We start from the raw sequence: 144,179 nt of genomic DNA on the forward strand, positions 1-144,179 counted from the left end.
CAATCACATGATATCCTGACCACTCACAGCAGCTGGGTAACGAGCACCGTGATCCGCTGTGTCCAGCAGTACATCGCTGAGCCTGAAGCTGCCACTCTTCTCCAGTAAATGTACTGTAGTGGGGCCACAAGTGGTTAAACTCTCACCAAATAATAAGGCCGTTATAAATCAGGGGGTCATGGCTCCCCGTCCCTCCAATTCACCACCATGCAGGAATCAATATACAAAATGTGGTCTCACCCAAAAAGCTGCAATCCTTGACTCTCATGGGTTCATACAAGGGAAATGCAGCCTATCATGGCCACCAGACACCCCTCTCTGTTCTCCACCTTCACCAATCCCATCACCATCCACACCTTCAATCCTTCCAACACGTAGTATAAAGAAGACAGAGCTCATAGTGGAGTAAAATCATAAAAACACTTTATTGCCATACAAATCTGCTTATGGGAACATAAAATATAGAAGACTTAAGAGCACATGTGATTTGTATACACAAATATGGCGAATACCAGACTTCCGGTTCTAGGGGGCAGAGTCTGACCTCGCTTCCATGCCCGGCTGACAGCAGGGAGGAGTCACTGGTTGTTATGATGGCGGCGGGTGCCGGATCCCTAAAGTGTACCTAAAAGGCAAAACTTTTTAAGTTTTGTTTTGGATGGAGTGGAGAGGGTTTAGAACCCCTGTCAGTTTTTATTTCTGTCTGTGTCCCCGGTGGGGAGAGTCACCAGCTCTATTTCTCCTGTATACTATTATCATTGAAAGTGAAACAAAATCCCAAATTTTGGGTTGTCCCCAGAAAAGTAATAGAAAGGGAAATCTTCCAATGGAGACTCTAGTTCTGGTGACCTGGGGGCCCCAAGGGAATACATTTAATTTGTAGAGATTTCCTATCCCTTCCTGTTTTGGCTATGGGACAGGAAGTGAAGGGAAATCTCCCCAATGGGACACAGATGGCAAAAGGAAAAACAGACAGTTATGACCCTCCCTTATTCAAAACTAAAACATGCCTTTAGTTTTACATTAACAACCAACAATTTTTTTTTTAAAACAGCCATTCTCTTGTCAGTTGGGAATCCCCATCTGGCAGATACAAAGAATATTGAATTATTTCAGAGTAAAATATTTCCCCATTTATAGATATAGCACATGAAATATTTTAGTAGCTTTTTCTGAATTACTAAGTTTTTATATATATATATAGAATGTGTTAATTTCCCACTTTGAGAATTACACTTTGAGAATTGAGCCCGGTGTTGCTGTAGAAGATTTCCCATCACTTCCTGTCTGGTAAAACGTTGTCAGCCGGACAGGAAGTGAGAGCAAATCTATCAAATGGAGCCCCGGAGAGCTGAAAAATACCTGACCGGGGTTCTAACCCTTCCCAACCACATTCATCGCTAAGAGAAAAGTCTTGGCTACATACACTTTAGTAATACATCACATTTTGTTAAAGTGGTTGTAAAGGCATTCCCTGCATTAAGGTGGTTGTAAAGACATGCAAAGCTGCATTCTAAAGAGACAAGCTCAATGCTCATCTCCCTCCAAGCACCCTCCTTGACACAAATGTTTAGTTCATGTTATCTCATGTGTTTCAGAAAAACTTGTCAGAAATGACTCTTGCTGATAACAGAGGAACGAAGCAACAGAGAGAAACACCACTTAGAGTTTTGGAGAGAGATAAGTAAACACTACAGATATGTGCACTTAGTTCAAATTTCATGAATGGGGTTTACAACCACTTTAAGGTAAAAATGTCTCAGTGTTGCTGTGTGTGTCAATAGATGAACACAGCCTGACTTGGAAGCAATCTCCCGCAGGTGTCAAATACAGGTGCTTCAGAATCCTTGGAGTTGCTTGTGCAAGACATATTCCTTTTCTTTAATTTGGTAATCCAACAGTTTTTTTTTCTCTTTATTTTATGTAACCCTTGTTTCTATGATGATTGAAAGGAACAGTGCCTTGAAAAAGTATTCACACCCCTTCAAATTTTCCACATTTTGTCATGTTACAACCAAAAACATAAATGTATTTTATTGGGATTTTATATGAGAGACCAACACAGAGTGGCACATAATTGTGAAGTGGAAGGAAAATGATAAATGGTCTTCAATTTTTTTACAAATAAATATGTGAAAAGTGTGTGGGGGGGGGGCATTTGTATTCAGCCCCCTTTACTCAAATACCCCTAACTAAAATCTAGAGGAACCAATTGCCTTTAGAAGTCACCTTATTAGTAAATAGAGGCCACCTGTGTGTAATTTAGTCTAAGTATAGATACAGCTGTTCTGTGAAGCCCTCAGAGGTGTGTTAGAGAATCGTAGGGAACAAACAATATCATGAAGGCCAAGGAACACACCAGACAGGTCAGGGATAAAGTTATGGAGAAGTTTAAAGCAGGGTTAGGTTATAAAAAAATATCCCAAGCTCTGAACATGTCACGGAGCTCTGTTCAATCCATCATCCAAAAATTGAAAGAGTATGGCACAACTGCAAACCTACCAAGACATGGCTGTCCATCTAAACTGACAGGCTGATCAAGGAGAGTATTAATCAGAGAAGCAGCCAAGAGGTCCATGGTAACTCTGGAGGAGCTGCAGAGATCCACAGATCAGGTGGGAAAATCTGTCCACAGGACAACTATTAGTCGTGATCTCCACAAATCTGCCCTTTATGGAAGAGTGACAAGAAGAAAGACATTGGTCAAGCAAAACCTTAAGAAATCCCATTTGCAGTTTGTGAGAAGCCATGTGGAGGACACAGCAAACATGTGTAATAAGGTGCTCTGGTCAGAGGAGACCAAAGTCTCTTTGGCCTAAAAGCAAAACTCTGTGTGTGGCAAAAAACGAACACTGCACATCACCCTCAACACACCATCCCCATCATGAAATATGGTGGTAGCATCATGTGGTGGGGATGCTTTTCTTTAGCAGAGACAAGGAAGCTGGTCAGAGTTGATGGGAAGATGGATGGAGCCAAATACAGGACAATCTTAGAAGAAAACCTGTTAGAGTCTGCAAAAGACTTGAGACCGGGGCGGAGGTTCACCTTCCAGCAGGACAACGACCCGAAACATACAGCCAGAGCTACAATGGAATGGTTTAGATCAAAGCATATTCATGTGTTAGAATGGCCCAGTCACAGTCCAGACATTAATACAATGGAGAATCTGTGGCAAGACTTGAAAATTGCTCTTCACAGACGCTCTCCACCCAATCTGACAGAGCTTGAGATATTTTGCAAAGAAGAATGGGCAAAATGTTTGCACACTAAAGATGTGCAAAGCTGGTAGAGACATCCCCAAAAAGATTTGCAACTGTAATTGTAGCAAAAGGTGGTTCTACAAAGTATTGACTCCGGGGGACTGAATACAAATGCAAAACACATTTTTCATATATTAGTAGTATATATTACTATAGTAGTAAAAAAATTTGAAAACCATTTATCATTTTCCTTCCACTTCCACAGAATTATGTGCCACTTTGTCTTGGCCTATCATATAAAATCCCAATAAAATACATTTACGTTTTTGGTTGCAACATGACAAAATATGGAAAATTTCAAGGGGTATGAATAATTTTTCAAGGCACTGTAATTCAATTAAAATGTTGGTAGATTTATCTGATGCTGGCATTGCATCCCGGATATATTCACCCAACTTGTATTATCATTACTATGGTTGTAGTGTGGTTACTGATTCACATTCTTATATTGGATAAATCACCACTTAAATGTTCTCTTATATGTGAGTATTGTTCATGTGTTTTCTTTTGAAATTTCAATATAAGTTTAAGTTGAAAAAAATAAAGAAAATAGATAGATAGATAGGCCACACCCATCTTTACTGACCAATAGTACCATGTTATTCATTGTTATGACACATATTCTACCCAATCACAGTGATCAATGAGTGACAGAGGGAGAAATCTCACTTACTGTACATTTATTTATAGTAGAAAAAAACACAGGAGTAGTGATTAAGCCCCACCCACTTCCTTTTTCTATTGGCTGCATATTCCAAAAATCCCATCCCTCGTTCCTGTGATGTCACCAGTTTTATTTCTCTCGATTCCCCCCACAGATCTTTATACTCCCTCTCACTACCCATATCCCAGCATGGAGGGGCTCAGTGAAGGTGGTGGTGATGGTGTGGAGATGTCGGATCGGGTCACACAGATCATAAAAGGAGATCCGTCCGGCCTCATAATCCAGATATATCCTGACTTTACTGGAGATATTGGTGGGTAAGAGGATCCTATTACTGTCATGTCTCACCTCATACTCATTACTATACCTGTAAAAACCCCAGGACTTGTTATTCCACCCAATCCCTGACTGCAATCCTCTCCTGTCTATACTGGGGTAACACATCCCGACTATCCATACATCTGATCCCCCGACATCCACTTCCCAGTAATGTCTCCCTGAGGAGAAACTATGACTGCTCAACACCTGAGGACAAAACTGAAATCTCTCTGGCGTTCCTGGACGATTCTGGTCTATATCTGACCAGGATACAGTTTTCCTATCATCTGATATATGCAGATTATTATGGGCTGTGTTTACATCAAGCAATATGTCTACAGCTTCCTGTATATAGAAGTATACATTGTCCTCTGTTATTATGTAAGATAATGTGTGTGATATCCCAGACACATCCAGACCCCCTCCATCATGGAGGAGCTCCCCATGTCTCTCTCTGTCCTCATTATCTCCATCCTCAGTATCACACAAGTCACCTGTGTCTGATTCCTGTAAGACAATCAGTGGATCCGTCACGTTACACAGCTCCTCAATGTGACGCAACTTCCTGGACAGCTCCTCCTTCTTTATTTCCAGATCCTGGATGGAGATGGAGACCTGCTTTGCCCACTCAGAGGTCTCCCTTAGGACTCTTTTCTCCAGGTCTTCCAGACGTCTCCTGAGATCTTTAAACAAGGCAGTGTCACCAGCTGCTTTTTCTTCTACTTTCCTCTGGTGTTCCTGCAGACTCTGGACTCTTTCCTCCGTCTCTTCTCTCTTTATCAGAAGTTTCTGCAGAACATTCCTCAGTGTCTCCTTCTTCTTCTCAGAAGCCTCATCCAGTGACTTCATCTCATGTCCTTTATGTCCTCCAATCATACAGGACACACAGATACAGGTATTATCCTCAGTGCAGTAATACTCCAGGATTTTCTTATGGACGGAGCATTTCCTGCTCTCCATGGATAAGGTGGGTTCAGTTAAGATGTGTTCTGGGGGCTTTGTGTGGACTCTCTTTTTGTGGATCTAACAACAGGTACAGGAGAGTCCACACAGTAAGTATAGAAGACCCTGGACTCCTCTTGATCTGGCTGAGCAGATGGGAAGTTTTCCACTACGTTCCTCTGCAGTGCAAGCCGATCCCAAAACTTCTCTTTGCATTCAGGACAGGAATATCCCCGAGACCTCTCCTGTGTATCCAGCACACGATCAATACAGACCCTGCAGAAATTGTGTCCACATCTCAGGTTTACGGGATCTGTATAACTTTTCAGATAGAACTTTCCAGGTCAGCTCTCAGATCAGCACACGCCTTCACTGACAGCAGAAGAGACAAATTTAATTTTAATTCTCTCAAACTGGGGAAGAATGCAGTTGGTTGGGTCACACATTCTCTTACACAGGGTGAGGCTGGGCTGGGTCAGAGATAAAAGACACAGAAATCTGATTCCAAAAGAAGGATTTTTTTTGCAGTATTAAATATAATCATACCTCCCAACTGTAGAAGAGACAGAATGAGTGAAAGACAGCTGCAGACAAGAAATGTGGAGCATTGAGTGCTCTGAGAGTGTAAATAGCAGTGCTAGATTCACCTATGAACAAAGCTATATACTGTATATGTAATTACAATATACAAAAAATTACTTTATCTCTTCACATGAAGCTGTATTAAAATTATGTTTAACAAGTGCACCTGTGTCCATTATTTCTAAGAATCCATGAATAGAATAGCATACAAGAAAACAAAAATAAAGTAAATTCGCAATTAATGAAGTCCAAAATTTCCAAGGGATTGTCTATTTCAAATTGCAGCAATCTGTGCTTCACTTGAAAAAAAAAAAAAATATTACTGTATCTTCAATCCACCACTGATCTGTGCTCACCTTCACCAAATATATAAGATCTAGACCAGTGATGGCGAACCCTGGCACCCCAGATGTTTTGGAACTACACTTCCCACGATGCTCAACTACACTGCAGAGTGCATGAGCATCATGGGAAATGTAGTTCCAAAACATCTGGGGGTGCCAACGTTCACCATCACTGATCTAGACCAGGCATATATTTTGGCCATTGGGACTACCGGGAGTTTCCCAGTGGTCCGATGGCTCAGTGGGCCGCTTTGAGTGACAGCCTGTCAAAGTAATGGCTCCAACAGGATCACAGGGGGCTACCATCATATTCTCCTGTTCCCCCCATGCTGTCCTCCACCCCCCCATGCTGTCCCCCTCTGTCCTCCACCCTCACTGTGTCCTCCACCCCCCACTGTGTCCTCCACCCCCACTGTGCCCTCCACCTCTCCACTGTGTCCTTTACCCCCCACTGTTTCCTCCACCCCACTATGTCCTCCACCCCCCACTGTGTCCCCCTATGTCCTCCACCCTCCTGTGTCCTCCACCGCACACTGTGTCCAACTGTGTCCTCCACTCCCCACTGTGTCCTCCACCCCCCCACTGTGTCCATTACCCCCCACTGTGTCCTCCACCCCCCCACTGTGTCCCCCTATGTCCTTCACCCCCCTGTGTCCTCCACCGCGCACTGTGTCCAACTGTGTCCTCCACCCCCCATGGTGTTCAACTATGTCCTCCACCCCCCCCCCCCACAGTGTCCCCCTGTATCCTCCACCACCCACGCTGTCCCTCTGTGTCCTCCACCCCACTCCCCAACAGTATATTAATACTGTTTTTGTGCGTGTTTGCAAAATGAAAGTGGCCCGGTCTGGATGAAGTCCAGGGCCAAATTTTTGTCCCAGTCCAGCCCTGATCTAGACACTCACCAGATGAAGATGTTGGCATCTGTTAAGATGCCAGCAAAAACCGCATGATTGTGGAAATCCTTCTATGGCTTCACGGGAGGCTTTCACAGCACTGCAGATCACCACATTCCATTCACATGGAGCTACCACCACTCAGAAATCATCCCAAATGATAAAGAGAGAGAAGACACCATAGTGTGAACCATATTACAGATAACACAGATCTGGTCTCAGATATGGAGATACGGGACAACTTGGGAACCATCGATCATAGAATAATTACTTTCAGCATAAATCATAGGACAAAGAGGACAAGGGTAGTACAAAAACACAAAGTTTCAAAAGAGCCAACTATTCTAAAGTGCATTCAATACTACAAAATATTAAATGGGACCAAATTCCTGAAACATTGAACACTAGAGTTGGGCGAACATTTCGAGCCGTGCAACAGTTCGGGCCGAACATCGCCTATTCGCCCGATCGGTGAACACCCAAATTTGCAGGGTGCTCGGCGGGATTTTTGCCCGCTGAGTGCCCCACGATGTACTGAACACCTCACAGTGCATTCTAGGATCCTAATTGGATGAAACAATGCACCTGACCGCTGTTCAGATGCAAGGCTTTGCCCAGTCAGGGCACAGAGCACTGTCAGAGCTATGATTGGAGAAAGTCATGATGACTTTAGACAATCATGAGTGACTCATAGTCCCACCCAACACTATAAAAAGGTTCCTTCTCACAGGAATCTTTTGCAGCGTGTTGTTGGAGTGGAAACATATAGAGCGCGGCTCTGTCTGCTACCAGCAAGTTAGTGTGTTATTGTGACTCTGAGTGTAGAGTGTCAGTGTAGTAGTTAGTGTAGTCTGAGTATAGTGTAGTGTCAGTGCAGTGTTAGTGCAATGTGAGTATGGTGTGAATTTAATGTGAGCGGGGCGGACTGACCCATCGGACACTCGGTCGATGACGGAGGGCCGAGGCTATTGGGGAGCCCTGTGAGAGGCTTTGCAACATAGGCAGTCTGGGACGGGAATCGGCTGTAATAATACCTCTCACGCTGCTCTGCCTGGGACAGATGAGGAGGAGGGGCTGGCAGGGAGCAGCATGCTGTGAGAGGTATTATTACAGGCATCGGGTGAGGGAGAGGAGGCAGATAGCCAGTGCAGATGTAGGGGCCCGGGCTCCCACACTCAGCAGTCACCCCTCTGTGGCAGACATTACTTCCATCGCTCACACCATGCCGAGCTACTGAGGATCCCCTCCTCAGCTCCAGTGTTGTAATAGACGGGGGGGGCATTGTGCTGCTAGAGCTGGCTGATGATGTCTGTCATTGTGCATTGTTTATTGCTGGATAGAGAGGAGGGGGACAGGTAATGGGTGCACAGCACATATGGAGGAGTGATGAGAGGGGGGGGGGGAGAGGATTTGTACTGGGGATGGGGTTTGAGACAAATCCTCTTACCCCCCAAATCAAAGAGATGCCACAGAGGACCTGTGTCCTCCCTACTGCTCCAGGCATCCCCTTGTGTCCTTTCTCCCCCCTCCCACAGCAGCCCCAATGTCCTTCTCCCCCATGGGGTCCCGCTATGTTCTTTCTCCCCCCACGGTGTCCTCCTGGGCCCCCCCCACGGCATCCCCCTGTGTCCTCTAGCCCCCATGGCGTCCCTTCCTGTCCTCATTGCACTATGTTCCTCTGTCCCTGGCATCTCTCTCTTTGTCCCTGTCGCACTGGGTCCCTCTCTGTCCCTGGCATCCCTCTCTGTCCTCATCACACTGCATCCCTTTGTCTTTGGTGTCCCTCTCTGTCCTCATCGCACTACGTCCCTCCTTGTCCCTGGCGTCCCTCTCTGTCCTCCTCCCACTGCAACATCGCAGCTCAGGACAGTAAGGACTTGTTTACATTTGCAATTTGGGATTGGTAAAATCCCCATAGATGAACCCTGTTTTTTACCACCCTCAAACCGCACCCCACTACAATGGCCAGGGCTGCACACATTTTGCAATAGGAATTATACACCCTGTTGCACTTAACAGGCATATCGCCTGCCAAGCATGACCCATTCATGTGAATAGGGCCGCTCCGCAAGCATCATGCAACCTTGTGCAGCACAGCAACTAAGGAGGCATTTTGTTGCCTTTTCACCACCTGATTTAACCCAATGGATCCCACACTAGCATGCTGCAATTGCATGCATTGCACATAGTTTCAGGGTGTTTTCAGAGGGGCCCCATTCACTTGACTGGATCATGCTTGGCAGCTACACCTGGTGTGACCGTGTGTATAATTCCTTCTGCAACGTGTGCAATCCTGGCCAGTGGGTGAATTTGGTAGGATGGCCAGTGGGCGGGCCCTGGGGAATGTTGGTGGTCAGACTCGGGGGGGGGGGGGCAGGCCTAAAGCTGTGTAAGGGGCCCCAAAATTTCTGATGGCTGCCCTGAGAGACAGTGCTGAGTCTGGAGGATCCCAGTGCTGGGACACTGCAGCAGCAACATACTCTGCTGTGTGCCCTGTGCTCTGCTTTGTGCCCTGCTATGTACCCCACTGTGTGCCACATACTCTGCTGTGTACCGCATGATTTGCCTTACTGTGTACCCCATAATGTGCCCCATGCCCTGCTGTGTATCTCCTGATGTGCCCTACTGTGTGCCTCATGTCCTGTGATGTGCCCTGCTGTCTACCCCTTGATGTGCCCTGCAATGTGCCCCATGCCCTGTGATGTGCCCTATGCCCTGCTGTTTACTTCTTGATGTGCACCACTGTGCCCCATGCCCTGTGATGTGCTCCATGCCCTGCTGTGGACTTCCTGATGTGCCTCAGGCCCTGTGATGTGCCCCGTGCTTTTATTCAGAGAGAGTAAAGTAAGATCAAGGTTGCACTCAAAGTTGCATCAAAGTCCCACTCTAAATCGCACAACTTTGGAGTCACTCTAGTGGAACCGTAGCCTTAGTGCTGTATACAGTGCTGTTTTTGGGTTGCTGCGTTTTTGTTTTGTTTTTTTAAAAAAATTGTCAGCTGCAGTTTTTCTGACTGCTATGCTGTTGTTTCCCTTTTTCTATTTTTTTATTTCTATAATTTTTACATTTCTGTCAGCCGCAGTCCTCAATTTAAAGTGCGCCAAACAAGAATTTCCATTGAATAAATTGCATCCAATTACACATTTCTGAATTCCTATTATATTTGGGTAATAAGCCCCACCCCCCCACCCCATCATGTCTGGGAGGCCAACAAGGAGAGGCAGACATTTCAATGCCACTATGAGGGGGCCAGCAGCGTCTTTGTCCACAGGCAAAGGTGGACATGGTCCGTCCCCGGGCAATGCATCATTTCCTCTGTTTAGTGATGTTGCCTGTGCTATCCAGCCACAGCATGCAGAGGAGGTGGTGAACTGGCTTACTAAACCATCCTCACTAAACCCTCCTCACCCTCCTCATGGTCTATCGCCCAAGCAGAGTCTAGTGCGAAGTCCACTTCAAGAGTGGATTATTCTGCCTCCTTGTCCACAGCTATTCCTGCCATAGCTCCAGCATCATACATGGAGGAGTCAGCGGAGTGATTTTGACACAGCGTTAGCCACTTGCTTCTTGAGGATGCACAGATATTACATGATTCTGATGTTGGCTCTAAGGTTGAGGAAGGGAGTAACATGAGCCCACAGAGAGGGGAGAACACTGATAAACAACAAATTAGCAGTCATGTTCCTTCAGCCACAGTATATTGCCAAGTTGGGTCCAGTGATGAGGCTGTTAAGAAAAATATACAGATTTTTCAAGAATACCAAGAATTCAAGAATATAAGGTTACGATGTGAAGGCACCACCGACACCCAAAGCCAATTTTTCCATACCTGTTACTTTTATCCCTAGTCTGCAAAACAGACACCAAACTTTATCTAAAAAATTTTTTGTCAATTTTGGCCTCATGCCGCGTACACATGATCAGTATTTCGGCCCGCAAAAGACCGATGAGAGTTTCTCATTGGAAAATGCAACCGTGTGTATGCTCCATCGGTCTTTTGCTGGCAGAATTCCAGCCAGTAAAAGATTGAGAGCATGCCCTCAATTTTTCTTTTGGGAAAAGTTCCTATTCGAAAACGCGATCTTCTGTGGCAATTCCAACGTGAAAAATTCCTACGCATGCTCGGAAACAATTCGACGCATGCTCGGAAGCATTGAACTTCATTTTCTCGGCTCGCCGTAGTGTTGTACGTCACCGCGTTCTTGACGGTCGTAATTTCAGTGAACTTTTGCGTGACCGCGTGTATGCAAGGCAAACTTGAGCGGAATCCTGTCAGAAAAGCCGCCATATCTTTTTCTGACGAGAAATCCGATCGTGTGTACGCGGCATAAGGCTACTATAATTTGGCTTCTTTTCATAAGGCTCGTCCACTGTGGTGCAAAATTGTGTTATTTCCACCCAAAGTCTGCCAAGGAGACACTAGAATTTATCCAAAAAATCTCTAATCTTGTTCCCACTGCACTACATTGTGGCCTCATCATACAGACTGGCTCCCGGCCGTTGTTTACAAAATAAAAAAGCTTGAAGGGAAAAGCTATTTAAATGTAATTTTTTTCTTTATATATGTCAGTTTTGCTGCAGGAGGTTCTATACATGGTACAGATGTGCCACTTTACAGACTTAAGGGGACCCCCCCCCGGCACTATAATGTAAAGAAATATTTAATTTTTATTGGTTCACTTTAAGCATCATTAAAATCAAAGTGATCTTTAAAAAAAAAATGTTTTGCATTGATAAATGTCCCCCAGGGCAGTTCCCAGGCCCATTCACACTAGAAACTGCACATCTACAGCACAGAATGCAGCTCGGAATGTGACTACATGGAAGATTATCGCTTAGTGTGGTGAAAACTGAATATATAAATCACACTCAATGTCAACTTCGATTTCACATGTATGGCTGTTAATTATAATGTTTTCAGTAGTTTTAGGGTCTATGTGCTCGTGCTGGGAATACTTTGAGTGTGATGTTTTTCTTTTTCTTTTTTTTTGTAAATTCTTTATTTAACATTTTTTTAACAATACTTTATATACCCTTCTGTGCTATGAACAAAATGTAGTAATAAAAAATATAATATAAAAAACAGCCCACAAAGTGACTATCAAATACACAAAATACAGCGCTGAAAACAAATAATTAATAAACAAATCAGTGCTAGTCTGATCCACTCTTCAAAGGACTGTGCAAATCAAATTGTAAAAAATAAATAAAAAATCCACTGTGAAAAAATGAATTAAAAAATTCAACAAATTTTGTTACAAACGTTCATTACAAAAAGTTATTAAAAACAACCGGGTGGCCGGACTCTGTGCTTGATGGCCGCACACTGATTCCGCTCTGTCTCTCAGCGGCACTACAGGGCTCATAGCATGAGCATTACCACCCAGACATGGGCGGTTTTGCCCCACATCAACTCACCATCTCTCTGGGAATATCCAAACGGAGGAAAGAAAAGAAAACATAGAGGAAGATGACAGAATTCTCCCCTCCCCCCCCCCCCCCAGGTGGCCCATTTTGCTAATCGAGATGGCGCTGGCAGCCGGTCGTCACACTGTCACAGCAGGGCAGAGGAGGAGGGGAGAGCGCCCGCTTCATGCAGGAACACGGCCAATTCACAGTAAGTGATGGTGCTAATTCCCAGACATCCTCCACTTCTAATAGCTCAGCTAAAGTCGAGTATTATGAACCCCTTTCTCAATCATTGGTGCCTCATCTGCAATCAACATTCAATACTGCTGTGTCCTCTGGCTCTTTTCCATCTGAAATTTTGAATGCAACAATTGTTACTCTGCCAAAGCCAGGGAAGGAGGCAGTGTCCCCCCAAAACCTTTGACCCATATCTCTCCTCAACACCGACGTAAAAATGTATGCCAAATTAATCTCCAGGAGGTTGGCGCCTTTCCTACCACAACTGATTGATGCTGATCAGGTTGGCTTTATTACAGACTGCCAGGCCCCTGGTGCCACTCGTAAGATTATCAACCTGCTACATCATGCTGAAGCTACTAAAGTCCCCTCCATTTTCTTAGCCATTGATGCTGAAAAAGCATTCAATAGGATTCATTGGGGATACTTACACCATACCCAATTCAAATTTAGATTCAGCGACAATATCATTATAAGTGTACATGTTATGTGTTAGAAATATTGTGTAAATGGTCAACTTTGTGTTAAAAAACAAAAAACATTTTAACCACTTCCTGCCCGGCGGCTATCACATGACGTCCTTGACTTTGTGTGGGGATATCTGAATGATGCCTGCAGCTACAGGCATTATTCAGATATCAGCTTTTTTAGCCGGCGATTCCCTTCACCATAAGAATGATCATAGTGGCTGTTCCACTGCTGGATCATTCTTACAGGAGGCGAGAGTGGACGTCCCCCCCCTCCCGCAGCCCTCCTCAGGTGCTTCTACCGACTTGCCAATACGATCAAAGCCAGAATCGCTTTTTTTTATTAACCCCATATCTCACTGTAAAGAGGACCTGTCATGCCGTATTCCTACAAGAGATGTTTACATTCCTTGTAATAGGAATAAAAGTGATCAAAAAATTTATTTTTGGGGAAAAAAGTGTCAAACTAAAATAAATAAAGTAAAATGAACAATAAAAAAAATAAAAAATTTAAAGCGCCCCTGTCCCCATGTGCTCGCATGCAGAAACTAAAGCATACGTAAGTCCCTCTCACATATTAAAACGGTGTTCAAACTACACATGTGAGATATCGCTGCGAACGTTAGAGCGAGATCAATAATTTTGGCTCCAGATCTCCTCTGTAACTCAAAACATGTAACCAGTAAAAAAAATTAAAGCGTCGCCTATGGGGATTTTTAAGTAGCGACGTTTGGCGATATTCCTTGAGCGTGTGAAATTTTGAAGGGTGACATGTTAGGTATCTATTTACTCGGCATAACTTAATCTTTCACATTATGCAAAAACATTGGGCTAATTTTACTGTTTTGTTTTTTTTAAAGCACAAAACTGTTTTTTTTTCCCAAAAAAACGCGTTCGAAAAATTGCTGTGCAAATACTGTGTGAGATAAAAAGTTGAAACAACCACCATTGTATTCTCTAGGGTCTTTTCTAAAAAAGCATATATAATGTTTTGGGGTTCTATGTAATTTTCTAGGAAATAAATGATCATTTTTACATGTAGGAGAGAAATGTCAGAATTGTCCTGGGTGCTCCAGAACGCCTGATGGGGCTCCCTGCATGTTGGGCCTCTGTATGTGACCACACTGTGTAAAAGTCTCACACATGTGGTATTGCCATACTCTGGAGTAATAGCAGAATGTGTTTTGGGGTGTAATTTGTGTTATGTGTGAGAAATAACCTGATAATATTACAATTTTGTGAAAAAAAAGGAAAAAAAAAATCTTGATTTTGCTAAGAATTGTGGGATAAAATAACAACTTCAAAAACCTCATCATGCCTCTTACTAAATACCTTGGAATGTCTTCTTTCCAAAAAGTGTTCATTTGGGGCGTATTTGTACTTTTCTGGCATGTTAGGGTCTCAAGAAATGAGATAGGCCGTCAGTACTTCAGGTGTGATCAATTTTCAGATATTGGCACCATAGCTTGTGGACTCTATAACTTTCACAAAGACCAAATAATATCCACCAATTTGTACTTATTTTTACCAAAGATATGTAGTAGTATAAATTTTGGCCAAAATTTATGAAGAAAAATTACTAATCTGCTAAATTTTATAACAGAAATTAAGAAAAATTCATTTTTTTACAGAATTTTCAGTCTTTTTTCTTTTATAGCACAAAAATAAAAAAAAACTGTGGGGATTAAATACCACCAAAAGAAAGCGGCCAGCTCAGAGATGGAAGGACTGACCCCAGCCCTGACAGTACCCCCTCCTCAATGACTCCTCCCCCTTGGAGGACCACCAGGCTTGAGGTGAAAACATCTGTGGAAATCACGGAGGAGGACAAGGGCATGTACGTCCAAGGATGAGACCCAAGAGCATTCCTCCGGACCGTACTCTTTCCAATGCACCAGGTACTGTATGTGCCCATGGAACATATGGGAGTCAACAATGGACTGTACCATGGTTCTCAACCTGTACAGGGTGAGGGCGTGGCACCAAGGTGGTAAAGCGGCTGCAGATCAAAGTTTTTAATAAGGAGACATGTGGGGTGATATTTTTTCCAGATTGTATGAGCAAGATCACTGCATGGATCAGTTTGACATGGCCTTCGCCTACTGTCAGAAACCATAAAATCAGACCAAAACAGAAGTACAGTTAAATCACACTTGTTTAATAATAAAGGTAAATGGAACAAAATATAGTCAAAACAAAAAAAGCCAAATGTCAGGGAGCCGGAGATGAGCGTAGTAAAACAGCCACCAGGATCTGGAGCCAGAAGGGATGTTAGCCAAGCAAGTCTTTGAACATGAATGCAGGAGAGTGTCTCTGTGTTGTTGACCAAGGCAAAGGCAGAGATCCTCTGGGCTGGGAAGCTTAAGTAGGCAGGACTGATGAGTGGGATATCATCAACAGCTGAGTAACGGTGGAGAGATAGGAGCTGGCAATTAGCCGACAGCTGAGCGGCCAACTCAGAGAAGGAAGGGCTGAGACCAGCCCTGACATCCTGTCACTATCAACGGCTCAACTATTAACTTTTCCCCCCACGCCAAGGTCCTAGGTGTAATCTTGGACTCTGAACTAACCTTTTGGCTCCACATCCTATCACTATCCAAATTTGCTGCCTCAACCTCCACAACTTCTCCAGGATACACCCCTTCCTAACCAATGTCACCACAAAATTTCCAATCCACCCTCTGGTCATCTCTCGCCTCGAATATTGCAACTCCCTCCTCATTGGCTTACCTCTAAATAGGCTATCCCCACTTTAGTCCATCATGAACGCTGCTGCCAGGCTCACAAACTGCTCAGCATCTGCTATATCCCTCTCTGCCAATCCCTCCATTGGCTGCCACTCAAGCAACAAATTAAATTCAAGATATTAACAATAACTTACAAAGCCATTCACAACCTGGCCCCAGCTACATCACTAGCCTAGTCTAAAAATACCAACCTAATGGTTCTCTTCGCTCCTCCCAAGACCTCCTTCTCTGTAACTCCCTTGTCACCTCATGCCATGCTCACCTTCAGGACTTCTCCAAAGCCTCTCCCATCCTCTGGAATGCTCTACCCCAATCTGTCCGACTTCCTACTACTTTGTCCACTTTCAGACGATCTCTGAAAACTCATCTCTTCAGAGAAGCCTATCTGGCTCCCACCTAACAATTGTGCATTTATTTTCTCCATCAACACATCCCCCACAGTTATTACCTCTTGTATCTCTTGACCTTCCCTATTAGATTGTATGTATTAAACTGTTAGACTGTATTAAAGTGTATTGTATTTGTACTATCTACCCTCAAGTAAAGCACTGTATAAACTGTTGGTGCTACACAGGGCTTATTTTCTCAGAGAGTAGGTGCAGGAACTCCCCCCTTCTGAGTCACCCTTTGTCTCTGCACCCAACCGACCTCCGAGCACTGTTACTTAATTCCACCCCCTACCCACCTCCCAGTACTGCCCCTTTTAGAAAATACAGAGATAAGTATCATTTTGTGGTGCTAAGTAATTTGTATGGAACAATAAAGGCAGTAAAATAGATCGCCTGCAGCTAGGAACAATAGACCCCCAACCACAACAGATCCCCTACACAACAATAAACCCCCCTCCGCAACAATTGACCCCCTTGCAACAAATACTAACCCCAGCTATAGACCCCCTGCAGCTACAACTGATCTCCCAGCAGCCAGAATCAATGAACCCTCTGGCAGCCAGAAAAAATATACCTCTCCTTCAAATCTGCCACAACACTGTAAGCCCTCAAAGTGACTCTTGGTGGGAGCTGCAGCACCCTGCTGTGAACGTACATGCCATTGTTGAACAGTGGTAGAAAAATTGGGCCTTTGGTGGTTGTGGTGGTGGTGCTGGTGCCACAACACTATAAGTCCTCACAGTTACTCTCAGTGGGCGCAGGAACTGGCCCTCCTGTGAAATATTATATCAAGAATTGTAATTACACGCCAATGTTAAACAGGGGCTGGAAAATTGGGCCTTAGGCACTGCTTGCTGGTGCCACGACACTGCAACCTCTCCCAGATACTCTAGTTGGAGTGCAGGAATGAGCCCTGCTGCAAAGCATTGCATCAAAAATTGTATTACATGCCCCTGTTAAACAGGGGCTGAAAAATTGGGCCTATACACTGCAACCTCTCCCATGTACTCTAGTTGTAGTGCAGGAATGAGCCCTGCTGCAAAGCATTGCATCAAAAATTGTAATTACACGCCCCTGTTAAACAGGGGCTGAAAAATTGGGCCTTAGGGACTGGTGCTGGTGCCATGACACTGCAACCTCTCCCAGATACTCTAGTTGGAGTGCAGGAATGAGCCCTGCTGCAAAGCATTGCATCAAAAATTGTTAAACAGGGGCTGAAAAATTGGGCCTCAGGCACTGGTGCTGGTGCCACGACACTGCAACCTCTCCCATATACTGTATTTGGAGTGCAGGAATGAGCCCTGCTGCAAAGCATTGCATCAAAAATTTTAATTACACGCCCCTGTTAAACAAGGGCAGAAAAATTGGGCCTTAGGAACTGGTGCTGGTGACACGACACTGCAACCTCTCCCATATACTCTATTTGGAGTGCAGGAATGAGCCCTGCTGCACAGCATTGCATCAAAAATTGTAATTACACGCCCCTGTTAAACAGGGGCTGAAAAATTGGGCTGGTGGCATCACCCAGAACCAAAAATGTTCTTCCAAGATATCAGCTGGATCATTGAGGAGGAAGAGAATAGTCAGTCAACATAACAGGACAGTCACTCAACATCAGCATAGGCAGTATTGAAGGGATGTGACATTTCCCAAAAAAATATTCGGTTACATCAGCTTAAGGTGCTTGGTAGCTGGTGGTGATCCAAGACTGATTCATCTTTATGAAGGTCATTTGATCAACTGAGTCCGTGGACAGGCGCACCCTGTGATAAGTTACAAAGCCTCCACCAGCACTGAAGGTGCGTTCCGAAGGAATGCTGGATGCAGGACAGGCCAGTAGCTCAATTGCATACTGTGCAAGCTCTGGCCAGTGATCCATCCTCAAGACCCAGTAAGCCAGAGGATTTTCAGTGGGAAAGGTGTCCAAGTCTGACCTTGCCCCTAGGTATTCCTGCACCATGTAAATTTAATAGCGATGGTTGCTGTAACCGATCATACCTTGGACTGCGGTTTAAAAAATTGTCTGAACGCATCGGTCAGACGCCCACTTTCTCCCCCGCTCCTTCTGTGACTGACCGAAGCCTCAGCAACACATTGTCCTGGACCAGGAGTTTGTAACCTCCCAGTCTCTGGGAACGCATTGCACAGACCTTTCTGCAAGGCCTCCCGGAGATGTCTCATCCTCTGCTCCCTCTGCGATGGCAAGATAAGGTCGGCAACCTTACCCTTGTATCGTGGATCAAGTAGAGTGGCCAGCCAGTAATGGTCCCTCTCCTTGATCCGAAGAATACGAGGATCCTTCCGCAGGCTTTGGAGGATCAGGGAGGCCATGCAGTGTAGGTTATCTGAGGTATTCGGTCCAGAGTCCTCTGGGTCACTAAGGACAACATGATCCGCAGCCATCTCCTCACAGCCACGTAGAAGTCCACGGGTTTCTTGGGACTGTGTTGTGTGCCTCCAGCACAGCACAATATACACCTGTATCTACCCTTTATTGCTGGTGTTCTCTAATACAGCCCCAGTCAACAGCAATAAAGGGTAGATACAGGTGTATAATGCGCTGGAGGCACACAACACCTACTAACTCCTGCAGATGGCTGTATTAGAAAACAGCAGCAATAAAGGGTAGATACAGGTATATACTGCGCTGGAGGCACACAACATTCACTAACTCCTGCAGATGGCTGTATTAGAGAACAACAGCAATAAAGGGTAGATACAGGTGTATACTGCGCTGGAGGCACACAACACCCACTAACTCCTGCAGATGCCTGAGAAAAAAACAAACTGTCCCTGCCTATCCTTCTCTCCCTGCACGCCTCAACACACTACACAAGGCCGCTGCGCTGGCAGCCTTATATAGTGCATAGTTGCCAACTGTCCCAAATTTCCCGGGACATTCCCGGGATTAGGACCCTTGTCCCGATTTAATTTTGTCCCGGGAAATCTCCCGGGAAATTTGGGTTTGTCCCGTATTTTCGCCCCCTGCCGCTAGAGGTCCACGGGCAATGGAGACAATGTCTCTGCCGGCTGCCATTTTAAAGAAGACCAGAAGCTGGTCTTCAATAGAGATGCTGCGGCACCGCCCACCCCTGCTGCCAGTGTCTGTGAAGTCACGTGTATGGAAGGTGGGCGGCGCCGCAGTTCAATCTCTTTCCGTGCAGCAACGACGGCGTATGGAGGATGTCAGGGGCCAATCAGATTCTGGAGGATGTTGGGGGCCAGTCAAAGTCTTGAGGATGTCGGGGGCCAGTCTGGATGTCGGGGGACAGTCAGGATGGCGGGAGCTAGTCTGGATGTCGGGGGGCAGTCTGGATAGAGGGAGCCAGTCTGGATGTCGGGGGGGCCAGTCTGGATAGAGGGGGCCAGTCTGGATGTCAGGGGGGGCCAGTCTGGATGCCAGGGGGCAGTCTGGATAGAGGGGGCCAGTCTGGATGTCAGGGGGCAGTCTGGATAGAGGGGGCCAGTCTGGATGTCAGAGGGGGGCCAGTCTGGATGTCAGAGGGGGGCCAGTGTGGATGTCAGAGTGGCCAGTCTGGATGTCAGAGGGAGGCCAGTCTGGATGTCAGAGAGGGGCCAGTCTAGATGTCAGATGGGGGCAGTCTGAATGTCAGATGGGGGCAGTCTGAATGTCAGAGGGGACAGTCTAGATGTCAGAGGGGACAGTCTGAATGTCGGGGGCCAGTCTGGATGTCAGAGGGGGCAGTCTGGATGTCAGAGGGGACAGTCTGGATGTCAGAGGGGACAGTCTGGATGTCGGGGGCCAATCTAGATGTCTGAGGGAGGCCAGTCTGGATGTCAGAGGGGGGCCAGTCTGGATGTCAGAGGGGGGGCCAGTCTGGATTTTAGAGGGAGGGCCAGTCTGGATGTCAGAGGGGGGGTCAGTCTGGATGTCAGAGGGGGCCAGTCTGGATGTCAGAGGGGCACCAGATGTTAGGAGGACTGATGGGGACACCAGATGTAAGGAAGACTGATGGGGACACCAGATGAAAGAAGGACTGATGGGGACACCTGATGTAAGGAGGGACTCTGCTGGGGGCACCTGATGGCATCTGGTGGCAGGCAACATGGCTAGTGACAAGCTCATGGCTCCCACTGATTCTGCATTATAGTGAGTTGAATTATTTCATTTTACAGTATATTACAATGTAATTATATAAATAATGTGCTTCAATCCTCCTGACACCATAACAATCATGGCGCCGGGATGATCGAAGCGCTAACACCAGGTATTTGGAGTATCTTTATCTGCTGATTGTCAAACTCTGGAAAACACATATTGCTATTGTGGTGTAGGATCGGGGGCTGCTATCCCTCCACCCCCCCTTTCCCTCTCCATCCCCCATTCATCCCAGACTCTAACCACACCCCTTTGAGCCACGCCCATGTAAGACACACCCACTATTTTACATAAACCACGCCCATATTTTGCATTTTTAGGAGTTAACTGATATTACAGGTTCATAGAGTTTTGTTAATTTATGTTAATTTATTTGAATATTTAATAATAAAGATAATTGGCTGCTATGTCCAATATTTACTGCAGATTGGTGGTCTCATTTTCTGGGGTCAAGTAAAGGGGATTTAGCAGTTGTGGGTATTGGTGTTGCAGCAGTTGGAAAGTCGGACACATCTGTTATAAAATGATCAGGGACCAGAGCAACACCAGTAATTGGGGTAGCTTCAGGTGTACACTGTTCAAGTGGCACAATACACCGACTGTAATTGCTGCAGCTGCCTGTGGTATAGGACCAGAACAACACGAGCAATTAGGGTAGCTTCAGGTGTACACTGTGCAGGTGGCACAATACACCGACTGTAACTGCTACATCTGCCTGTGGTATAGGGCCAGAACAACACCAGCAATTGGGGTAGTTTCAGGTGTATACTGTGCAGAGGGCACAATACACCAACTGTAATTGCAATAGCTTCAAAGGAAATGAAGACACTGTCTCTCCGTCTATCTCTCTCTATGAGCCGCAATACACTATGCAAGGCCGCAGCGCAGGCGGCCTTATATAGTGTGGGGCGTGTACTACACCCTTCGCTGACGGTGCTGAGATTGGCCAAGAATGTGGGTCATAGTGCATGCTTGGCCACTCATCAGCCAGCAATGCACTGCCGCAGTGCATTATGGGCCGTGAGCGCCACTCGATTTTGGCGTGAATGGCCCATAATGTTCGGATTGCGCTGAACGGGCGAACAGTATACTGTGTCTTTTATTACAGACAAATGCCTTATTGATTTCTTCAGAGACCTGCCAGGGTCTCTTTGAGTAAGAAGGCATTGGGGTTGATTTACTAAAACTGGTGCAGCATGGTAGCCAATCAGCTTCTATCTTCAGCTTGTTCAATTAAGCTTTGACAAAAAAAAAACCTGGAAGCTGATTGGTTTCTATGCAGAGCTGCACAAGATTTTCCACTCTCCAGTTTTACTAAATAACCCCCTGATGTGGAACACTGAATGACTACTCGTCACAACTTCCTAGAAGTGGCACGTGCAACTGTCACTGTCTGAGAAATAGATTTGACCTCTCTTAAGAAATATACAAAACTGTGAGATAACTTTGTCAGAATTGAGTTCACGCCCTTCTGCAGGAAAAGACCTTCTCTTGTCAGTTTCATCAGTTCAAACTTCTTTCATTGCTCGGTGCTCAACCCGCAGGATGGAAGTCCATCTACTTTTACCGCTCTTCTTTCTACATGGGGTCACCTTCTTCTGTGCAGTGAATGGTGACAATAAAACAGAGGGTGAGTACCCAGCAGTGTCAGGTCTTCTCTGACTTTAACAAGTTGGCTCATATGATATGGCAGGTCAGCAAAACACATCTAGAACAAATCTTCTAGTAAGTGTCCAGCATCATTCATAAAGCCCATGAGAAAATATGAGAAAGATCAGATCTTCCCTACAGGGCTCCAAGCTATAAGTACAGTTATAAGCCATAGCCAATCAGAATATTTATTTTAATGGTCTGACTTCATAATGCTAAAATCTGATTGGTCACTCTGAGTTATACAGTGCCATAGAACTTTTTACTAAAGTAATTAATTGACCATCAGTAGTTATACTAAAGAAGAGGGTTCTTCTCAAAGGTTATCGGAGAAATTTCCAAAGATGGATGTACAAGGAAGAGGGAAGATGTAATGCCCTGTGCACATGGTCGGAAATTCCAACAGAAAAGGTCAGATCGGATTATATTGTCGGAGAATCCAATCGTGTGTGGGCTCTATCGGACTTTTTCCGTCAGAAATTTCCGACGGAAAAAATTTGAGAGCAGGATTTTGTGGTCGGAATGTCCGACCGTGTGTACAAGGCAATAATTCTACCACTAGAGCTCCTCTGTAACTCTAACCTGGTAACCGTAAAAATAATTAAAGCGTTGCCTATGGAGATTTTTAGGTTTGTCGCCATTCCATGAGTGCGTGCAATTATAAAGCGTGACATGTTTGGTATCTATTTACTCGGCGTAACATCATCTTTATTATATATTTATATATATATTTATATAAAAAAAATTGGCTAACTTTACTTTTTCATTTTTTTAAAATTCATGAAAGTGTCCCTTTTCCCAAAAAGTTGCGTTTGAAACATCGCTGCCCAAATACTGTGTGACATAAAATATTGCAACAATCGCCATTTTATTCTCTAGATTCTATGCTAAATATATATATATATATATATATATATATATATATATATATATATATATATATATATAATGTTTGGGGGTTCTAAGTAATTTTCTAGCAAAAAATACGGATTTTAACTTGTAAACACCAAATGTCAGAAATGGGCTTAGTCATGAAAGGGTTACAAGTGGAGACAGCCAACATCAGAGGGGACTCAATCCTAGTTGTGCAAATGTTCAAGTCCCAGTCTGATAGAGATGTGCACAACAAAAAAATGTGTTTCATTGTAGATTAATTTGTTAAATCGGAGTTCCACCCAAAAGTGGAACTTCCACCGATCTGATTTTCCCCTCCCCTCTGGCGCCATATTTGGCACCTTTCCCCCCTGGAACTGTCCCTTGGAAGTGCCATTCTTTGGAAGTTTGGCCCCCCTCCTCCGTCCCCCGCTGCCATGCCAATTATCTGCGCCGGTTTCCCTTACCAGAAATGGTGGTGGCAGCACACAGGAGTTGATTTGAAGATTGGCTGAGGTGCAGATATTGCAGGCTCCCTGGCCATATATTAAAAATCAGCAGCTGCCACATTTTCTTTTTTTTTCCACAGGCAGAACTTTTCTTTAACCCTCTTTAACCCCTTGCTGACCAGCGCACAACGATATACATTGGCACAATGGCACGGCTGTGCAAATGGGTGTACTTGTACGTCCTATTTAAGACACGGCTTAGTGGGCGCATGCTGCATACTCCGCGCTGTGTGTTGCATACTCCGTGACCGTGCCCACTGGTCCCGCGGCCTCGATGCAGGGGGCCCGCGAACGTGACACAGAGCGACAGAACAGGGAGATGCCTTTGTAAACAAGGCATTTCCTTGTTCTGCTTAGCAACATGGCAGAGATCTACTGCTCCCTGTCATCGGGAGCAGTGATCCCTGTCATGTTGTAGTGAACACCCCCCCCCCACAGTTGGAATCACTAGGGCACACTTAACCCCCTAGTGTTTAACGTTTAACCCCTTCCCTGCCAGTGTCATTTACACAATAATCAGTGCAATTTTATAGCACTGATCACTGTATGAATGTCACTGGTACGAAAATAGTGTCAAAGGTGTCCGATGTGTCTGCCGCAATGTCGCAGTCATGAAAAAAATCGCAGATCGCCGCCATTACTATTAAAAATGTAATAATAAGAATGCCATAAATCTATTCCCTATTTTGTAGATGCTATAACTTTTGTGCAAACCAAACAATATACATTTACTGCGATTTTTTTTCTTTTTACCAAAAATATGTAGACTAATACATATCGGCCTAAACTGAGAAAGAAATTCTTTTTTTATATATTTTTTGGGGATATTTATTATAGGAAAAAGTAAAAAATATTGCTTTTAAAAAAAAAAAAAATTTGTTTATAGCGTAAAAAATAAAAACCGCAGAGGTGATCAAATACCACCAAAAGAAAGCTCTATTTGTGAGAAAAAAAAAGACGTCAATTTTGTTTGGGTACAACGTGGCACGACCGCGCTATTGTCAGTTAAAGCGACGCAGTGCCGTATCAACAAAAAGTGTTCTGATCGGGAAGGGGGTAAATTCTTCCGGGGCTGAAGTGGTGGAGTGGTTGTTTTTTTCACATTCGTTATGTTAAAATTGTTCATTTTTATAATCAGTTTAGTATATTCAGATTCGTTGTATTGAATTGATTAGTAATTTTTGGAAGTTATTTTCGGATTCATTTATGCTCTTTAAAAAAAGAAATAGCCGCAATAGCTGGTTGTTAAAGTGGAGGGCCACCCTAAAAAAAGAAAATACATTAAAAATTAGAAAAAAATCATAAAAAAATAAAATAAAAATATATTTTTTTTTACTTACCAGAAATGCCTGTTGCTAGGCACATCATTATAATCTGCCTCTTCCTCCTCCGCGGAGATCTTCTTTCTTCTCTCCTCCGTGCGGTGTCTTCTGGGTAATGGGTCGCCCCAGGTTTCTGGGAACTGTGTGTCCCAGAACACAGCGCGTCCCATTCACAAAATGCTGCACGACTCGCGCATGCGCAGTAGGACATGGGCAGTGAAGCCGCAAGGCTCCACTGCCTGTTTCCCTTACCCAAAATGGCGGCGCCGGGACCCGAGACCGAGGGACGGGTCAGCCTCGGGCGGCCGACATAGCGGGCGGCCTGGACAGGTAAGTGTGCTTATTAAAAGTCAGCAGCTACAGTGTTTGCAGCTGCTAACTTTTAAAAAAATTTTTTAAAAACCGGCCCTCCTCTTTAAGGAGCAGGGGACCACCGCGCCCTTAACAGCTATGACTCATCTGCTGTGAGCAGGAACCTGGAATGTAAAAAGGAAAAAAAAGCTGGCATTAGAAAAAAAAAAAAAAAACAAACAAAAAAAAAACCTTTTGCCGCGTACACACGATCGGATTTCTCGTCGGATAAAGATATGACGGCTTTTCCGACGGGATTCCGCTCAAGTTTGCCTTGCATACACACGGTCACGCAAAAGTTCGCTGAAATTACGACCGTCAAGAATGCGGTGATGTACAACACTATGACGAGCTGAGAAAATTAAGTTCAATGCTTCCGAGCATGCGTTGAATTGTTTCCGAGCATGCGTAGAAATTTTGCACATCAGAATTGCCACAGACGATCGCATTTTCAGATAGGAACTTTTCCTGACCGAAAAACTGAGAGCATGCTCTCAATCTTTTGCTGGCTGGAATTCGGCCAGCTAAAGTCCCATGGAGCATATACACGATCGCATTTCCCAACGAAAAACTCTCATCGGTCTTTTGCGGGACGAAATTCCGATCGTGTGTACACATAATTAGACTCTTCCCTTCCCTAAGTCCTAGAGATAGTAGGGGGCTACTAGCTGCTACTATATATATATATATATATATATATATATATATATAGCCTTGTTTAGCCTTGTTCTTTTTTCTACATCTACTTCAGCACGTTTCTTTTCTCTGTTTTTCTCTGCCTTCATGCCTGAGGGTTGTAAAACATCATGTTGTATCACTTTTGTAACCTGTTATTTGTGCTAGAGTAACTACAGGTAAATTTGCATCCTTCCTTTCCTTCCTCCCTTCCCTTCCTACCTGCCCATGTTTAAGATTAGGGATGAGCTGAACACCCCCCTGTTCGGTTTGCAGCAGAACATGCGAACAGGCAAAATATTTGGCAGAACACACGAACACCATTAAAGTCTATGGGACACGAACATGAATAATCAAAAGTGATAATTTTAAAGGCTTATATGCTAGTGATTGTCATAAAAAGTGTTTGGAGACCCGAGTCCTGCCCCAAGGGACATGTATCAATGCACATTTTTTTTTTTTTTTAAATGCCTGTTTTTTTGGAAGCAGTGATTTTTTTAATTCTTAAAGTGAAACATAAAAATTTAATATTCCTTTAAATATTGTGCCTGGGAGGTGTCTATAGTATGCCTGTAAAGTGACACATTTTTCCCATGTTTAGAACAATACCACAGCAAAATTACATTTCTAAAGGAAAAATTGTCATTTAAAATTGATCGCAGCTGTAATGAATTGTCGGGTCTCAGCAATATAGATAAAACTCTGATAAAAATGGCATGGCCCCCCCCCCCCCCAGTCCATTACCCGGCCCTTCGGGTCTGATATGGAAATTAAGGGGAACCCTGCGCCAATTTTATAAAAAAGGCATAGGGGTCCCTTCAAAATCCATACCAGACCCTTATCCAAGCACACTATCTGGGAGGCTGCAGGAAAAGAGGGGGGATGAGAGAGTGCTCCCCCCTCCTGAACTGTACCAGGCCACATGCCCTCAACATTGGGAGGGTGCTTTGGGGTCTGACCCCAAACCATCTTGTCTCCATGTTGATGGGGACAAGGGCCTCATCCCCACAACCCTTGCCCAGGGGTTGTGGGGGGTCTGAAGGCGGGGGGCTTATTGGAATCTGTAAGCCCCCTTTAACAATGGGACCCCCAGATCCCGGCCTCCCCCCTGTGTGAATTGGTAATACCATTTCAGAAACAAAGTGTAAAAAATGGTAAAAAAGACAAGAGACAGCTTGGGACAAGTCCTTTATTAAAAAAATAAATAAAAAAAATGTCTCACGATGTAAGTTTACAGTGCCCGACGGACCGAAAAAAAAAAAAAAATGAGCTGCAACCAATCCGCCTCCATGGAAGCCTCTCGACAACTGACATATCTTGTATGTGACAGTCCTTATATAACCTTGGAAGTCCTTATATAACTGAGGGCGGGGCCACCTGGTGATGTAAACGGGTGACCCCGCCCCCCTCTGACACCACGGGGTCCTCCTCATGGCATTGATGTCCCCTGGGTCAGGACTCGGGTCCCCAAACACTGCTTATGACAATAACTTGCATATAAGCTTTTAGAATGAGCACTTTTGATTTTTCATGTAAGTGTCCCATAGACTTTAACGGTGTTCTGTGGCTTCCAAATTTGCCGCGAACACCGCATATTGTTCGCTGTTCAGCGAACACCAGATGTTCAAATCGAACTTACGTTTGACTCAAACATGGTGCTCATCCCTATTTAAGACATGTATTTGCCTAATTTACAGAGTCTATGATTTTAGGCTCTACAGCTCTACACTGTCAATTTTTGTCTTGTTATCATGAAAATTCAATATAAAAACAAAAAACAAAAAAAAAACAGCGTGGGGTCTCTCCCAATCCTTACCAGCCCCTTCGGGTCCCCCTTTTCTGTTGAGCCAGGCCGCATGCTTGGATTTGGTATGGAAATGAGAGAGACTCCCTTTTTGGTATAGGGTCCCTCTTGACATCCATACTAGACCCTCATCAAGAAAAAGCATCTGGTATGTGTTTTTAGGGGGGGGGGGGGGGGCATGTCGTTTTTGTTTTTTTCTTGGTTCGGTTTAGCTTACTTCAAAGTAAAATGACAGTCTCCCTATAAAAAGATAAGTACAACGGTGCATTATTAGAGTTGCATCTCAATTAGAGTTTTCTCCTAGTCCCCCTAGTTCCAAAAATACCTGTTGATCCTGTAGGTGAAGTCCACCTTATGAAGCTTCTTGTGATGGTGTGACAATGGTGCTGCACAGAATTTAGAGCACTGCTGTCACCTACATGTAGGCTTGTCCTATATTCGGATGAAAAAAATGTTGCAAGGGGTGTGGTTTCTATAAGTGTTGTCACTGCTAATTCATAAGATCTTAGATTGTCAGTCAGCAGCTGGCCATGCCTGGTTCTGACCCCTGCTTTTTGGATTGGCAATGCTGCCTCTTTTGCTGAGACCATCCCACTGTGAGCTGCAGTGTCTGGGAGTGGTTGCATATGAGGGACAGTGAAGGAGGATTTGTCTCAGTCATGGAAGGTAAAGGAACATATTTTTGTTTAGTTTAACCAGTTCCCGACCTGCGCACGCCGATGTATGTCGGCAGAATGGCACGAGCAGGCATATTGACGTACATGTACGTCCATTTTTATATGATGCCCTGCCATCGCATGCGAGCTGCGGCGGCGCACTCGCATGCCAGTCGGGACCCCCGTGAGTCTGGTCGCGGGTCCCGCGGACTCGATCCCTGCGGGGATACCCGCGATCGTCTCACGGGGTGGCTGAACGGGGAGATGCCGTTGTAAACAGCATCTCCCCCGTTCTGCCTAGCAACAAGTGACGCTGATCTCTGCTCCATGTGATTAGAGCAGAGATCAGTGTTCACTAAAACAAAGCCCAGCCCCCACAGTTAGTAACACACCCCTAGGAACACTTAACCTCTACACTGCCACCCCCTGGTTAACCCCTTCACTGCCAGTGTCATTTACACAGGAATCACTGCATTTGTATAGCACTGATTTCTGTATAAATGACAATGGTACCAAAAATGTGTCAAAAAAGTCTGATGTGTCTGCCATAATGTCGCAGTCACAATAAAAATCGCTGATCGCCGCCATTACTAGTAAAAAAAAAAAAATTACTAAATATGCCATAAAACAATACCCTATTTTGTAAACGCTATAACTTTTGCGCAAACCAATCAATAATCGCTTATTGAGATTTTTTTTCACCAAAAATATGTAGAAGAATACGTATCAGCCTAAACTGAGGGAAAAAAATGTATTTTTATATATTTTTGGGGGATATTTATTATAACAAAAAGTGAAAAATAATGCCCTTTTTTCAAAATTGTCGCTCTATTTTTGTTTATAGCGCAAAAAATAAAAACCGCAGGGGTGATCAAATACCACCAAAAGAAATTTCTATTTGTGGGAAAAAAAAGGACGTCAATTTTGTTTGGGAGCCACCTCGCACGACAGCGCAATTGTCAGTTAAAGCGACGCAGTGCCGAATCGCAAAAAGTGGTCTGGTATTAAGCCAGAAAAATGGTCCGGGGCTGAAAGTGGTTAAGTCTTAAGTATCAAATAATAACTGGATTTGGTACTTATTAAGACCATCATATAGGAACTTTTTAGTTGTAATTTAACTGAGCAAGACAACTCGACAGTTTATGGTTGTGGCCTGCTGACTGGTCTGTGTCTGGGGTTCAATGGTTGTCTAAAAAACAGAACTGGAGGCTGCTGCAACGTTCCTTTTAGATCTTCATCTTCATCATTTAATCTGTCACAATGGGTTGCATAATGGAGGACAAACAAACTGACACAAACAATAATTAACCACTTCTCACATATATGTAAAAAGTCAGCATTTTTTTTGCTAGAAAATTACTCAGAACCCCCTCCCCCCCAAACATTTTATATATATATATATATATATATATATATATATATATATATATATATACACATATATACACACACATACATATATATATATATATATATATATATATATATATATATATATATATATATATACACACATATATATATATATATGTATAAAATTTCTTTTTTTTAGCACTATTTCAAATGCAATTAAAAAAAAAAATACACTTTATCCCCTTGCCGACCGGCTTACACCGATTGGCAAAGTGGCACAGGTGTGCAAAACTACGTACCTGTTTATCACATGCCCACCGTTCTTCATGGTCGTAATTTCAGCAAACTTTTGCGTGACCGTGTGTATGCAAGGCAAACTTGAGCGGAATCCCGTCGGAAAATTCGCCATATCTTTTTCCGAGAAATCTGATCGTGTGTATGCGGCATAACAGTTTCTAACACAAAGTGTAACAGTTCTGTCACTTCCACTACAATCACTTCTTGTAGTTCTTCAACCCACTGAGCTCCCAGTCTCTCTCACTAGACTAGATAATTCACTGCCACGGAATCCCTTGAGCTCTTCCAATCTTCACTGTAGTATCTTCCTCAAGTGCCCCACCGGCCTCTCTGCTGGGTCCCTAGCTTGGCACTTCAGATACTTATCAAGCTTCACCCCACTGGTCTGCTCAGTCCCTGGCTTGACACACAAGGCTGCTCTGCAAGCATCACCTCCGCTGGCTGGGTCCCTGGAGACATGAGGGGGTCCTATACCATCTAGTAACCACCTTTATAGCCATGTTTAATGAGCCCTTATGTGTGTAGTCATGGATTGTGTTCCAGTCATCTGTTGTAAGAGGTGTTTGTAGGTCTCTGTTCCAGGACACTTGTAAGGGAGCTAGGGCTTGGACTGGAGTCTCCGAGAGGAGTGTGTATATAAGAGAGATCAGGTGTCTTTGTGGAGATTTGCAATGGCAAAGAGATTCAAAGGGCGTAAGTTGTATCGTCCAGCTTATTTGATGAGTAGGGATGAGCCGAACACCCCCCTGTTCGGTTCGCACCAGAACCTGCGAACAGACCTAAACTTCGTGTGAACTTTAGAACCCTATTAAAGTCTATGGGACTCGAACGTTCACAATCTAAAGTGCTCATTTTAAAGGGTAATATGCAGGTTACTGTCCTAAAAAGTGTTTGGGGACCTGGGTCCTGCCCCAGGGGACATGGATCAATGCAAAAAGAACTTTTAAAAACTGACGTTTTTTCAGGAGCAGTGATATTAATAATGATTAAAGTGAAACAATAAAAGTGTAATATTCCTTTAAATTTCATAGCTGGGGGGTATCTATAGTATGCCTGTGAAGGGGCACATGTTTCTGGTGCTTAGAACTGTCCCTGCACAAAGTGTCATTTGTGCAGGAAAAAAAGTCTTTTAAAATCACTTGCTGCTAAATTGTCGGCTCCCCGTAATACAGAGAACACTCAATGAGTGTTCTCTGTATTAGCCGACAATTCATTCATTCATTAATAAAAAATAAATAAATAAATAAATAAAAAAAGCGTGGGGGTTCCCCTAAATTCAATTACCAGGCCCTTCAGGTCTGACATGGATATTAAGGGGAACCCCGTGTCAAATTTTAAAAAAAATTGACGTGGGGGGTCCCCCTAAATATCCATACCAGACCCTTCAGGTCTGATATGGATATTAAGGGGAACCCCGCATCAAATTTTTAAAAAAAATTGACGTGGGGGTCCCCCTAAAAATCCATATCAGACCCTTTATCCGAGCACGCAACCTGGCAGGCTGCAGGAAAAGAGGGGGGACGAGAGAGCGGCCCCCCCTCCCTCATGAACCGTACCAGGCCACATACCCTCAACATTGGGAGGATGCTTTGGGGGTCTGTGACCCCTCAAAGCACCTTGTCCCCATGTTGATGAGGCCAAGGGCCTCATCCTCACAACCGTGGCCGTTGGTTGTGAGGGTCTGCGGGCGGGGGGCTTATCAGAATCTGGAAGCCCCCTTTAACAAGGGGACCCCCAGATCCTGCCCCCCCCGTTTGAAATGGTAAGGGGGTACAAAAGTAGCCCTACCATTTCACAAAGAAAGTGTCAAAATGGTTAAATAAGACAAACACACTTTTGAAAAATTATTTTATTAAAAATGAAAAAAAATAAAAAAAAGATTCCAGCGGTGCTAATCCACTCTTGCTATCCAGCGACGGGTCTCCGGGGTCCAGCGATGGATGATCATATCCAGCGACGGGGGATCTCTCAGTCCAGCGCTGTCCATACATCCTTCTTCTGTCTCCACTCCGGAGACACTGCAGAGAGCCCAGCGCTGACGTTTCTTATATTAGGAGGGCGGGGCCACACGTCACCTGACCCGCCCCTCTGACGCTGGAGAGGGAAGCCAGGGGTTCCCCAGTGACGTATGGGTGACCCCGCCCCCTCTGATGTAACCTGCGTTACATCAGAGGGGGCGGGGTCACCCACACGTCACTGTGGCCTGGTACGGTTCAGGAGGGAGGGGGGGCCGCTCTCTCGTCCCCCCCTCTTTTCCTGCGGCCTGCCAGGTTGCGTGCTCGGATAAAGGGTCTGATATGTATTTTTAGGGGGACCCCCACGTCAATTTTTTTTTTTATTTGATGCGGGGTTCCCCTTAATATCCATATCAGACCTGAAGGGTCTGGTATGGATATTTAGGGGGACCCCCACGTCAATTTTTTTTTTAATTTGACACGGGGTTCCCCTTAATATCCATGTCAGACCTGAAGGGCCTGGTAATTGAATTTAGGGGAACCCCCACGCTTTTTTTTTTTTTTTTTTTATCAATGAATGAATGAATTGTCGGCTAATACAGAGAACACTCATTGAGTGTTCTCTGTATTACGGGGAGCCGACAATTTAGCAGCAAGTGATTTTAAAAGACTTTTTTTCCTGCACAAATGACACTTTGTGCAGGGACAGTTCTAAGCACCAGAAACATGCGCCCCTTCACAGGCATACTATAGATACCCCCCAGCTACGAAATTTAAAGGAATATTACACTTTTATTGTTTTACTTTAATCATTATTAAAATCACTGCTCCTGAAAAAACTGCAGTTTTTAAAAGTTCTTTTTGCATTGATCCATGTCCCCTGGGGCAGGACCTGGGTCCCCAAATACTTTTTAGGACAGTAACCTGCATATTACCCTTTAAAATGAGCACTTTAGATTTCTCCCATAGACTTGTATAGGGTGTTCCGGCTTTTCGAATTTGCTGCGAACAGCCCAAATTGTTCACTGTTCGCTGAACAGGCAAACAGGCAATGTTCGACTCGAACTCGAAGCTCATCCCTATTGATGAGCATGGGTTTCTAGAAAGTGTCGGATTTGCCTGTAAGTCCAGAAGGGAAACAAAGCTGTTTAAGTGATCGTTTTGAATTTGTCTAAGGAAATGGGGTTTCCGTCTGAATAAAACTGGAGGGCTAGTACATCCTCAAAAGGTCATTAGGTTCACCTGGAGGGAAATCAGGATTCCCTCTTAACGTAGTTAAAGGACCCGGGAAAGGTGTGAGAGTCCCTCCTCGTGTGGCATTACTGAGTGCTAAAAGAGATGGGTGAATGAGAGGGTGAGTCGATAGAGATTGCGACCAATTTTTTTGGGGCAGCCAAGAGAGAAGATGTAAGGGTCGAGACAAAAAAGCTTTTTCAAGGGATACTCAGGCCTTTTTAAAGGCGTGGATATTCCAGTCTGCAACCCTTTTGAGGTGACAGGCAGTATAATATTTATGCAAGTCAGGCAATCCGATACCACCTTTAGATTTGGATAATGTGAGGAGGGAGTACTTGATGGGAGGTGCATAAAAAGGTAGAGCAAGCTGTTCGATAGGTAGAAAAGAAGCCTGGTGGTAAGAGTATTGGGACAGCTTGTATCAGGTATAGTAAGCGTGGTAGGATAATCATCTTAATCAGGGCAGAGCGACCAAACCAAGATACGTTCGAACCCGCCCAATCCCTAAGGTGTTTTTGGGCCTTGAGTAGGGCAGTATGATGATTCATAGAGTAAAGGTCTGATAAACTAGAGGGGATTTTGATGCCAGGGTAGGTGATTGTGTCCTTCTCCCAGCGGAAAGGGAAAGACTCCTGGCAGTGGGTTACCTCCTGAGAGGGAAGGGTGATATTTAAGGTGTGTGATTTTGTGTGGTTCATTTTGAGGTTTGAGATATCTGCCGAAGAATGATAGATCTTTGGGAGGATTTGGTAGGGAAGTTCGAGGTGATCTTAAGGAGAGTAAAATGTGGTTGGCAGAGGCCGCGACCTTAAACGTCCTCTCTTTCACAGTTATTCCTTGGATATCTGGGTTGACTCTTAGCTTGTTAAGAAGGGATTCCAGGGTCAGTATATAAATTAGGGGTGAGAGTGGGCATCCTTCGAGTGTGCCATTGCTGATAGGAAAGGCGTCCGACAAGTGGCTATTAACTTTTACTGCTGCGGATGGGCCAGAATACAGGGCCATAATGGATGAGAGCATGCGGTTCTCAAAACCAATAGCCCCCTCCCACATGTAGTCCCAGGCCACCCTGTCGAACGCCTTTTCAGCATTGAATGAAAGAAAAAAATCTTGTGTTTTGGAGGACGTAAGCCAGTGGTGTAGGTTAAGTGTACGGATGGTGTTGTCCCTGGCCTCTCTGCCAGGGACAAAGCCCACTTGGTCTAGGGAGATGAGGCCGGGCAATAAAGGGAGTAATCTATTGGCTAGGATCTTCGAATATATATTAATATCCACATTTAGAAGGGAAATTGGTCTATAATTTTCAACTAAAGAAGAGTCTTTGCCTTCCTTGGGTATTACGGTAATATGGGCAGCTAGTATTCTGTCCAGGCTAACCTGGGGGTCTGAAAGGGTATTGAGAGTAGCAAGGAGTCTGGGGGAGAGGAAATCAGTAAAGGATTTGTAGTACTGAAGGGTAAAGCCGCCTTGGCCTGGCTGTTGCCTACTTTCATTTGTTTAACGGCCATCTCTATTTCAGTAGTAGATAATTGGCTTTCAAGGTCAATTGATTGTTGGGAAGTTATGGGCTTGTGGCTGTATCTGGTAGACATGTGCAGACTGAAATATTTTGTTTCGGAATTTTGTTTGTCTGAAAAATAAATGTATTTAGTTACTCCCGAAATTTTTTTTTTTTTTATTTAGTTTTTCGTAAAAAATTGCATCCTTCCGAAAATCCAAATGAATTACGGTTGAATCTGTCATTGAAGGCTTATGGTGTCTGTCAAATGTATAAAGAAGATTCCATGGAGCAGCGAAACTCACTTATGATGCTGCAATCATACATTCCCGGTCGAATATTTTGACTACAAGCTATAGTAGGATTCTAATGTTGTACGTCTTCTATGGGTTTTTTTAAGGCTATTTGCATTGCAATGCACACAGGTCATTAGCATTAGCATTAAGAAAATAAAATGCGGGGGGATCCCCCAAAATTCCATACTAGGCCCTTTGGGTCTGGTATGGATATTAAGGGGAACCACGTGCCAACAAAAAAAAATGGTGTGGGGGTCCCTCTCAAAATCCATACCAGGCCCTTATCCAAGCACGCAACCTGGCAGGCCGCAGGAAAAGAGGGGGGGTGAGAGAGACCCCCCTTTCTGAACCATACCAGGGCACATGCCCTCAACATTGGGAGGAGGCTTTGGGGGTCTGTGACCCCTCAAAGCACCATGTCCCCATGTTGATGGGGACAAGGGCCTCATCCCCACAACCCTGGCTGGTGGTTGTGGGGGTCTGCGGGTGGAGGGCTTATCGGAATCTGGAAGCCTCCTTTAACAAGGTGACCCCCCAGATCCCAGCCTCCCCCCTGTGTGAAATGGTAAGGGGGTACAAAAGTACCCCTACCATTTCACCAAAAAAGTGACAAAAAAGTGTTAAAAATTAGAGAAGACGGTCTTTGACAAGTCCTTTATTAAAGTCTTCTTTCATCTTCTTTCTTCTGGTCTTCTTCATTCTTCCTTTCTTCATCCTTTGGTTTCTTCCTCCATCTTGTTCTTCCTCTGATCCTCTTCTTCCTCCGATCCGCTTGCTCCGGGGTTCTCATCCGGCATCTTCCTCCACAGCGTCTCTTCTTGGTTCTTGGGCCGCTCCGCGCAATGGGAGGCTCCCGCTGTGTAACGCTTCCTTTCTTCTGACAGTTCTTTTATAATGGAGAGGAGGGGCCACCCGGTGACTCCGCCCCCTCTGATGCATGGAACAATGCGTCAGAGGGTGTGGAGTCCCCGGGTGGCCCCGCCCTCCGTTATAAACGAACTGTCAGAAGAAGAGAAGCGTCACACAGCGGGAGCCTCCCATTGCGTGGAGCGGCCCGAGAACCAAGAAGAGATGCCATGGAGGAAGATGCCGGATGAGAACACTGGAGCAAGCGGATCGGAGGAAGAAGAGGATCGGAGGAAGAACAAGATGGAGGAAGAAACCAAAGGATGAAGAAAGGAAGAATGAAGAAGACCAGAAGAAAGAAGATGAAAGAAGACTTTAATAAAGGACTTGTCAAAGACCGTCTCCTCTCATTTTTAACACTTTTTTGTCACTTTTTTGGTGAAATGGTAGGGGTATGTTTGTAACCCCTTATCATTTCACACAGGGGGGAGGCCGGGGTCTGGGGGTCCCCTTGTTAAAGGGGGCTTCCAGATTCCGATAAACCCCCCCACCCGCAGACCCCCACAACCACCGACCAGGGTTGTGGGGATGAGGCCCCTTTCCTCATCAACATGGGGACAAGGTGCTTTGAGGGGTTACCTCAAAGCACCCTCCCAATGTTGAGGGCATGTGGCCTGGTACAGTTCAGGAGGGGGGGGCGCTCTCTCATCCCCCCTCTTTTCCTGCAGCCTGCCAGGTTGCGTGCTCACATAAGGGTCTGGTATGGATTTTGACGGGGACCCCCATGCCATTTTTTTTTTGGGCGCGGGGTTCCCCTTAATATCCACGCCAGACCTGAAGGGCCTGGTATGGATTTTGAGGGGAACCCCCACACCATTTTTTTTTTTTGGTGCAGGTTCCCCTTAATATCCATACCAGATCCGAAGGGCCTGGTATGCTCTTGAAGGGGAACCCATGCCATTTTTTTTTTTACATTAAAGTCGTTTTGTAAGTCGCGCTGTGATTCACACTCAAATCGTGTCCAAGTTGCCTTGCCTCTCAAAGTCGTGCTGGAAGTCGTGTTGCTCCTGTATGAATGAATGGACTGTTATGATACAAGTTAAATAGACACAGATTGTTGTTGTTAGAGTCACATCGAATCTCTTATCTGTATCGAACTGTGTCAAAACGAAGATGAAAATAAAGCATTTATTTATGTCGGATCTTTCATTTTTCGGACTCTGTGCTTTCATTATCCTTTGTCAAAACGATAACGAAAATATCTGAAATTCAGACGAAAATGCATTCGGACGAAAACGAATGCACATGTCTATTATCTGGAGAGGAAGTCTTTAATAATTTCAGTGCGTGTTTCAGGGGTGGTTTGGGTAGTATGATTGGTCTGTAAGTTGTATAGATTTGAGTAGAAGCTCTCAAATTCTTTGGCGATTTCCTCATTCTTGACCAGGAGAGTTCCCTTATTGTTGCATATATTGTGGATTGTAGAGAGACCACTTTTATCTGAAAGTGGACCACCCGCTGAAGAAGTGGATACGGGGGGGGTTATGGCAGCTAGCTGCTGCCATAACAATGATATTCCACTTCATAGAGCCGCTGTATAATGACGACGGGAGGTCTGTAAATCGTTAAAGGACAGATAACTTATAAGTCAGCAGGAAATACAATGCCTCAGTGGTTAGAACTTCTTCCTTGCAATACTGGGGTTCCTGTTTCAAATCCCAACCAGTAAACTTCCTGCATGAGGTTTTCATGTTCTCTTTGTGCTTGGGTGGGTTTCCTCCCACCCTAAGCCCTTGTACACATGGTCGGAGATTCCGACAACCAAATCCGTCGGATTTTGTCTGACGGATTTTGTCCGAAACTGTTGTATACACACGGTCGGACAAAGTTGTTGGAAAATCCGATCGTTCAGAACGTGATGACGTTATTTCGTTACGACAGGACTACGTTCAGGCTAGTAGCCAATAGCTTTGGTGTAGGAATTTGATCTGAGCATGTGTGGCACTTTGTCCGATCGGAATTCTCTACACATGATCGGAGTATGTCCGATCGGAGCAGTTTGTTGGAAAATATTTCCGGCAAGTTGGAAAATTTGGTCCAACGGATATTCCGATGGAAACAGTCCAATGCAGACCACACACAGTCGGAATATCCGACAAAACGCTCCGATCGGACACATTCCGACGGAAACTCTGATCGTGTGTACAAGGGCTTAGAAGACATTCTGGTAGGTTAATTGTCCATGCAAGTATGATGGGGACCGTAGAGTTTACATTGTTGGTGTTCTAATAATAACAGTAATTAGCAGATTCTAAAGTCAAGAATCTTTTTTTTTTTCGTTTTCTGGAGTTGGTGAGTGCTTCCTCGTCTTGCTGCACTGGCTTCATTCACACACAGCAGCACTCATAGCCTACTTCAAAAGCAGGCCAGCATGTTTGTACCAAGAAAAGGGACATTATTGGCCATGACATTGGAACCTGAGTTACAGATTCACCCTAATTCTAATGCTAACCTGCTAAAAAATGAATCAAAAGTTTTTAGAGTTCAGAGTGTCTCCTCCTTGTGTAGCACTGGTTTCAATCATGCAGCTTTCACAGCCTTTCCTCCGGGTACTTTGGTTTCCTCCCACACTCCTAATGCCGCGTACACACAATCAAATTGTCCGGCGTACTTAGTCCGATGAAACGCATTTCACCGGACAATCCGATCGTGTGTGGGCTTCAGCGGACTTTTCCAGCGTAAAGTCCGGTGGACTAAGAAAGTAGTTTTGCAGTCCAATCTTCCCGTCGGACTTGGGTTTCGGCGGACAATACGTTCGTGAGTATGCTAGTCCGGCGGACTAAGAATGACGCATGCTCAGAAGCAAATTACGAAAAGGAAGCTATTGGCTACTGGCTATTGAACTTCCTTTTTCTAGTCCCGTCGTACGTGCTGTAGGTCATCGCGCTAGCAAACGCCGGACTTTCTGTGTGTCCATGTGTGGCCAAGTCCGTTCGGTAGAAAGTCCGCCGGACTATCCGCCGGATTGTTTGCCGGACTAAGTACGCCGGACAATTCGATCGTGTGTACGCGGCAAAAGACATGCTGGTAGGTTAATTAGACCTTGTCTGAAAAAAAAAAAAATTGGCCTTAATATGTGTTTGTGTATGTCAATGTTGTATGTGTTTGTAAGCGTGTCAGGACCTTGCGGGGTAAAGGACCACGCAAAAAAAGCCGCAGATGGACTCTGGTGGCAAGAAAGCGCCCTGAGGCAATTCAGTTCGCATAGGTAGTTCTATACAAGTCACTCACTCACTCAGCCTACTCCAGAAGCAGATCAGCATCCCAATAATTTGTTATAGTTTTCTCATTTATCTCCTTCAATGTCATCCTTTTCTCTGATGTTTCCTTCTCGTCACCCTCACCTGGTTCTTGTGTCCATTCCATCATCATCTCATTCAAAGTCAGGCCTCTGATTTGCCACCACAACTTCAACATATTCCTTGAAGTGGACCTGGAATTTATTCTGCTTCTGTTTCAATAAAGGTTTATTATTAGTTTTAAGGCACAGAAGAGGAAAAAAAATACAATATTGTTTACATTTAGTAAGAAAGAACAAGTTACAAAACATATAGATATGCAATACCATTTACATACTGTAGATATTATGTAACACATAACAAGTAAAGTGTTTTTACATAAATGTAACTATAAATATAAAAAAGATTATAATATAATTATAGTTATATATTATATATTATTATAACAAGGGGGCCCCCAGATCCTAGCCTCCCTCCCCCCCAGCTCTTATATAGCTGAGGGCGGGGCCGCTCGGTGATGTAAACGGGCAACGTCACATGATGTCGGGGGGGTGGGGGTCACCTGTTTATGTCATTGGGTGGCCGCGCCCTCAGCTATATAACAACTGTAGTAGTAAGAAGAGCCGGTAACACTGTAATCCTTGGAGTGTTTGTTTATTGGTACATCAGAGTGACAGTAAAACAATAAAGCTGATGCATTTCGGCAATAGCCTTAGTCGTATATAACAGCTGTCACTGAGAAGAAGCGTCACTCGGCGGTAGCCTTCCATGGAAGCAGAGCTGTTGCGGCTTTTCTTTTCTTTTTCTGACTTGTCGGCGGAGTGAGATGGATTTACATTGCGGGACATTTCTATTTTTTTTATCTTTTAATAAAGGACTTGTCCCAAAGGGTCTCCTGTCTTTTTTACTATTTTTGACACTTTTTTGTGAAATTGTAGGTACAACTTACCTGTTACCAATTCACAAAGGGGGCAGGCTGGGATCTGGGGGTCCCCTTGTTAAACGGCTTCCATCAACATGGGGACAAGGTGCTTTGGGGGGCTACTCCAAAGCACCCTCCCCATGTTGAGGGCATGTGACCTGGCATGGTTCAGGAGGGGGGGTTCTATCTTGTCCCCCCTCTTTTCCTGAGGTCTACCAGGTTGCGTGCTCAGATAAGGGTCTGGTATGTATTTTGGGGGGACTCTATGCCATTTTTTTTCATTTTGGCGCAGGGTTCCCCTTAAAATCCACACCAAACCCTTTCTGGTATGGATTTTGGGGGGACCCCTGTGCCATTTTTTTTATTTGGTGCAGGGTTCCCCTCAATATCCATACCAGACCTGAAGGGCCTGGTATGGATTTTGGGGGGACCCCCATGCATTTTATTTTTACATTTTTGGTTTGGGTTTCCCCATAATATTCATACCAGACCCAAAGGGCCTGGTAATGGACTGGGGGGGGGGGGGGGTATCTATATTGCCGGGACCTGACAATACAGCTGCGATCAGTTTTAAATGACTTTTTTCCTTTATGAATGTTATTTTGCTGTGGTACTGTTCTAAACAAAGGAAAAATGTGCCACTTTACAGGCATACTATAGACACCCCCAAGTATGAAATTTAAAGGCATATTTCACTTTTATTGTTTCACTTTAAGCATTAAAAAAAATCACTGCTCCCGAAAAAATGGCAGTTTTGAAAACTTTATTTTGCATTGATACATGTCCCCTGGGGCAGGACCCGGCTCCCCAAACACTTTTTATGGCAATACATTGCATATAAGCCTTTAGAATAAGCACTTATGATTTTTTCATGTTAGTGTCCCATAGACTTTAACGATGTTCTGCAGCTTTAGAATTTGGTGCGGACACTGCATCATGTTCGCTGTTTGGCAAACGCCCGATGTTCGAGTTGAACTTATGTTTGACTCGAAGATCGGCTCATCCCTAGATGAGGGTTACACACAGGGCTCAAGTCCTGCGGGAACGCATGGGAACGGAGTTCCTGTACTTTTTCCACAACAGGAACTCAGTTCCCATTAGCAGCCATGTCCTGTAAGACTTTGAAGTATGCGAGCTGTGTGGCAGGTTCTACACCAGCAGCCGCCGACACAGCTCACAATAGTAAGTGCCGCACACCTGACCATTCAGGCATTGCCAGTAGGGGGCCCCATGACAAAATCCTCTTCGATCTACCTGTCAATCACAGTTAGCTGATGGGTAGATCAGGTCACTGTTGCTAAGAGATTGTATTTAGTCAGACCTCTCGTGATGCGCTGATGAGAGAACCCAGAGGAGGAGCACAGCTATTCTGCTCACAGGACATGCAGGGAAAGAGGTGAGCTGAGGGAGGAACATCAGTTTGGGGTGGTAAGCTGAGCACAATACCCGGCAAAGTTTAATGCCAGGAGGGAAGTTTATGTGGAAATATGTGAAGGGTTGGAATAGCAGCGAGTGTGTGTTGGAGCCCCTGCAGAGTTTGCAGCCCCCCAAGCTAACATACATCTCCTAAGCAGGAACACATCACTATCTCCCCAAGCATTCTGTCCAGATAATGTGCAGTTCATTTATGACCTTTCCATTTAACCCTGTGTTATCCAAACTCTGTTCAATGAAAAGTGTAAACTCACCACATAAACACTCTATATACAAAATAAAATTCCCCAATAAAGATCAGAACACGATGTTCACGTTTGCATGGAAGCACAATTAAATGAATGCTGATTATTCAGAGAATTACCGTATTTATGTTTATTGAGGATTGTTTTTTTTTAATGTACTAACAGTTAAGCTTCATACACACAATACGAAAATTGAATGAAAAATACCACTTTTGAAGTGTTCGTGCATATGAGCGTATCTTTTTTTATTTTTTTTTGGTGGGGGAGTGGATCTTGGGTGGGAGTTCCCACATTTTTTTCCCCAGGACTTGACCCCTGGTTACACATATGGATATTTGTAGGAATGCATGTACAGTACAAGTCATATAAGTAGTAATAGGGATCTATTAAAGTCTGATAGCAGAAAATACGTGATCCAAAGGGACCAAATTTATCCTGTTTGTAAGTATCATTGTGTAGAATGGCAGCAAGTTTTTCATTGAACATAAACCATATAATTGCTTTTTTAACCAAATAAGAGTGTGGTAGGGAGGACCACCAGGCCTTTACCAGAATTTGTATGGCTGCTAAGAAAAGCAATGTAGACAGAATTTACTTTTCCTGCAAACGTTTGATTTGAAGTTTAATAATACTTCTTTAGGGTTTTGTATAGTCTTTTTCCTAACAAGGTGTGTATTATTTGATATATTTCAGTCCAATATTGTTTGATCTTGGGACATTCCCGCCAAATGTGTAAGAGGATACCAATTTTTTGGCATTCTTAAAAACTTTTATCAGAAACTGTAGGATTAGGGAATCCTATACCATCTCATTAATAATTTATAGTTGGATTCAGTCACATTAAAATTGATAGAACAATGAGCTGTAGCAGTGGCGGCTGGTGCTCCAAATTTTTTGGGGGGCGCAAATATTTTTTGAAAAAAAAACCATCAAATGCTGCCACTGTGTCCTTTAAATGCTGCCACTGTGCCCTCAAATGCTGCCACTGTGCCCATCAAATGCTGCCACTGTGCCCATCAAATGTTGCCACGGTGCCCATCAAATGCTTCCACTGTGCCAAACACTGCCACTGTGCCCATCAAATGAAGCCACTGTGCCTGTCAAATGCTGCCACTGTGCCAATCAAATGCTGCCACTGTGCCCATCAAATGCTGCCACTGTGCCTATTAAAAGCTGCCACTCACCAAACGCTGCCACTGTGCCCATCAAACACCTCCACTGTGCCCTCAAATGCTGCCACTGTGCCCTCAAATGCTGCCACTGTGCCATCAATTGCAGCCACTGTGCCATCAATTGCAGCCACTGTGCCCATCTAATGCTGCCAGTGTGCCCATCATATGCTGCCAGTGTGCCCATCAAATGTTGCCAGTGTGTCCATCGTATGCTGCCAGTGTGCCCATCAAATGCTGCCAGTCTGCCCATCAAATGCTGCCAGTCTGCCCATCACATTCTGACAGTACTTCCCATCAAATGCTGCCAGTCTGCCCATCTGACAACCCGCTCCCAACCCCCTCCCCCCAGGGATGGATCGCGCCACACCCCGGCCTGCTCACACACCCCTGGAGATGGATCGCGGTACACCCGTGCAGGAGGATCGGTGCTTACCTTGATGTTCTCTTCTCTGACGTCTTCTCTCCTCTTTTCAGCTTCCTCCATTCTGTCCCACTTCCGCCAAAGTGCTGAGCATCCAATAGGGACACCTGACACTTTGGCCAATCAGGAAACAGGTCTCACTGACCTGCCTCCTAAATGGCGGGGAGGCAATGCGGTGTGAAAATAGCGAATATTCATTCGCTATGGTAACACAATTGGGTGGGATCAGGGCGCACTTTCTGCGCCCGAGCCCACCCTTTTTTGAAGCATATTAGAGCCTCCGGCTCTAATCAGGTGCTTAAAAAAAATACACCCCCTCCTGCCCCCACCATAGGAGTCCATGTGTTCGGCATCCTGAAAGGGGCCAGGGCCATGGATAGGGAAGTGGCAGCAAGGATGGGGGGCGGCACCCGTGTGCCCACCCGTGTGCACCCGTGTGCCCACTGAGCTGTAGTGTGTCAGATTTGACTCCATACTTTTACTCCTAAAGATTCGCCAAGATCATTTTCCCATTTAGTCATGTATAAATGTAAGAGAGGGGCCCATTTTACAAGAAGAGATGTATATATTATCGAGATAAGTCCTTTAGTTGTAGGGTCATGTTTACATACACTTCCAAAAATAAGTCAGAGTTTGAAGAGTCGAGGACAAACCTATTTAAATTTTTTTTTTTTTATTTGAAGATATAGTGCCTTGAAAAAGTTTTCATACCCCTTGACATTTTCCACATTTTGTATTGTACAACCAAAAACATGAATGTATATTATTGGGATTTTATAAAGGGCACTGGAAGATATTCAGGAATGGGAGCTGGAGATCGCCTACAGGCAGTTGCTAGAGTCTGCTCAACACCAGGGCTGGGCTCCCTTTGCCTGGAACTATCTAGAAGTACCAGCCGACAGTCCGGAAATCTCAGCTGAAATGTCAGCAATGGAGCAGAGTAACAGTGTGCTTTTCTCATCTCCACCCACAACTATTGAAGCGGAGGTCTTATGGCGGATGCAGCAAGTGTTGACTGACCTGGACGAACTTGTCTCTGCACAGGATGAGCTTGGATGGAGAAATGCGTCTGTCCAACGGCAGTTCAAGGGCTTTGGAGAACCTATCTTCATTCCCCAGACATGGATCACAGAAAGCATGGATTTAATTGACTTGAGCTCCAGGGAGAGAATTCAATCAGTACCTCAAAAAGGCAGCTTGAGCTGGTGTTGGTCGATGGGCCTGCGATCTCCACTAACAAAAAACGAGCAGAAGTGCTGGCAACAGGGCAGAGTGCTACCAACCTCTGCTCAGCACTGGCAACAACTGTGGAGTTCCAGGGAGCCGGGGCAGTTGGCCTCCCTGCCCAGCTACAAGCTGATGTAGTGAAGCTCCTATGTCCAGCAGAACCGCTGCAACAGGACAGAGCACTGCTGGCCTCTGCCTTCCACTAACAAAGGATGGATTTCCTGTGGAAGTGGAATGAACTACGGTCTCCACTTGTATACATCAGGAATGCTGGGCAGTCAGTCCAGATCCCCAACAGCAGGACAGAGTGAGCCCAGCCACCCCATCTTATCTCCAGTGACTGAAGGGACTCCAGGGGGAAGGACCAGTCTGCACTTCCCCTCAACAGCGGGTATGTTCTACAAGAGAGGCCGAAGTTGGCTGGGTGAGTAATTCTCTGTTGGGAACAATTTGTTTGGGGTACTGTGTGGGTACAGGCATTGGGGGACTGGAACTATGGACTAACTTCGGAGTCATCCCATCTAGGGTCTCCTCCTGTGTTAGTCTGCTGCCAAAAGGGGAGAGATGTGATGGGAGTCACTTTGGGCGGGGATCTGGTGGAACCCAGAATCCCTTGGAGAGGTTGGGAAACCCTTGCTTCAGCTCCTCATGCACCTCCTATGTCTAAATTACCCTGTGTCTATTAGGAGCACAGGGAGACCAAAAAAATAATGAACATTAAGAATGTGGCTTGGATTACTTCAAATGGAACAGTACTATTTACCCACAATATCTCCCAGGAAATATACAAACACTATTCCTGGTTTCTTTGATTCTGAACTATACATGTTAATTGAGAGAGCTAGTCACCTTGGCCTCTGGAGTTGGACAGTCTGCTACTGGGGACTCCTGCTATAGTCTGTTGCCTACTAGGCTGAGGGGGGGGGGGGTCACTGTTTGTATTGTTAATTGTAATTCGGTCTTCTGCTATTGTTTGAAGGTTTGCTGTGTTTATGCTTATGATAATGTGTATTGTCTGCATTTAGTTTGAAGACGGCAAGGCTGGTCTGCAATGGGACATCTGGGTGGATGGGGTTAACCATTGGTCAGCCCTACCATTGTGTGATGTTTTGGGTAAATATTTGGGTTGTTGTGTATGCGGGGACTGACATACTTTTCAAGTGTATAAAAAGGCTGTATACTTGTAACTGAGCTAGTCTCACCTGGTACTTAGTTACAATATATGAGCTGTAATATCTGATATCTGAAGGTCCAGATTGGAGGAAGCAGTGTACGGAAGCACTTAAGCAGAGTGTGAGGGAGTTCCGTTACAAGCATGCTCCATCTTCCTCTCACTGCCACAGTTTTTCTTTGCAGCTGTACATCTTTTGCTTCCTATGAGTAGTACTTGAAGCTTCCTGCACATCAGGGTCATTGATAAGGAGGTAGAACTCCCTCCTGTATGTGGCAAAGGTCCCATAAGTTCAACAGTAGGGTGCGATTACTAGAACCAATTCCCCTGTGGCCTTCCCGGTGTTTAAAGTGGTTGTATACCATTTTTTTAATTGTAACCTACAGGTAAACCTATAAAAATGCTTACCTGTAGGAAAATGAATATCTCCTAAACCTGTACGGTTTAGGGGATATTCACTTTGCATGCAGCCGCTGATGTCAGTGGCGCATTCGCTGTGAATGTCCGGCAGACCCTGCTGGACCTTGCGACCACGGCTCCGGCCACTCACAGCGCCAGAGCCGCAAACCCAGAAGACACATTGAGGGGGAAATGTCAGCTACCTCCGTGGTGACCAGCCATTAATGTCTAAACCGCTGGCAACAAAAGTGAGTACACCCCAAAGTATAAATGTCCAAATTTGGCCAAAAGTGTCAATATTTTGTGTGGTCATTATTTTTCCAAGAACTCCCTTAACCCTCTTGAGCATGGAGTTCACCAGAGCTTCACAGGTTGCCACTGGAGTCCTCTTCCACTCCTCCATGATGACATCCCGGGAGCTGGTGGATGTCAGAGACCTTGCGCTCCTCCACCTTCCGTTTGAGGATGCCCCACAGATGCTCAATAGGGATTAGGTCTGGAGACATGCTTGGCCATTCCATCACCTCTATCCTCAGCTTCTTTAGAAAGGCAGTGGTCATCTTGGAGGTGGGTGTTGGGGTCATTATCATGTTGGAATACTGCCTTGCGACCCAGTCTCTGAAGGGAGGGGATCATGCTCTGCTTCAGTATGTCACAGTACATGTTGGCATTCATGGTTCCCTCAATGAACTGTAGCTCCCCAGTGCCGCCGGCACTCATGCAGCCCAAGACCATGACACTCCCACCACCATGCTTGACTGTAGGCAAGACACACTTGTCTGTGTACTCCTCACCTGGTTACTGCAACACACGCTTGACACCATCTGAACCAAATAAGTTTATCTTGGTCTCATCAGACCACAGGACATGGTTCCAGTAATCCATGTCCTTAGACTGCTTGTCTTCAGCAAACTGTTTGCAGGCTTTCTTGTGCATCATCTTTAGAAGAGGCAGTGTGCTGCGGATGGTCTGAGCACAGACAGGCTGCCCCCCCCACCCCTTCAACTTCTGCAGAAACGCTGGCAGCACTCATACGTATATTTCCCAAAGACAACCTCTAGATATGACGCTGAGCACGTGCACTCAACTTCTTTGGTCGACCATGGCGAGGCCTGTTCTGATTGGAACCTGTCCTGTATAAACCGCTGTATAGTCTTGGCCAATGTGCTACAGCTCAGTTTCAGGGTCTTGGCAATCTTCTTAAAGCCTAGGCCATCTTTATGTAGAGCAACAATTCTTTTTTTCAGATTCTCAGAGAACTTATTGCCATGAGGTGCCATGTTGAACTTCCAGTAACCAGTATTATAGAGTGAAAGCGATAACACCAAATTTAACACATCTGCTCCCCATTCACACCTGAGACCTTGTAACATTAACGAGTCACATGACACCGGGGAGGGAAAATGTCTAATTGGACCCAATTTTGACATTATCACTTAGGGGTGTACTCACTTTTTTGCCAGCCGTTTAGACATTAATAGCTGTGTGTTGAGTTATTTTAAGGGGACAGCAAATTTACACTGTTATACAAGCTGAACACTCACATGGTAGCAAAGTGTAATTTCTTCAGTGTTGTCACATGAAAAGATATAATAAAATATTTACAAAAATGCAAGGTGTACTCTTTTGTGAGATACTGTAATTAACTGCTTCCCACCCTCTGTGTGTGAAGAAAAAAGAGCCGGTAAGCGGCATTCCCCAGTGGGGACATTTGCACTGATAATCTAATATTGATTATCAGCGCAGCTCCATCAGTGCCCATCAGTGATGCCTGGCAGTGCCCATCAGTGATGCCTGGCAGTGCCATCAGTGCTGCCAATCAGTGCCCATCTTTGATGCCTGTCAGTGCCCATCAGTGCCTCCTTATCAGTGCCGCCTACCAGTACCATTTATAAACTGTATGACTGAGGAAGATTAAATATCACAGTGTGAAATACTTAAAGCCGGGTTCCACCCTAAAGTGGAACTTCTGCTCATCGGAACCCTCCCCTCCTCCGGTGTCACAGTTGGCACCTTTTAGGGGGGAGGGGGGTGCAGATACCTGTCTAAGACCATGGGAGTCTATGCCTCTTCCTGTCCCACACACGGGTCCCAGAGACAGCGCGGACCATTCCTATTGTGGTGCGCGAGTAGGGAACCGGGAAGTGAAGCCGCAGCGCTTCACTTCCTGATTCCCTCACCTAGAATGGCGGCGGCAGCAGCTGAGAGCCATGTGATCTATCGGCCTCGGCTGCCGACATCGCTGGATCCTGGGACGGGTGAGTGCCCATTTATTAAAAGTCAGCAGCTGCAGTATTTGTAGCTGCTGGCTGTTAATATTTTTTTTTACAGTGAAATCCCTGTTTAAGAAACGATTTGAAGGAAGAGGTCAAATAAGAATCAAGATGTGTAAAAAATCTTCAAGTTACATAAAACCAACAAGCAAGACACAACACTTTGTAAACAGGATATTAATACATTCATTGCGTGCAAAGAGACCTGCAGTATGAAAAAAGGAAATGAATAGAGGAACTTCACTCTCCCTCTACAGTTTTATATTTTATCCTTTTTCTTTAAAAGCTAAATTGTCATAAAAAACATACTCAACTAGAGAACTCTGCCTGGTCTGGTATAAGCTGCCACTCTGTCGCAGCACTATTGCCACCATGTACATCTCAGCACCATGTGCCACCATTTTCTGGTGCCACATCAGGACTAAGGATGAGCCGAATACCCCCCGGTTCGGTTCGCACCAGAACCTGCGAACAGACCTAAAATTTGTGTGAACTTTAGAAATTATTAAAGTCTATGGGACTCGAACATTCAAAATAAAAAGTGCTAATTTAAAGGCTAATATGCAAGCTATTGTCCTAAAAAAGTGTTTGGGGACCCTGGTCCTGCCCCAGGGGACATGTATCAATGCAAAAAAAAGTTTTAAAAACTGCCATTTTTTCAGGAGCAGTGATTTTAATAATGATTAAAGTGAAACAATAAAAGTGTAATATTCCTTTAAAATTTGTACCTGGGGGGTGTTTATAGTATGCCTGTGAAGGGGCGCATGTTTCCCGTGCTTAGAACTGTCCCTGCACAAAGTGTAATTTCTGCAGGAAAAAAAGACATTTAAAAGCTCTTGCAACTATACTGAATTGTTGGCTCTCTGTAATACAGAGAACAGTTATTGAAAGTCATTGATAAAAAAAAAAAAAAAAAAAAAAAAAAAGGGAGTTCCCCCCAAATTCAATTACCAGGCCCTTCAGGTCTGGTATGGATATTAGTGATATCTTTTCTGGGGTCCAGCGATAGGTGATCTCTCCCGATGATGTCCAGTGCAGCGCATCCTGTCTCCACCAGAGACACCGCGGGAATCCCAGCAGCCTGACAGGTCTTAGCTGAGGAGGACAGGGCCATCCATCACCTGACACCGCCCCCTTCTGGCGCAAGGGGAAACCCGGGCTTCCCCAGTGATTTACGGGTGACCCCGCCCCCTCTGATGTAACGCACGTTTCCCTTACATCAGAGGGGTGGGGTCACCCGCATGTCACTGTGGAAGCCCGGGTTTCCCCTTGCGTCAGAAGGGGGCGGTGTCAGGTGATCGATGGCCCCTGTCCTCCTCAGCTAAGACCTGTTATGCCGCGTACACACGATCAAACAATCCGGTGGAAAAGTCCGGCAAACTCAAGTCCGCCAAACAATCCCCCCGTGTGTAGCCTCCGGCATACTTTTTTAACCCGAAAGTACGGCGGACTTAGAATGCCGTGTTGCACACCAATCTGCCCGCCGTACTCGCATTTCGGCGGACAATCCGGCCGTGTGTGTGCCAGTCCCCTGTACTTTTGAAATGAGCGGACTTTTCCCGCCCGGAGAAAAGTCTGCTCATTTCGAGCGGGTCTCCAGGTAGGTGGGGCCTGCGAAGGAGACGTCGCTGGCCCCGCCGCCTGGTATGGACTTAAAGGGGAACCCCAACGCCGAAAAAAATCGGCGTGGGGGTCCCCCAAAGTCCACAACAGACCCTTGTCCGAGCACGCTACCCGGCCGGCCAGGAAAGGGGGCGAGCGAGCGCCCCCCCTCCTGAGCCATACCAGGCCGCGTGCCCTCAACATGGGGGGTGCCTTGGGGAAGGGGGGCCGCGTGGCCCCCCCACCCCAAAGCACCTTGTCCCCATGTTGATGAGGACAAGGGCCTCTTCCCGACAACCCTGGGCGTTGGTTGTTGGGGTCTGCGGGCGGGGGGCTTATCGGAATCAGGGAGCCCCCTTTAATTAGGGGGCCCCCGGATACCGGCCCCCCACCCTATGTGAATGAGTATGGGGTACAATGTACCCCTACCCATTCACCTGTAAAATAAAGTACAAAAAAAACACAACACACGAGATAAAATACTTTATTGCACAGCTCCGGGGGTCTTCCGTCTTTGGGGGTCTTCTCGCCGGACTCCTCCGATATCTTCTTGTAGCTCTTTTGCTAGCGGAGGAGTCCGGCTTTCTTCCTCGCCGCCGGCCTCTTCTCCCGTGTTCGGGGGTCTTGTCCCCCTCTTCGGTTCTTCTGCCGGGCCACCGCGCCTTCTTATAGCTCTTTTACAGGCGGTGGCCCGGTCTTCTGTCGCCGCCGCCTTCCGTTCTTCTTCTTCTTCTTCTTCTTCTTCTCCTTCTTCTCCTGGAGATGTTGACTCGACGCTCTCTCTGGCCACAATGCCAGGGACGCGCTGCGCGGCCACTTATATAGGGACAAGGGGCGGTGTCACATGGCTTTATGTCACATGGGTTGGTGTCACATGGTGACCCCGCCCCCTTACGATGTCACAGTCCCCATGTGACATCAACCCATGTGACCAACCCATGTGACATAAAGCCATGTGACACCGCCCCTTGTCCCTATATAAGTGGCAGCGCAGCGCGTCCCTGGCATTGCGGCCGGAGAGATCGTCGAGTCAACATCTCCTGGAGAAGAAGAAGAAGAAGAACGGAAGGCAGCGACGGCGACAGAAGACCGGGCCACCGCCTGTAAAAGAGCTATAAGAAGGCGCGGTGGCCCGGCAGAAGAACCGAAGAGGGGGACAAGACCCCCGAAGTCGGGAGAAGAGGCCGGCGGCGAGGAAGAAAGCCAGACTCCTCCGCTAGCAAAAGAGCTACAAGAAGATAGCGGAGGAGTCCGGCGAGAAGACCCCCGAAGACGGAAGACCCCCGGAGCTGTGCAATAAAGTATTTTATCTTGTGTGTTGTGTTTTTTTTTGTACTTTTATTTTACAGGTGAATGGGTAGGGGTACATTGTACCCCATACTCATTCACATAGGGTGGGGGGCGGGTATCCGGGGGCCCCCTTATTAAAGGGGGCTCCCGGATTCCGATAAGCCCCCCGCCCGCAGACCCCGACAACCAACGCCCAGGGTTGTCGGGAAGAGGCCCTTGTCCTCATCAACATGGGGACAAGGTGCTTTGGGGTGGGGGGGCCGCGGGGCCCCCCTTCCCCAAGGCACCCCCCATGTTGAGGGCACGTGGCCTGGTATGGCTCAGGAGGGGGGGGGCGCTCGCTCGCCCCCCTTTCCTGGCCGGCCGGGTAGCGTGCTCGAACAAGGGTCTATTGTGGACTTTGGGGGGACCCCCACGCCGATTTTTCCGGCGTTGGGGGTTCCCCTTTAAGTCCATACCAGGCTGTGGGGCCAGCGACGTCTCCTTCGCAGGCCCCGCCTACCTGGAGACGCGCTCGAAATGAGCGGACTTTCCTCCGCGTGTGTGGGCGAGTCCGTTCATTTCGAAAGTACGGCGGATAGTACGGCGGACTTAGTACGCCGTATTAGTCCGCTGAAAAAGTGCCGTGTGTGGGCAAGTAGCCCGTTCGGAAATTCCGACGGACAGTCTGGCGGACGTCCGCCAGACTAAGTACGTCGGACAGACGGCTACGTGTGTACGCGGCTTTAGGCTGCCGGGATTCCCACAGTGTCTCTGGTGGAGACAGGATGTACTGCACTGGACCATCGGGAGAGATCACCTATCGCTGGACCCCGGAAAAGATATTACCCATCGCTGGACCCTGGAGAAGAGATCACCCATCGCTGGATACCAAGAGTGGATTACCACCGCTGGAATCTTTTTTTTAATTTTTAATAAAGGACTTATCCCAATGGTGTTTTTTAAAAAGTTTTTAAACTTTCTTTGTGAAATGATAGGGGTACAACGTACCCGTTACCATTTCAAATGGGGGGGGGATCTGAGGGTCCCCTTGTTAAAGGGGGCTTCCAGATTCTGATAATCCCCCCACCCACAGACCCCCACAACCACTGGCCAGGGTTGTGAGGAGGAGGCCCTTGTCCCCATAAACATGGGACATGGTTCTTTGAGGGATCACAGACCCCCAAAGCATCCTCCCAATGTTGAGGGCCTGTGGCCTGGTACGGTTCAGGAGGGGGGTGCTCTCTCGTCCCCCCTCTTTTGCTGCAGCCTGCCAGGTTGCGTGCTTGGATAAAGGGTCTGGTATGGATTTTTGGGGGGAACTCCACGCCATTTTAAAAAAAAAATGGCGTGGAGTTCCCCTTAAAATCCATACCAGACCTGAAGGGTCTGGTATGGATATTTGGGGCGAACCCCACGTCATTTTTTTTTTATTTGACGTCGGGTTCCCCTTAATATCCATACCAGACCTGAAGGGCTTGGTAATTGAGAAGGGGGGGAGGAACACCACGTGTTTTTTATATATTTTTTTTTTTACCAATGACTTTCAATGACTGTTCTCTGTATTATGGGGAGCCAACAATTTATTATAGTCAAGAGTGCTTTTAAATGACTTTTTTTCCTGCAGAAATGACACTTTGTGCTGGGACAGTTCTAAGCACGGGAAACATGCGCCTTTTTACAGGCATACTATAGACACCCCCCAGGTACAAAATTTAAAGGAATATTACACTTTTATTGTTTCACTTTAATCATTATTAAAATCACTGCTCCTGAAAAAACGGCCGTTTTTGAAAACTTTTTTTGCATTGATCCATGCCCCCTGGGGCAGGACCCAGGTCCCCAAACACTTTTTTAGGACAATAGCTTGCATATTAGCCTTTAAAATTAGCACTTTTTATTTTGAATCCCATAGACTTTAATAGGGTTCTAATGTTCACACAAATTTTAGGTCTGTTCGCATGTTCTGGTGCGAACTGAAACGGGGGGTATTCGGCTCATCCTTAGTCCTGATGTGGCACCAGAAAATGGTGGCACATGGTGCTGAGATGTACATGGTGGCAATAGTTCTGCGACAGAGTGGCAGCTTATACCAGACCATGCAGAGTTCTAGTTCTAACCATTATTCTAACCATTATTAAAATCACTGCTCCCGAAAAAAACGGCCATTTTTAAAACTTTTTTTTTGCATTGATACATGACCCCTGGGGCAGGACCCGGATCCCCAAACACTTTTTATGATAATAACTTGCATATAAGCCTTTAAAATTAGCACTTTAGATTTCTCCCATAGACTTTTACAGGGTGTTCCGTGGCTTTTCGAATTTGCTGCAAACACCCCAAATTGTTCGCTGTTCGGCGAACGGGCGAACAGGCAATGTTCAAGTCGAACATGAGTTTGACTCGAACTCAGGAGGCTGGTTGTTTCTCCTGGATTTTTTGAGACGGTTCTATAAAAAAAACATAGGATCTGTAGGTACAATGCTTCCATCCCTGTTTGACAATTCATTAAAGAAAAAGGTTTGGGACTTCGTATGAAGCATACAGCTGGGGAGGGGTGACCATTATGCAAATTGTGTTTGACCAGTTCGTTATGTAACTGTAATTACAAAATTTCAATACAATGCACATAAAGAGTATAATATACCGTATATACTCGAGTATAGGCTGACCCGAATATAAGCCGAGGCCACCAATTTACCCCAAAAAAACTGGGAAACTTATTGACTCGTGTATAAGCCGAGGGTGAGACATGCCTGTCCATCCCTGTGTGTCCATCCATCCCTGTGTGTGTGTCCATCCATCCCTGTGTGTGTGTCCATCCATCCCTGTGTGTGTGTGTCCATCCATCCCTGTGTGTGTGTGTCCATCCATCCCTGTGTGTGTGTGTCCATCCATCCCTGTGTGTGTGTGTCCATCCATCCCTGTGTGTGTGTGTCCAGTAGTAGGCAAGTTCAGGTTAGACCAAGTAATTAGGAGGCTGCAATAAGAGATAGCAGCCTTAGACTAAACGAGCTAGTAGCAATGTTTTGCTAAAACGCTCGCCAGTAAACGAAAAAGCCCCCAATAGATCACTTCACAGTGGATGTGGGATATATGTGCACATCTGAGGGTCAGGTAGTCAAAAGACAGGATGGTGCTTGGGTCCTCCTGCAGCAGGCGTCCATGCACAGTGTAGGAAGTTCCGCCATTGGGGGGGGTCAAAACACCCTGCTAGTGCCAGGCAGTGGGTTGTTCACAAGGCGGGTCAGCTACAAGGGCAGAGGTGGTGAGGGGGGGAAACAGAAAATGACATCTTGCTGACCTTTCCACAGACGGTGCCTGGGATCTTCTCCTTGATGCCCGGATCGCCGCTCTTCTCGTCTGACAGACGGCGTCGGCGCCTCGGCGGCCATGCCACTGTTCAAAAGTCGTGCCTCCGTCTGTGATAGGCGGAACACTCAATTTCCCAGCAGTCTGTGTTCCGCCTATCACGGACATCCTCTCATCCTCGTCCGTAGTATGAGGATGAGCGGATGTCCGTGATAGGCGGACCACTGACTGCTGGGAAATTGAGTGTTCCGCCTATCACAGACAGGGAGGCGCGGCTTTTGAATTGTAGAATGGCTGCCGTCTGTCTGCTCGACACGCTGATCGAGCAGGCAGACGGCGATGACTCGAGTATAAGCCGAGGGGGGCACTTTCAGCCTCAAAAAAGAGGCTGAAAATCTCGGCTTATACTCGAGTATATACGGTAATAAAAATGTATTTCATATATAATGTGTACAACCAAAACATCATAATAAGATAGCATAATAATCCATAATAATAATAATGTCAGACACATAACCCATGTATCACACAATACATATATAAAAGTGCATGATTGTTACAACATATTGCAATAAAACAGAATAAAATTGATGGAATGATCCTGACAGTAAACATGATAGTGGCATCAACATATCTCAGCGAGTTTTGTGGCTAATCTCCACTCATCAGGAGTAGATGCTTGATATATATCTATAATTAATAAGTTGTAAACATTAATAATCGGTCTCAATGTAAGAGGGCAGGGGAAGGGGAGGAAAAACAAAAGTATGGAAAATATCCACCCATACTTACAATATAGCTATGAGTCTGAAAAAGAGCGATGAGAACTGCAGACCGGCTGAATAATTCACTAGCCACGGAAGCGGAGGTGGAAAACCCAAGATATTGATGGAAAAACACTCAGGAGACAGATGTCCCATGGGAGTAAGATCCCCCATGGATGATCCGGGGTGATGTCAATGGAATATCCATGGAACCTCTGCAAATTACTGTTGAAATTATGTGTATTATTACATATAGTATGAAGTGTACCTACTTAACATGGTAGAGTGCGGGCTAATGCTATCACCGAGAGGTAGTGAGTAGGAAAATGCCATATCTAAGTGTAGAGTGACAGGAAAGTATAAGAGGTGACTTAATGTACCCCAACCCATGGGGGCTACATGTGAAATAGAAACCACACACCAAAGGAAAGGATGAAGGTGAAAGGGAGGAAATTCTACCATAATACTACCTGGAACTCCTAGGCCAACACACATGGTCCAAATTGGTGCACAATGTCCAAAGAGGCCAGCTACCACAGGGAACATCTGTGACCTTGTACAGTGAAAAAAGAGGGTGCCATGCCTTTCAGACCAATGTCTATACTTTGGCTAGTGAATTGTTTGGCCGGCCTGCAGCTCTTATCGCTCTATTTCAGACTCATAGCTATATTGTAAGTATGGGTGGATGTTTTCCATACTTTTGTTTTTCCTCCCCCTCCACTGACCTCTTACATTGAGACCGATTATTAATGTTTACAACGTATCAATTATAGATATATATCAAGCATCTGCTCCTGGTGAGTGGAGGTCATCCACGAAACGCGCCGAGTTACGTTGATGTCACTATCATGTTTACAGTCAGGATCATTCCATCAATTTTATTCTGTTTTATTGCAATATGTTGTAACATTCATGCACTTTTATATATGTATTGTGTGATACATGGGTTATGTGTCTGACATTATTATTATTATTATTATTATTATTGTTTTTATGATGTTTTGGTTGTACACCATAAAATACATTTTTATTATTACACTCTTTATGTGCATTGTATTGAAATTGAGTAATTACAGTAACATAATGAACTGGTAGGACACAATTTGCATTATGGTCACCCAACCCCTCCCCCCCCCAACAGCTGTATGGTTCATACAAAGTCCCAAACCTCTTTCTTTAGGGGCTGAATTTAAATGGGCAGCACAGTGGTGTAGTGGTTAGCACTTTCACCTAGCAGCAATAGGGTTGCTGGTTCAAATTTCAACCACAACACTATCTGCCTGGAGTTTGCATGTTCTCCCTGTGCCTGCATGGGTTTCCTGCGGGTACTCCGGTTTCCTCCCACACTCCAAAGACATGCTGGTAGGTTAATTAGACCCTGTCCAAAAATAATTGGCCATAATATGTGTATTTGTATGTCAATGTTGTAAGTGTGTCAGGACTCTACAGGTTATAGGCCCACATAAATAGCTGCAGATGGACACCGGTGGCAAGAAAAGCACCCTGAGGCAATTCAGTTCGTATAGGTAGCCCTATACAAGTCATTCATTCATTCAAACCCTATTGAAAGCCTTTTTGGCTATACTTCTCTTATAGATTACAGGAGTGTAGTTCTCTCTGCACTCCTGTGGATATGATCTGCTATGTGTCTATGAGCCATTGGATGTGATGGGCTCTCTGAGACCCCCTACTGACACAACTGTGTAAATTCAAAGTCGGTATGCTACCACTCCATAATCCTCTCATCCCTACACAGATACATGGCTTTAGAAATATGACTATGCCACTGTGATTACAGCTAAGGATAACCTGTATATTCAGTTGTAGCTAATGGCAGCACAGTGTGCAGGTCACATTTACATAGTTAGTAGGTGAGGTTGAAAAAAGACACAAGTCCATCAAGTCCAACCTATGTGTGTGATTATATGTCAGTATTACCGTATATACTCGAGTATAGGCCGACCCGAATATAAGCCGAGGCCCCCAATTTACCCCCAAAAAAACTGGCAAACTTATTGACTCGTGTATAAGCCGAGGGTGAGACATGCCTGTCCATCCCTGTGTGTGTGTCCGTCCATCCCTGTGTGTCCGTCCATCCCTGTGTGTCCGTCCATCCCTGTGTGTCCGTCCATCCATCCCTGTGTGTGTGTGTGTCCATCCATCCATCCATCCCTGTGTGTGTGTGTCTCCATCCATCCATCCATCCATCCCTGTGTGTGTGTGTCTCCATCCATCCATCCATCCATCCATCCCTGTGTGTGTGTGTCTCCATCCATCCATCCATCCATCCCTGTGTGTGTGTGTGTCTCCATCCATCCATCCATCCGTGTGTGTGTGTCTCCATCCGTGTGTGTGTATGTGTGTGTGTGTGTGTGTGTGTGTCCAGCCTACCTGTGTCCCGAGCCTTTGTCCCGAGCCTCCGTCCCGTGTCGTGCCTTGCCTTCGTCCCGTGTCGTGCCTTGCCTTCGTCCCGTCCCGTCCCGTGCCGTGCCGTGCCTTGCCTTGCCTCCGTCCCGTGCCCTCTTCGTCGGCGGCCATTGTAAAATTCAAAAGCCGCGCCTCCTCCTTCGCCTGTGATAGGCGGAACACTGAATTTCCCAGCAGCCTGTGTTCCGCCTATCACGGACGTCGTATCATCCTCGTCCGTAGTACGAGGATGAGCGGATGCCCGTGATAGGCGGAACACAGGCTGCTGGGAAATTCAGTGTTCCGCCTATCACAGGCGAAGGCGGAGCCGGAGGCGCGGCTTTTGAATCATAGAATGGCCGCTGTCTGTCTGCTCGACACGCTGATCGAGCGGGCAGACAGCGATGACTCGAGTATAAGCCGAGGGGGGCACTTTCAGCCTCAAAAAAGAGGCTGAAAATCTCGGCTTATACTCGAGTATATACGGTACATTTTATATCCCTGTATGTTGCAGTCATTCAGGTGGTTATCTAATAGTTTCTTGAAACTATTAATGCCCCACGCTGAGACCACCGCCTGTGAAAGGGAATTTCACATCCTTGCTGCTCTTACAGTATAGAACCCTCTACGTAGTTTAAGGTTAGACCTCTTTTGTTCTCATTTTAACGAGTGGCCATGAGTCTTGTTAAGCTCCCTTTTGCGAAATAGTTTTCTCCCTATTGTGGGGTCACCAGTATGATATTTGTATATTGAAATCATATCCCCTCTCAAGTGTCTCTTCTTCAGAGAGAATAAGTTCAGAGCTCGCAACCTTTCCTCATAACTAATATCCTCCAGACCCTTTATTAGCTTTGCTGCCCTTCTTTGTAGTCGCTCCATTTCCAGTACATCCTTCCTGAGGACTGGTGCCCAGAACTGGACAGCATACTCCAGGTGCGGCTGGACCAGAGCCTTGTAGAGTGAGAGAATTGTTGTTTTATCTCTGGAGTTGATCCCCTTTTTAATTCATGCCAATATTCTGTTTGCTTTATTAGCAGCAGCTTGGTGAGCCTATCATCTAATAGGACCCCAAGGTCCTTTTCCATCTTAGATTCCCCCCAGAGGTTTTCCCCCCAGTGTATAGATTGCATTCATATTTTTAGCACCCAAATGCATTATTTTACATTTTTCTACATTGAACCTCATTTGCCATGTAGTTGCCCACCCCATTAATTTGTTCAGATCTTTTTGCAAGGTATCCACATCCTGCAGAGAAGTTATTGCCCTGCTTAGCTTAGTATTGTCCACAAATACAGCGATTGAACTGTTTACCCCATCCTCCAGGTCCTTTATGAACAAATTAAAAAGGATTGGTCCCAGCACAGAACCCTGGGGGACCCCACTACCCACCCCTGACCATTCTGAGTACTCCCCATTTATCACCAACCTCTGAACTCACCCTTGTAGTCAGTTTTCAATCCATGTACTCACCCTATGGTTCATGTCAATGGACCTTATTTTGTACAGTAAACGTTTATGGGGAACTATGTCAAATGCTTTTGCAAAATCTAGATACACCACGTCTACGGGCCTTCCTTTATCTAGCTGGCAACTCACCTCCTTATAGAAAGTTAGTAGATTGGTTTGGCAAGAACGATTCTTCATAAATCCATGCTGATTACTGCTAATGATACCGTTTTCATTACTAAAATCTTGTATATAGTCCCTTATCATCCCCTCCAAGAGTTTACATACTATTGATGTTAGGCTAACTGGTCTGTAATTCCTAGGAATGTATTTTGGGCCCTTTTTAAATATTGGTGCTACATTGGCTTTTCTCCAATCGGCTGGTACCATTCCAGTCAGTAGACTGTCAGTAAAAATTAGGAATAATGGTCTGGCAATTACTTGACCGAGTTCCCTAGTACCCTCAGGTGCAAGATTTATTAGTGTTAAGTTTCCCAAGTCTAGCTTTAATTCTGTCCTCTGTTAACCATGGAGGTGCTTCCTGTGATGCACCATGAGGCTAAACCCTACAGTTTTGTTTACTGAAACCCCCCGATTCCCTCATGAAGACTGAGGAGAAGAATAAATTCAATACCTTCGCCATCTCCCCATCCTTTGTAACCAGATGTCCTTCCTCATTCTTTATGGGGCCAATGTGGTCTGTGCTCCCTTTTTTTACTGTTTATATACTTAAAGAATTTCTTGGGATTATTTTTGCTCTCCTCCGCTATATGTCCTTCCTCATTCTTTATGGGGCCAATGTGGTCTGTGCTCTCTTTTTTACTGTTTATATACTTAAAGAATTTCTTGGGATTATTTTTGCTCTCCTCCGCTATATGTCTTTCATGTTTATTCTTAGCTGTCCTTATTGTACCCGACAGATTTCGTGTTGCATTCATTATAAAGACTGCTGATGATGATCCTGCGACCTTGTATTTTTTTAAGGCCTTCTCCGTTGCTTTTATATGCATTTGTACATTGGAGTTAAGCCATCCAGAACTTATGTTCTCTCTTTTACATTTATTACCCTATGGGATGCATTGGCTAATGCCCTTATTTAATATGCTCTTAAAGTAAACCCAACTCTCCTCCGTGTTCTTTGTTCCTAAGATTTTATCCCAATTTATGCCTTCTAGTAAGGTTCGTAGTTTAGGGAAGTTGGCTCTTTTGAATCGAAATTGTGATAGGAGATCTTTCTCCCCTTCCTTCCTCAGGTTAAGGTGTCTATAGCATACTCCCAGTATTATTTTCCCCTTAGCTTCATCCCTTTGGAGCTCTACCCATAAGGATTCCACCTCCTCCTTAGCTCCCTTAGTGATGTCATCTCTCACATTCACTTGTACATTATTCTTGATATATAGCCATACCCCTCCCTCTTTTTTACCCTCTCTATCCTTGCGATAGGGTATACCCATGAATGTTTGCCAGCCAATCATGAGAGATGTGGAACCAGGTCTCTGAAATTCCCACAAAATCCAAATCCTCCTTGTACAATAGTATCTCTAGTTCACCCATCTTGCCCGCCTGGCTCCTGGTATTGGTGAACATGCCATGTAGTTTAGACCGGTCGCATAATATCCTTTTATTGGGTGTTTTGATATTGCAACTAGGACTTGCTACTATACTTACCTTGGGTTTATGTGCTTTGGTCAACTTACCACTAATGCCCCCAATACTACCTTCTGGAATATGTTCCACGCTGACTATCTCTACCTCTGGATCCTCCCCCATCGCCTAGTTTAAAAACCCCTCTAACTTTTCAGCCATCTTCATTCCCAGCTTATCTGCACCCTCCTCATTTAGGTGCAGTCCGTCCCTTCTATGGTAGCGGTTATCGACTGAGAAGTCATCCCAGTCCTCCAGGAATCCAAACCCCTCCTTACTACACCAGCTCTTCAGCCACTTGTTTACTTCCCTAATCTCCCTCTGCCTTTCTGGTGTGGCTCGATGTACTGGTAGTATTCCTGAGAATACTACCTTGGAGGTCCTTTTCCTCAATTTAGCTCCTAAGTCCCTAAAATCGTTCTTTAGGACACTCCATCTGCCTCTGACTTTGTCATTGGGGCCAACGTGCACCATGACAGCTGGATCTTCCCCACAGCCCCTCCCAGTAATCTGTCCACCAGATCCAGGGCCGCTGATAGGCCAGTACAACTGGCCCTGTTGTACTGGGCCCGGCCAGCAGGGGGGCCCGGGCAACCTAAACAGAGACCTAATTAATGTTAAAAAAAAAAAATCCAATTAATGTTAAAAAAAAAAAATCCCCCAGCCACCTTGACTGACTCTCTCCCCCCCCCCCCCCCCACCCCTTTCCGTTCTTTTTACATTTTTTTTTAGGCCGATAGCTCAATAGGCAGGGGGAGGGACTATTTTCTCTATTTCGGAAACGGAAGAATGTCCTCTCTGCGCCCGCTCCTCATGCTGGCTCAAGTTCCGGCCAGCGCGTCCTCTATATTGCCTTCCCTGGCGCGGAGTGATTCCTCCCCTTCTGCTATGTTCTTCGCTCGGCTAGAGAAAAAGCAGAGAGACGAGCGCCGAGTGGAAGAAAAAAAAGTAGCAGATCGATCTGGCATCTGACTGGAAACTTTTGTGGACACTCGTACTCCAGTCCAGACAGCCACCAGCAACAGGATCAAGGAAGAAGTGACTCCTGGGGCCCGGCTAACACAGAACACAAACAGGTGTGTGCTTGCTTGGGGGGGGGGGGGGGGATTCAAGATCTACTACTACTGCAGCAGCATCTTTACATTATGCCATTGGCAGCATGGGTGGCACTGTTACAGCAGAATATGGCATTGGCATCATGGGTGGCACGGTCTCTGCAGGCAGCACATGCATTATGGGCCATAATGCATGTGCTGCCTGCAGAGACCGTGCCCCCCATGCCGCCAATGCCGTAATGTGCTGCAGACAGTGTCACCCATGCCTCCAATGCCATATTGTGCTGCAGACAGTGACACCCATGACGCTAATGTCATAACGCATGTGATGCCTGCAGAGACAGTGCCATCCATGCTGCCAATGGCATTATGTCAGCAAGTAGCACATGCGTTATGCCATTAGTGTCACGGCTGGCACTGTTTACAGCACGTTACAGCATTGGCGGCACTGTCTGCTGGTAGCACATGCTTTATGGCCCATAACGCATGTGCTGCCTGCAGAGACAGTGCCACCTGTGCCGCCAATGCCGTAATGTGCTACAGACAGTGTCACCCATGCCGCCAATGCCGTAATGTGCTACAGACAGTGCCAGCCATGCCTATCGCTTGTAGACAAACCTGCACTTTGTTTCAAGGCGGGGTCTGGGGAGGGGCTGGGGCGGGGCGGGGCTGAAGGAGGGGCCATGGGCGGGGCCAGGGGTGGAGCTGAAGGGGGCCCCGTTAGGTAGGCTGTACGGGGCCCCATGATTTCTATCAGCGGCCCTGACCAGATCCATGATGTGCCGAGCCCGAGCGCCCGGTAGACAACATACCGTTCAGTGCTTCAGGTCTTTGTTACAGATTGGCCTCTCTGTCCTTCTAAGAATTGAGTCCCCTACCCCCAGAATCTGTCTTTCCTTTCTCTTCGCTCCCCCCACCCCCTCTCACTGGAGAAGTTCTTCCCCCAGCAGCCAGGAGAGTCCCTCAGCTCCAGCAGTGCTGGTCCCTGACTTGTTTCAACAACGTCACTCAATGAAGCATACTTATTGGGATGTTCCAGCCCAGGGTCAGCCTCCCTGGCACTTCCCTCTCTACCCTTCCTGACTGTCACCCATCTACTCTTTGCTAGTGCCTGCACCTCTTTGTCTCCACCCGCCTCTGTGCTGGCCCCTGCCGTGTATGTTCCTGGCTCTCCTTTAGTATGGAGGGACTTCTCAGTGCTGACAGTTGCTTCCCCAGATTCAGAACCTGGGCTTCCAAGGAAACAATGCGCTTACATTTTTCACAGCAGTATTCACCCTCGATTGGATGGTCAAGGAACGCATACATGCCGCAAGATGTACAACAAGTCGCCTCTCCACACCCACCAGGCATCATACCTATTAAATTTAATAAGGATTGGAGTTTATACCCTGTCCAATTTACCTAACAACTAGCTTCATGACACTAATACTCAAGACAATACACAGGTACTCAGAGACCTACATGCACTCGCAGACCACTCGCAGACCTACGTGCAGATCTTTGTGCACTCGCAGACCACTCACTCACAATACACAAGTACTAATGATACACACTACTCACACTACACAGGTACCATGACCCCTGTTTTAACCTCCCGTTTTAAACTCTGGTTTTTAACTCACCACTTTGACCAGTTCCCCTAACTCTGGTTTTTAACTCACCACTTTGACCAGTCCCCTAACTCTAGTTTATAACTCACCACTTTGCCCAGTTCCACTAACTCTGGTTTTTAACTCACCACTTTGACCAGTCCCCTAACTCTGGTTTTTAACTCACCACTTTGACCAGTCCCCTAACTCTGGTTTATAACTCACCACTTTGGCCAGTTCCACTAACTCTGGTTTTTAACTCACCACTTTGACCAGTCCCCTAACTCTGGTTTTTAACTCACCACTTTGACCAGTTCCACTTAGACAGAGTTCCAGCAGACTCAAGATGAGCAGGCTCACAATGAGTTCTACACAAGGTTATATAGGCCTCAAGCACCTGTGCCCAATTAACCACTCCCCTTAATTAGTAGGCTGAAGGAAGCAAAGAAAAAAAAAACAGTTTAAAAAGTGTCCAAAAAGGGTATTAAAAAGCTACAAGGAAAAGCCCCAAAAAGAACCTAAAAAATGCAACCCAACAGTCACCAGCAGTCAAAAAGCAATACTTGTTCACTCTCCACTCAAGGCTCCACTGTTTAGCGTCCAACCAGCATTTTGGCATTTGACATTTAGCTATTAGTATGTTATTACAAGGAAGGGTGTTTTTTATTTCTTTAGGGTCTCTTTAATCAAAGAAGATATGTTGTGTTTAGACATTTATTAAATACTTCTGATCCCCAGCGAAATCACAATTTTTTCACCAGCCTACTGCAAGAGGCACTTGAGCAATTCCAACTATAAACGTCTGAAAAACATATTTTGTCATTATTACTAAGAATGGTCCCGATGTTCGAGTTGAACATAAACCGACAAGCGCCCCATAATGCACTGCAAAATACTTCTGATCACCAGACATATCACTATTTCTTCACCAGCCTACTGCAAGAGGCACTTGAGAAATTCTAACTGTAAATGTCTGAAAATCTTATTTTGTCATTATTACTAAGAACAGTCCCGATGTTCGAGACAAAACATAAGCCGACGAGCGCCCCATATTGCACTGCGAGATCGCAGTGCATTAAGGGCTGCTGATTGGCCAAATCATGCATCTGACCTGCATGCTTTGGCCAATCACAGAGCGATGTGCTGTGCAAAGGTAGGGCGCCTTTGGCCAATCATGACTCAGGGGCAATACAACTGAAAATTTGAATTAATGTCCCTGGCATAAATCCATCATCAACCCGATGATGTTACTCAGTTGCCATGATGGGGGAAAAAAGCATCTGACAGTGTTCCCCTAATGCTGTTGCTAAATGACATATCTGCAGCACTGCTCCAAAGTGAACCCATGGCTGGGGATCCTGGATGTTCTCACCCTGAATTCCTGGCCCTGTGTTTATATTACTACAGTGGCCAGGGATCTGTTATTTACCAATGGCAGTGTGTTGTAAAAATAAAAGATTTTTGGTGGAGAGGGGTCATGATGGAGTTAAATTGGTGGATTTATGTTTTTTACCTTTTTTGGGAGTATTGTTATTAAATATTTTTAAGGTTTTTGTGTATGTATTTACATTTTACTTTTTTGGAAATGATTAATAAGTGGTACTAATATACAATTTTGCCCATGTGGAAGGGATAGATCTAGTGGCCAGGTTTTGTTGTTGTCAGTGTCCTTGTTGGGGAGATTCACCCACTCTAAATGCCCATGTGTCTACTGCCAGAACCAGGCACCGCAACAGCTTATTGCACCTAGGAGTACTCACACCCCACTGGATAATACAGGAAGACCTTCTCTCAATTTAGCTACCAGGAGAATAATTTAAAGGGGTTGTAAAGGTAAATGTTATTTCACCTTAATGCATTCTATGCATTCTATGCATTAATGTGAAAAAACATCGGACAGTGCCGGCGCCCCCAGCCCCCCCCCCCCCCCGATTTACTTAGCTGACCCTTCAAAAGTCCTGCGCTCGCCCCCAACATCCTCTTCGCCACTCAGCCTGGCCACTGATTGGCTGGAGTGGATGGATTGAAAGCAGCGCAGCCATTAGCTCGCACTGCTGTCAATCACATCCAATGATGCGGCAAGCCGGGGGCGGGGACGTGTGATACAGTGAGCAGCTATAGCCGCTGGCTGTATCATGGGAGCACACCCGCAGGTGCTTCTCACCATGCGAGGGAGCTCACATGAATGTGAGAAGTACCTGCGGGAGGAAGCAGAGACAGCCGCCGAGGGACCCCAGAAGAGCAGGTTCGGGGCCACTCTGTGCAAAACGAGCTTCACAGTGGAGGTAAGTATAACATGTTTGTTATTTAAAAAAATACCTTTACAATCCCTTTAACTTATGCAGAAAATTTAAGAATGAGTCATCCTGTATTGACCAGCAAGGTTTGTGTTGCATAGGTGTAACATGTTTGTGCAGTAATAGAGTGAGTGTATTGGTTTTCTGTTTTAATTTTTAATGGGGGTTATTTACGAAAGGCAAATTCACTTTGCACTGAAAGTGCGCTTGGAAGTGCAGTCGCTCTAAATCTAAGGGGTAGATCTGAAAAGGGGGGAAGTTCTGCTGATTTTATCATTCAATCGTGTGCAAGCTAAAATGCTGTTTTTTTTTTCCTTGCATGTCCCCCTCAAATCTACAGTGACTTTACTTCCAAGTGCACTTTCAGTGTAAAGTGGAGTTTCTTTTAGTAAATAACCCCCAATGTGTTTTAAGAAGCCTTTACACTTTATGAACCTTTGATGTATTGCCATGGAGGTAAGAGCAAGATTACATATGAGAAGGATTGAGCAATACATACTGTATAAGTGCTATTAGACCTTATCATAAAAAAATAAGTAATTTAGTTTTGTCCAGTGTGCACAGGTTGTGGGCTTCAAATGGACTGAATTGCAAAGTGGTGAAGAGGAATTACTAACTGTAGGTTATTTTGCAACAAAAGCAGTATAAATTTCATTATTGCATTTGTTTCTGTTTTTCACTTAGTAGATGTATTGATTGTTGAGCCATGACTAAGGACTAACGTCCCAAATGCGTAGGCTGTTTTACAGCTTTGTACATGTATTTAAAGCGGAGTTCCAGACAAAAATGGAACTTCCGCTTTTCGGATTTCCTCCCCTCCGCCGGTGTCACATTTGGTACCTTTCAGGGGGGGGGGGGGGGGGCAGATACCTGTCTAACACAGGTATTTTGTTCTCACTTCCGGGCATAGATACCCAAGCCACCCTCGGGTATCTATGCCACTTCTGGCACCTTCTCTGCCCCCCCCCCTCTGTCTTCTGGGGGTCACACAGGTCCCAGTAGACAGCAGGGGCCAGTGGGATCGCACAGCGCGAGTTGCACATGCACAGTAGGGAACCAGGAAGTGACGCCACAAGGCCGAAGATGGCGGCGGCAGCACCTGAGATGACGGCGGCAGCACTTGAGAGCCGAGGGAAAGATTGGCTTTGGATGCCCACATCGCGGGCGCTCTGGACAGGTAGGTGTCCTTATTTTAAGAGTCAGCAGCTGCAGTATTTGTGGCCACTGACTTTAAAAAGAAAAAAAAATTGGCGAAATGCCGCTTTATTAAAAGAAGACCATTTTGGATGTGATCCTGAGTGCCAACCATCCCTTTCCTTATTCTGGTAAGTTGGAGAGGTCAGCAGCCTCAAGGTCTGAGCACCAGGCGGACCTTTTATGTAGGAACGTTGCAGTGCCTATACACCTGTTTTCCTTGGATGTATTGATTGTTGCTTTAGTTACCAACAATTTTTCACTGAGATGTCACTTAACTGTCTTCATGTCATCCTTCCATTGCAGAGTACATCCAAGACACTCAATCTGTCACACCAAGACTTAATATATCAATTCCGCTGTGTGATAATTGTCCAAAAAAGACCAAACACCACACCACACATCGTACCAATGTGCTTCACACCGATCTTACCACACAAGGACCTTCTCCTCCACCCTCTCCTACAGAATACATCCTGGTTGGAATTACAGGAGTCTGTCTAAGAATAAAGGCAATCTTCAAGCTAATGCTGAACACCACCAAGATCACAAATGTAAGTTAGTTCTTGTAGATTAGAAAATTGACAGATGTCCTAAACATGATCTAAAAGTTCTCAAGGCGTGAAAGCCAATGTCCGTGAAGAATGTCAGATCCAGTTGTGCAATTTAGGATTGGCTTAGATTATCCCATCAAAACACATGATTACTAGATCAATCACTATGTGACATCCTGCTCTGAGGTCCTAGACAGAGTTGCCAGCAAAAAAGCCACTGGCCACAAATCTTACAAAAGTCTGCTATTATAATTGGTTGTAATACCATGTACACACGGTCAGACTTTCCGGCAGAAAAGGTCTGACGGAATCATTTCACTGGATATTCCAATCGTGTGTGGGCTTCATCTGACTTTTTCTTTGGAAAATTCTAAGGGACCTAGAAATAGCACATATTTTAAATCTTTCCGATGGAATCAATTCCTATGGGGGAAAACCGTTTGTCTGTATGCTGCTCCGACGGACCAAAAAAGACGCAAGGGCAGCTATTGGCTAATGGCTATTGAATTTCCTTTTTCTAGTCCCAACGTATGTGTTGTACCTCACCGTGTTCTAAACTATCGGATTTTAGTGTGATCGTGTGTAGGCAAGTCAATTTCAGCGGAACTCCGTCTGAACTCCGTGGGAATAACCATCAGAGTTTATTCTGACGGAAAAAACATTGTGTGTGCGCAGCATTACAGTAGTAATTTCCCAACTGTTATATGCTAATGTATATTACACAGTGGCAAGGGTATATAACATTTTGAGGTGTTGCTGCTCAATTACCACAATTCATTTAGCTCTGTGAATCACAATTCCAATAGCTATGTCTATCCAATAGCAAAAAGAAGAGTCATGTGAAATTTGAAAACATTCCTGAAAGTAGAAATCACACGGTCACTGATTGTATGATCTGGAATAGGTGAAAGCATACTACAGTTAGTGAGAGTATAATTGTTAGGACCTGGGCTTGAACCTGGGACCTCTGGTGTGTCTGGCGGTGGCTCTGCTTGCTGAGCCACCTGGAATGCTGGACAGCTCCTTGGACAGCTCCTTGGACAGCTCCTTGGACAGTTCCTTTAGTGATCATGTCTTGAATCTTGTTTGCCTTGAACCTTGAACCCTTTGCTCCTCCCATGAACTTCCTATATAAGCAATGTCTCTGCACTTCCTGGTTGCCAGAATATTGTGCCTTTACCAGCCAATATCTTGCTCCTATCTCTCCTGCTGCCGACCGTATCCTTGCTACCTTTCGTTACCGACATTTGGCTTGCTCCTGGACTACGCTTCCGCTGAATCCCAATCTGCAACTATTGGTTACCGACTTTTGGCTTGTTTCTCAACTACGCTCCTGCTTGATCTCTACCTGCTATATCTGCTACCAGACCCCCGGCTTGCTCACCTCCTGGTGGGGCTATCCTGAGGACCGCGACCTGGCACTAACACGCAGCCAAGCCCATCTCCACCTTTGGGAGCTCTGGTGAATACCGGTTAGTGCTTAGACCCCGCACCTCAGGTGAACCCGTGCCATCAGCCAGGGTGACCTGTGTGAATATCTGCTCTGCTGCTATAGCTATTGGTCTCTGAGCCTGACTCCAGATCGTGACAGAATATTCTGGCCAAAAACATGGAGGCCGTTGTAGCAGCTGCCGTGGCTCCTCTCAGGGTTCAAATCGCTGAGTTACAGGCATTTGGTGTTGACTACCAGGAAAAAATTTCTGAGTTACAAATTGAAATGAAAGGTCTACAAGAGGAAATCCTTGATCTACACAAACAATTGCGGGATTTTCATGCCCGAGATACTGCTGCCATAGAAATTAATGCACGAATGCCCCTACCACTCAAGTTTAGCGGAGACCGCCGCCATTATAGAGGATTCCTTAATCAATGTCGTATATACTTTCAGATGCAACCTGCTGCATTCACTTTTGACAGGAAAAAGGTGCTGTTTATTATCAACCTCCTGACTGAGGAAGCCTTAGCCTGGGCCTCCCCTTATGTGGAGAAAGATGATGTCATCCTGGATAATTTTGATTCTTTTGTGACTGCGATGAACCAAGTTTTCGATGATCCTAACCGCTGTGCTACTGCTGAGGCAAAATTGCACAATTTACGTCAGGGAAGACGCTCTGTTGCAGAGTACACAACTGAATTCCGACGTTGGATCTCAGATACCAATTGGAATCCAGCAGCACAGAAGAGTCAGTTCCGTCAAGGACTCTCGGAACAAGTAAAAGATGAGCTTGCCAGAGTAGAAAGTCCTGATGACCTTGAAGCTTTTATTAAATTATGTATTCGAATTGATCAGAGACTTACTGAAAGGAGAAAGGAGAGACTGGGAATCCTAGGCAGTAATGGTGGCATGCGTTTTTCTACTACTCAGTATCCTCCTAAGGTTCCAAGAGTTTTTCCTGATTCTGACACTCCTGAACCTATGCAGGTGGATGCTATTAAAAGATCTATTACTACTCAGGAGAAAGAAAGACAACGTTCAGAAAACTTATGTCTTTATTGTGGAGACTCTGGACATTACGCAGTTAATTGTCCCAATAAATTTAAAAGAACAATTGCAGCAATGGATGTTACAGTATCTGAACAAATAAACTCAATTTCTCAGTCCATCTCTCCTTTGATTCAGGAAGCAAATAAAGTTAATTCTTTATCAACTCATTTTGTCATCCCTATAAAGCTTATTGTTGAAAGCAATGAAATACCTTGCTCTGCTATGCTGGACTCAGGGGCTGGGGGAAACTTCATCGACATCGAATTTGCCCAAAGTAATAACATTCAAATAAGAAATAAACTTGCCCCAATTGATATGGAAACTGTGGATGGCTCACCTTTGACTTCAGGCCCTGTTACCCACGAGACAATCCCACTTAAACTCCTAATTGAAACTGACCATCAGGAGACTATCAGCTTTGAGCTGATTACATCACCCAAGTTCCCTATTATCCTGGGCATTCCTTGGTTCTCTATCCATAATCCCTCCATCAACTGGGAGACACGTTCTTTAAGCTTTACATCTGACCATTGCAAGAAACATTGCAAAGAATCTTATCAAATAAGCCCTCCACCAACCCAAGATTTACAAGCAGTTTTGGCAACTATCCAGTCATATGACAAGCTACCTCCACAATATCTTGAGTTTCGGGATGTTTGTGATAAAAAGAACGCAGATCAGCTGCCTCCTCATCGCTCTTATGATTGTCCCATTGAATTGCTTCCAGGGGCAGAAATACCATTTGGTCGCCTTTATTCTTTATCAGAACCTGAACTGAAAGTGCTCAGGGAGTGGATTAATGAGAATCTTGAGAAGGGTTTTATCAGACACTCAACCTCTCCTGCTGGCGCAGCCTTATTCTTCGTGACGAAAAAGGACTCCACCCTGCGTCCGTGTATTGACTACAGAGATTTAAATAGGATCACAATTAAGAATCGCTATCCACTCCCACTGATTCCAGAAATGCTTGAGAGACTCCGCTCTGCCAAGCTCTTTACCAAATTAGATTTACGGGGGGCATACAACCTTGTCCGCATTCGTTCCAGTGATGAATGGAAAACTGCTTTCAGAACCAGATATGGACATTTTGAGTCTTTGGTCATGCCCTTTGGGCTTTGCAATGCTCCTGCAACTTTTCAACATTTTATTAATGATGTCTTTCGAGATTTGCTTGATCAGTTTGTAATAGCATATTTGGATGACATTCTCATTTTCTCTGATACCTTGGAAGAACACCGCAAGCATGTCTGTATTGTTTTCGAGAGATTAAGGCGAAATCAACTTTACATAAAATTAGAAAAATGCGAGTTTGAACAAACTCAGATTCAGTTCTTGGGATACATAATCTCTTCTGAAGGGGTAAGCATGGATCCCGATAAGATCAAAGCTGTGGTGGATTGGCCCGCCCCTAAGAATGTTAAAGAGATACAGCGATTTGTTGGTTTTGCCAACTTTTACAGAAGATTTATAAGGAATTTCTCTAGGGTAATTGCTCCAATCACACAGTTGACAAAGAAAGGGGTGCCCTTTTTGTGGTCTCCTGAGGCACAGGCTGCCTTTAGTAAACTGAAAACTCTCTTCACTTCTGCACCAATCCTGGTACATCCAGATCCAGAACTACCTTTCATCGTAGAAGTTGATGCTTCTAATTCTGCTTTAGGAGCTATCCTTTCTCAGCGAATGGGAGAAAAAATGCAGCTTCATCCTTGTGCTTATTTCTCTCGACTGATGTCTTCAGCCGAGATGAATTATGACATTGGAAACAAGGAGCTGCTGGCAATTAAGGAAGCATTTTCTGAGTGGAGGCATCTGCTGGAAGGAGCTAAGCACCCTGTAACCGTTCTCACCGATCATAAAAATTTAGAATTTATTAGGTCTGCTAAAAGGTTGTCATCTAGACAAGCACGTTGGACCCTTTTCTTTTCCAGGTTTAATTTTGTTATTTCATACCGCCCTGGGTCAAGGAATGGTAAGGCTGATGCCCTATCACGGATGTTGTCTGGGCCTCTCCAGGAAAGCACCTCTGAATGTACAATCCTGCCTCAAAAGAACTTTCTAGGGGCCATGAGTTCAAAGACATTTCTTAATCTTCTCAAGGAGGGGTATGAGAATGACCCACTTCTTAATAATCCTCCTAAGGACATTAACCTCAAGTACAACAATGGTTTTTGGACTCAAGCGCATTGCCTCTATGTACCTGAATCAGTTCGGGTAGAAGCCCTCAGGTTGGTACATGACTCTAAGCTTGCTGGTCATTTTGGGGTTTCTAAAACAGAAGAACTCTTATCACGTTCCTTTTGGTGGCCTGGGTACAAGAAAGATGTTAAGAGTTATGTGGCTTCATGTCTAACCTGTGCTCGCAATAAGACACCTCGATCTTCTCCTCTGGGGTTACTTCTACCACTACCTGTTCCATCAAGACCATGGGGGTCAATTTCTATGGACTTTGTGGTTGACCTTCCTCTTTCAAAAGGGATGACCACCATTCTGGTAGTCGTTGACCGTCTCACTAAGATGGCTCATTTTATTCCAGTTAAAGGGGTACCCTCCGCCGAACATACTGCTGAGGTAATGGTTAGAGAAGTTTTTAAACTTCATGGAAAACCTGATGATGTGGTGTCTGACAGAGGGGTACAGTTTACCTCAAAATTTTGGAGAAGTTTTTGCTCAGCTTTGGGTGTAACAGTTAATCTGTCCTCGGCTTTTCATCCGCAGTCTAATGGTCAGACCGAGAGGACCAATCAAACTCTGGAGCAATACCTTCGATGCTTCGTGAGTTATCTTCAGGATGACTGGGTGGACTACCTTCCTACGGCAGAGTTTGCTTATAATAACTCTAAACATAGTTCCACATCCCAAAGCCCATTTTTCTTAAACACGGGGTATCATCCAGTTTTTATTCCTGATCTCCCCATCTCAACTTCAATTCCTGTTGTTACCAACAGACTAACTTCATTACATGAGATCCAGGAGAAATTGACTGATACATTGAAGGAGGCGCAGGAATATTACAAGAGGGCTGCTGACAGACATCGTAGGTCAATTCCCACTTTTCAAGTAGGTGAGAAAGTTTGGTTATCTACCAAAAATTTAAAAGTTCAAGTTCCATGTGCTAAGTTGGGTCAAAAGTTTATGGGACCTTTTGAGATTTCTGCTCAAATCAACCCGGTCACTTTTCGCCTAAAACTTCCTGACAATATGAAGATTCACCCTGTGTTTCATATATCACTACTCAAACCATTTCATGAAAATACTTTTTCTGGAAGAATTCATCCTCCTCCCCCACCTGTCGAGGTACAGGGTGAAGAAGAATTTGTGGTGGGAAAAATTCTTGACTCCAGGATCTCTAGGAACAAATTGCAATATTTGGTTCAATGGGAAGGATATGGGCCAGAAGAAAATTCTTGGGAGCCTGAGGAGAATGTTCATGCCCCTAGATTAACAAGGGAATTCCACCAGAGGTTTCCTCAGAAACCTGGCCCTGGGAGACGTCCTGGGAGGAGGGGAGTACTGTTAGGACCTGGGCTTGAACCTGGGACCTCTAGTGTGTCTGGCGGTGGCTCTGCTTGCTGAGCCACCTGGAATGCTGGACAGCTCCTTGGACAGCTCCTTGGACAGCTCCTTGGACAGTTCCTTTAGTGATCATGTCTTGAATCTTGTTTGCCTTGAACCTTGAACCCTTTGCTCCTCCCATGAACTTCCTATATAAGCCATGTCTCTGCACTTCCTGGTTGCCAGAATATTGTGCCTTTACCAGCCAATATCTTGCTCCTATCTCTCCTGCTGCCGACCGTATCCTTGCTACCTTTCGTTACCGACATTTGGCTTGCTCCTGGACTACGCTTCCGCTGAATCCCAATCTGCAACTATTGGTTACCGACTTTTGGCTTGTTTCTCAACTACGCTCCTGCTTGATCTCTACCTGCTATATCTGCTACCAGACCCCCGGCTTGCTCACCTCCTGGTGGGGCTATCCTGAGGACCGCGACCTGGCACTAACACGCAGCCAAGCCCATCTCCACCTTTGGGAGCTCTGGTGAATACCGGTTAGTGCTTAGACCCCGCACCTCAGGTGAACCCGTGCCATCAGCCAGGGTGACCTGTGTGAATATCTGCTCTGCTGCTATAGCTATTGGTCTCTGAGCCTGACTCCAGATCGTGACAATAATGGTATTTCTCCCAGTTGCTGCGCTTACTAAAGAAATCAGGTATGTTTCTTTTCTGGAACAAATCCAGTATTATCTACAAAGGCTGCACAACTGCTAATCTCTCTTTTTAATAAACTCAACAAATTCAGACTGTTCACTGGAAACACGGCAGCAATACATAAGAAAGATGCTCAACCACTAAGCTTTCATCCTCCCTCAAACTTTGTGACTCATTTGATGCATTTTACCCTCATTCAGGGCTTAGAGACAAAAGAGCATTTTCTCATTCTTGCTTTCTCAGGTGGAAAAGAAGAATCATATAATATGGGTTGGGACATGGTTGAAATGGAAAAAAAAGGCATTGCATGCCTTTAAACAATTTTTCAGTCCTCAGCGACAAGGTCTGATAGGTTCCAGCAACCATCGCCAGTCCTTGCATTAAATGGTGCAGGAATATATAGGGGCAAGAGCAGATTTGGAGACCTTTCCAACAGAGCATCCATTGGGTTACTGGGTCTTGAGGGTGGACCACTGGCCAGAACTTGCTCAATATACAATTGAGCTAGTGGCCTGTCCTGCATCCAGCATGCTTTCTGAATGCACATTCAGTGCTGCTGGGAAGTTTGTAACAGATCAAAGAGTGTGCCAGTCCACAGACTCCGTTGATAGGTTCACATTTATAAAAATGAATCAGTCCTGGATCAGCAGCTATCAACCACCTGTTGCTGATGTAACTGATTGAATTTGCTATTGATCTTGGATTCCTTTAAGACTACCTATCCTATTCCTCCTCAATAATGGTGATACTAGCTTCCAATAATATTTTTGGCTTAGGGCATCACCACCTCCTAGAGTAACTGTGAGGGGTTACCTTGTTCTGGCACTACCAACACCTAAGGCCCAATGTTTATGCCCCTGTATAACAGGGGCATGTATTTCCAATTTTTGAAATAATATTTAACAGCAGGGGCCATTACTGGGCCCAACAAGAGTAAATGTGAGGGGTTACCGTGTTCTGCCACCACCAACACCTAATGCCCAATTTTTCAGCAGAGTATATATTGTAGTCTGTATAGTATATATACTTCAGTTCAGAGTATATGCTGCAGTCTGTATAGTATATATACTGTAGTTCAGAGTATATAGTTCAGTCAGTGTAGTATATATAATTCAGTGCAGGGTATGAAGTGCAGTGTACAATATATAATATAGTGTATTGAAGTGGTTAAGGGGAACCCTTTGACAGAATTAAGAAAAAAAATGGCATGGGTTTCCCCATCCATGCCAGGCCCTTTGGGTCTGGTAGGGATTTTTGGGGGACCCCCATGCCATTTAAAAAAAAATGGCGTGGAGTTCCCCTTAATATCCATACCAGACCCATAGGGCCTGGTATGGACTGGGTGAATGATTTTTTATGTATATTACCAGGATCTGGCAATAGATTACAGCTGCAAGCAATTTTAAATTACATTTTTTTCTGTTAGAAATGTCAATTTGCTGTGGTACTATTCTAAACATGATGAAAATGCGCTACTTTACAGGCAGACCCCCCCCCCCCCCCCCCCGGGCACGATATTTAAAGGAATATTTCATTTTTATTGTTTCACTTTAAGCATTCTTAAAATCATTGATACATGTCCCCTGGGGCAGGACCCGGGTCCCCAAACACTTTTAATGGCAATAACTTGCATATAAGCCTTTAAAATCAGCACTTTTGATTTTTCATGTTCGCACAATTTTTTTGTCTGTTCGCAAGTTCTGGTGCCAACCGAATAAGGGGGGTGTCCCACAATCCATTTGGACCCATGGTTGCAGGAAATACATTTTTACCATCTATGACTGACTTTACTGTGTCTCTTTCTATACAACACACTTTTCTTCACAATTGAAGCAGCTTTAGCTGTACATTGTGGATTTTGCCTCAGGATGTTCTTTTTTTTGTTACTAGCAAAGGTTTGTTCATTAACCATTTTTTTTTCCCTTCAAGCTCCACCTCTAGCAAACCAGATGAATGAGAATGATCTCTCATTTGATCCATTGGTCTTCCTGAAGCTTTCCCTCCTGGAACAGAACTCTTCTTGCAAGGACCTAAATTGCAACATTAGGGAAGAGATACAGTACTTTTTCTAATATATTCTATAGTAAGCATCTTTGCTGCCCACAATGGTACTCAACTTATTATTTATCAATGTCAAGGGACTTCACGACCTGATTAAATGTTCATCACTCCTGGCGGAGCTCTTCAGACTTAATAGGGACATTTTGTTTGTTCAAGAAACGAATATTCTTGTTGGAGATTCCACCCGACTGTGCCACAGGAATCTTCCGTATGTCTTCACTGCCAGCACCACACAAAAAAATAATGGTGTCCTAGTGGCACTGAAGTACTCCCTGTCCTTTCATTGTATTGACTCCATACAAGACCTGAATGGACATTACATTGATATGTGAAATTAATAATATTATAGATACAATTCCTTGTGTCTATGCGCCAAAGGAGGAACAGAACGGCACAGTGGTGTAGTGGTTAGCACTCTCACCTAGCAGTAAAAAGGGTCGTTGGTTTGAATCCCAACCACAACACTACCTGCCTGGAGTTTGCATGCTCTCCCTGTGCCTGTGTGGGTTTCCTCCCACGATCCAAAGACATGCAGGTAGGTTAATTGGCTTCTGTCCAAAATTGGCACTAGTATATGAATGGGGACCTTGGATTGTGGGCTCCTTGAGGGTAGAGACTGATGTGAGCGTGCAATGTACAGGGATAGGGACAATTGTAGACACCTCACTCAGGTTGAATTGGATGGACTGGTGTCTTTATTCAACCTTACAAACTATGAAACCTACGCAAATTGTTTGTATAGACCAAAAATGTAGTTTGTCGATGGATGGCGAGTTTATTCTAATTTCAGACATAACTCTTGATTTCACTACTAAGTTGCACAATTCCCAACTATCCCTTAAAGTGGTTGTAAAGGCAGAAGTATTTTTTACTCTACTACATTCTATGCAGTACAGTTAAAAAAAAAAGCTTCTGCATGGAGAATCCCCTGCAGCCCCACCTAAATAAATACCTGGGCCTGATCTCAATCCAGCAATGTACATAAGAGCCAAGGCTGTCACAGCTCTCTTGCCCCTCATTGGATCAGATACAGCTGGCGAGGCCATAGGCTCTCGCTGCTGTCAACCAGAGCCAGTGACAAGGGAGCGGGGGGCGCCTGTTTCGATAACACACACAGGGCAGGGTTCGGGAGGGAGCATGCATGCGTGTCTCCATAGCAAGTGGCTTAGGGGTGGAGACAGGAGCAGCGACAGGGGACCCGGGAAGAGGAGGATCGGGACTGCTCTGTGCAAAACTATTGCACAGAGCATGCAAGTATGACATGTTTATTATTTTAATAAAAATAAAAAGACAAACCCTTTTTCAGATACAACTTATTCGATATGTGATGATGCCAACTTGGAGTGGACGGAGATTATTCCTTTTTCTCAGCTGTGCACAGTTCATACTCCAGAATAGATGTTTCTCATGGACAAATGGACACTTCAAAACATGTTGTATTTAACCACAGTGAATATTATTTGGAAAGATCATGCTCCAATTACCACCATTAGCTTCAAGAAAACTTACATATAACATAACTAAACCCTCAGGAAACTTAACACCCATCTCTTGCCCAATCCTAAATACTCTAGCCTGATCTCAGACCACCTTAATCTGTATTTTGATAAATACGTCAGAAGAAGTCACTATGTACTGGAATGCTCACAAGGTGTGTATGCAAACAACTGAGCTTTCATTATAAACTCCAAAAAATAACCACACACATTGAACAACACAACTCTTGAATTGGATACACAGAGTACAGCAAACCCATTGATTAATTTACCCCTGACCAAAACTAGACACCAATTCACGTTGACCAAAACTAGACAACATCTCAGTTTATTCTTAAAACAAGAACATGAACTTCTCAAAAAGCTTAAACTCAACCATTCTATCTCCAACTCATCAACTCTCCAACTAGCACACGAACTATCCCATCCCTTCACACAGAACAAAATTGATTGTTCTTTACAATATTTGCCTTTACATAAGTCACCAGGTGCTGATAGCCTTCCAAACAGTGGCAGCTGGTGCTCAAAATATGTGGGGGGGACACAAACAAACTGAAAAGTACTGAAAAAAACTCCCCAAATTGCAGACTCACTGTGCCCATCAAATACAGCTATTGTACCCGTCAAATACAGCCACTGTGCCATGAATTGCAGCCATTGTGCCCATTAAATTAAGCCACTGTGCCATCAGTTGCAGCCATTGTGCCCATCATATGCAGCCACTGTGCCCATCAAATGCAGCCACTTGTGCCCATCATATGCAGCCACTTGTGCCCATCATATGCACTCACTTGTGCCCATCATATGCAACCACTGTGCCCATCAAATACAGCCACTTGTCCCCATCATTTGCAGCCACATGTGCTCATCATATAAAGCCACTGTGCCCATCATATACAGCCGCTTGTCCCCATCAAATGCAGCCACTTGTGCCCATAATATAAAGTCACTGTGCCTATCATCTAAAGCCACTTGTGCCCCATCATATGCAGCTACTTGTGCCCAGCATATGCAGCCACTTGTGCCCATCATATACAGCCACTTGTGCCCATTAAATGCAGCCACTTGTGCCCATCATATACGGCCACTTGTGCCCCTCAAATGCAGTCACTTGTGCCCATCATATGCAGCCACTCGTGCCCATCAAATGCCACTAGTTGTGCCCATAAAATTCTGCTACTTATGCCCATCAAATGCTGGCAGTTTTGCCTATCAAATGCCACCACTGTGACCCCCGCTGTCTGCCCAGCACTTACCCCATCATAGTGGTGGGTCAGGCAGCGAGTGATGGTGGCAAGCTGCGGGGCAGCTCCTGTGTTCTCCATGCTTCCCCCTCCTCTGTTGTTCTGTTTTGCTAGGCATCCAATCGGAGCCCCTCTGCCTTCAGCAAATCAGGTAATGGGTATTAGACTCATGCTACCTGATTGGTGGAGAGGCGGTTTAATATTAATTTGCTTTTTTTACACATCTGTATGGACTGCGAACGCAATGCTCTGCGCTCGCAGTCCAGCCTATTAGATCCTATGGCTCTAATCAGCTGCTTCAAAAAAAAAAAAACCCCGCCACTGGAATTCAGGCGGGGGGAGCCTGGAGAGAGGGGGCGGTGCCCGTGCACCCTTAATGGATGGGCCACCCCTGCTTCCAAATTAATATTTTAAGTCCGATTCCCCAATCTTATTTCCACACCTTCAGGCATAATGCTGTGTACACATGGCTGGACTTTCCAGCAGAAAAGGTCGGACTGAATCATTTCTTCGGATATTCTGATCATGTGTGGGCTTCAGCTGACAGACCTAGAAATAGAACATGTTTTTAATCTTTCCGACAGAATCAATTTCTATCGGGAAAACCGTTTATTCTGTATGCTATTCCGACAGACCAAAACGACGCAAGGGCAGCTATTGGCTACTGGCTATTGAACTTCCTTTTCTAGTCCGGTCGTATGTCATTGCATTCTAAACGAACGGACTTTGGTGTGATCGTGTGTGGGAAAGTCAATTTCAGTGGAACTCCGTCGGAAAGACCTTCAGAGTTTATTCTGATGGAATGTCTGGTTGTGTGTACGTGGCAATAGAGATACTTCCACTACTTATAGATCCAGATCAAGTCAACTTTGTGAGGGAGTCACAGGCTCCAGATGGTACCAGACACCTACTCAGCTGCCCTTCTAATTGATGATCACTGTGATCTTGATAATTTGCAAAATGTAATGGCAACCCATTTTGTTATTGAAATACTGTAAACTTTGAAGTCTGCATGCTTAATTTATATATATATATATATATAATCAATTAAACAATAAGAGAAAAAATCTAGATAAATGCGCTCCCACTATTTCTCTCACCTCGGCGCTAAATAGTTTCAAAAGCTCAACATAAAAAAATATAATAAATAAAGCAATAAGAAAACAGATAGGTTTACACCTGAGACAGCAGCTACTTGAAAAATGTACATAAAAATATCACCATCAGGACCAGAGACGCTTCAGTGCCTGCCCATATCAGGATCAGGTCATCTATATAGCGTTTATAAAACAGCAACTCTGTTCTCCTATTATGGAACACTACTTTATCCTCCCATTCACTCATGAAGAGGTTCGCGAGGCTGGGCGCGAATTTCGTGCCCATAGCCACGCCCCTCCTCTGAGTGTAAAAATTAACTCCAAACCAAAAATAATTATGACCCAAACAAAAATCTAATGCGTTTCTTAAAAACATCTTTTGGGCATGAGGGAGATCTTCCCTCTTACTAAGTGCCCAATTTAGGGCCAGTAATGCATCTTCATGTTGGATTATGGTATAAAGACTCGCCACATCCGAAGTAATAAGATAAACTTCTCCTGCACTACTCAAGGAGATACCCTCTAAATCTTGTAACAGATTTTTAGTATCTTTCAAATAGGCTTTAGTTGAGGTTACACTCGCCTGTAAAAAGGTGTCCAAATACTCCCCCAATCTAGCTGATACCGACCCCATCCCATTCACAATGGGTCTCGGTGGAGGGTCCTGGGGATCCTTGTGTATTTTTGGGAGGGTATAGATAGTCGGTAACCTACTAAAGCTGGGAGTTAAATACTTTTTTTCTTTTGTCGTCAAAACAAAGGTTCGGTACCCACTATCTATCAAAACTTCCAATTCCTGTCTATATTGGTTGGTGGGATCACTTTCCAATTTTTGATAAGTTCCCTCATCAGATAAAAGTTCTGATAATTGATCAGTGCATTTCTGTTTAGGCATAACAACAACCCCTCCACCTTTATCGGCGGGTCTAATCACTAATCCCTTTTGAGATTCTAGTTTTTTTATACCCTCCTCAATATACCTGGGATTTATATTTTTTGGGGGTTTAATCGTTTCTAAGTCACGCAAAACTAAACTTTTAAATACTTCCAGATGTTGTGTGGCTGAATTTGGTGGGTTAAATAATGATCTATTCTTTAAACCACTGTCTACCGCTATAGACATAGCCCCACTCTGACTAGTAGGATTTGAAGTTTTATTTAGAAAGTGTTTTTTTATACTCATCTTTCTCATAAATTTGTGAATATCAACAAACATGTCTGCATATCATTGGAAGACGGGATCGTATAATCAGAAGTGATTGTGCTGATATTTGAAATAAGGCTCATCATAGATGAATTTCTGGTGAGTTTAACCCCCTGGGGGAGTGTGGAAGCACCGTGTGGAGGAGTTTGTGTGAAGTTCACCTAGTTTCCTTCTATTTTTCACTGGAGTCACTCACTACGGCCCCCCTCTTTTTTTGGACTTGTTCACTTCCTCAATCTTTGCTGCATTCAGAGCACTGGAATTGTTGGACTGATTATCTATTAATAGTTAGTGATGAGTTTTATTGATTAGTTTTATCGATTAATTCCACTGATCAATTAATTTGGTTTATTCATATTTTATGTCATAATATATATAAATCTACTATGTTAATGATGTAGAATTGATAGGATCGCTGCTTGGATTATTTTTAGATGAATTTACTTGTGTAAATTGAGAATTATTAGTGATCAGTTTGTTTATTTATATATATATATATATATATATATATATATATATATATGTAAAAATTTAATGCAAACATTTTTTGGGGAATTGTGGGAATATTGTAGATATAAATGTCCCTTTCCCTCTCTAATGTCTTTGCCTCAATGGCAGAGCCTTGACAGAAGGTGAAACATGTCAGTGAATGAGCAAATTTTGGGAGGGAGATGCAATACACATGGTTAATTGAACAGATAGATTACTTTTGTTGGTTTAAATTGAATCCCCGCACTACAAATGTTAGGCAGTATGCAATTAAAGCATTTTATTTTTTAGCTATCACCATGGTCATCTCACAACTGACCCTTGTGTTCTATGTGTTCTTCAGATGACGATCCCATCACCTCCAGTCACAGAGGCCATTGCGATTTGTGATGACGGCATAGCAGAACTGATATTAGCATTTCCAGAAGGAGATCTTAGCCTGGTGTTCATAGAGGTACGGAGGACACAGACTAGGGGTGGGGTGTAATGGGTAGATGGGACATGGAGAGTAAAACATTCTAAAGAATTACAAGATGTCCATTGGGTAGAGAGTTGATGACAGGTCAATATCGGGACATTTATAATAAGAGGGGCTAACTGATCTCCATATATCAGACAATAGGAGATGGACAGTTCGAAATCTTGTATCCTGAAGTAAAAATATTGTTTTTATGGAACATGTTTCTACTATGTTTTACAGAACAAGAAGGGGAATTATTTTTACCTGGGCGCCATGGAAGTGTGGATGGTAAATCCAGGTAATACACAAAATACAACCTTAAAGTGTTTGTAAACTCGGACCCTCCCAAACTATATTTCAAAGAAGGAAGTAGAGTAAAGCATTTTAAACAAGTTCGCATTAAATTGAAGCCCCATTTCAGGTTTCTTACTTTTTTTTTCCTCTCTTTTTTCATTTCCTTGTTTTCGAGTGCAGCCACCACCATCCTAAATACAGTATTCTGTGTCCAATGTGCGCTGGACTTCCGCCCTTTATTCTCCTGGTCTGTAATCCCACACATGCGCAGTAATTGTTTAGCCATGCCGTTTGCCGTATCCTCTTACTTTTTGCCTTGTGGGCAAGGTGTACAACCCCTGTGATGTAGCGAGTCACTTAGGGTTTAGCCAGAGTGAATGGGAAGTCTTGTGGGATCTCAGAGCTGTGCCATGGACAGAGCCCTGGCATGTCATTAAAGGATTTATGGCGCTAAGAGCATGCCGGAAAAAGAGGCCAAAGTGTACATGCGTCAATAACATAATACAAAACCAAAAGGACGGATTTCAAGCAAATGAACAAGGTAGGAAGAATGTCACACACAGCAATCAGCTAGGTGCTTACTAATGTTTTATTTGGTAGAAAATAGACAGGTTGGGTTTACTTCCACTTTAAACATACAGCATTTTTCACAAAAACTTTCTAGCATGGTGTCAGAAACCATGAAATCAAACTGAGACAGAGGTACAGTTAAATCACACCTGTTTAATAATAAAGGTAAAAAGAACAAACGTAGTCAAAACATAGCCAAAGTTCAGTAACCGGAACAGATAGCCAGCCAAGCCAGAAGTTAGGGATCAAGGTAGTTGAACAGCAAGCAGGATCTGGAGCCAGAAGGGATATCAGAAAAACAAGTCTTTAGGCTGGGTTCACACTGCTGCGGTGACGAGATTGGATGTGATTCGCACCGCACTGCAGTGCAAATCACATCCGATCTCTGTGCGATGCGAGTTCAGCCATACAGATAGTATGGCTGAATTCGCATCGCATCCGGCCCAAACTCGCACAGGACCCTTTTTTTTGTTCCGCAGCAGAATCGGATCGCATGGGTGTTCACACCATGCGTTCCGATTCCTGTCTGAGTTTGCAGATCGCACTGCGATATACAAACTGATCTGGGGGTGTCATTAACTTTTCATTGACACTCCCAGCAGTTCGCATAGGGCAGTGTGAACTGCCGCCGGGAGGCATGCGATGCGGGAACCCGCAGCGGATTTGCAGCGTTCCCGCATCGCAGCAGTGTGAACCCAGCCTTAAACAGGAACACAGGAGAATGTCTCTGTGATGTTGACCAAGCCAAAGGCAGAGATCCTCTGGGCTGGATGGCTTAAGTAAGCAGGACTGACAAGCAGGATATCATCAACAGCTGAGTAACTGTGGAGAGATGGGAGCTGGCAATTAGCCGACAGCTGAGTGGCTAGCCCTGAGAAGGAAGCCCAGCCCTGACACAACTGAGCCCAGCCCTGACACAACTGAGCCCAGCCCTGACACATGGCCTCAGTTGAGCTCAATCTTCAGTCCACACATTAACCCCTTCATGCAGACTGTACACAAATATGCTGCTCCAGTGGACCGTCTTTTTTTTCTGTGGGGCTGAATATTTGCATACCTCCATTTGTGCTGGGAGCATGACGCACGGTGCGCTCCCAGCACAGAGACCAGAGCCTCGTCAAGACCCCCGGGCCCTCTTCTAACGATCAGGACTCGGAAACGACTGGTTCCGGGGTACCCTGATTGCTGTGATAGCCTCTGATTGGCTATCACAATGATCAGTCATTGTAAATCCCACCCCCATGTTTTCTGTCTCTGTGAATGGATGAGAGAGATACATTGTCTCACTCTGTCCCTGCAAAGATTTTTTTTTAAAAAGTGCGTGAAGAAAAAAAAAATAATAATTATAAAAAAAAATAAAAAAAAAATACCTAGATCAAGGTTTAATCTAGGTCAGCGCCAGGGTTAGTGTTTGGTTCAAGGCCAGGGTCAAAGGTCAGTGTCAGGGTCAGTATTTTTTGGATGCAATTTTTTATTTAATTAGTGTGAGTGTCAGTTAGTGTCAGTGTCAGGGTGTTTTAGGTAGGATTTAAAAAAAGCAAAATGTGCACTGTTGATTCTGAGCTGTACTACGGGTACATACAACAACTAACATACATATATGTGGTATCTCTATGATCGTCAAGAGCAGAATATATTTTGGGTTGTTCTTTGGTGGTAGATTATGGTAGTAGCAAGAAATATACAGTTAAATTTAAAAACATATATATATATATATATATATATATTTTTTTTACTATTTTTAGGACCGTTTTCCTTTGATAATAAAAAGCAAACAAAACAGGAGATATCCATTACCATTTACCTCCAAATGAAAGTCAAATTTGTCCTAGAAAAAAAACAAGGTATAATCCAACTGGATGCACAAAGTAGTGAGGATATGTACGGTTTTACTTACACATGTCAAAATGACAAAATTGGGCTTAGGCATTTCGATTTTGTATTTTTAAATTGTGTGTTTTGGTAATTTCCCTCCTGATGCTCATTTGGACTTCCTTGCAAATACGTCTAACCATTACAGCATTTTTCTATTTGTATACTAGCTCTAGTCATGAACAACCTTATTTTCTATTTATACCAGCCCCCCCCCCCCCCCCCCCACCATACATTATTTGACTTATTAAACTTGGCGGTCATATTCAGTTGTAAGTTTTCTATCTATTTTTGCTTTACAGAGGGGAAATTGTTATTTGCATATACGTCACTAAAAGCTTTGAAAACGCCACTTGGGAGTTCAGCAACTCGTAAAAAAGTGAAATTTAGTATTAGTTCTGAGGTGAGCGTTGTGCTCATGGATGTCAAGGCTCAGGCCTTTGAACTGGAAAGGACCAGTTTCAAAAGAGGTAAGCCACACTGACAATAAATTATTGACAATGATGACAATAAATTATTTTTTAATATTGTATTTTTATTGAGTTTTCATATTATATCAAAGAGTAAAGTACAAACATTGTAGATACCTGAGATAACTATACAGATAACAGGCAGAAAAAAAAAAAAGTATCACATATTTTGAAGGTATATCTTAAATCATCATAGAATGTATCAAATGAAAGCAGATGATATAGCAAAACATGCGGTAGGTCCAGCCCTAACCCCAAGACACTCAATTGAAAAGCATTTACAGTGCGTGGAAAAAGATGGAACAAGCAACCAGTACACAGCGTATTAGCCTATATGATTTAAAGTTCAGCAATTATCATCAAGAATTTTTAGGAAAAATGGAATACCATAGATAGGTTGGCCCCAGGAGGCCCAAGATTTTATTCAATTGTTGTAGGGCATCAACAATTTTTACAATGAGATGTACCAATCTTCTAATATCTGCAATAATATCCAAAATCTGATATTGTGATGGAATCTCTGTGCATAGTGAAGTAGAATAGTAAAGTATCAAACCAGGCAGAGCGTCAGCAATGCAGGTTTATTAACAGCTGATAACATACAGGTTTATGTTCAAAGTATTACAAGATACAGGTCTAATTTATACAGTTTATTACAATGCAAGCATATTAGATATAGGTATTCTTATTCCCTAACCAAATTGAAACAATTGTGAATTGTTCTCACCTTGAACCAGAATGGGTCTTTTCTGCCAATTCTTGGGAACCCATCACCTGATAGGGACCAGTAGGTCGACCAGTGGTCCGGTCCCCTCACAGAGTTCTGGGTTCCAGCGCGACCAAGTTCTTGAGGGAAATTAAACTGAGACCACACTCTGGAACAAGTTAAGAAGTCTTCTCTGACTCGAACAAGGAGACAAGTTACAGACAGATATTTGCCCATTGGTTCTGTCCTCTATGACCCTTGCGATAGGGCAGCATACACAGAGTTCAGCCTTATGAGCTCCTATTTCACTTGGCTGACTAACAATTATAGAGCTTGCATTTATATACCCTTTTTACAAGTCTTTTCTTAAAGCGGAGGTCCACCCTAAAGTGGACCTTCCGCTCATTGGAATCCTCCCCCCCTCCGGCGCCACAATTGGCACCTTTCAGGGGGGAGGGGGGTGCAGGTACCTGTACAGTACAGGTATCTGCACCCACTTCCGGCATAGCTATCTGCGGAAAGGGGCGTAGATTCTGCAGAATCGACGCCCCTTTCCGAAAGTCCCCGCTGCCTGCTGGGAAACACACAGATCCCAGAGGCAGCGGGACCATCCTTATTGCGCAGCGCGACTCGCGCATGCGCAGTAGGGAACGGGAAATGTAGCCGAAAGGCTCCACTTCCTGATTCCTATACCCAAGATGGCGGCGGCAGCACCCGAGAGACGATCGAGAGATTGGCTTCGGGTGCCGACATCACGGGCGCGCTGGGCGGGTAAGTGTCCTTATTTTAAAAGTCAGCAGCTGCAGTATTTGTAGCTGCTGGCTTTTAAAAAAAAAAAATGGCAGAACTCCCGGCGGACTCCCGCTTTAATCATCTCTCCTACATGTGATTGGTCACTAAGATCTACGTCAATGTAACTAACAACAAATCTGACACCTGTTCTATAACCGGATAAACGTAATTATTCCCAGAATTCCTATATGTTCATTAAAGTGATTTATAACTGCTTTTGTCCAACACATGTGTAGACACATGTGTAGAGATCGTGCCCTTTACAGGCATACTATACACACCCCCCAGGTACAAAATTTAAAGGAATATTACACTTTTATTGTTTCACTTTAATCATTATTAAAATCACTGCTCCCGAAAAAAATGCAGTTTTTAAAACTTTCTTTTGCCTTGATACATGTCCCCTGGGGCAGGACCCAGGCCCCCAAACACTTTTTAGGACAATAACTTGCATATTAGCCTTTCAAATTAGCACTTTAGATTTTGAACGTTCGAGTCCCATAGACTTTATTTGTTCGCAAGTTCTGGTGCGAACCGAATCGGGGGGTGTCCAGCTCATCCTTAATCAGGGACCTGACAGAAAATTTACATCACATAGGACCAAAAGGGTTGGATGTGAGGACATTGCCAAAATATGTGATACAATGATCTCTTGCCCCGACCACATCTCCAGAACATCTCAGATAACAAGGGGTTGTGAACATGTAATTTCTCAGACAATTTGTATCAAAAGATCAAAACCTAATAAGTATTCTCTTTATGCACCGCTCAGCGAGAAGATTTGGAAACGGATTTACAGATTTTTTTTCCAAGCATCGTAGCCTCCCTGGCGGTATGATTCAGTCCGGTTTTAGGTGCTGAAAGCGGTACAATTATTTTGCATGGAAATTTGGTGTTTTATTTTGTAGTCCTGTAATTCTTAGGAATAACTCTCTTAAATCTGTTCTAACCAGAGTCTAGCAGACATCCCGGGTATGATAAAGTTTATAATATAATAAAAAATACAAAAAAATATTCAATAATGTAATCAAATCCAAAAACACTGAAAAAGGGACACTTTTTGGTTGCTATGGACAATCTCCAAATTCCAGGCAGAAAAAACAGTATTTATAATATAAAAGTGCATGCAGGGCACTGCACAGACCACTAGGGACAAAGGGGGTGTGTCATTTTTAATACAGCACTGTAATCTGTAAGATTACAGTGCTGTGTGTGTTTTGTGTATTTTTACATTTTTGAATTTGCCGCCGTTCTCCGCTCCTGTGCGTCGTAACGTCGCAGGGAACGGAGCTCGGCGGCATTCGGCACTGTGAATCGAGCGGAGGACAGCTCGATCACACAGCGCGGAGGACATCGCTGGATCCAGGGGACAAGGTAAGTATGTCTCCCTGTGTCCTCCCCTGCATCCAGCGAAGCGATCCCAAGTCTGGCTCGGGGTTACCGCTCCTATCAGTAAATTCCTAACCCGAGCCAGACTCGGGATTACCGCTAGGGGGATTAAAGGAATAGGGCATTAAAGGGCTTGTGCCCATTTACACATATACAAGTGTTGATCATCAAAAAGCAAAAGGTCCTCTTGGAGTATTTTGTAAATAGAAGATATTAAATGCAATTGATGTGGGTTGCGGGCACCAATATATTCAAATTAAATGGGTTGGTCTAAAACTAAAGAGGGTGACATAATGAAGAGATAATGCTTGCACTGGAAATGTATGTAGTTGAGATTTAATTACATGTTTGTTGGCTTGTAGTTCTTCAGAAGGACGAAGCCTATGGGGAACTGGATTAATAAGGTGTTTAAAAACTGCTACTTGTGTCCAGGGCATCATTCCACATAACACAGACGCTTGGGGGTGGCTGGGTTGTTTAGAACATTAGCCAGGGATGAGCATGGTAAAGAGAGACAATGGGGGTTATTTACGAAAGTGAACTTGAAAGTGCAGTCGCTCTAAATCTAAGGGGTAGATCTGAAATGAGTGGGAGCTCTGCTGATTTTATCATCCAATCATGTGCAAGCTAAAATGCTGTTTTTTATTCTCCTTGTATGTCCCCCTTGGATCTACAACGACTTTACTTCCAAGTGCACTTGGAGTGCAAAGTGGATTTTCCTTTAGTAAATAACCCCCAATACTTCATAGAACTTTTTTGTTTAATTGACAATGGAAACAACATGGGAGTAAGACATACTGTAAGTGTTACAGTAAAAAAATACAAATTGAGTGCCTGGATCAACTGTTAATTATCGATGATAATCAAAGTAAGAAAAAAATGTAATAATTTTTCAATCTTTCATCTAGATGGCATAACCAAAGAGACACAGTCTTAGCGACCCTAACAAAAAAAGAAAGAATATAGTTCTCTCAAGAGGGCCACTTTTAGGACAATCCCCCTTCCGACGTGCTGACATCATACTGAGGCATTTCACTAGCCAATCAACGTTAGTTTCCTCAGAGCTGGCAGGGGTTTTGAGAGCTGGGCTTAAAGTGACGATATCGCGGCTCCGGCCACTCACAGCGCCGGAGCCGCGATACCCGGAAGAAACGCCGAGGGAGCATGTCAGCTCCCTTGGCGTGGATCGGGCCAGATGTCTGGGCCTCGTTCTAAGGTAAGTATTTCATAATGAGCTAGTATGCGGTGCATACTAGCTCATTATGCCTTTTGCTTTGCAGGTGGTAAAAAATAAATAAAAAATGAACGGGTTTACTACCGCTTTAAAACGTCTCAAAATCCCAGCTGTAATATCAGTGTTTGATCACTGGATGTCACCCACACCACCTCCCATACTTAACATTCAGCATAGGAATCATTGAGTGCACTGGCTTATGTGTTCAGCCGCAAAAGGCAGCCTTGTGCGAAAAATAAAAATTTTTAACCTGAGGAGCAAACTATCGCTCTTCCCTTATTCATTTTAGATGTATTAGTATATATTGCGCCACATGCGGAAGCCTTTTCGAAAGGATTGACACTTAAACATGAAGAGCAAGAAGAAATATTAACTTTTATACTTCATGGGAACTGAAGAGCAGACTATCGCTCTTCATTAGTCGCTTTGACTGCATTGTTGTAAATTGCACCACCAAACGGGAGCGAACGGGAGTGGAAAACACCCGGATACCAAGAGCTAAAAGCATATTAACACATTAACAAACAAAACACATTAGCACATCTCGCATCACTAATTACAAGAATGCATTATCTTAACATTTTTGGACCTAAAGAGCGAACTATCACTCTTCCCATGTTCATTTCAAACGCATTAGCATATAATGCGCCACAAGCAGAGGTATTTTCCAAAAAATTTACACTTGAACATGAGGAGTGAGAGAAGACATATATTGACTTTCATATTTCTCTGGAACTGAAGAGCAAACTATCGCTCTTCCTTAGTCGCTTTGATCGCATTAGTGTAATTTGCGCCACCAAACGGGAGCGAACGAGAGTGAAAAGCACCTGAATACCAAGAACGAGAAGCATATTGACTATCTTGCTTCACTGATTACAAAATTACAAAAATGCATTATCTTTCTAAAAAAGACTGCAGGTTCAAGCCCAGAGGTGCCATGAAATTTAAGTAGTAAATCCACATTTTCTCCATTTGTAGGAGAATAGTGTCAAAATCTCCTCTTTTTGGGGGTAGATTTAGCACGCAAATTCCTTTCACCTTTTAACCCTTTAGGGTTACCATCATAGAATTGAGCAAAATGCAAAGAAATAGGGTGGTCATCATCCTTCTTTTTGTTCTTGATGCTACCGATGTGTTTGCCAATTCTAATGCAGAGTTGTTATTTCATTTTGCCGACATAGATTTTATTACATAGGCATGTAAATAACTCAGGTAGTTGAGCAGTTACCAAATGTTTAATTATATATTCTTTACCTCCGCATGAATTGGCAAACACATCGGTTTTATGCACATATTTACAGCTGTTGCAGTGCCCACAGGCATGCATACCAGCTGCCGGATTAGAGCTTGTGAGCCAGTTCTTAATTTCAGTCCTTTTATATTCAGAATGGACCAGGACATCATTTAAATTCCGCGCCTTCTCGGCATCAAATTCTGCGCCTTCTTGACCCACCGTGTCGGCAATCAGGGGGGCGGACTTCAAAATATGCCAATGCCTCTCCAGAATATTTTTGACTTAGGTCCATTGGGACCCAAATTTGGTGATAATTCTGAGGAAGTTCACTTCCATATTTGTTACTTTGGGGTTTCAAGAGGCATTCACATTTACATCTCAAGGCTCTATATTTAGCTTTTTTAATGGGCTGATGTGAATAACCCTTCTCCCTGAAGTGTTGGTACATGTCCTCTGCTTCTTCCAAGAATGGTGTTTCTTCAGAACAGTTCCTCCTAATCCTGAGGAACTGCCCAGTTGGTATTCCACTGATAAGCGATTTAGGGTGATGACTTTGGGCCAAAATCAGGGTATTTGCTGCCGTTTTCTTACGGTAGGTTTGTGTCACTATCCCCTTATTGGCCTTAGTTAACTGTAGATCTAAAAAAGGTAGTGTTTCCTCATGGTAGGTATGGGTCAATTTGATATTCCTATAATTGCTGTTGAGTTGGGACAAACATTTCATAAGTTGTTCAACAGTGCCCCCCCCCCCCATATCATGAGGACATCATCGATGTACCTCAGCCACAGGCGACAGTGGCTGAGGTACATTGAGGATTTAAATGCCACCTCCTCCTCCCAGAGGCCTAGGTGGAGGCACACATATGACAGAGCCCAGGGTGCCCCCATACACGTGCCCCTTAGCTGGTGATAGTATTTTCCAAGGAACTGAAAAAAGTTGCTGTTGAGCATAAATTCTAACAGCTCAACCAAGAATTCATTGTGTACCCCCATGTGGTATTCTTGTTCCAAGAAATGTACTATTGCTTCAATTCCCTATTTATGGGGAATTGATGTGTATAAACTTTCGACATCGATCCCCACCAGGAGTGCATCCTCTGGGACATTCAGAAGTAAAAAGAAAAGGGGAACAAGTGGGACTTTAAATGAAGCATGTCAATTGAAAATAACAATGTATGAATACATGTGAATAAAATGATTTAGATTTAATTTGTAATCAATAGCCACTAGGGGTTGTCCAAGATCGGAATGCATACAATAGTAGTACAGTAATATAATATAAATATGGATATACACTCAATATATTTTCATAATAGTAATCAGAGAATCTTGAAGTATAGACAAATCAATGGACATACATGGATGCAGTTCATAACAGAAATGCATAAATCAAAAATCATAAAATCACATGAACGAGTGCAAACTCAATAAGACAAAAGTTGATATTATCAAGGATTAAAATAAGCTTAGGTAGGCATCCTTAGTTTGAGAACCCGACGCGTTTCTTGGCTTCTTGCCAGTCATCAGGGGTGGGATGCATGTTTTTACTAAAAAAAGCAAATAAATATGACAAATGTTAATATAGGCGGAACCTCAGTTAAATAGAGAAAGTATCAAATTGGTCCACTTGATTGATAAAGTGACTTACAAAGTAGCCCAAAGATTGGGCAGAACTTCCAGCAATGGGAACTGTTAGAGCTGGGATAAAACCGTCTCATCCGGGGTTGAGGCAGGGTTCAGACCATCCCCCCAACAATGTCAGGGGGCAGGCCAGGGGGAACCGAAACAGACATCCTCAACACAGGTCCACTAGGTACTAAATGTATATGTGTGTTACCCAAATCTGCAAAAGAGAAAAGTGTGACGGGTCACAAAAAAACAAACAAAAAAAAAAAAAAAAAAAAACCAAAAGCAGGACACTGAGTGTTGGATTGAACGTGTTGAATGAATATAGCTGATTGCTGAAAATGTGTGTGAATGAGATATACATGAATGATTGGGAAATAGGAGAAGACTAAATGTATATTAAATAAGTGGAAATGGATGATGGGGAAATACAGAATCATCCAATTCAAATGTGTAAAAAAAATTATGTGCAGTGCTCTGAATGAAACAATGTATGTGCAAAAAGGAGAAAAAAAAAAAAAAAAAAAAGAAAGTGCATAAAGCTATTACCCATATGTAGAGTTAAGGAGTGATCTCTTCCTAGTGGAGCACAGTGGAGGAGTGAACTGTCTGTCTGTCCCAGCTCATATACCCCAGGCCCTGGGCGGATCCCCGCCAGCGTCATGCATGATGTCTTTTGCAGCTGTGAAGAGATGTGGGAACAGAAGTAACAGAAGTAACAATTTCACAAGGATACCTCTACTGTCTTTAACAAAGGAGGGAAGGCGAATTACCATGTCTTTAATTAGGGAGTCTACATATTTCCCCACCTTTTCAAGGAGGCCCTTGATGGATGAGACAATAGGCCTCCAAGGGGGGCAAGTTAGGGATTTGTGTAATTTAGGTATGATATAAAGGGTTGGGATGGTGAGGTTCTCGACCTTTAAAAACTATACTCCTTTTTAGTTAGCAGGCCGGCCTCTACACCTAGTTTAAGTTTAGTATTTAAAGCCCTGACAAGGTTCGGGAAAGGAGTCTCAGCGAGTTTTTTTTTATATGTGGAGCCTTCACCAAGCAGCTGCAATGCTTCATCCTCATAAAGAGTCTCACTCATCAGGACTACATTTCCGCCCTTGTCGCTTTTCTTTATCACCAGGTCGGGGACTTCTTCAAAATCTTGCAGGGCCTGCCTTTCCTCCATGGTTAAGTTGTTAGGGCCAACCCAGTCCCAATTAAACTTGCTCAGGTCTTTTTGTACCAAGTCCAAAAACACCTTAAGCCATTTGTGTTTGGACAGGGTTGGCATTTTAGTAGACCTGATCCTTCTAATCGGTTGAGCCATTTCTTCCTCCAGATCATTATAGACATTTTCATCCAGCAAAGCTACAAGATTTTCTAGTGCTTCCTCACTATCTAGACTCTCTTCAACAGTTTCTTGACTACTTGGTTTCTTTTAGTGCCATAGTTTAAAAAGGATTTTCCTCATAAACAGATTAATATCCTAAAACCCCCCAAATCATGCATCAGGGAGGTAGGAGAAAAAGACAAACCCTTCTTTAGGAGAAGACAGGTTCACTACTTTCAGATCTTGTCTTTGAGCAACAACTTCATTATTTAATATCTCTTTTGGTTCCTTAGTCTCCCACTTCTTTGGTTTTTTACCACCTCCTTTCCTTTTCCTTCTATGGCGCTTTTTCCTCCCTCCTTTGTCTTCTTTTTGGTTAACATTTGTTTGGGATCTAGGGCTAAATATTTCCCCTCTAGTTCTTCTAAAACGTAACTGATTTGTAACTATTTCCCCTCTCTCGATCACTATCAGATGATGAGCCTGTTCTGTTTTTTTGGCTGCATTGTCTTGCTCTAAAACCCCGTGACTGGCTCCTACTCCTACTTTGTTTGGGAGACTGGTGAAGTACTTGATTTAACCAATCAAGTAGATTCATAATATGCAGTGTGTCTGTGCAATATTTTTGGCTCTTGACCCTGACCTTACACAATATAATTGTATTTATTGATAAAAAATGTTCATCTCACCCTCTTCCATTGCAACCATGTAAAACCACGTATATGATGTGCAGCATGCCTGCGCAATATTGTAAGCTCTTGTCTGTGACTTAATATATACATTTTTACTTCTTAAGAAATACTTTTGCTTGATCTATATTCTACATTACATTCTTGCATTTTGTCTTTAGTTAAATAATTATATATTGAATGAAAAACTACCTATCAGGTGTGCTTCGCATATATGTAAGCCAAGGAATAAAGTACAAGAAAGTACAAGGCCAGAATGCAGTATTGCTGCTCTCCAGAAGAATCGAACTGCTCTGTAATGCTGCATATAGATTAAAGGAATCCTCCAAGCATGCTATTTGAAGAATTGGTGTTTTTCACATGTTGCCCTCTTCAAGCTAATTTGTATTTCTTAAAATATTTTTTTTTTGCATTGGTACATGCCCCTCCCCCCTCCCCATGGCAGTACCCATCTACCCATGCCCTTTGTTTGACAAACACTTGCCTAATAGCCTTGAATGGCCAGAACTGATTTGTAAGCTTCACTCTGCATTGATCTCACTGGAGTTCAGAGTAAAGTTTGCATTTTCTGAATTTTATGAGTTCAACGAATGGCCCATAATTTGAACCTAGACACACTCACTCATCACGAGTCAACAGCCCTTATGTGAGACCATTCTCAAGCAGTTTGGCAAGATGCAAATTCAGCAAGCACCTTGCTTCACCATTCCAGCCACCAGTTCTTACCTGTTCAAGGTGCTCATGTGTCACTAGTGCTCAGGTGAGACCACCCTTGAACATTTGTGTAGGACTGAATAAATCCAAATTAAATCCAGCACTAATATAATCTGATGATTCATGACAGTGTGCAAAAAGAGTGTTATATATACTTTAACCAATTTATGTGTAAAAGATTGCAGTTTTCTAGTGGAAAAACGTGTCCCTGAAGGAGACAACAAGAAAAAATGTATTACAGCACAGCCTTAGAGGAACACATTTTTCTACCCTCTCTCAAGGAATATATATAGAGAGCGAGTGGAAAAGAAACAAATTATAACAGTGCTTACCCCCCCCCCCCCCCAAAAAAAAAAAAAAAGAAAGAAAGAAAAGGATGTGGCAAGTTTTTTCCCTCCAAAATGGGAAACCCCATGCAAAAATCAAAAAATAAAAGCATGACCCCTATGCAAGCATGGAACTTGGCTGGCCAGAAAAGGGGGTGATAAGTTTGTTCCCCCTTAACAATACCAAACCATATACCCTTAACATGGGGGTGCCTTGCCATACTGGAATCCCCTGTCAAAGCAACTTGTCCCCATGTTGATAGACAATAGCATCTTCACCACAACCTTAGCCTTGTGGTTCTGGGAGGCTGTGGGTGGAGGCTTATTGGAACATGGCAGCTCCCTTTTGCGATAAGGGGATGCCCAGATACTGCCTCAATGTGAATGAGTAAGGGGTAGATAGAACCCCTACTCAGTCACAAAAAAAAAGTAAAATGAAAAAAAACCCCACCTGCACAGTTCTTTTAAAAAAAACTGTCCGACAATATATGGTACATACATCATATGGATGTTAGGGAAAAGTTGAAGTGCCCTGGGTTTGGTTAGAGTAGGGTACAGTCAATTGCAAAGAAAGTCATATGCTGAACCCGAACCCCACTAAAATCACTAGGAGCTAAATCTTTCAAATTAAAAATTCCCATTTTCTGAGATAATAGGCAAGGGTTTGTCAAAAGAAAATAGCATGAGAGTGGGTGAGAACATGCACCAATGGAAAAAAATGTTTAAAAATTCCATTTGCGAGGAACACAATTTTTTTTAAATTCTTAAAGTGAAACATTAAAATGCCCAATTCCTTTAACTAACATGCTTTGGGGTCACTCACAGAGAAACTCAGATCATTCTTAGGTCTGGCCATATTTTTTGGAAAAGAAAAAGAAAGGTGAAAAGAAGACTTCATGTTCCGCATTAGATCTTGAACCCACTGTTGTCCATTTTTCTTCCTTTTGTTCTATTTAAAATGGTGCTTTATGCGATGCCATATCTCCTTAAATCCCATGGACAGGTGAACGTTTTTTTTTTTTTTTTTTAAATGCAATTTTAAAAAGTGAAATACAAACCTAAATTGTATGTTCTTATTGTATGATTCGCTAACGCTTTACCCTTCCAATTTTGCAGATGAAGAACCTTCATTTATTATCTATGGTAAGAAACCTATACAATTCATATTCTTTTTTAAAACACTACTGTCTTGACTTCAAACATATATTGTCCAGCAGTGCCATCAGCACAGGACTGGCAGAAACCAGTGGGACCCAGGTACACTCATGGTCTGTCCGTAGAAGTCTGGCCAGAAGTGGTCTTCATGGAAGAACTGTGGCCAAAAATCCATACCTTCAACATGGAACAGAGGCTAAGCGACTCAACTATGCACAGAAACATAGAAACTGGGGTGCAGAAAAATGGCAGTCGGTGCTCTGGACTGATGAGACAAAATTTTAATTATTTGACTGAAGCAGGAAGCAATTTGTTTGTGGAAGGGTTGGAGAGCAGTACAATAATGAGTGTCTGCAGGCAACAGAGAAGCATGGTGGAGGTTCCTTGCAAGTTTGGGGTTGCATTTTTGCAAATAGAGTTGGAGATTTGGTCAGGATTAATGGTATCTTCTTTCAATAGTTTTTTATTAAACGTTGCTATTTGACAACACATATAAAAGATATTGACAATATCAAAGTAGTAATGATATCTAAGTATTTGCCTAGCTTACTTTTAGAGATACTAAAAGAGAAAATATAAATTTGTAAGTTAGGCATGGTGACATAATTCTTGTCAACAGAGATGTGAAACTTATACCTAAACTCATATCTTTATTAAGATTCAGAAGAGCTAGTGATGGTTATGGGAGAGGAAGTGATTCCAGTGACAGACGCTATCAAGGAAAATACTGATTTCCAGAAACCTCAAACATTTGCATTCCCACAATAAGCCCCTGTACACATGGTCGGACATTTAAACAACCAAATCCGTCGGATTTTGTCCGTCGGATCTTGCCTGAAACTGTTGCATACACATGGTCGGACAAAGTTGTCGAAAAATCCGATCTTTCAGAACGTGATGACGTAATTTCGTTACGATGGGACTACGTTCAGGCTAGTAGGCAATAGCTTTGATGTAGGAATTTGATCTGAGCATGCGTGGCACTTTGTCCGATCAAAATTCTCTACACATGATTGGATTATGTCCTATCGGACCAGTTGGTCGGAAAATATTTCCAACATTTTGGAAAATTGGGTCCGACGGATATTACGACGGAAACAGTCCGATGCATACCACACACAGTCGGATTATCCGACAACGCGGTCCGATAGGACACATTCCGACGGATTCTCCAACCGTGTGTACAAGGGCTAAGTGTAATAACGATCCCTTAGAGCCGCATTCTCTCCAGCAGAGGTTAAAGGAATCTTTAAAAATGTGCGATAGTCTCATAGGTGTTAAGTAGCTCCTATGTAATAATTTTGGAAGCCAGATCCCAATGATTAGCGCAATGGGAATATTTATAGCTAGACTGAGTTTTATTTCAAATAGTCAGACTAAATGTCATGTTAAGGTCTTTTTCCAAGTTTATATACATAATAGTGGATTTTGTAGGGTTTTGACTGTTTTATAATTTTGAGTAGAACCATACTTAATGTTATTGTAGCCGTATTAGTGCAATTGTGACAGAGAAAATTGAGTACTGTCCGTGATACTTTTTTTATTTGCACTAACATACAATTTTTCAGGACAAGCTTTGGGGTATGTCCCCTTCTTCAAGGTCCAAGCAGTACTGATTTACAAATTTTTAAATTGTTGTTTTTTTTCTCTTCTTTCCCTCAGAGGTGTTTTTTTTTTTTTTTTTTTGTTTTGGTTTTACATTCTGCTTAAAAATTTGTAAATCAGTACTGCTTGGACCTTGAAAAAGGGGACATACCCGAAAGCTTGTCCTGAAAAATTGTATGTTAGTGCAAATAAAAAAAGTATCACGGACAGTACTCCATTTTCTCTGAGTAGAACCATGAAAGTCCTTTAGGTTTTTGGTATGAGGTAGTTGAATATTTCCAAGTGTCAGTCTGTAGGGTGCATTGGTGGTTTGGATTTTTAAGGTGATAGTGATGCAGTTGGAGTTCTACATAAGTTGTGGCATTGGGATTTATTGATTTAATCTCTGCATATGTGAATATATTTGAAAATACTCTTTCTTACTCTCAAGGAAGGAAAAAGGTATTCGTATGATCCCAACAGAAGGTTTTGCGGAAGATTGGCACGATCCCACGCACCGTAGTAGCTGTATGTCGGCTCCTCTAAGCGGGAGGCACACGCCCACTGCACTTCGGGGGTGCCGATGCTTGTGACCAGTGGTAGACCAGAGGCAGAACAGGGACGTATGTGTGTAAACACACCAATTCCTGTTCTGTGAGAAGAGGAGATGCAGATTGTGAGTTCCTAATAGCAAGGAACCACGGTCTGTCATCACCTCTAGTCATTTCCCTCCCCCTACTGTTATAACACAGTTAACCCCTTGATCGCCCCCTCATATTAACACCTTCCCTGCCAGTGACATTTATACAGTAATCAGTGCATTTTTATAGCACTGATCGCTGTATAATTGTCATTTGTCCCAAAAATGTGTCAAAAGTGTCCGATGTGTCCTCCATAATGTCGCAGTCATGATAAAAATCACGAAAAATGTCACGACAAATGAATTGGCACCACATCACAGTGCTCCTTAACAATCAACGAGACCGGTGCTTGATCAGACCACATGATAGAATGGATGTTTACTGATAACAAATTATGCAACAATGGCAATTCAGACAAAAATAGGTTTATTCTAGAATAAGACCTGTGAGGTACTGAATAGTAAGTGAAATTCTTTTCAGTAGAGTTAGCACAGCACCACATGTCATATAGTTCAGAAGAGTGCAAAAAGGACTGCAACTCACATCGTGTTGATTGTTGGGGAGAGGAGCAGTCTAGTTGCTTGTCCCCCACACAGTTGAAGTCTCCACAGTACAGGAGAAGGCCCCTTTTTAATTTGATAAAAGGTAGCTGTCTAGTGTTGGGTACATAAATGTTAATAATGATGTAGGTGATGTTGTTAAGATCACAGATAAGTATTATGTACCTTCCCAGTTTGTCTTTTAAAACTTCATGTAGCTGGAAAGCTACAGAATGCTTTATGGCAATTGGTACTCCACATTTTTTGGAAGGTCCAGACGCTGTAAATATCTGAGGGAACAGTTTGTCTGTTCATTTGGGTTGTTTTTGGTCCTCAAAGTGCGTTTCTTGTATGCATGGCACATTGCTCCTTAGAGATTTTGCTTCTCCCCACATTGCCCGTCCTTTGAAAGCACTATTAAGTCCATGAACGTTCATGGAAACAAACTTAAGCACCATTGGATGGACAGTATAATATGCTGTCTGTGAGTGACTTGGAGTCCTGTAAAAGGTGCACGTGAGGTGTATTACCTGTAGTTGATGGAAGGCAGCGCCTTGCGGATGATTGAAATTAGATATTTGATAGATGGCAGTGGTGAGTATATTCCAGAGGGATGATGGTAAATCATTCCATTGTAGGTTGCCGGTGGTAAAATCAGAGAAAAAGAAAAGTCATTAACATAACAACATAAGGCATATAAAATAAAGGGATAAGTCTCAACGTGCGAAGGGAGACGCATAGGAGAAACGGGGATGCATCGCCAACCAGTTTCCACTAGAGCATGTGTTAAAATTCTTGAACCCATCAAGGGCAAGGGTTAGGGAAGATCCAGGATAGACTCAAGTCGCATCTACTGGTTGCCACACGGAAGAAATGCGACCAGGTGTAGGTGTAGGCATCATGACCTCCTCATCTTGGGGGAACAGACCCCATTTTTTGGTCACTTGCAACCCCTCTTCCAAAGTTCTAACTGCATTACTGCGGCCATCTTTCATGATAAGCAGCATAATCGGGAACCCCCAAGAGTAGGAGAGTTGATTGTTACGAAGTAATTTGGTTAGAGGCACTAGTTATTTGGGCCCGGTCTGCGACAACTTCTCTATCAGGGGTGTCAGGTAGAAGTTCAGTTATCAGTCATTGTACAAATTGCAGAGGTTCAAAGGGGGGGCATGGATTCTGCCATCCCGCATAATTTGATGTTGTTTTCACAGGACCTGTCCTCCAAGTCGGTCATCGTGTTTTTTAATACCTCTAGCTCTTCATCTTTTTCATAATATGCATCTAATAGTTCGTTGTGAGCTGATGCAAATTCAGCAGTTTTATTTTCAACATTGTTAACTGGCCTCCCACCTCTGCAATTTATAATTTCATTTGTGTGAGATATTCCATTCCATCTCTTTCATTGTGGTGTTACTGAATGGCTGCCCATTTGTAGGGAAGCTGTGCTGTCCTGTGAAGTGTCTGTCCCCCCCCTTCTCTCATCTGCATACTATAGGCGTGTGCTGCAGAACTTCTGGACTGTCTTCTGAGGGCTGTTCAGTGAGGTATTGCCCAGAGAAGAATGGCTGCTATTGCTGGGAGAGAGGGAACCGGACTACTGTTTACTATGTCCGTCACTTCGGCTGCTCAGGGAGCCGCGCTGCTGTGCTGGAGCTTGGGAGGGCTCTTGAGAGCATGGTGTGCTAGCTGACAGAAAGAAGTCTGTCAGCTTGCGCAGTCCGTCTCTGGATTTCTTTCTCTTGCAGGGGGACTCAGGAAGCCAGATGGGATAGAATTTGCTGTCCCTCATCGCTGATTTTAGGCTAGTGGAGCTGGGTAATGCAGAGCTCTCCTCTCACGCAGCCATCTCCTTCAGCGGCCGAACACTCTCCCCCTCTAATGGTGTCTTCAGTGTTGAGAAATACAGGCAGATACTTATCCATCATGCTCTACCATCAGAGAGGCATGTGATTGGCCCCTAAATGTATTCTGCATCAGGATAATCACCGCAAAAACATGCAGCCAGTGTCATTAGGAACTATTTTTAGTGTAAGCCCTTGTACACACGGTCGGAGATTCCGGCGGAATGTGTCCTATCGGACCGTTTTGTCGGATAATCCGACTGTGTGTGGTCTCCATCGGACTGTTTCAGTCGGAATATCCGACGGACCAACTTTTCCAACTTGCCGGTAAAATTTTCCGACAAAATGCTCCGATCGGACATACTCCGGTCATGTGTAGCCTACTCCAACAGACAAAGTGCCACGCATGCTCAGATCAAATTCTTAGACCAAAGCTATTGGCTACTAGCCTGAACGTAGTCCCGTCGTAACGAAATAACGTCATCACGTTATGTACAATCGGATTTTCCGACAACTTAGTCCGACCGTGTGTATGCAACATCACTTCTGGACCTCTTCCGGAATGAATCCGTCGGAATTACTCCGACGGATTTGGTTGTCGGAATCTCCGACCGTGTGTACAAGGGCTTAGGAAAAACCTGGAAGTGATGGTTTGACCCCCACAGAGTCCTGATCCCAACATCACAGAGTCTGTCTGGGATTACATGAAGAGGCAGAAGAATTTGAGGCAGCCAACATCCACAGAAGATCTGTGGTTAGTTCTCCAAGATGTGTGGACGACCCTACCTGCCGAATTCCTTCAAACACTCTGTGCAAGTATCGATAGAAGAATTGGTGGTGTTTCAAAAAGCAAAGTGTGGGCACGCCAAATATTGATCTGATTTGGATTACTCTTTCCATTTTTTTTTAATGATATAAATAAACTATTAAAACTTATATTTCTGAAAGTGTACTTAGTTAAATTTTTGTCTCCCCTGCCTAAAACTTTTGCACATTACTGTATGTATGTCTTTAATTATATAAATGGGTATTTTGGGATTGACTGACCCATTTCGGAGTAGGCATGAATTAAGTCTGTTTATGTTTTTACTTTTTATTGGCTACTAATTTTATTTCATTTTATTACTTTTTAATCTGGACTTCTGCTTTAAAGAAAAGGTCAATGTACAGTGGTGTGAAAAAGTGTTTGCCCCCTTCCTCATTTCCTGTTCCTTTGCATGTTTGTCACACTTAAGTGTTTCGGAACATCAAACCAATTTAAACAATAGTCAAGGACAACACAAGTAAACACAAAATGCAATTTGTAAATGAAGGTGTTTATTATTAAAGGTGAAAAAAAATCCTACTACGACTACTGATTGATTCAACACTGCAAACAAGGCGGAAGTGTGTGTGCCTCTAACACGAGGAACAGGACTGGAGAGAGAGTGTCATTGAGAATCTGGCTGTAGGGTACCATACAGCAGAAGGAGGGGTGAGAGATATTGACACTGCTAACTGTGACCAGTATCCACTGTAACCACCAATGCCTTAGAGTGAAGTTTTGCTGATGTGAAGGATTGCAGTGACTTTGAAGTGCTTGTTCCAAGTTTTTTACATGTGAGTGCATTACCGAGTGGCTTTTTAAGTGTGCTATTAAAGTTACTTTATAGTATTACACCATGGGAAGCCTCTGTTTTTCTCTTTGAGGAACTTGGGGAGATAATCTTATTGGAATCTGCAAAGAGGAATTAATACTTTCTGAATACTGTGTGCCGGACATCTGTGATCTTCAATTGAGTCATTTAAAACGCCTGTTGAGCCTGGTGCGAGAGTGCTAGGCAATTTATCTGGTGAGTGCTCCATCTAAAGGGGGTCACTGTTGGTGTGGTGAAGGACTTTCATCGTTTGGGGACACTGATAAGAAAGCACACAGGAGAAGGGTGTGCTGATTTTCTATTTATCACCACTAGTCGTTTTCCATTGGGACACTTCTATTTGAGGACTTGCTTCTTTTCTTTTTGTATAAAAATTTTTTTTTTCTTTTATGTTGAAAACACATATGAAGTTGGGATATACACATTTGCATTTTCTGTTGAATGTACTGTGTACCTTAAGGGATATGTATACATTTTGATTTGCTATGAAAATATCTTCTCACTTTTGCACATATATCCATTGGGTGAATTAAGGTCATTTGATATTTAATTTATATGTTTGTGTTGATATTTGCATATATATATATATATATATTCTTTTGAGGTGAATAGAATAAGGGTTGGAGAGTCCCTTCTGTATACTATCATTATACATTCTTGGAAGGGTTTACAGGGGGACTGATCTTACCTATTTAGCGCCACAAGGTGATAGTGATTTGACACAGTGAAGGTGTTAGGTTATATTTACTCTGATTGATTGAGTATATATACAAGTGGCAGCTGGGGGAGGTTGGGTGCTGGCGCAGTGTTGACACACGTAGGTGGCGGTATTTGAGGTGTGTATAGATTGTACTAATTTTATTTCATTTTATTACTTTTTAATCTGGACTTCTGCTTTAAAGAAAAGGTCAATGTACAGTGGTGTGAAAAAGTGTTTTCCTCATTTCCTGTTCCTTTGCATGTTTGTCACACTTAAGTGTTTCGGAACATCAAACCAATTTAAACAATAGTCAAGGACAACACAAGTAAACACAAAATGCAATTTGTAAATGAAGGTGTTTATTATTAAAGGTGAAAAAAAATCCAAACCATCATGGCCCTGTGTGAAAAAGTGATTGCCCCCTAAACCTAATAACTGGTTGGGCCACCCTTAGCAGCAACAACTGCAACCAAGCGTTTGCGATAACGTGCCATGAGGCTTTTACAGCATCCTGGAGGAATTTTGGCCCACTCATCTTTGCAGAATTGTCCTAATTCAGTTACATTAGAGGGTTTTCGAGCATGAACGGCCTTTTTAAGGTCATACCACAACATCTCAATAGGATTCAGGTCAGGACTTTGGCTAGGCCACTCCAAAGTCTTCATTTTGTTTTTCTTCAGCCATTCGGTGGTGGACTTGCTGGTGTGTTTAGGATCATTGTCCTGCTGCAGAACCCAAGTTCGTTTCAGCTTGAGTACACGAACAGATGGTCGGACATTCTCCTTCAGGATCTCTTGGTAGACAGTAGAATTCATAGTTCCTTTTATCACGGCAAGTCTTCCAGGTCCTGAAGCAGCAAAACAGCCCCAGACCATCACACTACCACCACCATATTTTACTGTTGGTATAATGTTCTTTTTATGAAATGCAGTGTTCCTTCTACGCCAGATATACTTGGACACACACCTTCCAAAGAGTTCCACTTTTGTCTCATCGGTCCACAGAATGTTGTCCCAAAAGTCTTGGGGATCATCAAGATGTGTTGTGGAGAAATTGAGACGAGCTTTGATGTTCTTTTTGCTCAGCAGTGGTTTTCTCCTTGGAACTCTGCCATGCAGGCCATTTTTGCCCAGTCTTTTCCTGATGGTGGAGGCATGAACGCTGACCTTAACTGAGGCAAGTGAGGCCTGCAGTTCCTTGGACGTTGTTGTGGGGTCTTTTGTGACCTCTTGGATGAGTCGTCGCTGCGCTCTTGGGGTAATTTTGGGCGGCCGGCCACTCCTGGGAAGGTTCACCACTGTTCCATGTCTTCGCCATTTGTGGATAATGGCTCTCACTGTGGTTCGCTGGATTCCCAAAGCTTTGGAAATGGCTTTATAACCCTTTCCAGACTGATAGATCTCAATTACTTTCTTTCTCAATTGTTCCTGAATTTCTTTGGGTCTCGGCAATCACTTTTTCACACAGGGCCATGATGGTTTGGATTTTTTTTTTACCTTTAATAATAAGCACCTTCATTTACAAATTGCATTTTGTGTTTACTTGTGTTGTCCTTGACTATTGTTTAAATTGGTTTGATGTTCCGAAACACTTAAGTGTGACAAACATGCAAAGGAACAGGAAATGAGGAAGGGGGCAAACACTTTTTCACACCACTGTATCTGGTTCATTTATTTATATTAATATTATGTTTTTACTTTTCAGATAGTCGTGCAGAAATTTATCAGGCGATAAGCACTTCAAGCAAACATTGGAGTGTGGTCATTCTTGCCCCATCCATCCATACCGTTGTGTTCCTCGTGGCTCTTCCTCTCAATATCATGGCGATCATCATGTTTCTGGTCAAGATGAAGGTCAAGAAGCCAGCAGTGGTCTACATGCTGAACCTCGCCATAGCAGATGTCCTCCTTGTTTGTGTCCTGCCTTTTCATATTGTCTACAGATTCTTGGGCTCTAACTGGCTCATCGGAGAAGGAATGTGTCGCTTTGTCACAGCAGCATATTACTGTAACATGTACTGCTCCGTCCTGTTTTTGACAAGTATCAGCGTGGACCGCTTCCTGGCCGTAGTCTACCCGCTGCGGTCTCTCTATTGGCGCACAGTGACCCGAGCCTGGCTGGTGTGTGGTGCCATCTGGGTCATCTCATTTGCCAGCACTGTACCCCTTCTCATAATAAAACAAACTATGGTATTACCTATGCTAGATAACACGATGTGCCATGACATTCAGCACTTTGGGGTTCATTTTTTTTTCAGTTTTTACTATTTTACCACTGTTTTCTCACTTTTTATTTTCTTTCCTTTGGTCATTTCAACTTTCTGTTACATTGGCACCATCCGCAGTCTAAGCAAATCAAAATTTGATCAAGCACATAAGAGATCACGAGCTATCTGCCTAACTGTGATTGTTGTGTGTGTGTTTGTCCTTTGTTTCAGCCCTACCCATATCATTTATTTCATTCACTATATGCAGATTGATAATTATGATTACTCCCTGTATATTGCCTATATCATCTCCTCCGGTATCAGCAGCATAAACTGTTGTCTGGATCCTCTTATCTATTATTTTGCATCCTCCGAGAGTCAGAGATACATCTGCAGCTTGTTATGGTGCAAAAAAGATTATCGCCCTCCAGTAAAACAAAAGCGGACCCCTGATAACAAAGAGCAGTCATCAGAGAGAACTCAGCCTAGTCAGCACACTAAGAGTGGATGAGTTGTTTTAATTACTTTGTGCCCAGAGCAGTTTTTTCATTTTCACACACGTTAAAATCTGCATTTTTTTGCTAGCAAAAAGCCTAACCTGTTAAAGACCGTCCCATGCAGATATACTGCAACAGGACGGCCCTCCTGCACGAAATCATGTACAGGTACGTGATTTCGCGCACAGTGTCTGGGGTGTGTGCATGTGCCGCCGGCTACTCGCTATCACTGTGATTGAACACAGCGGGAGCCAATCACTGGGTATGGTGGACGCAATGTTCGCCGGGACACGCCGATCATTCTCTGGAGAGGTGGAATGGCTGTCTGCCTATGTAAACAAGGTATGAGAGAGGAAGATGGAGATCTTGTGTTTCTGCTAAGCGGAAACACAGATCTCCGTCTTCCTCCAGTCACAGCATTCCCCTCACAGTTAGGAAACACTCCCTAGGGACACACTTAACCCTTTGATCAGCCCTGATGTTAACCCCTTCCCTGCCAGTGTCATTAGTACAGTCTCAGTGCATATTTTTTAGCAATGATCACTGTATTAGTTTCACTGGTCCCCAAAAAGTGTCAGTTAGGTGTCCGATTTATCCGCCACAATGTCGCAGTCCCGCTAAAAATCTCTGATCGCCGGCATTACTGGTGAATGAATAAATAAATAAATAAATAAATAAAAATTGCATAAAAATATCCCATAGTTTGTAGACGTGATAACTTTTGCTCAAACCAATCAATATACGCTTATTTGGATTTACCAAAAAAAAAAAATGTAGCAGAATACATATTGGCCTAAACTGACGAAGAAATTAAATTTTTTCAATTTTTTTTATAGGATGTGTTTTATAGCATAAAGTAAAACATATAGTTTTTGTTTATAGCTCAAAAAAATAAAAACCACAGAGGTGATCAAATGCCATCAAAAGAAAGCTCTATTTGTGGGGAAAAGGACATCGATTTTATTTGGGTACATCGGTGCATGACCGCTTGTCAGCTAAAGTAATGCAGTTAAGGTCAAGAAGGGGGGGTAAACCTTCCAGAGCTGAAGTGGTTAAGGCTAAGTTCATCTTTGTTCACTTTTTTTTTTCATCCAGTTTTAGTTTCTTCCAATTTCAATTCCAGCTCCCCTATGTACCAATATAGCATTATTGTACTTTTTTTGCAAAAATAAAACAGCTTTCCATTAATTATACCCACGCATATCGGGCGGCACAGTGGTGTAGTGGTTAGCACTCTCACCTAGCAGTAGGAAGGTCACTGGTTCAAAACCCAACCATGACACTACCTGCCCGGAGTTTGCATGTTCTCCCTGTGCCTGCGTGGGTTTCCTCCGGGTACTCCAGTTTCCTCCTACACTCCAAAGATATGCAGGTAAGTTAATTGGCTTCTGTCCAAAATTGGCCCTAGTATATGATTGTGGGCTCCTTGAGGATAGGGACCGATGTGGGTGTAGCAATGTACAGGGAAAGAGACCATTGTAGACACTCACTCAGGTTGAACTGGATGGACCGGTGTCTTTATTTAACCTAACTAACTATGAAACTCGCCTCACTCTCTTCATAGCTGTATAAAACATAATACTCAAATACTTCTGCCTTACTTCTTGGTCAGACTATAGGTCATGACACAGGAAGGAGTTGACCAGCTGATCTCATTAGCATACACCCAGCATCATCTACCCTCAGCTGGTCAACTCCTTCCTGTGTCATGACCTCTAGTCTGACCAGGAAGTAAGACAGAAGTAATTGAGCAGCGTGTTTAAACAGATATGAAGAAAAAAAAAAAAAAAAAAAAAAAACAGATATGAAGAGAATGAGGTAAGCCTGTGTAGAATTAATGGAAAGCTGTTTTAATTTTTGAAAAAGAAGTACATTAATGATATATTGGTACATAGGGGAGCTGGAATTTAGAAAAAAGTGAACAAAGGTGAACTTAGCTTTTAAAGCCTCCACACAATTATATATATACACATACATACATATATATATATATATATATATATATATATATATATATATTTTTTTTTTTTTTATTATTATTATTATTATTTTTTTTTTTTTTTTAAATAAGAGGCTTTGCAAAAAATAAAAATATGGTAGTTATAATTTTTTATGTTGCGCAATATTTGTGAAAATGTTTATCCAACCATTTTTGGTAAAATATAAAAGAAGAGGTTGTGTTGAGAAAGTAGAGATCAAACATGTCAAGCCTTAAAATTGAACAGGCCTGTAAAATGAAACTATCATACCTGTGAGAGGAAGCCAGGAAAATCTATGGGCTGTGTCCAGGATGGGAGATATATTTGTCCCAGGTTTATGCTGTATACTGATTGCTTTTGTGTTTGTTCTATGTAGTGAGCCTGTTTGGGCTCAATGAGGGTTAACAAGCTCAGGTGTAACAGATTAAGCACTCAGGGCCCTATAAAACTCCTCGGATGCTTAGGAAAGATGTTCCACCCTGGAACCATATTCTGAGTTGTGAGATTAAAGCTCTGTACACATGTCCAGGTTTTCCGATGGGACTTGTGTGATGACAGGCTGTTGGCGGAAAATCTGAACGTTTGCTCCATCGGACAGTTGCTTTCGGATTTTCAGTGGACAAATGTTGGATGGCAGGCTTTAAAATTTTCCGCGGACAAATGTCTGTTGTCGGATTTTTTGAACATGTGTATACAAGTCCATTGGACAAAAGTCCAAAGTACAAACACGCATGCTCAGATGCAAGGACGAACCAGAAGCAATCCGTCTTGTAAACTAACGTTAATAATGGAGAATTAACATTCGTGACGTGGCAAATGACGAAATCTCAAAATGCAGTGCACATTCTATAATGTGATTATAATGAAGCGGCTTTGCTGGTGATACTGATGGAGTTATTGCAAACTAATTTTGAAAGGCTTTTTTTTTTTATAGTGATATCAAGAATAATATTATTATGTGTGTTATTTTTTTTTTTTTTTTTTGTGCAAGTTGCCACAACACCATTATCCCGTAGTTTTTAAGATCAAAGATACAGCTATGTTGATGTCCCTTGTTAATTTTATATTGTATTTTTTTAAATGTACCGTAACTGCCTACTTCCAAACTGTTATTTGAAGTAAAACACATAGCCAAGTATTATTCTACACAATTTTTTTATTGTGCATTAAAAAAAAAATAGACATGCTATCTGCCAATAGAACTTAACCAAAAAGTGCATTCTATGCATCCAAAAATATAGAAAATATACCAAATCAAATCATTATTCAACCAAAAAATAAAATAAAAGCCTCATGCATGTGTCCTGCTTCCTAATATAGGGGGTCAACAATGCCAAGAGTTGGTGAAAGCAGGGGTCTGTCATCCGGAGATAATTCTGAAAACCATCCGGATTATTCTCCTGGAGCTCCCGCAGCAAAGGCATATGACATATTTGGTCAAGATTAATAAAGCAACCAATTTTTGGTCCAAGAAATCCTCCTCCTCCTGTTCCTGGACTGGACATGGGGTCAAAGCAATAACTCCAAGGCCAATAATAAATAATACATTTGTCAACTCCGATTCAACAACATGGCTGGTTGACAAACGGCCGTTCAGAAACAAACTGAAAAGCACAAACTGAAAAGCGTAAAATGAAAAGCGCGAAATGAAAAGCACAAAATGAAAAGCGCAAATCAACACTCAAACTTCTACTAAGACTAAATTAGCAGAAGCAGCCCAAAGGTTGGTGCTAAAGAGCTAAAAAAAAAAAACACGTAGTACGCCACTCGTTCGTGTTTTTTGGCCAACAATTCCTTGCAAGACAAGTTCCTGGAAAACGCCAGAGGCAAAAAAAACAGTCCAAGGTTTTGTCTGTTGAAAATCCAATGATGTGTACAAGGCTTTAGTCTGTATGACTAAAATACTGTTTTTTCTGTATTACAGTCAAGTTCTTAGGGAGCAGTAGGCTGTTCCAGACCAAGTAGGCTTTATTTTCTGTTTTGTTTTATTTTTGCTGTTTTAATACCTGCACTTTGAAACCCCAGACTTGTAAATAAAGCATAGTTTTGTCTTCACAAAGATCCTGCTGTCTGTCCGTGCCTACTTCACTGTGCTGTGACCCATCCAGAGGATCCTGCACACCCCGCTACTAAGCCAAATCCATCACATACCCCAAACTGTCCATAGGCAGTGCTTTAAAAGCCTTTACATGTTATCAATTTAGAGTTAACCATGAATCATGGATCTAGAATTATTAAGCTCACTCCATGTTTATGGTGATACCTAACACGTGAGGCGCAATTGCTCTTTAAATATATGTGTGTGTTCCGTAGTCTGTTTATGTAGGGCAAAGCAGTTGTTATTTTTTACATTTTTTTTTTTCTCATTTTACTTTATTACTATCACAAGAGGTCTAGCAAGCCCCTTATGTGATTTCATGGGCAGGTGACTTTTATTGAAGACACCGAGGGTCTATTAGACAGGTTGTGATGATTATCCACTTGCCCAGCCAAAGTAGCTGGCGAATCACAGTTTTAAACCTGGAAGTGCTAGTTGGAAGCTGAAGAGTGGAAATTTTGAGAGTTGAAAAACAGAGAGTTGAAAAACAGTTTTGCTTTTGACTGCTGGCGAATGCTGTGTTTGCATTTTTAAGCTCTATTTGGGGTCTTTCCTTGAGGCATTTTAACACCTTTTCTGTTACTTTTTAACTACTTAAGGACCGGATATCTTTTGGAGATTTGTTGTTTACAAGTTAAAATCTGATATTTTTTTGCTAGAAAATTACTTAGAACCCCCAAACATTATATATTTTTTAGACACCCTAGAGAATAAAATGGCGGTTGTTGCAATACTTTATGGCACACCATATTTGAGCAGTAGTCTTAGAAATGCATTTTTTTATTGGCTAGTGGGGTTAATGTGGAGGGTGGAGGGGTAAGTCAGGATTATCAGGTAGGAAGATGGGTTAACACAGTTAGAGGAAGTGGTAGGGGCTCACAGAAAAGGAAGGTCAGGACCGGGTATCTTTTGGATATTTGATGTTTACAAGTTAAAATCTGATATTTTTTTGCTAGAAAATTACTTAGAACCCCCAAACATTATATATTTTTTAGACACCCTAGAGAATAAAATGGCGGTTGTTGCAATACTTTATGGCACACCATATTTGAGCAGCAGTCTTAGAAGCGCATTTTTTTTTGGCTAGTGGGGTTAATGTGGAGGGTGGAGGGGTAAGTCAGGATTATCAGGTAGGAAGATGGGTTAACACAGTTAGAGGGAGTGGTAGGGGCTCACAGAAAAGGATGGTCAGCCCTGGCGGTTGTTGCAATACTTTATGGCACACCATATTTGAACAGTAGTCTTAGAAATGCATTTTTTTTTTTGGCTAGTGGGGTTAATGTGGAGGGTGGAGAGGTAAGTCAGGATTATCAGGTAGGAAGATGGGTTAATACAGTTAGAGGAAGTGGTAGGGGCTCACAGAAAAGGAAGGTCAGGACCGGGTATCTTTTGGATATTTGTTGTTTACAAGTTAAAATCTGATATTTTTTTGCTAGAAAATTACTTAGAACCCCCAAACATTATATATTTTTTAGACACCCTAGAGAATAAAATGGCGGTTGTTGCAATACTTTATGGCACACCATATTTGAGCAGCAGTCTTAGAAACACTTTTTTTTTTTGGCTAGTGGGGTTAATGTGGAGGGTGGAGGGGTAAGTCAGGATTATCAGGTAGGAAGATGGGTTAACACAGTTAGAGGGAGTGGTAGGGGCTCACAGAAAAGGAAGGTCAGACCTGGGTTTGAGCACCCTAACAGATTTGCCAAGTTGGGTGAAGGTGTGGGGGTATCAAACTCAGCGGTGGGAGCCCTAGATGTCACTGCACCCCCTAAGAGCCAGGAGAGCAGCCAATCTAGTACAGGTGGTGAGAGGAGTGCAGTTAGGCCTAGACAGTTGGTGGTAATAGGGGATTCTATAATCAGAAGGACTGAGAATAAGAATAAGTTGTCCCCATGAACGCCTCAACGGAATGGTTTGCGGTCTCCCTAGTAGTGATGGACGAACTTCCGACGGGACGTTTCGCGAACGCGAAACGCGAACGGGCACAAACGTTCGCGAAAACGACCGTTCGCCGCGGGCTCCATTGACTTCAATGGGAGGCGAATTTCGCAAACCTTTAGGTCGAATTTGCGGCCACGGGGTAATTATTAGGGGGTAGCACGTAGTCCCACCACCTGGACAATAGCATAATACATGTATGAGGTGAATTTGGGATCGATAACTACAAGCATTTTTTTTTTATTTGGGAAATTGTTCTGACAATTCAGGACTATGGAGCTAATGAAGGCAATGGAGGAGAGGGAAGGTCAGGGACCAGGGTAGGCAAACAAGAGGGTGCAGGAGATACAGAGCACTGACAGCAGCACCGTAATACAGAGCACTGACATCAGCACCGTGACATACAGCGCTGACAGCAGCTCCGTGACATACAGCGCTGACAGCAGCTCCGTGACATACAGCGCTGACAGCAGCTCCGTGACATACAGCGCTGACAGCAGCTCCGTGACATACAGCACTGACAGCAGCTCCGTGACATACAGCGCTGACAGCAGCTCCGTGACATACAGCGCTGACAGCAGCACCGTGACATACAGCGCTGACAGCAGCTCCGTGACATACAGCGCTGACAGCAGCTCCGTGACATACAGCGCTGACAGCAGCTCCGTGACATACAGCGCTGACAGCAGCTCCGTGACATACAGCGCTGACAGCAGCTCCGTGACATACAGCGCTGACAGCAGCTCCGTGACATACAGCGCTGACAGCAGCTCCGTGACATACAGCGCTGACAGCAGCTCCGTGACATACAGCGCTGACAGCAGCTCCGTGACATACAGCGCTGACAGCAGCTCCGTGACATACAGCGCTGACAGCAGCTCCGTGACATACAGCGCTGACAGCAGCACCGTAAGCAGCCCCAGGAGGAAGTCAGCACAGCACAGGGATGGTGTGATCCCCTCATAATAAGAACCCCCAGGAGGAAGTCAGCACAGCACAGGGATGGTGTGATCCCCTCATAATAAGAACACCCAGGAGGAAGTCAGCACAGCACAGGGATGGTGGGAACCCCTCATAATAAGCAGCCCCAGTAGAAATATGACACCGCTCAACCTCTTCAAAGAGGAGGGTAGGGGCATATAGTACGGTGTGCTTTTTTGGGTCAGGGAAGTGAGCCAAATGAATTAAGAAGGTCTGTGTGCTTGATTCCAAAAATTGTTTATAGACATATACATGGTCTACTGATCACATGTGTTGAATTCCTCCGAGATCCATGCCTCATTCATTTTTAGAAATGTGAGGTAGTTAACACTGTGGTGAGCTAGGCGAGTACGCTTATCGGTCACAATCCCCCCTGCTGCGCTGAACGTCCTTTCGGACAGGACACTGGATGAGGGGCAAGCCAACAGTTCGATTGCAAATTGGGCAAGCTCTGGCCAGAGGTCAAGCCTGCCCACCCAGTAGTCTAGGGGTTCATCACTCCTCAGAGCGTCCACATCGGCCGTTAACCCAATGTAGTCGGACACCTGACGGTCTAGGCGTTCCCTGATGCTGGATCCGGATGACACCTGTCGATGGGTCGGCTGAAAGAATGACCTCATATCCGAAGTCACCAACACATCTTCAAACCGGCCTCTTCTTGCAGGCGCTGTTGGATTGGTACCCGCAAATCCTTCTCTGGGAGTGGGAATTGCTCCTCTGCCAGCGCACGCAAAAGCAGAATGCAGCATTTCTCGAAGCAAGGCCTGGAAGTGCTGCATTCTGACAGCCCTCTGCGACGGCGGTAACATTTCCGCCATTTTGTGTTTGTACCGGGGGTCTAAGTACGTTGCCACCCAGTACTGGTCCTTGACCCTCATGCTTTTTATACGGGGGTCCCTATTAAAACACTGGAGCATGAAGGCCCCCATTTGCACTAAAGTGGAAGCGGTGTGGTGGCCTGGCTCCTGCTCATCATCCAGGATAATGTCGTCCTCTTCATTCTCCTCTCCCCATCCTCGCACAACAGGGATCCCAGAAAGGTTTAAAGCATGCTCTTCTTGCTCCTGCTCATCCGCCCCGGCACCATCCTCCTCTGACTCCTCATCAGACTCCTGTTGTTGACTTGTCTCAGATAGAGTAGCCCCCCCTGGGAATTCATCCAGCATTGCGACTTCCTCATCTTCCCGCTCCTGCTCCTCCACAGCCTGATCAATGACACGACGCAATGCACGCTCCAGAAAGAAGGCATAAGGTACCATGTCACTGATGGCGCCATGGCTGCGACTGACCAGTTTGGTGATCTCCTCAAATGGCCGCAGAAGTCTGCATGTGTCGCGCATGAGCAGCCACTGGCGCGGTGAAAAAAAACCCAGCTCCCCAGAACCGTTTCTTTCGCAGAGTTCATACAGGTAGACGTTAACTGCACGTTTCTGCTGGAGCAGCCTATCAAGCATATAGAAGGTTGAGTTCCATCGCGTCGGGCAATCGCAAATAAGACGTCTGACCGGCAGATGGTGTCGCCGCTGAATGTCAGCAAGGCGAGCCATGGCCGTGTAAGATCTTCTGAAATGGGCCGAGATTTTCCTTGCCTGCCGCAAGATGTCCTGGACCCCAGGGTATTTGACAAGGAATCGCTGCACGACCAAGTTTAAGACGTGTGCCATGCACGGCACGTGCGTGATTTTGCCCTGTTTCAATGCGCTAAGCAGATTGGCACCGTTGTCACACACCACTTTACCAACTGTCAAATTGAGCGGTGTTAGCCACTCATCTGCCTGTGAACGCAAAGCTGAAAGGAGTGCCGGGCCAGTGTGGCTCTTTGCTTCCAGGCACAACAGACGCAGCACGGCATGGCAACGTCTCACCTGGCATGTGGAATAGGTTCTGGGGAGCTTGGGCGGTGCAGTGGAAGAGACGCTAGCAGCGGAAAAGGAGGAGGCAGCTGAGGAGGAGAGGGAGGAGGATGGAGTAGGAGGAGGAGAAGAAGAGTCAGGCCTGCATGCAATCCGTGGCGGTAAAACCAAATCTACACGGGTGCCACGGGTTACATGCTTGACGGCCGTCAGAAGGTTCACCCAGTGGGCAGTAAAACTGATATACCTTCCCTGCCCGTGTTTGCTAGACCACGTGTCTGTGGTCAGATGTATCTTGGCACCGACACTGTGTGCCAGAGATACATTCACTTGCCGCTGAACATGGCCATATAGCTCTGGGATGCCCTTCTCTGAGAAATACTTCCTTCCTGGGACCTTCCATTGTGGTGTTCCAATGGCCACAAATTTGCGAAAGGCCTCCGAGTCCACCAGTTTATATGGCAGTAGTTGGCGGGCTATGAGTTCTGACAAGCCAGCCGCCAACCGTTGGGCAAGAGGGTTATCCGGCGTCATCATTTTTTTACGCTCAAACATTAGGCCCACGGAAGCCTGCCTTTTTGCAGAAAAATGTGAGCTTGGCGTGATGGAAGGTGGAGTGGAGGACAATTGTGAGGAGAGAGGAGAAGGAGAAGTAGAAGACGAGGCTGGACGGTGAGAGCCTGCAGTGTGGCTTTGTGTGTTCCGTTGCTCCCACTGGGCTCGGTGATGGCTGCTCATGTGCCTTCTTAAGGCGGTCGTCCCTAGGTGAGTATTGGGCTTACCGCGACTAACGCGTTGACTGCAAAGATTGCAGATGGCAACGCTATTGTCAGCAGCGGACACGTTAAAAAAAGCCCACACTGCGGAGCCATGTGCCGGTGTCCTGGGAGCGCCAGATGTGACCGTACATGGTCGATGACTCGCTCCTGATACATTTGCAGTCTGCTTTGTCCCTGCTGTGCAATGTAAGTCATTGCTGCTTCTCCTCCCTATCTGCTGGTCCATATCTCCCTCTGAACTCCCCTCCTCTTCCTCTCTTGTGGGCACCCACGTGACATCACTAGACACGTCATCATCAACGTCACCTTCCCCACCGCTATAAGTAGAGTAGGCAGCAACACCGGGGACCAACCTCCTCCTTGGGCTGATCTGGGTACTGGCGTCAGACTGCTGAGTAGCGCTTGTTGCTACCTCCTCTTCCTGATCCAATACCAAGAGTGGCTGCGCATCAGAAATGTCCTCTTGATATGGATCGGAAAATAATTCCAGTGACTCAAGCGGAAGGTATGTGGTGGTGGTGGTGGTGGTCGTGTTGTTGGTGGTAGTGTCTTTGGGGGTGCACATAGCAGAGAGTGAAGAAGAGGGTGCAGATCGAGAGGATGAGGAGGGTGCAGAAGAGTAAGGCTGAGCGAGCCACTCAACCAAGTCTGGTGCATCCTTTAAAGTAATTGAACGCACCTTCTGCAACTTCCCACTTTGGCTCAAGCCTGTTGCTCCTGCCCTACCCCTACCACCCCTGCGGAAGGGCCTGCCTCTTCCTCTGCATGTCATTTTTTAAATGACCCTGTGACAAAACTCTTAGTCCCTATACCGCTGAAGGACTGCTGCAGTATAGGTGAGCGGTCAGCAGTGGTGCACGTCAACCCTATCTATTGTGGACCTATAGCGGTCCTTACAGAACAGCAGACTGTACCGCACTCAAGCCTATGTACCGTAGCACCCTATACCAAGTTACCAGTCCTTATAAGAACTTTTGTGGACCAAGCAGGTTGTGTGTTAGTGATTAGCAGACTGTACGTCAGTCCCTATACCAATGAAGGACTGCTGCAGTATAGGGCAGCGGTCAGCAGTAGTGCACGGCAACCCTATGTATTGTGGACCGATAGCGGTCCTTACAGAACAGCAGACTGTACCGCACTCAAGCCTATGTACCGTAGCACCCTATACCAAGTTACCAGTCCTTATAAGAACTTTTGTGGACCAAGCAGGTTGTGTATTAGTGTTTAGCAGACTGTACGTCAGTCCCTATACCGCTGAAGGACTGCTGCAGTATAGGGCAGCGGTCAGCAGTAGTGCACGGCAACCCTATGTATTGTGGACCGATAGCGGTCCTTACAGAACAGCAGACTGTAACGCACTCAGGCCTATGTACCGTAGCACCCTATACCAAGTTACCAGTCCTTATAAAAACTTTTGTGGACCAAGCAGGTTGTGTATTAGTGTTTAGCAGACTGTACGTCAGTCCCTATACCGCTGAAGGACTGCTGCAGTATAGGGCAGCGGTCAGCAGTAGTGCACGGCAACCCTATGTATTGTGGACCGATAGCGGTCCTTACAGAACAGCAGACTGTAACGCACTCAGGCCTATGTACCGTAGCACCCTATACCAAGTTACCAGTCCTTATAAGAACTTTTGTGGACCAAGCAGGTTGTGTGTTAGTGATTAGCAGACTGTACGTCAGTCCCTATACCAATGAAGGACTGCTGCAGTATAGGGCAGCGGTCAGCAGTAGTGCACGGCAACCCTATGTATTGTGGACCGATAGCGGTCCTTACAGAACAGCAGACTGTACTGCACTCAGGCCTATGTACCGTAGCACCCTATACCAAGTTACCAGTCCTTATAAAAACTTTTGTGGACCAAGCAGGTTGTGTATTAGTGTTTAGCAGACTGTACGTCAGTCCCTATACCGCTGAAGGACTGCTGCAGTATAGGGCAGCGGTCAGCAGTAGTGCACGGCAACCCTATGTATTGTGGACCGATAGCGGTCCTTACAGAACAGCAGACTGTAACGCACTCAGGCCTATGTACCGTAGCACCCTATACCAAGTTACCAGTCCTTATAAGAACTTTTGTGGACCAAGCAGGTTGTGTGTTAGTGATTAGCAGACTGTACGTCAGTCCCTATACCAATGAAGGACTGCTGCAGTATAGGGCAGCGGTCAGCAGTAGTGCACGGCAACCCTATGTATTGTGGACCGATAGCGGTCCTTACAGAACAGCAGACTGTACTGCACTCAGGCCTATGTACCGTAGCACCCTATACCAAGTTACCAGTCCTTATAAGAACTTTTGTGGACCAAGCAGGTTGTGTATTAGTGTTTAGCAGACTGTGCGTCAGTCCCTATACCGCTGAAGGACTGCTGCAGTATAGGGCAGCGGTCAGCAGTAGTGCACGGCAACCCTATGTATTGTGGACCGATAGCGGTCCTTACAGAACAGCAGACTGTACCGCACCCAAGCCTATGTACCGTAGCACCCTAGACAGACCAAGTTACCAGTCCTGATAAAGAGCTTTGTGGAACAAGTGAGTTGTGAATGATTAGCAGACTGCAGCAGAAGGGCAGCAGTCAAGTATAATATTCTTTCTATATTTGGAAGAAAGAATATTATACGTGTACAAGCCTATTACCGTACCACTGATACCAGTCCTGAAAAGAACCTTTGTGGAACTAATAGTAACAGCAAGTCTTTAAAATTATCCTCACTGCCTGACACACTGCTTCCTGCCTGTCCCTATACAAATTGGCAAAAAAGAGTAGGCTGGAACGATTAGCTGGAACAGCTCTTTTGTGGACCTGATAGTAACAGCTAATGATGATGATGATGATGATGATGAAGAAAGACTAATCTGGCTGAGCTGTCCCTAAAATAGCAGCATACAGCGCTCTGTCCCTTTATCTAAACTGACAAAAGAAACTCAGGCTGCTGACCTAACACCTATACCAGTCCTGAAAAGAACTTTTGTGTACCAAATAGCTAGCGTTTTCTCTGTCCCTACTCCACACAGGATCCTTTCCCTACAGTGACAGAAGAAAGAATGTAAAATGGCCACCGGATCGGGTGTATTTATAGGTTAGGGGGAATGTCCAAGTGTCCATGAGCTGTCATGTCTCAATTGGTTGTCCTGTAACACATGATAAACGTGTCACGAAAGGTTAAAGTTCTTGTATACATTAAACACGTAAGTCCGCCGGGGCGAACGACGGAAAAAGGCGTTCGAACCCGCGGACGGCGAAAGTCGGAAATTCGCCGCGAAACGACCGCCGGGCGAACCGTTCGGCCATCACTACTCCCTAGTGCCAGGGTTCAGCATGTGGTGGACCAGGTTGATAAATTACTGGAAGGGCCTGGGCATGACCCAGATGTCTTGGTCCACATTGGAACCAATGTCAGAATATATGGAAGGTGGAGGCCAATTTAAAGAACTAGGCTGCAAGTTGAAGGGAAGGATCCCCAAGGTGATATTCTCTGAAATATTGCCTGTGCTATGAGCAACACAGAAAAGGCAGGGGGAGATGAGAGGGCTGAATGCATGGCTTAAAACCGGGTGTAAGGACGAAGGATTTGGATTTTTAGAGCACTGGGATGACTTTTCATTGGGGTGCAACCTATATGCTAACGATGGTTTGCACCTAAACGGGAGGGGGTCTACTAAGGAAGAGGTTTATGGGAAGGCTGGAGGAGTATTTACACTAGGATTGTGGGGGGAGGGTGAATTAGATTATAATGGGGCAGACAGGTCAGACAGGGCTCAACCCCTATTGGTGGTGGAATTTGCAAAGATCGGGGGAGGGCTATAGCAGATGATATGAAGGTTCCTTTGTTACAAACAACCATTGGAAATGGTACTATTTGTACTAGAATAAAAAATATGCAAATATGTTTGCAAAATGTGACAATGAATTAAAGTGTTTGTTCACCAATGCCAGAAGTCTACCAAGCAAAATAGGTGAGTTGGAAGCTCTGGTGATATTGCTGAATCGTGGCTTCATTCTTCTCATGACTGGGCTATTAATATTCCTATGCTCTCTTTCGGAAAGACAGGTTAGAACGGAGGGGTGGTGGTGTCTGTCTTTATGTGAGAAGTGATCTCAAAGTAAGTGTGAAAGAGGACCTAGTTGATGGAGAGTGTGATGAGTCTGAAGCATTATGGGTGGAACTGTACATGGGGGTGCGCACTACAAAGGTTATCATTGGTGTTTGTTAAGGTGAAGACTCAGCTCCTTGCACAGATGGAAAGGGCTGCAAGGGCTGGAATGGTGATAATAATGAGGGATTTTAACTACCCAGAGATTGACTGTAGTAATGGGACTGCTGAAACAGTTAAAGAGCAAACATTTATAAACCTATTAGAAGACAATTTTATGGTCCAATTTATTGAGGCCCTGACTAGGAATGACACTCTTCCTTCTGGACCTGGTAATCTCAAACCATGCAGAGCTTATTACCAATATTCACATAAAAGAACATCTGGGTAGCAGTGACCATAACATGATTTCATTTAATGTTAGCTGTATGCAACAAACACATATGAGATAAAAACACTTCACTTTAGGAGAGCAAATTTACCAAGGATGAGGGCTGCTCTCCAGGACTTATGCCCCATACACACGGTGGGATTTTCCAATGGAAATTGTGCGATTGGATCATGTTGTCAGCAAATCCGACCGTGTGTGGGCTCCATCTGACTTTTTCCATCGGATTTTCCGACGCACAAAGTTTGAGCGCAGGATCTAAAATTTTCTGACAACAAAATCCGATCGCATAAATTCCGAACGTGTGTAGACAATTCCGACGGACAAAGTGTCACACATGCTCAGAATAAACTAAGAGACCAAAGCTATTGGCTACTGGCACGTTTATAGTCCTGACGTACGTGTTTGACATCAACTCGTTCAGAACTATTGGATTTACCGATACCTTTGTGCAACCGTGTGTATGCAACACAAGTTTCGCTCCAAAATCCGTCAGATTTTGTGGTTGGAATTTCCAACTGTGTGTATGGGGCATTAGACTGGGAGGAAATATTGGCATCAATGGACACAGAACAGAAATGGGAATTCCACAAAAAGACTGTATGTGATCTCAATGCAAAGTATATTCCCATGGGCAATATGTTTAAAAGGCTAAAAATAAAACCTATGTGGCTAATGGCCAAAGTTAAAATGCCTATAAATATATATATAAAAAAAGAGCTTTTAAAAAATATAAAAATTGAAGGAACACTATCATCGTTTAAATGCTACAAAGAATATAAAAAGGAAATCAAGGATACAACAAATTCAAAATTAAGGACAGATTGCAAAAGATAGTAGGACAAACCCCAAAAAATTCTTCAAATATATTAATAGTAAAAAAAAAAGAGGTATAGATCGGCATTTCTGTGCAAATTCGTTGTGCCACATCCTATAAAAACGGCAAGAAGGGAGAAAACCCCCTATTGGCGGACTTTAGAGGCACGTAAAACAATCAAGTAGAGTAAGAACTGTTTTTATTATAACAAATATACAAATATAATAGCAACAAAAGGATATATATCACAAAACACGCAGCACTGTCCATGATACAATGCAGCTAATAGATATAAATGTCACCCATACAGAGTAAGGTAGTACTCGTTACCCTACGCGTTTCGGAGATATTCTGGTCTCCTTCATCAGGGGTAGGTATGGGACATAGACCGTAATTCCGGCGGAGAACACAGATGGCAGGACTTTAGGATGTGATAATGACATACAGGCAATATAAATTCATACAAAATTGTACTTACATATCAGATTACAGAGGTGTAGACATGCAGCATGTTTGTAGTTTAAAAACACATGAATCTAACAGGTATCATATGTGGCTTTCCAGTATACAGGGCTCTGAAGAGCTGGGAGACATTCCATTGTAGCCAACTCCTGATCAGTACAGGGAAGGTTACTGGCCCGACATACTGTGACACAGACATCAGTAGCCCCGTCATATGTATGCCCCAGAGCATAAAAGCTCACGACCACCTCTGGAGCTGAGGTATGTCGTGGCCTGCCAAGCCGTAGCTGCGACCTGCACACGCTCGATGGCCGGTCTGGGTAGACTACAAGGATAAGTGAACCAGCTTGTCACCCAGCTGGCTGTTGATAGAAGATCACAGGATCATTCATCTTGCGCAAAAAGCCAAGCTTCTGCATCCAAAAACATGGACCTATGGGCCCGCAGGGCTCCTAGGTCTATCGCCTTCACTAGGCAAAATAAAACTGAGGCTGCTAGTGCAGAGTGTGGAGGGACCACCCCCGGGCAGGACTAAGAGTTCTGAAGTGTTGTATTACAACTTTGCCTAGTATCCCCTAGTGATAGGGCTAACAACCCATTTTGTTACAGAGAGGAGCTGTGTCGGTCGGTGAATATAAGAGAAATACACTTTTTGGATTTTTTTTAATCAAAGTTATGTAGCAAAATACATTTTAGCCTAAATTTATAATGACATTTTAGATATTTTTTTATAACAGAAAGTAAAAAAAATAAATTTCCCAAAATTGTCTGTCTTCTTTTTGTTAATATTGCAATAAAAACACACAAAAAAAAAAAACAGTGGTGATAAAATATCACCAAAAGAAAGCTCTATTTGTGTGAAAAAAATGATAAAAATAGTACAAAATACCCTTGTCATGAAGGGGGTAAAACCTTCTAAAGCTCCAGTGGTTAATAAAAAAATAAAAGCAATCCAAAAAATATCCAGTGATGTAAATCCATCTTCAGTCTTGTCATCCACCGATGCAGATCCTCATCAATCACAATGAAGCATAAATAATACAAGGTCTGGTGTCACCCCAACATCACCTCCATCCCAACTACAATGCATACTGTATATACATGGGGTTCACCCTGGGACTTTGAATGAGGTGAATATGGTCAGTCAAAAAAACATGTCATGGAAGTAAAAAAAATAGACTTATACATTCATTCATTTGATGAATTGTAATGTTGCATCAAATAGGCACTTGCATCTACCAAAGCCCTGTTGGTTCTTTGGTTGTTCCCCCCGATGGGATTACCTTTTGCTCCTCTCCCTCAGCTCCCGTGCTGGATGTCTGTTGCTGCCGCCGCTGGTGGAGTCAGAGACTGATGGCCTGGTCCAGCCCATTGGTGAGTATGGTGTTCCCACAGTCTGACTCCGATGATTACTCACCTTCCTGCCTATTTGATGCAACATACATTCATTTATTTGATTTACTACTTGTATTAAAGATATAGCAAAACATTTACATTTACCCCTGAAGAGCGAGCACGGTCTCGCGAAACATCATCAGGGTACTAATGCCTGCACATTTCTCTGATGTTTGTATATTGGTATACACAGTTTACCATGTATGTGGCATGACCTATGTTCACATTGTATGCATATTTTATTGGCCTTCATTTATTACTGTTGTGTTTTATTTTAAAATTCATTTAGAAGGGTGAGCAAAGATAGTCCGGATGGTCATACTCCCAAGTAAATACTTTTATTGTAACGTAGTCCATACAAAAATCTGAATAAAATGTACAGCGACGGTATAGCTGGTGCTTAATCATAGCCAAGTAACTAGTGAATAACAATGATATACACCAATGGTCATGAACCCTATCCTCAGTGCCCACTAATGCCATGTACACATGCTCAGACTATCTGGCGGACCTAGTCCGGCGGACAATCCGCCGGACTTTGCAGTGGAGGTCCACGGGACTTTCCGAACGAGCGGACTTTTGCGGCGGACTAGGTCCGGCAGACAATCCGCCGGACTCAAATGAACAGACTTGCCCACACACGGAGTAAAGTCCGTTAATTTTGAACATGACTCCAGGTAGACGAGACTAGTGAAGGAAGTCAATGTCACCGCCTCCATCGGCAAGATTGACACCTTGCTAGCCCCATCGCCTGGTATGAATTTTAAGTGGAACCCCTACACCTAAAAAACGCCCCCCCAAAGTCCATACCAGACCGTTATCCGAGCACACAGCCCAACCAGTCAGGAAAGGGGCTGTGACATCATAAGGGGCGGGGTCACCATGTGACTATATAAGTCGCCGCGCAACTCGCCCTGGCATTACAGCCGGAGAGAGAGAGTCCTGTCAACATTGGAAGAAGAGAAGAAGAGAAGAAGGAAGGAGAAGGTGGCGACAGCGACAGCGACAGCGATGAACGAGAAGACTGGGCCAATGCTAGTAAAAGAGCTGGAAGAAGATAGCGGAGGAGCCTGGCAGAAGAGCCAAAGAGTGGAAGAAGTCGGAAGAAGACCCCCGAAGTCAGAAGAAGACCCCCTGACTGCGGCGACACAGGAGAAAGTCGGGCTCCTCTGCTAGTAAAAGAGTGGTAAAAGAGCAGAAGATTGTGGAGGAGAAGACCCCCGAAGTTGGAAGAAGACCCCTGGAGCTTTCTAATAAACTACTTTAAAAACCTGTGTTGTGTTTTTTTATTAACACTTTTTCTTTAAAAGGCTTTAAGGCTCTCTATCACAACCCACAAACACATATCAAACTCCCAGGCAACAACTCTGACTTTTTCCCCCTGACCAAAGGTACCAGGCAGGGTTGCCCCCTCTCCCCTCTACTTTTCGCTCTAGTGATAGAGCCCCTTGCCTGCGCTATTAGAAACAACACAGACATTAATCAATATTTTAAGGGATCCAGAGAATACAAACTGAGTCTTTATGCGGATGATGTGCTTCTATTTTTAACTGACCCTCTCAGCTCCCTACCCACTCTAACTAAAACTCTTGACATCTTTCATGACCTGAATGGTCTGGGTGTAAATCTATATAAGTATTCGGCTTTACCAATCAATATTCCCCCAGCCTTAATATCTTCACTTAAAGACAAATTCTCATGCAGTTGGAACGCGGATTCCTTTAGATATGTAGATATTCAGATTACACCATTGTATAAAACATTACCCTCCCTTATTTAACAGTATTAAACATTAAAACACTACCCTCCCTTATTTAACAGTATTAAAAATCTACTTAAACTTTGGTCATCATACCAGATTTCATTCTCAGCAGAATAGTGGCCGTAAAAATGATGATATTACCAACACTTTTATTTTTCTTTAGAGCCCTTCCTCTTATTCTCTCTATGAAAAGATTAGAATCCTTACAGAGAGAGAGATCAACAAATGTATTTGGCTAAACAAGAAACCCAGATTTAGCTATTCCCTTATGTTTAGACCCCAAATAAAAGGAGGCCTCAGCATTCCCAGTCTTTGGCTTTATTATCTATCGGCCAGAGTCACCCAATTAGCCCAATCAAAATCCCTTGGCTCCGTTTTGAGGAAGAATCTATCCTACCCTACAATCTACAAGGACTCCTTTGGTCCAAGACTATCCCACCACAAAAATTAAGACCCTTAAACCTTATCGTCACTCACACCCTTCAACTATGGAACAGAGAAGTCACTAAATTCCCCCTGGTTTCCTTTCTAGGTGACCCTCGTTCCCCCCCCCAGATAGAGCTCAAGATCAAAACTTTCTAACGAATAGGAAGTTACATAACCTAACACATTTAAAATCGCTCTCTCACAATAATTCATTCCTCACCTTTACTAGTCTACAAACAAAATATGATTTTCCATCTACTGAACTAGAGAACTATACAAATATAAGACAATTCTATCCGAAATATTCACTTATACTCCACCCCCCATATACACAATTTGGAAAAATGTGTATCTCCTCCCCTTGAGATAGAGGTTTAATCTCCAGAATATATAAATGTTTAAATGAGACTGATATGCCTGAGAAAACACACCCCATGCTACAATGGAAATCAGATTTAAATACCTCATTTACTCTTGAGCAGTGGGATACTATTTTTAAAGCTTATCCATACTCCCCAGGCATGAGAAAAAAATGTGAATGAAAGTGAATTCTGAGTTTTTCACTGAAGCTAATTTTTAAGGTAGGCTAAGTTTTTTTACAGTGACATTAGTCGGTGCTGCACCCTGGTGATCTTTGATCTCTTCAATGTTATCCAGGTAGATCTCCATCTCTCAAGGGTTGCCTTCCCCTGGTCGACAGCATTTTGCTACATGCTATTTGTTCCTGTGATTGCTCTCCTGTTGCCATTCTGCTATCCTACACTTAAACTCTGCCTAAACTGACCCCTGACCTAACCATTGACCTCTGTATACCATTGCCAACTCCAGCCTTAACCTGACTATTCTCCTGCCTGCTGCTCTGTTCCTGACGTGCCTTCTAATTACTGACCTGGCTTGCCTGACCCTGCTCTGTGTTCAGCCTGTGGAGTCCATCCCTACTCCTGAAACCTGCCAAATACCTACTGTCTGCTACCTGCTGGCCTGCTAAGTGCTTGCTGCCTGTGACCTGCCAGCCTCCAAGTGCCTGCTGACTGCCTTTTAGCCTGCTGAACCCACTGCACTATGTCACAATCCAGCCTGTATCCAAGTGCGTACAGACCTCTCATCTCCAACTACCATCGCCAGAACTGCCAGGCACTGGTGCCACTCCAGGCTCTTGTGCCTCCTGTTACCTTATCAGGGGTACTGAGGCAGAGGTGTAAGAGATTGCCTTCCTCTCCATGTCAGGCTTCATTACCAACCAGATATGTGACACAATAGCCAGACATATGGCGAAGTGGCTACAGAGTATGCAAGCAACTTGACATTGGGAACCAAAGTAATTTGGGAAGGTGAATCATTTTTTATCATGAAAAAATTTGAGTATGCTATTTGCAAAACAATATTGCAAGAATTACTGCACATTATGTAAGCAGTTTTCCTGGGTGACTATGTTGGAGGAAGAGATGAGGCCGTTTTTATTTGGAAAAAAATGAAAGTTTATTATGTCAGAGTCAAGAACCTGAATTTGTGCACAAGTCTTTTACTAGGCCACAACAGAAGATGGAGAGGCTAGGCAAGTTTTATTATGAAATGTAAAAATTACAGTGTATTTTTTTTTCTGGGGACTGGGGGAGACTGGGGACAGGAAATTTGTACAAATTTGCACCAGAGCTTCTTAATATTTTTTGATAGACCACCATTTCAGAGGGAAAGCAGACAGATGTCATTTAGAAAAGAGCAAGCATATTGCATCTGTAAAAAAAAAAAGAAAAGAAAAAGAAACACAAAAGAACAAAATGTGCACCGATTCGTAGCACATCTTTTAATCCATTTTGATAGTCTGGAACGTCAGAGGGGAGATATCAGATTTTGTCTGGGAATATAAAAATGATGAGTTTTCTTTTCTGATGCAGAAGAAAAAAGGGTGAGAGAAGAGAAGATTTAATCAGGAATGAAAAAAAACTCTTTTATCTGAAACAGAAGACATAAAAATTTGACAGATTTTTCAACACAGCTTTCAATCCTCTTTTGACAGACTGCTATTTCAGTGTAAGTTGCTAGGGCGAAGTTGCAGAATGAAAGAGTAGGCAGATTATATCGTAGAAATGAAAATTTACGATTTCATTTTGTCAGACTGAAGACATACAAATAGCATTTATTTTAAGCACAACTTTTAATCTTTTTTGATGGCCAGCTATTTCAGATCTCTGTACACTGCCCTACAGAGAGCAAGCAGATTTCATCTGTCTTTTTTCTAAAACAGAAAATTATACAAATATATATAAATTAATAATATATAGCCCCTTTTCTCTCAGAGGAGACTGAGATTGAAGACAGAAAAATTGTACAGAATTTCAGCACCTTTTTAATAGACCGCTGTTTTATAAAGGCAAGCAGGTACATCTGGAAATAAAACAAAAACAAGAATAGTGTCTCTTTTTATTAAACTAAATAAAGAATATAATATAGATTTGCATCACAGCTTTAAATTCGTTTTGATAGCCCCTAAGGTTCCACACAGGGATCATCTGGAAATAAAAAAACTAAATTGTGTCTTTTTTTCTGGAGACAGAAGACAGGAAAACTGGGCACAGTTTATTCTGAGACTAAGGACAGAAAAATAGATATCAGTTTTATTCCTTCTGGCTAGGACACAATTTCAGAGGGAAGGAGCTAGTCAATTTCATCTTTCATTAGAAATAGTTAAGAGAAAGAGGCATTTTTCAAATTAAGAAGCTTAGAGCATCAACCCATATATATATATATATATATACCTATATATATATATATATATATATATATATATATATATATATATATATATATATATATAAACCTATTGATCTAAAAAGACTCCAAGTATCATGTCAGCAGATCTAACATAAAGCAATTAAGAATGAAAATATATCAAACATAGCAATTTCTTGTAAATAGTGTAGATATTCAACATCCCATGATGGTTCAAAACCTCGAAGAATGTAGTTTCCAATTAATCAGCAATAGCCATCATAGTGTATAAACATATAGGACATATATCTTCAAAATTTACCTTTGGGATTAATAAAGCATTTTGAATCTGAAAATCTGAATATAATTTGATCTGATAAAGCCTGTCAATGCCATGTATTAGCCAAGCAAAGTCCCATTTTTAATTTTTTCTTCTGAAAAAAAAAAAGACAGTAAAATTGGGAAGATTTGCTGGATAGCATGCAATTTCAGAGGGAGAGAGCAGGCAGATTTTATCTTGAAATAAAGAGAATGAAGAATGAAGACAAACAATTGGACAGCTTTGAAGCAACCATTTTTATCTTTTATGATACACAACTATTTCAGAGAACATACAGATTTTGTCTGAAAAAAGAAAGTTAGTGTCTTTTTTTTACTAAAAAGTGTATAGATTTGCAAAAAAACTTTTATTCATTTTATATAGACAGCTATTTCAGTGGCAGCATCACATGGAGACAATAACAGTTTTTTTTTCTTGGTTGGATAACCTCAGTATGTGTATTTTTAGATTTCCTCTAACCCCTTAACCCCCCCCCCCCCCCCGGGTGATGCGGTCGGTAGAGGGCGAGGGGGAAAAGGAGATCATGGCAGCTCAGAGATGGTTCCTATGAGACCTGTCCCCTCCTTTGTTCTCTTGGAGAGGGGAACAGGTTATATGTTGGGCTGTATTTATGTACCCCCTCCTAAATGTATGTTTATGGTATTCTAGAGTTTGGAGGAGGAATAAGGCTTTCTAATCTCTCTGAGTTACTATCTTAAAGGATAAACAGCTAGGGTATAATCACATGGTGGGCTCCCTCTCTAGAATGTGATTTGAAAGCATGTTTTATAAGGAGGATGTTTTTTGCCTCCCCTATTTGGAATTGTAAAGGGGGGTCCCACTGAGCTATGTATATTGCCCTTACTTTAATATAAAAGGTCCCTTAAAGAGAGAGATGCTTCTGGAAAAGAGAAGCCCTCATACATTGAGGGGAACTCATCATATGTTTTAGATTATAAGTTGTACTTCTACCAGGACCCATAGGCTGCTAGATTGCAGTAATATATGTAGGAATATAGGCTGATGGATATATTTCATAATGTTGGCTTTTTTATTTTAATAATAATTTAGATGGTTGGGAGGGGTGGGTTTGCCCCGAGCTCTGGTTCCAACCATCTTCGTTAACAACTCCATATAGGTGGACGCTTGTGTACCTGGTTGAATCGGTGAGCATTTTGGCAATATATTGCTTTTCTTTTTTTTTTTTTTCTCTTCCCCTTCCTCTCTTGTTCTCTGCCCCTATCACTTACCTTTTCTTATCCTAAATTCCTGCCATGGAGACCCTCAGTGTGTTCTCGCTTAATGCTAAGGGTTTAAATACGCCGGAAAAAAGACAGATACTCCTGCACGATTTGCAGCGTCTTAAATCAGATGTTGCATTCATACAGCAGATGCATTTTAGAGATGACAAAGTACCTATTTTAAAGTGCCGGTTATTTCCAATGGTCTATCACTCTACAAATCAAATGGCGAAGATGAGGGGGTGTCTATCCTCCTCTCGGGCAGAGTACCATGGTTTTTTATATATGCAGTCAGAGACCCTGGAGGGCATTTTCTGTTTGTGAAGGGCAAAGGTGGGTGATGTTGGGGTCACACTGGCAACAGTGTACGCTTACAATGAACATCAAGAGACATTTATAGGTAAAACGCTCAAGTGGCTGACTGATTTCACAGATGGACAGTTGATCATAGGGGAGACTTGAATATTCCATTATCCCCAGTAGAGGATACTTCCTCTGGACGGTCATCCATCTCCTTTAGTGCAGGTAATTGTATTGCCCAAATCCTGCATAGAAATAAATTGATTGATATATGGCATTTACTCCATCCTACAGAAAAAAATATTATACTGTACCTTTTACTCCCTGTGAATAAATAAAGAAAATAATTTCAAGAAAGGAAAACCTGTGGTAGGACTTTAAAGGCACAACAAACAGTAGAAATTTACAAAAATATTATCATTTATTGAAATATATATATATAATAAAAAAAACAGGGACATGAAAGAAACATTGATAAAAATCATATATACAAAAAACAATCTATATATGATATGAGCCCTGCATCTACGCATTTCATTGTACACTTCTTCAGGACACATTTGGGGTTTAAAGAGTGTCCTGCTTTCTCCCAGGGGATTTTCGTTACATTTCTGTATCTTTATCTATCTTGGATGATAACAGCCCAGATCTGGATTCATTACTTTTGATATATAGCCAAATTTCTTATTCTGTGGCTACCTCTGACTGAAGGATTCCTATATTCTCGGATATGAACAATCTATGGTTATATCCGGTCTTCTATGAGTATTCACTTTGATACGGCATCCCCTGTTTGAAAGTATCATATCTAGATACTCGTAATCATTGATTTACAGGTGGTTCCTGGGTGTTGTTTGCCTGGTGATTTGCTCTGACCTCATTGCGCCACCTTGTTTTTTCCTTTTGTTGGAAATTACTTTTTCAATCACTGATTGATTAATATGTGATTCTTTTTGCACGATAGTGAGACCCCTTTCTCTTCTTTGCAACTACTGAAACCCAAATGTGTCCTGAAGAAGTGTACAACGAAACGTGTAGATGCATTAGGGCTCATATCGTATATAGATTTTTTTGTATATATGATTTTTATCAATGTTTTTTTCATGTCCCTGTTTGTATTATATATATATTTCAATAAATGCTAATATTTTTGTATATTTCTACTGTTTATTGTGCCTTTAAAGTCTGACCACGGGTTTTCTTTTTTTGGAATTCCTTCTCTTTATTTCTTCACAAATTTACAGATCAGTCATTTTGAGTACTGTTTCTTTTTTGTATTCCCCTTTTACTCCCTCTCTCACTAGTCCTACTCCTGTGTAGATTATTTCTTTGTCCCACATGCCCAACTTCATTCAGTAGGAGCTGTCACTATTACCTGGTCAGAGCATGCACATATTTTTTTTACATATGACTTATATAATTCTCGGACGACCAGGCCTATTCAGTGGAGAATGAATGAGAGTCTCTTACAGGATAAAGACGTCCTAGAGGATTGCTGTTGCTACTACTTTCCTGCTGGTGTACACAATACATACAGTGCACCCTTAGTTGTTATTAGACTTCTGTTGGTGTACACAGTACTGTGCACCATTAGTGCAGTTGCTATTACTCTCCTGGTGGTGTACACAATACATACAGTGTACCCATAGTTGTTATTATACTTCTGTTGGTGTACACAGTACCGTGCACCCCTAATGCACCCCTAGTGCAGTTGCTACTACTTTCCTGGTGGTGTACACAGCACACAATACATACACCCATAGTTGTTATTAAACTTCTGTTGGTTTACACAGTACTATGCACCCCCTCGTAGTAACGGCAATCAAGATAGAGGCTTGGTTTAGTCTTGGAAAGGAAAACAATGTAAGGGCATAAATGACGTCAACAAAAGTTTAATCGATCAGTAGTAAAGATGGCGGGGCCAATACCCAGAAGAAACAAAATTAAAAAAATGAAATAAGGCATTTTAAAACCAAGTTTTGTCATATTTAAATGTGTATGGTTTACCAATACATTGCAGGATGATTATGTAAAAAAAAGGAAAAACGGACAGGGTTTACATTTTACATCTGCTTATACACACACACATACACACACACACACACATACACACACACATAGTTACATAGTTAGTCAGGTTGAAAAAAGACACAAGTCCATCCAGTTCAACCTTAGAAACAAATAAATAAAATAAAAAATAATCGTACAATCCAGATACCCAATTTTATGCCCACAATTGATCCAGAGGAAGGCGAAAAAAAAAAAACCCAGCAGAGCATGCTCCAATTTACTACAGCAGGGGAAAAAAATTCCTTCCTGATCCCCCAATAGGCGATCGGATTTTCCCTGGATCAACTTTACCTATGTTAGTACCTAGTTATATTATGTACCATCAGGAAAGTATCCAAGCCTTTCTTAAAGCAATCTACTGAACTGGCCAGAACCACCTCTGGCGGGAGTCTATTCCACATTTTCACTGCTCTAACTGTGAAGAAACCTTTCCGTACTTGAAGCTGAAATCTCTTTTCCTCTAGACGTAAAGAGTGCCCCCGTGTCCTCTGGATTGACCGTACAGAGAACAACTCAACACCAAGTTCACTATATGGACCCCTAATATATTTGAACATGTTAATCATATCCCCCCTTAATCTCCTCTTCTCAAGAGTGAATAAATTTAGTTCCTCTAATCTCTCCTCATAGCTGAGTTCCTCCATGCCTCTTATCAGTTTGGTTGCCCTTCTCTGCACTTTCTCCAGTTCCCCGATATCCTTTTTGAGAACTGGTGCCCAAAACTGAACGGCATATTCCAGGTGAGGTCTTACTAATGATTTGAACAGGGGCAAAATTATATCTCTTTCTCTGGAGTCCATACCTCTCTTAATACAAGAAAGGACTTTGCTCGCTTTGCAAACAGCAGCTTGGCATTGCATGTTGTTATTGAGCTTATGGTCTACCAAAACCCCCAGATCCTTCTCCACTATGGATTCCCCCAGTTGTACTCCCCCTAGCATGTATGATGCATGCATATTCTTAGGCCCCAAGTGCATAACTTTACATTTATCAACATTAAACCTCATCTGCCACATAGTCGCCCAATTAGACAGTGTATTGAGGTCGGCTTGTAAATTGGAGACATCCTGTAAAGACGTTATTCCACTGCATATCTTGGTGTCATCTGCAAAGACAGAAATATTACTTTTGATGCCAGACCCAATATCATTTATAAAGATGTTAAAAAGTAAGGGTCCCAACACTGAACCTTGGGGTACACCACTGATAACCTTAGACCATTCAGAGTAAGAGTCATTAACCACGACTCTTTGAATTCTGTCTTCTAGCCAATTTTCTATCCATTTACAAACTGATATTTCCAAACCTGTAGACTTTACCTTACACATGAGCCGTGTGTGCGGAACTGTATCGAATGCTTTTGCAAAATCCAAGTATACCACGTCCACCGCCACCCCTCTGTCCAAGGTTTTACTTACCTCCTCATAAAAAGAAATCAGATTTGTCTGACAACTTCTGTCTTTCATGAATCCATGCTGTCTGTTGCTTAAAGTGTTTTTGTTCAGCAAGAACTCGTCGATGTGGTCTTTTATTAAACGCTCCAGTATCTTCCCAGCTATAGAAGTTAAGCTAACAGGTCTATAGTTACTTGGTAAAGACTTTGATCCCTTTTTAAATATAGGCACCACGTTCGCCCTGCGCCAATCCAGTGGGACTATTCCCGTCATTAATGAGTCCCTAAAAATTAGATACAATGGCTCTGAAATTACAGAGCTCAATTCTTTTAGGATCCGTGGGTGGATGCCATCAGGTCCAGGTGCTTTATCCACCTTTATTCTGTCTAAGTATTTCTGGACCATATCCCTTTTGAGCCATTGTGGATCATTTGGGGCTGTGTCACTACCACCCCCATTATGGACATGAGCTCCCCCATGCTCTTTTGTGTACACAGAGCTGAAGAAAGTGTTTAATAAATTAGCCTTCTCTTTGTCCCCAGTCACCAGCTCTAGATTGTTTTGCAAAGGGCCTACATGCTCAGACTTGACCTTTTTACTATTAATATATTTGAAGAATTTTTTGGGGTTTGTCCTACTATCTTTTGCAATCTGTCGTTCGTTTTGAATTTTTGCATCCTTGATTTCCTTTTTACATATACTGTTAATTTCTTTGTAACATTTAAATGACACTAGTGATCCTTCATTTTTATATTTTTTAAAAGCTCTTCTCTTACAGTTTATAGCTTTTTTAACTTTGGCCGTGAGCCACATAGGTTTTGTTTTCAGCCTTTTAAACTTATTGCCCATGGGAATATACTTTGCCGTGAGGTCCCCAACAGTCTTTTTGAAGAATTCCCATTTCTGTTCTGTGCCCATTGAAGCGAATATTCTCTCCCAGTCTAAGTCCTGGAGAGTAGCCCTCATCCTTGGAAAATTAGCTCTCTTGAAGTTAAGTGTTTTTATCTTACCCGTATGTATTTCTTGTTTAGCGCTAACATCGAAGGAAATCATGTTATGATCACTGCTACCCAGGTGTTCCTTTATCTGGACATTAGTAATAAGCTCCGCATGGTTTGAGATTACCAGGTCCAACAGAGCTTCATTCCTAGTTGGGGCCTCAATAAACTGGACCATAAAATTGTCCTGTAATAGGTTTATCATTTTTTGCCCTTTAACTGTCCCAGCAGTGCCATTACTCCAGTCAATTTCTGGGTAGTTAAAATCCCCCATTATTATCACTGTCCCAGCCCTTGCAGCCCTTTCCATCTGTGCAAGGAGCTGAGTCTCCACCTCCTCATTCACATTGGGTGGTCTATAACAAACTCCAACGATTAACTTTGAACTACACCCATCTAAATGCAGTTCCACCCATAATGCTTCGGACTCATCACACTCTCCATCCACCAGGTCCTCTTTCACACTTGCTTTGAGATCACTTCTCACATAGAGACAGACCCCGCCACCTTTCCTTTTTACCCTGTCTCTCCGAAAGAGTGCATAGCCAGGAATATTAATAGCCCAGTCATGTGAGGATTGAAGCCAAGTTTCAGCAATACCGATTACATCATAGCTCTCCTGATGCACCACAGCTTCCAACTCACCTATTTTGCTTGGCAGACTTCTGGCATTGGTGAATAAACACTTTAATGCATTATTACATTTTGCTCTGGTGTTTTTCATATTATTTTTAGTAGTACAAATTGCACTATAGTTTTCAATGGCTGTTTGCAACATGGGAAATTTCTTGTCACCTGCCATATCCAACCCCCCATCTATCCCCATTCCACCCTCCATTAATGTCTGACCCCTAACTGACCTGTCTGCCCAATGTACTTCTGGTTCACCCTCCCCCTCAAACCCAGTTTAAATACTCCTCCAGCCTTCCCATAAACCTCTTCCCCAGCACAGCAGACCCCCTTCCATTCAAGTGCAAACCATCATTAGCATATAGGTTGTACCCCAATGAAAAGTCAGCCCAGTGCTCTAGAAACCCAAATCCCTCCTCCCTACACCAGGTCTTTAGCCATGCATTCAGCTCTCTAATCACATACATACATACATACATACATACATATACACACACACATACATATATACACACACACACAGTCAGACTGCTAAATATACAGTATATATCCACTGTATCCAGTTTAGACCAAACTGTCCTCATCCTCTGCCACCCAGACTCAGGGTACTTTGTCTGCCAATGCAGCTGCCAAAGAGGCCTCTTCCATTGGCTCAATGTCTTCAGTCCCTCCTTCCCTAGCCCCACCATCATGCCCTGAGGAGTCCCCCAAACTGTTCAACCACAGTGTAGGGTGCATGCTGCAGGAGGATGCGGGTACCCAGGTTGAGGATGAAGACAGTAACATGAGCCCAGAAAGAGGAGGTACCCAGGAAGGACAAGAAACTGGCAGTCATGTTTCCCCAACTGCAGCATACTGCCAGGTTTGCTTCAGTGGCAAGGAGGGAGGGATGATGAGGTCACTGACTCTATGTGGGTGCCAGATAGAAGAGAGGAGGAGGAGGCACATCTCCAATGAGGCAGGATGCCCTCCAGGGGCCAGCTTAAAGGCAGGCAACCAACTGAATCACACTGCAGAGCTCCACATGTGCAGGGAGCTGCTGACTGCACATTTTTCCAAAGTTCTTTGGTGTGGGCCTTTTTTGAGACGTGTGCAGCAGATCACACTGTTGCTGTTTGCAACATATGTCTGAAGCGTATCAAGCATGGCCAAAACAGCATCTGCTTGGGCACCACATGCTTAACCAGACATATGTCGACCTCCCATGCAGTCCTTTGGCACCAAAGAACAAGACGGACCTCTCCTTGCTCCTCATCAGCTGGCAGCATAAACCCCACTATAGCTTTAGTCCTCTCAGAGACCTGCACTAAGAGGAATGGAGGTGTAGAATTAGGTGCCCCAAGCACTTCCAGGCAATCTGCTAGCGGTACATCAACATCCAATTGTAGCAAGCAAATTTCCCTACCCCAGTTGCTTAACCGGCAAAGGAAATTCAGTCCCAGCCATCCACATGCTCAGCGGCTGAATGCTAGTTTGGCTAAATTGCTAGCACTCCAACTGCGGTCTTTTCAGCTGGTAAACTCTGCCCCCTTTCCAGAATTTGAGGAATGTGCATTACCTCAGTGGCAGGTTCCCAGGCGCCAATTTTTTTCTCCGAGGGCCATTCCAGCTCTCTACTGACAGGGGGAAGACAATGCATTGGCCACGTTGGACAGGGCGGTCAGCGGTAAGGTGCATATTACTGCTGACTCATGGTCCAGCAGGCATGGACAGGGATGTTACCTTTCTTTCACAGCGTACTGGGTAACCCTGCTGGCAGCTGGAAAGAATGCAGGAAAGGGTGCAGTATTGTTGGAGCTTGTTCCGCCACCGCGCCACAAAAATGCTGGTAGTGGTGATTCTGCAACACCTCTCTCCTCCACACCCTCCTCTTCTTCTTCCTCTATGGCCTCTTCCTGTGCAGATTTGTCCTCGGAACCAGTGGTGCTCCATAGGCATTCTAGGGTCTACGAAAGCACTCAGGCAAAAAGATGCCATGCGGTGCTCGAGTTGGTCTGCTTAGGGGACAGGAGCCATGCTGGGCCAGAGATTCTGGCAGCTCTGCAGGGGCAGGTTCAGAGGTGGTTGATGCCATGCCAGCTTCAGCCAGGAATGGTGGTTTGCGACAATGGCACCAAGCTCCTCTCCGCCTCCGACAGGGACACTTCACCCATGTTCCCTGTTTAGCTCATGTCCTTAATTTGGTGGTGCAGTGGTTCTTGTGAAGGTACCCGGGCTTACAGGATCTCCTGAGGCAGGCCAGGAAAGTCTGTGGGCATTTCCGCTGGTCATATAATGCCACTGCTCGGCTGGCTGACCTTCAAAAGAAATGCAACCTGCCCAAGAACCGCCTCATCTGTGACATGCCCACCAGATGGAACTCAATGTTGGCAGTGCTGAAGCGGCTGCACATGCAGCAGAGAGCCATCAATGAGTACCTGTGCGAGTATGGCACCAGGACAGGGTCAGAGGAGCTTGGATTTTTTTTGCCATGCCTGTTGCTCATGATCAAGGATATATGCACTATCCTGTCACCATTTGAGGGGCCACGAGGATTGTGAGCAGTGCCAGTGCATGCATCAGTGATATTATCCCTCTTGTCTACCTGTTGGAGCACATGCTGCATGAAATAATGGACAGGGCATTTGAGGCAGAACAGAGGGAGGAAGAGGAGGACTTCCTTACCTCTCAAGGCCCCTTTTATCCAGACAGTATTCCTGCAGTCCCGCATATCACACTAGAAGAGGAGGCGGAGGAGGAGGATTGTGTCAGCATGGAGGTGGAGCATGGCACTCAGCATCAGCAACGGTCTCCAAGGGATCGTTTCCAGTACCAAGAAACCCATGGACTTGTACCTGGCTGGCAGGAGGTGGCTGCGGATCAGATCATCCTTAGTGACCCAGAGGACTCCGGACCGAATGCCTCAGCTAACCTACGCTGCATGGCCTCCCTGATCCTGCAAAGCCTGCGAAAGGACCCTTGGATTTGTGGTATCAAGGAGAGGGATTAGTATTGGTTGGCAACCCTTCTTGATCCACGTTACAAGGGTAGGGTAGTGGAACTTATCCAGCCATCACAGAGGGAGCAGAGGATGAAACATATTCGGGAGGCCGTGCAGAAAGGTTGGTGAAATGCGTTTCCAGAGACTGGGAGGTTACAATTTTCTGGTGCTCCCCGGACAATGTGTTGCTGAGGCTTCGGTCAGTCACAGAAGGAGCGGTGGAGAAGGTGGCCATCTGACAGCTGCATTCAGACAATTTTTTAGTCCGTAGCCCCAAGGTCTGAAAGGTTCCAGCAACCATCGCCAGTGTCTGTTGTACATGGTGCAGGAATACCTAGGGGCAAGATCAGACTTGGAGACTTTCCAACCAAAAATCCACTGGGTTACTAGGTCTTGAGGATGGATCACTGGCCAGAGCTTGCACAGTATGCAATTGAGCTACTGGCTTGTCCTGCATCCAGCGTTCTTTCGGAACGCACATTCAGTGCTGCTGGAGACTTTATAACTGGTCACAGAGTGCGCCTGTCCACCGACTCGGTAGATTGGCTCACCTTCATAAAAATGAATCAGTCTTGGATCACCACCTACCAAGCACCTGATACTGATGTAACCGATGAATTTTTTTATGATTGTGAAATCCCTTCAAAACTGCCTATGCTGATGCTGAGTGACTGTCCTGTTACACTGAGTGACTATCCTATTCCTCCTCAATGTTCATGTTGATAGCGTCTAAGAACATTTTTGGTTCTGGGCACCACCACCAGTGGCTAAGGCCCAATTTTTCTGCCCCTGTTAAACAAGGGTGTGTAATTAAAATTTTTGCTTTAATTTGCAGCAGTGCTCGTTCCTGCATTCAACAAGAGTATCTGCGAGGAGTTGCAGTGTTGTGCCACCACCACCACTGCCTAAGGCCCAATTTTTCTGCCCCTCTTTAACAGGGGTGTGTAATTACAATTTTTGATCAAATATGCAACATCAGGGCTCATTCTTGAGCTCAACAAGAGTATCTGTGAGGGGTTTCAGTGTTGTGCACCACCACCACTGCCTAAGGCCCAATGTTTCTGCCCCTCTTTAACAGGGGCGTGTAATTACAATTTTTGATCAAATATGTAACATCAGGGCTCATTCTTGAGCTCAACAAGAGTATCTGTGAGGGGTTGCAGTGTTGTACCACCACTGCCTAAGGCCCAATTTTATTTTAGATTTTTTTTTGTGTATGTTTTTTTTTTTTAAACAAAGTTTTTATTGAAGTTTTTATAAAGCATCAGTACAGAAGGTTGAGAGAGATAGTATATCAACAGTTATTACTGAGTATTATAAAATACGTTAACAACTTATATCGAAGGTAACATATATATATATATAAGATGTGTTAAGACTATAAGATCTAGGTGTATCGTTGGTGTTTCTCTATTAGTGTGCTGTCTCCACACCCTGGCACCCCAAATCGGGCACTAACTGTGCCATGGGATGGGAGGCAGCCCTGCCAATGATCGATTGTCAAATTTTAGGTAACCTGTACAACCGAGAATAGCATATGAATGCATAACTTATAACTGATAACCAAAAAAAAACCCAGAGTCCTGCTTACTGAGTATATACTCTGAGGTGACAGTTCCTCGATTGAAGTGCACCAAGAAGAAGGGTGTCATTGTGTAGCATTTGCAGAGTTGAGGGGCACATAAGGTAGGTGTGTACCCAGCATCTCGGGTTGAAAGTTGGCAGGACAAAGGGTTCAAATCTCTTAGGGCAGGCATGTCCAAAGTCCGGCCCGCGGGCCAGTTGCGGCCCGCGGTCCGGTTTTGAACGGCCCGCCTGGTCTTTCTCAATTTATTGTGCTGCAGGATCAGGGCTGTCAGATCAGCCGATCCCTGGCACTGTGAGAAGCTCCGTGAGCTTCAAAAGTGAAAGTAAAGTGCAGAGGATTGTGCTGTGCTCTCTGCTTCCCCCTACAGTGCAGTACCCGGCTGAATGAGGCAGCTGCAAAGGTACTGTACTATGCTACAAGCTAGATTAGTGTTAAAAAGGCCTTTATTCATGTGTGTGTGTGCATGTATGTCTGTATGTGTGTCTGTATGTGTGTGTGTGCGCATGTGTCTGTATGTGTGTGCGCATGTGTCTGTATGTGTGTGCGCATGTGTCTGTATGTGTGTGTGCGCATGTGTCTGTATGTGTGTGTGTGTGCGCGCGCATGTGTCTGTATGTGTGCGCATGTGTCTGTATGTATGTGTGTGTGCACATGTGTCTGTATGTATGTGTGTGTGCACATGTGTCTGTATGTATGTGTGTGTGCACATGTGTCTGTATGTATGTGTCTGTATGTGTGTGTACATGTGTCTGTGTGTGTGTGTGTGCACATGTGTCTGTATGTGTGCACATGTGTCTGTATGTATGTGTGTGTGCACATGTGTCTGTATGTATGTGTGTGTGCACATGTGTCTGTATGTGTGTGTGTGTGCACATGTGTCTGTATGTGTGTGTGTGTGCACATGTGTCTGTATGTGTGTGTGTGTGTGTGCACATGTGTCTGTATGTGTGTGTGTGTGTGCACATGTGTCTGTATGTGTGTGTGTGTGTGCACATGTGTCTGTATGTGTGTGTGTGTGTGCACATGTGTCTGTATGTGTGTGTGTGTGTGCACATGTGTCTGTATGTGTGTGTGTGTGTGCACATGTGTCTGTATGTGTGTGTGTGTGTGCACATGTGTCTGTATGTGTGTGTGTGTGTGCACATGTGTCTGTATGTGTGTGTGTGTGTGCACATGTGTCTGTATGTGTGTGTGTGTGCACATGTGTCTGTATGTGTGTGTGTGCACATGTGTCTGTATGTGTCTGTGTGTGCACATGTGTGTGTGTGTGCACATGTGTCTGTGCACATGTGTCTGTATGTGTGTGTGTGTGCACATGTGTCTGTATGTGTGTGTGTGCACATGTGTCTGTATGTGTGTGTGTGCACATGTGTCTGTATGTGTGTGTGTGCACATGTGTCTGTATGTGTGTGTGTGTGCACATGTGTCTGTATGTGTGTGTGTGTGCACATGTGTCTGTATGTGTGTGTGTGTGCACATGTGTCTGTATGTGTGTGTGTGTGCACATGTGTCTGTATGTGTGTGTGTGTGCACATGTGTCTGTATGTGTGTGTGTGTGCACATGTGTCTGTATGTGTGTGTGTGTGCACATGTGTCTGTATGTGTGTGTGTGTGTGCACATGTGTCTGTATGTGTGTGTGTGTGCACATGTGTCTGTATGTGTGTGTGTGTGCACATGTGTCTGTATGTATGTGTGTGTGTGTGTGTGCACATGTGTCTGTATGTATGTGTGTGTGTGTGTGTGCACATGTGTCTGTATGTGTGTGTGTGTGTGTGTGTGTGTGTGTGTGTGTGTGTGCACATGTGTCTGTATGTGTGTGTGTGTGTGCACATGTGTCTGTATGTGTGTGTGTGTGTGCACATGTGTCTGTATGTATGTGTGTGTGTGTGCACATGTGTCTGTATGTGTGTGTGTGCACATGTGTCTGTATGTGTGTGTGTGTGTGTGCACATGTGTCTGTATGTGTGTGTGTGTGCACATGTGTCTGTATGTGTGTGTGTGTGTGTGTGTGTGTGTGTGCACATGTGTCTGTATGTGTGTGTGTGTGTGTGCACATGTGTCTGTATGTGTGTGTGTGTGCACATGTGTGTGTGTGTGCACATGTGTCTGTATGTGTGCACGTGTGTGTGTGTGCACATGTGTCTGTATGTGTGCACGTGTGTGTGTGTGTGTGTGCACATGTGTCTGTATGTGTGCACGTGTGTGTGTGTGTGTGCACATGTGTCTGTATGTGTGCACATGTGTGTGTGTGCACATGTGTCTGTATGTGTGCACGTGTGTGTGTGCACATGTGTCTGTATGTGTGTGTGTGTGTGCACATGTGTCTGTATGTGTGTGTGCACATGTGTCTGTGTGTGTGTGCACATGTGTCTGTGTGTGTTTTTTTTTTTTTTTATTGCACTGCACCAAAAGCACCCTACATTTTCCAATGTGTGGGGTACCATTAAGAATTAACAGTACCCCCTAAAGTGCAGAGCATTAGTCTGTGTGTTGGGAACGAGTGCGACAAAGGCAAGAGAATTCTTGTTGGGCTGTGTATTAGCGCTCGGATGGACACACTTAGACCAAATTTTCAATGGTTCAAAGAATGTCAGGCAAAATGGTCGGCCCTCAGGCATGTTCACTTCAACAAATCCGGCCCACTTTGAAAAAAGTTTGGACACCCCTGTCTTAGGGTAATGTGTTTAATAGTGCTGTGCTTCATGGATCAACGATCCAGGGTTCCCAGTTTTGGAAGAAAGATACAGCAGTTAGGTTAGCTTTGGTGAAGGAGAACTCCAGGTGGAAATGGTTGTTCAACAGGACAATAAGATCTGACCTTGTAGGAGGCTGAGGTTATTTCCATTTTTTCACTAGTGCTAAACGAGCTGTTATTAGGATATGAGTTGATATACGATTTGGCCAGTCGGGGACAGATAGACCCAGAAGAAAATCCAGTGGGTTTAATGGTGTGGGGACTTTGCAGACTGTAGAGATGAGGAAAAAGACGCCTTACCAGTAACTTTGAATGTTAGGGCATTCCCACCATATGTGCTGCAAAGTTCCTCTTTCGGTGCAATTCCTCCAACATTGAGGTGAAGTTGTTGGGTAGATTGTAGCCAATCTGGCTGTGGAACAATTTTTGTATGGATTCCCAGTGGGAGATACAATGTGATGCACGAAGAGGAAGGGTCAAAGCTTTGTGCAACATTGGAGGTGATGGTGGAGAGTCTGTAAAGGATGACCAGAAGGTAATGGATGATGAGGTTTGGTCTACAGGAAGCATTGTCAACAATCTGTAAATCAAATAAATTCCTTTTACTGTTGGAGCAGCGGTATCATAGAATTTCAATGTTAGCCATTGGAGCATTGTCATCTATGATATCTATGTGAGAAAGGATAGATCGAATTTGTAGGTATAAGAAAAAAGTTGTGGTAGGGATGTCAAAAACTTGTTGCAACTGTGAGATTGCCCTAGGTTGGTAATTCCTTTTTGTATACATGTTCTGAGAGGCAGGTTCGGGGAAATCAGTGGATTGAGAGTCTGGAAAGGATAGATTTAGGTACTCCTTTGGCTCGTTGTGTGGAAGCTGTCCATACCCTTAGAAGCAGGTGACTAGTGATGGACGAACTTCTGACGGGACGTTTCGCGAACGCAAACCGTGAACGCGGCCAAAAGTTTGCGAACCGCAAAGTTCGCAGCGGACCCCATTGACTTTAATGGCAGACGAACCTTAAAAACCTCCAGGTCATATTTTCAGCCACAAAATACTTACTAGCTGTGCACACATAGTCCCACAACATGGACACTGACATGACAAAAGTATTAAGTGAATCTGGGTTCGACAACGACAAGTATTCTTTTTTATCTGTGAAATTTTGACAATTCAGGAGCACATGAAGGCCATGGAGGAGAGGCAAGGTCAGGGTAGGCTATGAACGGGGCGCAGGAGATGATCAGTGCCACAGTCAGGGCAGCGCAGTCCTGTGCCAGTGTCCCAGTGTGCCAACCTGTGCTTGAGCCCCTCCCTCTGCCCGGCCCTTACCCCCACCTATGCAAGGCTCCACTGCGGTGGTCCGGAGGTACCATTCCAGTGCTGATCCTCAGCCATGGTGCTGGCACTGCCTGCTGATTGGCTTCTCCGCTGCTATCTCCCTCACTGACACCAGCACTGAGATAGAATACTGACACCAGCACTGCGATAGAGACTGAGCACTGACACCAGCAACGCGATAGAGACTGAGCACTGACACCAGCAACGCGATAGAGACTGAGCACTGACACCAACACCGAGATAGAGAGCACTGGCACCAGCACCGAGAGAGCACTGACACCAGCTAGGAGAGAGCACTGACACCAGCACCAAGATATAGAACACTGACACCAGCACCGACATATAGATCACTGACACCAGCACCGTGATAGAGAGCACTAACACCAGCACCGTGATAGAGAGCACTAACACCAGCACCGTGATAGAGAGCACTGACACCACACCAGCCCCAAAATAGAGAGAGAGCACTGACACCAGCACCAAGATAGAGAACACTGAGACCACACCAGCACTGAGATAGAGAGCACTGACACCACACCAGCACCGAGATAGGGAGAGAGCACTGACACCAGCACCGAGATAGAGCACTGACACCAGCAGCGAGATAGAGAGCACTGACACCACACCAGCAGCGTGATAGAGAGCACTGACACCAGCACCGTGATAGGTAGCACTGAGACCACACCAGCACCAAGATAGAGAGCACTGACACCACACTAGCACTGAGATAAAGAAAGAGCACTGACACCAGCAACGAAATAGAGAG

The 144,179-nt window shown here is 44.0% G+C and overlaps 1 protein-coding gene across 2 annotated transcripts; it reads left to right on the plus strand.

The window, feature by feature from the left end:
* Positions 1–21,784: 21,784 nt before the first annotated feature.
* LOC143961575 (proteinase-activated receptor 1-like) lies at positions 21,785–107,860 on the plus strand. Of its 2 annotated transcripts, XM_077470884.1 has the most exons (7): positions 21,785–22,008; positions 67,150–67,397; positions 82,023–82,133; positions 82,380–82,437; positions 85,178–85,345; positions 96,496–96,522; positions 105,181–107,860. In XM_077470884.1, exons 1-7 carry the CDS (start codon positions 21,924–21,926, stop codon positions 106,191–106,193), a joined length of 1,710 nt encoding a protein of 569 aa, XP_077327010.1. In that variant the 5' UTR covers positions 21,785–21,923; the 3' UTR covers positions 106,194–107,860. The 2 variants fall into 2 exon arrangements, with proteins under 2 accessions (XP_077327010.1, XP_077327011.1); XM_077470885.1 differs by lacking the exons at positions 21,785–22,008; positions 67,150–67,397; positions 82,023–82,133; ... (1 more) ...; positions 85,178–85,345; positions 96,496–96,522 and adding an exon at positions 102,693–102,971.
* The last annotated feature ends 36,319 nt before the right edge of the window (positions 107,861–144,179 follow it).

This window comes from Lithobates pipiens, unplaced genomic scaffold (genome assembly GCF_037356315.1).
Source record: "Lithobates pipiens isolate NorthernLeopardFrog02 unplaced genomic scaffold, aLitPip1_a1.2 Scaffold_8, whole genome shotgun sequence".
NCBI classification, from domain to species: domain Eukaryota; kingdom Metazoa; phylum Chordata; class Amphibia; order Anura; family Ranidae; genus Lithobates; species Lithobates pipiens.

Bases quoted from the DNA above. Each gene is read 5' to 3' on its own strand.
- LOC143961575 (XM_077470884.1), top strand. From the start codon at position 21,924: ATGGAAGTCCATCTACTTTTACCGCTCTTCTTTCTACATGGGGTCACC. The intron at 82,438-85,177 runs GTAATACACAAA...TTTGCTTTACAG, and splicing joins AGTGTGGATGGTAAATCCAG to AGGGGAAATTGTTATTTGCA. The intron at 96,523-105,180 runs GTAAGAAACCTA...TTTACTTTTCAG, and splicing joins ACCTTCATTTATTATCTATG to ATAGTCGTGCAGAAATTTAT.